This window comes from Cottoperca gobio, chromosome 14 (genome assembly GCF_900634415.1).
Source record: "Cottoperca gobio chromosome 14, fCotGob3.1, whole genome shotgun sequence".
NCBI classification, from domain to species: Eukaryota; Metazoa; Chordata; class Actinopteri; order Perciformes; family Bovichtidae; genus Cottoperca; species Cottoperca gobio.
Window position 1 is genome coordinate 18,544,932 of NC_041368.1, and position 144,179 is coordinate 18,689,110.

General features: G+C 40.0%; 5 protein-coding genes and 1 long non-coding RNA gene across 13 annotated transcripts in view; 3 read left to right on the plus strand and 3 right to left on the minus strand.

Moving 5' to 3' along the window:
- LOC115018847 (15-hydroxyprostaglandin dehydrogenase [NAD(+)]-like) overlaps positions 1-702 on the plus strand; it is a 9,223-nt gene extending 8,521 nt beyond the window's left edge. For both annotated transcript variants that reach the window (XM_029448077.1, XM_029448078.1), the window contains exon 8: positions 278-702. In XM_029448077.1, coding sequence (XP_029303937.1) covers positions 278-398 — 121 coding nt within the window. In that variant the 3' untranslated portion in view covers positions 399-702. The remainder of the gene's footprint in view (positions 1-277) is intronic.
- An 882-nt stretch (positions 703-1,584) lies between these two features.
- Positions 1,585-5,508, minus strand: LOC115019096 (15-hydroxyprostaglandin dehydrogenase [NAD(+)]-like). The gene is made up of 7 exons (XM_029448450.1): positions 5,376-5,508; positions 4,826-4,949; positions 3,807-3,913; positions 3,373-3,469; positions 2,509-2,585; positions 2,025-2,182; positions 1,585-1,805 (listed from the first exon to the last, which is right to left on the minus strand). The coding sequence occupies exons 1-7, from the start codon at positions 5,466-5,468 to the stop codon at positions 1,688-1,690; spliced, it is 774 nt and encodes a 257-aa protein (XP_029304310.1). The 5' UTR covers positions 5,469-5,508; the 3' UTR covers positions 1,585-1,687.
- Positions 5,509-15,726: 10,218 nt separating this feature from the next.
- On the plus strand, positions 15,727-55,067 carry larp1 (La ribonucleoprotein 1, translational regulator). The gene is given in 23 exon segments (XM_029447681.1): positions 15,727-16,384; positions 32,443-32,507; positions 34,398-34,463; positions 38,010-38,081; positions 39,781-39,943; positions 42,102-42,236; positions 42,652-42,801; positions 44,060-44,222; positions 45,235-45,379; positions 46,251-46,425; positions 46,624-46,805; positions 47,303-47,395; positions 47,550-47,876; positions 49,487-49,610; positions 49,859-50,064; positions 50,149-50,255; positions 50,351-50,508; positions 50,640-50,784; positions 51,044-51,153; positions 51,282-51,373; positions 51,375-51,410; positions 51,607-51,789; positions 51,791-55,067. Coding segments are annotated over 23 exon segments (3,324 nt in total). The 5' UTR covers positions 15,727-16,005; the 3' UTR covers positions 51,839-55,067.
- A 1,253-nt stretch (positions 55,068-56,320) lies between these two features.
- On the minus strand, positions 56,321-66,674 carry faxdc2 (fatty acid hydroxylase domain containing 2). Its single transcript, XM_029448258.1, has 9 exons — positions 66,574-66,674; positions 65,085-65,128; positions 63,442-63,539; positions 62,694-62,797; positions 61,671-61,792; positions 59,339-59,544; positions 58,755-58,860; positions 58,468-58,634; positions 56,321-56,949 (listed from the first exon to the last, which is right to left on the minus strand). The coding sequence occupies exons 1-9, from the start codon at positions 66,596-66,598 to the stop codon at positions 56,793-56,795; spliced, it is 1,029 nt and encodes a 342-aa protein (XP_029304118.1). The 5' UTR covers positions 66,599-66,674; the 3' UTR covers positions 56,321-56,792.
- Positions 66,675-69,826: 3,152 nt separating this feature from the next.
- Positions 69,827-85,983, plus strand: macroh2a1 (macroH2A.1 histone). Of its 7 annotated transcripts, none has more exons than XM_029447325.1 (9): positions 69,829-70,152; positions 71,582-71,782; positions 72,281-72,387; positions 72,558-72,749; positions 72,876-72,983; positions 75,690-75,789; positions 79,481-79,570; positions 83,400-83,574; positions 84,542-85,983. In XM_029447325.1, the coding sequence occupies exons 2-9, from the start codon at positions 71,611-71,613 to the stop codon at positions 84,705-84,707; spliced, it is 1,110 nt and encodes a 369-aa protein (XP_029303185.1). In that variant the 5' UTR covers positions 69,829-70,152; positions 71,582-71,610; the 3' UTR covers positions 84,708-85,983. The 7 variants fall into 7 exon arrangements, 6 of the variants coding, with proteins under 6 accessions (XP_029303188.1, XP_029303189.1, XP_029303190.1 ...); XM_029447327.1 differs by lacking the exon at positions 75,690-75,789 and adding an exon at positions 77,352-77,442 and having other exon boundaries at positions 69,831-70,152; XR_003833386.1 differs by lacking the exons at positions 83,400-83,574; positions 84,542-85,983 and adding an exon at positions 77,352-77,442 and having other exon boundaries at positions 69,827-70,152.
- On the minus strand, positions 71,582-72,641 carry LOC115018422 (uncharacterized). Its single transcript, XR_003833387.1, has 2 exons — positions 72,507-72,641; positions 71,582-72,395 (listed from the first exon to the last, which is right to left on the minus strand). It is a non-coding gene; the product is annotated as an uncharacterized LOC115018422 (long non-coding RNA).
- Positions 85,984-144,179: the final 58,196 nt, after the last annotated feature.

Genomic DNA, 144,179 nt, shown 5'->3' on the forward strand with positions numbered 1-144,179 from the left:
CATTCTAACTGTAAAACAACAGTCAGACTCCTAAAACCTGATCCCTAATTCTATTTTCTCTTTGACAGAGTGCTTATTTTAGGACATTTTAACATTCATGTTCCTCTTTCACTCATTTGCCATTCACAGTCACAAACACTCACTTGGAAACAGTATATAAAAAAATCAATTGTGTTACAAATGTTAAAGTACATAATCATAACAATGTATGCTATTGTTGATATGCTTTTTGTTCTTCTGTTGAACCACTTTTTTTGAACTACCTTTTTTGTTTCAGTGTGTCTGAGGTAGCCGATGGCCTCCTCGAGCTGGTGACAGATGAGACAAAGAATGGAGAAGCCTTAATACTGTATTCCAACAAAAAGAAATACATGACATTTTCTGTACTCACCCAGTGAATGCAAGCCACAACACCACAGCACCAAGCGCTCTGACTGAATCCTGTAATGTTTCACAATAAATCATCAAGTTATAATAGTTTTAATCGCAACATACTCCACACTTGTACCAGTCAGGGTGAGTCAGGTGACTGGAACCTGTAGAACGGATAAATTATTGATTATACTGTATGTGAAAAATAATCAGTTGAATCATCACTTATCTGATTATCTAAATTGTATAACATGTTTTATATAGTTTATGTTTAGAAAGCCCACATTAAAGAAAGCTATCTGACATGATTAATAAACAAATGAAAACCTCCCATCTCTCTGTTTTCAGTCATTTGCAGTTACTCAACTCCAACATGCAAAAATGTTCCCGCTCAGATTCTGTCAATTGTTTCAATTTTTATATTTTGCAGAAACATCTTTGGCTCCAAACTTCATAACATGATTTGAAAATAGATAATGCTTCACATTACTGCCAGTGGTGCTCTCTCCATCCATTCCTATTGCATCCTGTTTATGTGTGTTTGTTCTCTGTAGACAGATCCAGAAAATAAAAAACAAATCGTTTTCAAATCTAAAACCCATGAATAGAAGCACACGTCTCTTTAAAAACCGAACATTATATAACTCATAAACATGCTCTCTCTCTCTTTCTCTCTCTCTCTCTCTATATATCTATATCTATCTATATATAGATATATAGATAGATATATATTTATCTATATATCTATATAGATATATCTATATCTATAGGAGAGTAAGTACTTTTACTTAAGTACTATAAGTGCAGTTATGATGTACTTGTATTTTATGTAAGTGTTTCCATTTTATGCTACATTATACTTTTATTTCAGAGGTAGACGACGTATTAATACATCAAATACAAATGATCCAATAATATAACACTGTCAGGGGTCATTCTGCATAATCAGAACTTTAACTTTTGATACTTTAGGTACATTTTGTTGCCAATACTTTCATACCTTTTCATTAGTATGAAGTAAAGCGACACATGTGTGCACATGTATTGTTAGCAAAAGCAATTATTATAATTAAACACAAGAAAAACGAATGAAAGGAGAAGAAGATGCAATAGCCTACAGTTTAGACTTCCCATGCACATTGTGTCGACTATATTAGGATATTTTAGCTGAATTTCCTTGTCGAATAAAGTGTACACAAAGACACTTGAGGCATTTTGTTTTTATTATGCTCATTCAAGAACTGAGAAACATTGCAGTTTTGATCACAAACCCAGTACTGGAAGAGGAAGTTGTGCATTTAATTGCAGAGAGCTTCTAAATGATTGAAGGAAAAGTCATGTATTGTTTTCTTTTAGGCATCACCAGTAAGGCTTCTCCATTCTTCGTCTCGTCTGTCACCAGCTCCAGGACTGACTCTGCTACCTCAGACATACTGAAATAAAAAAGGTACAGGGACTTTAATGAATAGTTAATGAAAGGAGTCAGTATTTTTGTACTGAATGGAAATCTATGTTGCAGCACCAAAGGTTAACCAGCTGCAGGACAAACAGTTCAAAAATATTTGGAGTATTATGTAATGTATATAATGGAGCGTAGAACAAAATGTAGACTTGGTACCAACTTTAACAAAATGAGACAAGCAAAGACTCACTTTAACATCCCAAGCTTGTCTATGATGAGTTGGGTCATATCAGCCAGGTTGGAGAATTGCCCCAGATTGGATTTAGTAGTGGTGAAGAGGTCAGTTTGGACAAAACTTGGGCAAAGAGAGTTGAACCGTATACCGTAACCTGATGCGGTAGAGGCCGCCTAGTAAAAGACACACATACACACAATTAAGCCTCAACTGTTCAGAGGCACAATCACTCAAAGGAAAAAGCTGTCTCACTCCTAAATAGCAATTACATTTTACTCAGCCTGTACTAATTCAAAACAGTTTCATTTAGTGGATAATGACTCGGCTTCTCATAAAGAATAGCAAAAGGTGTCAGGGACTAAAAGCTATAAAAAGTGTAATTTGATTCCAAAGGCTACGTGTGTACAACACGTTGTCTGTACGAGCGCTTGAAAAACATTTGAATTGACTTCTTGTTCACAGATACTTCCTGGACTTTCGTCTGGAAAACAATCCTTACCGCCATGGCTCGAGTGAAGCCGACCACTCCGTGCTTAGTGGCTGTATAGACAGGACAGCTTGGTAGAGGACCGAGACCTGGAAGATGTGGGTTACATCCGTCAATATTAGGGTTCAATCCTGACTATTAGTGTATTCTACATTATTTTCATGCAACAGTTCGAGACCTGGGCCAAAATATATCAAAACATGAGTTTACAAGCTCACACACAACTCTTAGTCTCATTTATCCAGTCGTATGCTCACTGCTTCCCATACATGTGCATATTAGCTAAAACCTCGCTATTTAACACACGCTTGTGCAGGCAGAGCTACTTGTCGGTGCAGGTCCGGACGAGTCCTAAGTGTATTAAATAGTAAGCTTTTAGCTATATTGAATATGTATGGAAAGCAGTGCGCATATGACTGGATAAATGAGACTAAGAGTTGTGTGTGAGTATGTAAACTGCTTTCTTTAATATTTAAGGTAACAGGGGGGTGAGTAATTGATATAAAAATGGAAATGTTGTGGTTGAAATGATGAATGCTTTACGATCTTTGCAAACCAAATGTTTTGTTTGCACCACGTAAACACGTTATGTAAGTAAAGAAGTATATTTTAATAATAGACACAGACATGGCACAGTCTGGATACAAAGTGTTGTAAATGTCATCTGTCTGAAAGCACTCTGGCTTTATTGTTCTACAAACTAGGGAATAGTCTTTTAAAATCCTAACTAGAACTGCCTGTACACCCTTTCAGATAATGTCATCATGAATGCTTTTCCTATAGCAAAGCAACAATTTTTTTATCTTCAGGAATGCAAAGAATGTTGTTTTATTTTGTTGTGAAAAACAAACACGTGCAGTAAATCGTGGACCTTACCTGCCATGGATGCAGTGTTGATGATGACCCCTCCCTGACCTCCACTCAACTTGCTCATGTGCTCCAGAGCCAGGTAAGTCCCCCTGATAACACCCACCTACAACACAGAATACTTACTGTTGATTTTGGTGTTGACAGCAGAAATCTCCTTTTTTATGTCCATGAATACTTTGAGTTTCCTTTGTGTGCCAAATGTTGTGAAATAAAATAGAGGAAGCTGAATGTAAAAGCTGATGAATTTAAGATTTCAATTTAGGGTACCATGTCATTTTCTTACACTCGACCTTCTTAAGAGAAAGACAGTAAATGTTTCTGTTGGCGGTGGTGCAAACAATAATTCATGAAACTATAAACTAATTATTCGTGTTGTGGTGTCATTACGTATTGGGCATAATCGCAACCAGATGTAGTTTGTTACTCTCTCTACTACTTACGAGGTTTATGGAGATAGTTTTCTCCCATGTGCTCTCATTCAACATGCCAGCGTTGTTGCACAGGATGTCTATTTTGCCGAAGGTTTCTGCGGTTTTCTGAAAGGCAGCTTGAGAGCAAAAAGAAAATCAGTGAGTAGTTAACTTTTCATTTCATAACATGGTTGAGCTCTTCCCCTTTTCTTTTCTTTTTGCCTACTTGTACATTGTTTAGGGTGGCATCGTTCACTTTAGAGCTGCAGCAGTTAGTCAGCTACATGATGATCACCAGAAGATGTATCAACAAGTTTGATAATCTATGAATAGTTTGTCCTTTTTAAGACAAAAAACCCTCTTCTGATAATAAACTGAATTGTTGGACAGTTTGTTGGACCGAAAAAGCCATTTTATAGACCAAACAATTAATAGAGAAAAAGATCGGTAGGCTTATCGACAATGAAAAATAATCGTTAGTTGCATGCACAGAAAGACTCCGGAGGCCTGTCCTACGAAGCGAATTCAACATACCCAGGATACCTTTGTGTTATGTAGCTTAACTAACCCTGACGACCGAGGTTAGGTGTGCAGCATAAATTACCATGGCGATCTAACCCCTAACCTCAAATCATGCTTCGTAGTACAGACCTCTGAACCTGAGTGAACAAACACTGATCTTAACTTGATTATAACTCAGGGCGTTTTTTCTTTTCCCTATTGTTGACATCACCCCTTAAAGTATAAGGAAATTATTTTCTCATACTCTTATTAATTGTATAACTGGAGGCTATATATAACTGTATACCCTATGGGGAATGATTAGCGTCATGCGTTTCAAGACTTGTTTATACCAAGAAATTACATTCCAGAAATGGGGGAGGTTCCTCTCTTCAGTACCTCCCTCATTTCCATACTTTGTTTATTTGTGTGTGTGTGTGTGTGTGTGTGTGTGTGTGTGTGTGTGTGTGTGTGTGTGTGTGTGTGTGTGTGTGTGTGTGCGTGTGTGGGCGTGTGTGTGTGTGTGTGTGTGGGTGTTTGTATGCTACCTTTGATCTGCTCCTCTGATTCCACATTACAGCACAGGAACATAGTTTTCTCTTGTCCATATTGTTTGTCGAGGGCTTCTTTTAAACTATCTCCTGCAGTTTTATTCACATCCAGGAGAGCAACCTGTACAGGGAAAGGACCAACAGATATACACGTATACACAGATATACATTTTTGTTAAAATGGTTGTACTTTGATTCAACTTAATGATCATTTTGGGGGCTGTAGTTTGTGGTACTGTTATAATTTTAATTGCTCCCTGTATCTCAATAAAGAATAAGGCATGTTGCAGTGCTAGACTATGAAAAACCTTAATTTAGGGGAAAATATTTACATAGAAGACAATAAACATTTAAAGACTATAAACAAGTCATAGTATAATAAAATAGAAATACTCAAGAATGGTAACCTGCAACTAAGGTGAGTAAATGTACCTTTGTAGTTCTTTTTCATCACTGAACACAGATACAGATTGAACATCTCTGCCACTGATTCATAACTAACCTGTTATACATGTTATGCATCCATGCAACAACAATCAAACTGTACCTTGGCACCGTTTTGCATGAGTATCTCCGTTATTGCTTTTCCTATCCCCATCGCTGCTCCAGTCACAACTGCGATTTTACCATTTAGCGCCATTTCTGCTGCTCAGTTCGAAGACAGGAGGCTCTCAGCTGAAGGAAACATAAAAATGATAGATCGAGAGGCGAGTGTTTTTAAACTGGCACCGCCCATCATTTGGAGAACATACCCATCGTGTCGAAACATGATGAGTGTAGGCCTATGCCATAGCATAAGTGAGAACTGCATTCAGGTTTAACTTTAGAAGGAAAGTGAGTCGATGTTTGCTTTTTGGGGGAAATCTTATAACAACCGGTTGAACACATGCGTAATTTGCGTAAAGGATTAGCAAACAAGTACATTACTCCGTCAATAGTCGTCAAGTTATTGTTTAAACCTAAACGCTTCTGCTTTTTCGAGACACGCTCTTCGATTCGGCATATGTGCACGTTGTCAAGTGTTTTAAAAAAAAATCTTAATTTAACAAAACTTTCCGTGTGAGCGCTATGGAGCAGTGCCGACCTGCTACAAAAGCTTGAATATCTATTCGGTTAGAACATGCTAGTGTATTATATGAATGCCGAATTTAAGAGTGTCTAATGTAATATCTAAAAAACACCTTATTTATAGTTCTAATATTTTGTGTACCTGTTTATATATAAGACAGCATAAAATGGCCATATTTGTAAACAGAGCTTGGAATGACTGTGCCAAGACACACGTTTCCTTAGCCCGAACGCGTTCTATTCAGAGGAGGCCTACATACAGTAGAGTAGCCTATGCACATGTGGTTGTGGCCACTAGATGGAGGCACAGTGCTGTGTGACTTGATAGTTCATATTCATCGAGATATCTTGTAATCAGTATTAGGGTGATTCTTCAACTACGGCCCATTTTGGTCTGGAACTTTTTAGAAAAAATGAAATATATTTAGAGAAATGTTTCAATATGTTTATATTTCTACATCCTGTGTATTAAAACTTCCTGATATTGGCTATGCTGAATTTCTTTCAATATTATACAATTATACAACAGCTACCCCACTGACATTTAATTTGATATACATTATTTTCACTTATTATTTCTACATTTAAAGGATGTATGAGCTATTTGCAAATATTTACCTTGATTTGATCTTATATCAGTGCCATGGAGCTGTCTTTGTGCTGCAGCCATGTGCTCTCCTGCCATTTGACTATGGCTGTGATCACCAAATTCACATTTTGCATGATGTGGTGGAAATGACAGGGACCCCAAGGGACAGGTGTTCTTTTTATAAAAAAAAAAAAGACATGAAATATGAATATATCTTAAAACACCTGATACATTTCCTTAAAATGGCCATTTATGTGTCATTTGTATATAAAAATTAATATTAGGTCAATATTAAATTCAAAACTTCAAAAAAGTCAAGTGATATACAAGAACAACACATAAAATGTCACTTTTTATGTAATAAAAATAATGACTGGTCTATGATTTAATTTTTTGTGTTCATTTTGGTGTTAAGTGAGTGTCACAAAAATAGGAAATGTGTTTTTGTTTTTCTTATTTCTGCCAGGGACACAAAAATGCATGCAGTGTGTGCACTATGCATTTAATTGGTAAATACAAAACGTTTTATTTTTCTGGGGATTGAGTTTCACAAGGAAGCACTATCAGCTGGACTCAGGTTTCGCACACCCCATCCTGATAGCCAAGCCCACACCGAGCCCACTCTGACTGGTAGAAACTGACGGCTGCCGTTGTTTCACGCCGCTTTTACTCAGATAATGTTGGGAGTTTTAGTGACTTGAAATTAGATGAAAGAGCTGAATCAAATACTTAAGATGAGTTATATTAATTATTTCACAGATCATTTTAGTTGTGTCTTCTATTCTATTTTTACACAACTGAAAAATTGCACCATATGTAAAAATGTGTGTGTCAGATAAGATGCCACTGAGGCCTTTCGCTCCACAGACACCACACATTGTGAGTTTTACAGTTGTGTGTATGGACTGGGTAAGCAGCAAGTACATTGCCCTTCTTGGGATGAATAAAGTTGTATGAATATAAATCTGATATTTGACATGTAAAGTGTTATTTGACAGGGAGTAATTTTCATTTCACATGTGTTCCCTCAATCCTTCTTGCAGCACAGTCTGTCAATACATAGTAAAACATATATATTCAGAGTACAGTGTATGAGTTACTTATAAAAGGTTAACAGGTGCATTAGCTCCCCTCTCCAGGTACAGTAGCAGCCAATGTATGGGATTTTCCACTGTGTGTGTGTGTGTGTGTGTGTGTGTGTGTGTGTGTGTGTTGTGTGACGCCTGTTGCTCAAAGCGTTTTTGATAAGCATACTTGGCAAGACTGCATGCTGCTGCAACAGTAGATTTAACTTATGGAAATACTGTGTGAGAGTCTATCACAACCACAAGTAATGCGTCAAAAAAGGTTGCGACAGAATAGCAGGAACTATTTTAGTTCTTTAAATTAATATGGCTTTTGTTTGAACCACAACTGCCTTTGTTGCCGTTAACAGGAACGCCCAAAATAAATACATAAATACATTTTTGTGGAAAGTTATGGCTGTGATCTGGAACTTAAAAACACACAAACTTAATTATAGCTTTGAGGACCTTCACACGTCATAAATGTGAGATGATTTGTCTCACTAAAGGATCTTTAACTGGGACATCTTGCATGGGCAACCTGGTTGTTTTTCCCGACAATAAAAAACAACAATAATCATTTAAAATCATGCATTATCAATAAAACACAAAAAGATCAATCAAGCCATCAATAAAAATCAGAAAATAAATGAAATAACTGAAAAGATGGACAATAGAAGCTTTCAATGAAAATAGGAACAAAAATTGTCAAAATAAATAATGACAAAAACAATCAAAAAGGTTCCAGCAAAAACAATAATTAATTCCAAACAGTGTAGAGTCTTACTGTACGTAAAGCACTTTGTTGGTATTCTACTGATACATTCACCCAAAAATCCCTCTAGTTAAGAATAAATGAAGAATAAATGACTAGAACTTTAATTGTACTCTGCTGTGGAGATGTGTGCAGCGCTCTGTGTCCTAATGTGCCACTAGGTGGAGTGGAGAGTTGCCGCATGGTTACATACTGTGTTGCCTGTTCATTACATCATAGTTTCTCAGATACAGAAAGTTTGAACACGTGTATGCACAATAAGAGAGTTCCTTTTCGTATCCTGTACCGTTTTACTGTAACAGGAGTGTGTTTAATTTTGTACTTTAAAAACGTTCCTTTTGGGAAAGACATGCTTTGACATCTGGTTCATGTGTGTGATGCCGTTGCCTCCATGTTGTACCCAGCGATAATGTCATCACGCAGTTTTTGGGGCCCGCACGATTGGTTATCATAATTAATTTTTTAACTAAATCGTGTCTTGTTTTAAAAATATTGTATTTATTTATTATTTTACTGATTTTTCTTAAACTCTTTGGAAACACATAAGCATGTCAGATTAATTACTTTTATTATTATTATTATTATTATTATTATTATTATTATTATTATTATTATTATTGTTATTATTATCAGATAGATAGATGGATACATAGATATCCATTCATAAATCACAAAAACAGATGACAACAGTATGACGCATTTACTAAAACAAACTCAATAAAACATAAAATAGCAAAGCTGACTAAGAGCCCAATGACAGAAATGGTTTCTAGTCAGCAGCTTCCAACCAATGCCAGCATTAAACTAGGAAATCTGAGCTGTCCCTCAACAGTCAGCTCATGTCCAACCACTTTATTTGAAATATACTGTACATTAAAAACCACTTTATCTGAGATGTCAGATAAACCTTAAATGGGTATGGGTATGGGTATGGGGTCGGTTTGGTCAAGTGAGATCCTGCTCCTCCACTCTATTGATGAGACGTACTGCGTAAAAAGACGCCATTTAAAGTTCAGAGGCCTTGAATCTAACTGATATAAATGGTTATGAAAAAAGCCTCTCCTTCCATCTCTGTGCACTCACAAACCGAGTCCACAAAGGCCCCTCGAGCTCGTCTTGCTTACGGGGCAAATCCACCATTTAACGCCTTTCAACTGTGATTTGCTGACCAGCTGCTGACTTGTGTTTTCATCCCAGTGGCCCATTGCCATTTCACTGGTGATTACACTGCTAAAGGACTCCAGAGAGCTGGACAATGCCCGAGAGCTTTACATGTCACCAGTGTCATCGGTCGCAAAGAATAGGACGCTGCCATTGAACGAAATATCAGCCTGTTTACAGTGAGGGGCCTCGATGTGCGGGCGAGGGGGGGAGGATGAGTGTGTGCATGAGGGTGTGTGTGTGGGTGTCTACAGGTCAATACCTACAGGAGACTGTGGCTTTGAATGCAAAGGCTTTGGTGTGTGTGTGTGTTTAGAGATTATGTGGTCTGAGGGTGTGTGACGGCCGCTACAACCTAGACAGAGATGGGTGTTGGTTGCCGGTGAGGTATTCAGAAGTTTTGGTGTGTGTGTGTGTCCGAGAAAGAGATGGAGTTTCAGTCAGTTACTCCAAAAATAACTCTTGTATGAGACGCAAGTCAAGTAACAGATGCACAATAGAAAACATGAGGTCTGTCATCTATTGGAGTGCTCCAGCCACAGACGCACAAAAACACACTGCATTCATTTCAGATTAAATACAAATAGTAACAGAGGTCAAATGTGTTTACGACCGTCCATGTTTCGTTTCAGAAGATTAAGAAATCACAACTTTAATTCAATAAACAACCAAATTCAAATCATGCTTTTCACAACTTAATTAGCTGTCACATAGCTTATAAATGCAATGCTTGTTAGGCAGCCAACACTCAAACCTCAGATGTCGGAGCCTCCCACACGCTTTTAAAGCACCAACAAAAGAGAGCATTCAAAATGGCCGCTGCTTCCTACTGCATTTTTATTTCGCCCGGGGAGGTCATGTGTTTGGCCGTTTTTGTGCACATTTATGACTCATGGTTGCAGTTATTCACAATTTTTGAAAAACAGAATTCAAAACCATTATTGACTGCTGACTCCTCAGTCCTCTTAACCGGCCGGTAGGGGCCACAAGTGCAAAAGGCCTTTCTGGCAATGGGCTAGGCTAAAAACAAGCCTTATCTAATATGTTGCAGGACATATCCTTCTTCTTTGTCGTGGCTCAAAAACTGACATCCATAGAAAGCTTTGATAACATTTTTTAACTGAGCATCTTCAGATTAATTTCATACTTTATGATCCACTAAAGAAAGGCACGATACGAGATGAACAAATACCTGATGTTGTTATCTTCGCCGCTATTTGACCTTAGGGGATTCCGGGAGGGACAATTGAGTGAGATACAACTCTTTTTGTTTGGGAGGGGAGAGACCTGAGTGCACTTCTCTAGTTTGGGGAGTGACGAGTTCCACATATTGTTCCTCAAACAGAAAATGCCATCTGCCGCAAGTAATGTGTTTTCTAAAAGGGCACCTTACAGTTGTCTATACACAATAGTTTTAGGGGGAAACAGCTAACCTGGCTCCGTCCAAAGAGAAAACAAAAACAAACAGCACTTCTAGAGCTCATTAATTACCACATAGTTCATTTTTTTTTAATTCCGTAAAGGTAACACAGACATTTTCTCCACAGTGTGTATGTTTGTGTGCGTGTGTGTGTGTGTGTCCACGTCTCATAAGCCGAATGTTGTGTTGATGTTTTTATGAACAGAGACAAACAGTAGCCTCAGCAAGGCGGGGACAAAAGAGAGAGAAAAAGAGAGAGAAGGATGCAGAACAGAGGGGTTAGAAGGTATTGTCATGTGTCATGGCTTGTTTTTCATATGAGGACCACAAAACACCATATTCATGACAAAACACTATTTCATAATTTCACTGTTGATCCCAGGACTTCTAAGATTGGAAATAATAGAATCATAATAAAAAGAAAGAAATGAATTTTCAATTGGTCTAAGGTAGTAGAACTTACATACTTTACACTTATCACCATCCAACTTTAAGGCAGTCCCCTCTTCATTGTTTCCAGCATCCATTGTTTGTTTTCTTTAAAGGGTAATTTAACACCACCTGAAATACTTGTTTTTGCCGACCTCTAGCCGTCTAACTTCTCACCTTGCTGCAGTGACGTGGACGTGGACTCCAGGACGCCGTGACATCACTGTTTGGTCTAGGGCTGCTAATGATTATTTTCATTATCGAATCCTATGCCGATTATTTTTTTGTCAAATACTCATTTGGTCTATAAACTGTCAGATAATAATGGGACATGTCCATCCCAGTTTCCCAGTCCAAAGTGATATCTTTAAATGTCAAACCACAAATATATTAGTTTAATATGATATAAAATAGAGAAAAGCAGCAAATCTTCATATTTGAGATGGTTAAAGAACATGATTTTCTCCCACTTTTGCATGAATAAATTACTATTTTTGATATAATCTTCTTTTTTTTCTGATTGACTAATCAGTTTGACGACTGCAAACTGGCGTTGCAGCTCTAGTATGGTCAGAGGTGAAGCAGACAATACTAAAATCTTAACCGGAACATGTGGATATAAAAGATCTACTGTTGTAACCTGAGCTTTTGTACCAAATGCAGCTTTTGGTTAACCCGTTTTAACCAAATTTAAAACGGGTTTCATATATAATATAAATCTGAATATACTGCTGCTAAGATGCACTTGTTTTGTATTTCTTTATTAGTTCAAGAAGAATTAGAAAACTCAATGAACATTTTAAAGAAATCTAGCAGCTTTTATCTGGCACTGATCTGGCAGGAATCTGACGTTTGAATGTTTGCTTTTCTCACCTGGAGGACTGAATGCCTGCCGCTCATGTGATTACATGTGAGTAACAGGTGGAGGAGGGCGGCTGGTCCAGTCTTGTCATTCACCACACCCCGTTCAGTTGGGGGATTTTGGTTCTTATCTGTGGGATTTTGGGGGTGTTGGTCCTGCTGCGTTTTGCAGAATCTCAATTTCAAGTGGTTTTATATTGTGGTTCATTGAATTTTACATGATTTTTTATTTTTTTATTTCTAAGTCCATGGCCTTGACACAGGACAATGCTGCTAGATTGACTCAAAGTCACATCTACGCCTACTCTCAGGGAAGGGTTAGGGTTAGGGTTTTTGATAAACATACTCTGTTAGTCTACTGTGCTTTGTTATGCAGTCTGGCACCTTATTTACATTAAAAATACAAAAAACGATTCCAATTACGAATCAATTTATTTTCATTGTGAAATTGGAGAATGGTTGTAGGGTCACCAAATTTGGCCTGCGGGCCGCACGTTGAGTATCACTGTTCTACAGTTTCTCTTTTCTCCTGTACACCCATTACCACTGCCGTCATTCAAACACAGAGGAGTAGCAACCAATGCTACACTCTTCATCATAATGCAACTATTTACACTATGCAGTGAGAAGCTACACACATATTTTAGGCTTTAGTCATAAACATACAAGGAATCATGCAGGCCATGTGCAGCAACTGAAGTCTGAGCAGCTCCTGCACTATTTGTCAGCTTTAAGTAGGTGTGGAGGCCAGTGCTTATGCACTTTTGCTCAAGTAAGGATTTGAATGCAGGACTTTTACTTGTAACTGAGTAGTTTTACACTGTAATACTGCTACTTTTACCTAAGCAAAATATGTGAGTAGACTACTTCTTCCTTCTTAGATTCTTTAGTAAAAAGTACTAATACCAAACTATGAAAATACACTGTGCAAAGTAAAAGTACTCATTGTACAGTAAAATGTACCCTGTCAGTGTTTTACTATTATATATGATGTTTTTTTGGATTAATATTACGACTGCATTAATGTAGAACTATGTTGCATTTTATTGCTGTAGATGTTTATGGTTGTGCTAATAGTAACTCCTTCATATACTGTTGGCAATGCATTCTATAATATATGTTTGTAACACTGCTGTCTTGTGAGAGCTACATATCTCTAAAATAAGTCAACTTTTCATGCATTTTCCAGCTGATCCAACAGGGTTTTTAAATAGTTTATTATGCTTAAGTAGGAGTATTTTCTCAACACAAGTTTATCACAAACATTCCAATTCAAAATCACCACATCTGGATATACTTGGTTTTCACTGGACAGGCAGACAATGCACAATTGTCATATGAAAGGTAGCTGAAGCTTTCAGACAAATGTAGTGTAGTAAAAAATCTGAGATCTAGAAGTATACTATAAAGTTGCATAAAATAAATAGGACTATAAAGTAGGATACCTCGAATGAGTAATAGTGGGATACTTCAGTAGCCTAAATATATTTTTTTACATTCCACCACAGAGGCACTCTTATTATATAATCAACCACACAGACTAAAAGGCCCTTTAAAGTTGAGCCGCCACGTGTTGGATGTCACTGAACACAACACACACACACACAACCGTTCGTGGACTCAACTCAAACACACACACACTTAAACTCATAGTCTGTTATGATAAAATGAATAAAGCTTCAGAAAAATGCTAAAATACTCAGGAAGACTGGACTCAGAGCGTGAGCGCACACGTGCAACTCCGGTGTGGACACGTGTGTGCAGTGTAGGAACAGTGAAGAGGACTTTAGGTGCTTGTTTTTACCTTCTTTTACATATTTTAGAAAACCTAGTAACATGAAATACTTGAGTGAGGGACAGCCAAATGTCATATAGTCATCACAACGTTTTATAAACTGGTAGTTATAGTAAAAACCTTGTGTTTTGGTCGGATATTTAATGAGGTAACGGTGATTTGTGGATACTTTCAGAGGGCGAGACCGACGTCATCTGGTCTCCGCGCTGCATTCATGTCCGTCGAATTTTTTATATCGCAGAAATACATTATGTAAATAGTGTAAGTAAATGCAGTGAAGGGAAATAATGAAATCAACTGCCCGTGTTATTTTATTTACTATTATTTGATTAAGTGTTGTGTGTACATCGTTTTATTTGGTTTCTACCAACATTTACATACATTATCCTTCACAAATGCATAAATAGTATACACTTATCTAAATGTTTTTGTGTGACAACAAAAAGTACACAAACTCAAGTGCTTTACATATGTACAACTTTAAGGTGCTTGTACTTTACTTGTAGTATTTGTATTTCCACATTATGCTACTTAATATTTCAACTCCACTCATTTTATTTGACCATAATGTGTTTAATAATGATAGCCCAATTATAAAATGTATAGAACAATACACTTTTCTGAAAGAAACCATTCTGAGTAACTTGTGATACTTAAAGTATATTTAGCTGTAAACACTAAGATTTTGAATTGAGTATTTATTTATTTACATTGTGGTTTTACAACTTTTACTTAAGTAAAGGATCTGAATACTTCTTTAACCTCTGGGACTGGTGTAACATTACATGTAACACATATGTGTTAGAAAACTAGATTTTAAGGTTTGATAGCTATGACTGATTGTGAATAGTCTTCACGTCATGCATTACAGTGATAGGCTAACCTTTGTGTATCTGACTGGCTATAGAAATTAATCAGCTCCTCAATGACGAAGAAAGCTGTAATCTCATCAACTCACACATCACACAAGATGTGACGAAGGTGATATACAACTGATAAATGTTCTGGTTTTCTGCAACCAAAGTTGCTTTGATGTGGTATTAAGGTTCACAGGCAATTTAATTTAATTTGTTTTGGTCCATATGTTATTCACATATGTTTACAGGAATGATAAATGGTAGTTAACATTCTACATGTTAATTTAATCAATTACAATTAGTGAGGGCAGCTATAGTTTTTTTCATCAGATTTATTGCTGCAGAATATATGACAAAATGGTGCATTAGAAAAAGAGCATTTTCTCATTTACTTCTCAAAAACTGAGTTGGTTGATTTCTCTTTTAAACACTTTGACTTCTGAAGAAAAAAACCGCACACACACGAAGACCTTCAAACAGGAAAGTCTTGTTTTTTTAATTGAGAGCCCTAATCAAGCAGCATAAACAGTTATAATAACAAAAAAATAAATCCATGGGCGTTTCTGTACGTCATGCATTGAAGAGATTTTGTAAATATAATGCATTCTTTCATCCATTCGTTAAAATTGGGCTTAATAATAGTAAACTCAACAAATAAAGTGTTTGCTTAATGAAATGTAGTGGTTTATGAGAAATCCATGTTTTTGTCTTTCATAAATAGGCCTACTACAGCTTTAATCGACAACACATTTAGAGGGTGTCCAAAATTGGGAAGAAAGAGGTTCTACAACGAGGAAGCACTTGAAGGCAGCATCTCGACCTGACCCAAAAGCGCGCTCCCGGCTTTACGTGGCTACTCCCCCTGTACACCGTACGTGCGCGTACCATTCTATCGCGTGGTGGAGATCATCCATATTGCTGCTAGTGGTGGAGATAAGGTTGTAATCCTGCGAGGCCTTCGGACACGTTTCTTTATTTTTATACATGTTTTAATTCGGCGCTGACTACTTTGCGTCTAGACTGAAGCTCTTTGGTCTCGGAGCGACAGAGGAGCGGCAGACTCCGCCGAACAACTTCACATTTCCTTGAAATTGAAGGCGAATTCGGGCCGGGGGAGGACTGGTAATCCTGAGGGGGGAAGAAAGACGGCGGTGGGAAATGGCCACTCAGGTGGAGGCTCTCCTGCCCGGCAACCTGCTTGCAAAAGCGGAGGAGCACGGTAAAGTGATCCGCGGTGAGCCGGAGGAAGAGGAGGGCGGCCGGGGCGACGGGGCCAAGCGGCAGACGGGTGTCGCCGAGCAGGGGAGCAGCAGCGGCAGCAGCCCCGGGCAGGGAGGAACCCCCGATACGGAGGAGCAGACCTCCAAAGACGCGACAGAGGAGAGCAAAGGAGGTTGTGACAGCGAAGATAAGCAAAACGAGGAAGGCGTTAAAGGCAGAAAGGAGTTTACTGAAGCACCCCCGCCCAAGGTGAACCCGTGGACTAGGAAAATGAATGCGGTGACCGTGGTCAGCGTGAATGGACAAGCACACCACGGTTGGTACCCCCCTCCCTACATGTTGATTTTACTCGCTGTCAGTGTTGTGTCGGTGTCTGTCCGTCCAGGTGTGGTCACACACGATAACCGAGCAGCTGTCACTCGGGGGTCATGTAGAATTTTATTGAAACCAAAAGAGCTAAGTGAGTGCATAAACGAGCCCAGTCTGTGGTCTCTTGTTGCTCCCTGCAAGCTGGATATATTTGGAGTGAAAGCCCCCTCCCCTCCTCCTACTAGGGAAGGCTATTCCTGGAGTTGTGGAACCATGGGTGGCTGGTTGCACAAGGGATCACACCCTTAAACCAGTTAAAAATGTATATCTAAGATTATAACTTACTTTAATCACGTGCCAAGAAAAATGAGCTATACTATTGGTCCTTTTTAAAGATCATATTCTGTTGTCCCTGCTTCTCAATCAATATTTGAATAGTTAAAAGGTTTGATTAAGGGATTATGCTTCTTCTGCACCTACAAGGACACGTTGTGTTGTCGTGCAATGGCTGTAAAGTTGCTGTGCTAGTGCCATCACACCAGACAAACTGTGTTTTATTTTAGTACATCACATTTTATTGTGTTTTTTCTGGCATTGTTTGGAGGGAGACCATGTTCATTTCAGCAGGGTCATCGTGCATGCTCGCTGCAGCGACTTTACACTTTAAGACAGTAGTCTGAGTAGCTCAGACGTCCTCATGTGTTGCCTGCTTCATCACCATGTTCTCCCTCCCCTGTGTGTCTCATCTGCTGCCACCCACCCAATCAGCCAAACCTTGGCTAATACACTCCCAATGTTTGCCAAATATTTAAACCAGCGCTTACTATCGTTTGTGGTATTTTTTTTCGAGACAGCCACGCCACACATTAACTTTATATCCGCCCATGTCTCGCATTGCATCAATTAGAAGAAAAGCAACGAGCTTGTCCGGCTGTGTAGCTGCTTAGCCAGCTAACAATAGCACACCGACTCCACTTTGGCCTAGTGCGTCGTAAAGCCCTTTCCACTTAGATGTTAGCTTAGCTTCCAGGCTGCTACTGTGCATTTCCAGTCATCTTATGTAAAACATGACAGCCCTTTAAGCTTTATATAGATCGATTCTAGACACTGAAACACGGCCAAATATAAAACATCTATTCGTTTATTCTCTAAAAAAGAGCAGGCTTGTTGTGAGACATCACGTGTTTACTCCACGTGTTCCCCAAGAGAAAGGCATGGCACTAGCTAGCTAGCTAACTAGCTACTTAGTTGGCTAACTACGTCGGATTCGTGCAAAGACAAAGACCAGACCTCATTAGAGGTTGTTTTATGTGAGACAGTGTGCGTGTTTCGTGGTTAATAACACAGTTGTCATGTCGTGTATATGTTGTCAGCGTTAACCCGGCTCCTGTGTGCTTGTCCACCCAGCTAGCAACTGTTAGCATGGAAGCTAACAAGCAGGCTGGAGAGTCATCATGGCTTCTGCATGATCTCACTGGTCCGGTCTACAAAAATACAACTAATAATGTTTTGTCATATAAAAAAAACTCGTGTTTTTTATCAAATTAAAGGCTAATTGCCACAATCAAATCCATTCTAATAAATTGTGTAGTGATTATTAGTAATGCACATGGAGACAGCTGCTCGGTGACAAGGCAACGTGGTTTCTTGTCTCACAGCCATGTGTGTGATTTTTTTTCCTGGACAGTATCCGCTTTGTCAGGTCATCCTGATTCTGACTGTGGCCTGTCAGCAATTTGTGTTGTCTTTTTGTTTGTCAGTTGGTTTGTTTGCTCGGTGTAACTAATGTAGACTTTAGGGTACAGCCTGTACCCTGAATCTGAACCAGTCTGTGGGTTGGGTGGCTGTGCTCGAAAAGCTGTCACATCAGCAAGTAAAACTGGCTGGGAGCCAGATGTTGAGATAACCATGAAGTAGTGCCCCATTTTATGTTTCATTCAGAGACCAAAATTGGTTAGAGGCTAATTGTAAGCTGAATTCTTGATTGTGTGTGTTTTTTAGAGCTGTGCTTCGAAACCATTTTTTCTCCCCTTTGACCCCCGTAATACAAAACCCTGTGACAACAAGAGTTGTTGTCACATGTTGTGTGTTTATGACTTGTTAGCAGTTGAATCAAAGATCGAATATCCCTTCTTAGATTATTTAATTTGCAGAAACGTGATGTAAAACTCACAATGAAAAAAGTGAAGACATGTGGCTATCATGAGGAAATTGATATTTTAGTGTCAGTGTAGCTTGAAATAAAGCTTTACTGTTTTAAAGTTATTTTCTGAAGATGGTGTCAACCTCGGTAAAATTCTTGTCCTAAAATGTTTCATTTTGGCCAAAATTGTTACCAAAAAGTAAGACGTTTAAACGGGTAAACTGCTCTCTAGTCAGTCATGTGTACTCAGTCTGTCCTTGAAACAGACCCTGGACATATGTCCTGGATAAGAACACCAGCTGAAAGGTTGAAAACGTACAGTACCCATACAGTGGGCGTGATCCTAAATGGATTTGGATTCAGAATAAGCAGCACATTTTTACAATCGCCTCAGACATGCTACTACTACTGGCTGGGTTTACTGTTAACTGTTGGGGGAATATTCACGTTAGGCAAAAGGATACAGTAACACGCATGTCACCAGCTTGCTTTTCATTATCACTTCAGAGTTGGTTTTACATTCTGGAATTGGATAGCTGAACTTCCACCCTTTTTTTTACCATGTTTTTCTTCCCCCCCTTAGAGAAATGTATTGTGAAACCGGGACAAACATGCAGACTTGAACAAGAAACAACAAATAAAAGGCATAAAACATACAGTATTAATATATGTAAGATGTGGGCTAAAAACTACCACATGAATTCACATTCGAGTAAACAAAGTGACATCAAACCTGTAGTACATCCGTCACCATCCAACCCAGTCATCAATGGTTTAGACATCATCAACCACCCGCCACTTGTTAAATGGATATCTTTTTACAGGTCACTGATCACTTGTTGACAGTGAGTGATATAAATATATTTGTTGGTCTTTGATTGATACTCAAACTCTCCAAATGGAGGTCAGAGGACATTATTATAAGTAATTATTTGAGCCTTGGATGATTTTAAGTTAAAAAGCTATGATCCTGTAGGCCACTAAAGGTTGGTGATGAAACCTGATCTTGTTATCTATTAGTTGTTTTAGCTTTTGAGGGTAGACTCACTCACCAGTGTTTAGCTGTAAGCCTAATATTTGCAGTAGACATGACTGGGACTGTCTAGTCTCCAAGGTGTTTGGCTGCATGTTTCATACTGTCTCCAAAAACAACCATGGAGACTCTGGCCTTCCCCAGACTGGTATGAAAAAAGTAATGACCACAGACTTAAAAGGTGCCTTTTTTTAATGACGATACAATATTATGTCGATTTCATTGGACAACGATCTATTTGCTGATCTCACAAAGTCTGCTATGATACGATTTCAATTTAATAGAAATAATTTAAACAAAGGATGTTAAAGATGATGACGTGTAACAATGTTTTCTCTTTGAGTTTGGATTGTTGATAATTGAATCGATGCGTTGATCCACATCGATTGATCATTACACCCGCAAGAGTCACTACCCAAATGTTGTAACGTGTCTCTTTAAGGCCTGGTAGGATGGAATGCATTTCCCTCCTACATAAAACATTGCAATGCAGATTTTGTAAAACATTTTTTTTTTTACATTGGTGTACTGTTTACATCCATGTTTGCCTGGTAGCAGTCTTCTTCTTCACTGCCCATGTTGTGTTGAGCGTTACTACCACCAACCACAGAATAGAGTGATTTGGGCAGCAGGAATGTGTCCTTGTGCACACTACAAACACAACTACGTCCACTTGTCCACAGTGCTACTTCTGGTCAAACTCTACGGGGTAGCTTGACTTTGCGATCGTACCGGATTTCACTCCCCATTATTAGGGAGTGGAGTCTGATTGAGCTTTGACAACTGAAATTTCAAGGCTCACCAATGTCCAGTGAGTTTGAGAGAGTAAGCCTGGCCTTTCATTGTGGAAATATTGATTTTAGTTTTGATTGTTTATATAATGCATGGCAAGATAACCTCTTTCGTTACCGTCACTGGTGTCAGGTTCTGCCGTGGATCTTGCAATGCCGTTGAATTTGTTGCAGAGATGAAACCAAAGGTAATGTAGAGCAGTTGGACAAAAACGGAAACAATGGGGCAGTCGAGGAAACCTTTAAGACACTTCTCAGTATATTTTAAAGTGTATGGTTCAGAGTTTGAATTCATTTACCAGACAAGTCTGCTCAGTTCCTCTGAACAGTTGAATTCATCAGTGTATTTTGGCTCCAGAGGGAGTTACGGGTGAATTAGTGATAAACGCTAGCAGTGCTTTTGCCCACCTTGTTCTGATTGGTCAAGACAGAACAAGAGTACCAGTGTCTTCAAATTTTTTAATGTAGGCACTCTTAAACTTTATGTTTCATTCATTCAGTTGGTCGACATGGTGAAATTTCTGCAGAGAATAGCAAAGCAAACATTGGTTTGAAGCAAAACATAGTCGAATTGATCAGACGGGCCTAGTGGAAGTGGTGTTTAAAGGGGACATAACATGCTCATTTTCATGTTCTTACTTGTATTTTGGGTTTTAATAGAACATGTTTAAATGTCCAAAAATAGCACATTATTTTTCTCACTGTCTGTTCGAATATACCCGTCATCACTGTCTAGAAACGCTCCATTTAGCGCCCGTCTCTTTAAGCACCCCTCTTGAAAAGCCCAGTCTGCGCTAATTGATTTGCGATTGTCTTTTTTCACAGTTTGTCTGTTCGTAGTCACTCCAGATACCCAAGTATATGTGCACAAGCACTGAAATAGTTTTTATATAATATCTCCCCTTTTTAAATAGGGCTGCATAATAAATGGATTATAGATCTTAATATTATCAGCCACTATTGACTATACAAATTATGTAATTTTAATGAATGGCACATTTGCTACTAGTGGCCATTTTTATTCAATTTGGGAATGAACTGCATGGACTTAAAATTGAGCCAAACCCGGCCTTTAACCACGGTCGGAAGACCCAACCCATCCAAAGCTGAACTGTATTCCTGCTTTATTTCATTCATTAGTGAGCATTGACTGTCCCTCGTACCTCTGCTTACAACACATGACATGCATGTACTCAGACTATTGGCAAAGTCTGAGGGAGAAACCGAGACAAATATATTGATGAATTATAGTTTGAAAATAACCAAATTGGAAGCCATGTGAAAATGCTTTGCCAAAGTAAAAGTTGTCTACATTTGAGTTATACATTTTTGCTTTTGATGCCATCATCTGCTCCAAGCCCCAAGTGACAGTGTAATAGTTAACATCCACTGAGTGAAAATATAACGGGCTCATGCACCATACTGTAAGGTGTGTGTGCTGAATAAAATATTTATCTTGCAGATGTATCCTTCTTGCTATGTGGACATTGAAAGCACGGGGGCTTCCAGCTGGTTGACTTTACTGTAATGCTTGGTGAATGAGTGCATGAGGTATTTCCTTTATGTTGGACTCGAGGGGCTTTACAGCCACAGCAGTAGTTTAATGGAGCTCCTGTTAGCAGCGCAGAAGACAGCGGCACACACAAACACAGGTCTTCATTGTCTTGAGAACCGAACCATCTACAATAACTCAAAGGTCTGTGCATTTTGCTGAAAAGGGACCAGTTATGGATGTAGTGGGACCTTTTTTACAGTTGAAAAAGAAACTTCACTGCTGGACTGGCCCAACCTTTATATATGTTGACATTGACGTGGGCCTAGAAGATGCAGGTATTTTTGATTTTTGATATGGTTTTAAGCATTAGAACAATTGTTTTGTATTCTTTGCTGCTGTGTAGAATACAGTCCGACATAACACTGTCCGACATATAACACTGTCCGACGTGTAACACTGTCCGGCAGCTGAGGTGTGACCCCATTGTCAAGAAGTTAGGACTGACTGGCAGGTCTGACAAATGAATAAATGTAGGTTAGGCTCGATGAATTAGCATAATGTGGGAACCTTAATAAACAGTGGCAAATGCAGGTTGAAAGAGACTGTTGAATTAAACCTTCTTTCACATTTTGTATAGCATTGCTTTTTGCTAGTTTACACATTAAAACATCTTTCATGTAAACTAAAAAAAGGGCAACATCATGCAGGGAGTTTGTTGTGGCCATGAAGAGGCAGACCCCCACCTTCTGACATCAGACGCCATCAATGCCGTTTGTAACAGAGTTTTATGACCTGTCGGGACAAAGGTCATGAACCTGGAAGGACTGCTGACGGTTGACTGGGTAAAGTGGAACTACTGTTGCAGGACAGACTGCTGCTTCTGAATGTGCTCATTGATATGAGCTCAGATGATTGGTCAAGATTGTTTTGTCTTCATGTTTGCTGCTCAAGGTGGTTTACTCGCATCTGAAGAGTTTAAAATGACTTAATGCTCCACTGAGAGTGGATATACTAAGATCATTTAGCTGTTTTTCATCTTTGGTGCATCTGTTTGCTGCTGTAACTGTTAAAACTCAATCGTCAGAGTAATATTATTATCATGTACAGAGAGATTCCTGACTTGGACTTTACTAGAATTTAAGCAATAAGTTGATTCATTGATTAGCCTAGTTTATCGATTGAAATTTAACTTAATCGTTTAGGCCAAAAATGTCAAACATTGTCCTTTTACAGCTTTTTAAAGTTGATGTTTGCTGCTTTTCTTTGCTTGATGTCATTGTAAATGTTTTTGTAACTTATAGATTTAATCAAAATCAACACATTAATTCATCAGGAAAATAATTGTCAACTAAATCCAAATATTATATGATATGAATAAACACAAGATGTTGACTTCAGAACCTCGGAGCAGATTAACTCTGAGTCTAACCCTAATGTCTGTTGTACTCACTCTACTTTGCCACACACACGCACACACACACACATACACACACACACACACACACACACACACACACACACACACACACACACACACACACACTCTGTCAGCTGAGCCCTTGTCTTAATTTGTCCAACTCGAGCTGCTTTATCTGTCCCAGGGTTGTGTCTGCACTCTGTGATAGTGGCACATCCCTCTGTGCTCAGGGTGTGGACTGTTTGCATCAAGGATGTGCCCAGTTAGTGGTATAACTAAGCCCCAGTAGCCAAAGACCTTAAGTCATGACTCTAGTGGGATTTAGTTTTACAATGTTTATGAAAATGTGAATGAAGTAGTGGATGAGTCATTGTCAACCCAAAATAAAGTAGCTGTAGCTTGTTGACCGGGTAGAGAGAGCTGGCACTTGACTCTTTTCCTAAAGGAGGATATCTAAAACCAGTTGTTTGTATGATGTGTTTTCATCAGCAAAAAGCTGCTGTGTCATCTTTGACTGCAGTGGACAACTGCGTCAACCTGCACTGTTGTGGACCAGCCTGGTAGCTGAAGCCAACCTGTGACTGCCTCCTGCCCCAAATCAAACGTTGTCTTGTGCAAAGTTTGTCTGTACTCACTATTTGTGTACTCTAATATTGGATTTATTTTACTTTCTACCTGCAAACCAGCAGAAGGCTTTTATTGTAAAGAAGCTCCAATAACTAGTGTCATTTTCACAGTTTACAGAACTTTGTTAGAGGTGCTCTTCTTCAATAGCAATTGGTCTGAAAATCAAGATCTGGACATATTAAGCACTATTATGTGGATAACCATTCACACTGTGTTAGCACGGCTTGAAGAGCCACACTTATCAAAAAAACTGCAGCAGACGGTGGTCATAATGTTTTCGCTTCCAGCCGGAGGAAAAGTCAACACTGACAGCAATTCACCAGAGATTAAACAACCGATGGGAAAAGCACCCCAGAATAGATTTTAGGATTCATCCAGGAATTTGGATGCCGAGTTCAGCATCGTGGTCTGTTCGATGAGGTTTAATGAACAACCAGAGTTGTTACGCCCTAGTCTCTCTTGTTATGTGACCTGGGTTTAATGCATTTGTGGGTTGTTACTGCAACTCAGTGTACACAGGCAGACACCTCCCAGCTCCTTTCTTTGGCGTGTGTTTGTGTGTGTGTGTGTGGTGGGGGGGGGGGGGTGCACGAAGGCTGTCTACTGGCTCTGTTGTTTCCTCCATATTTGGTTCTTGCAGAGGCTTCCCTCCGCTCTCGTCACACCACTCTGCTGTAAGGCCGTCAGACTAAAAGTAGCTATTAGACAATGTTTAAGTTTCTCTCTGATTTAAACTTTAGATCTTGAGTGTGAGAAATGACTATTATAAGGTGATTATCACACATCCTCATCAGCCAAATAAGACTTCTTAGCTGTCTTCATTGCCTTTTTTGGAAACTGTTTGTCTCAAATTGAGCATTTCCAAGAAGTGGAAGTGTTTCTCATTTCTTTCATTCAGAGAGAAATTTAAATATGTGTGATTAAAGTTTTCTCTGTTGGATCCTGGCTTCTGTGATTTTTTTTTTTTTTTTAACTGTCAGAGTGCTGCTTTCCCCCCCTATAACTTACCACAGTTACGGGGAAATCCCAGAATACAACACTCGCCTCGAATAAGTAAATCTTTAAAATAAAATATGACTTCAGAATGACAATACAATGCATGCGAGTAGAAAGAGAACCTACTCGCCAACAAAAAGTCCCAGCATCTGGCTGAGGACCGATTCTGTTTCCCCAACACTACCACTGTGTTGATCTAAGACTGCAGAGCCGACGTGGCACGAGGTTTATTTATAGGCTTCACCAGCGATACCTTGTGGGCTCTGGAGCAGGTATTGTCACATTGTGTGCTGCAGCACACATGGGAATGTGTTTTAGGACTCCATCTGAGGTGTGTGTGTGTGTTTTCTGTACTTCGTTTTCTGAGAAAAAGAGAGGGGGGGGGGGGGCTGTGTCTATCAAAGGGTTGTGAAATTGGAGATGACGATAAATGGAAAGCAATTGTTATGCAAGTTGAAGTAATGTGCAGTTGGTTTTTAAATCTAAATGGAAAGGAAGGGGTACATTTTGATGTGCAAAATGATCTCGCATAGAGCCGACTAAATAAGTATTTGAGAGACGGGTGGAGAGGTAATGGTTAATGTGAACTGACCAGGGGTTGGTGGAGGCTAATGCTAATGCGAGCCTCAGGCAGTCAGGCGGGCACGCAACACAACAATCGGCTCCGAGCGCTGTGAAGAAAGACGTGGGAATAAACACAGAGGAGAGGGAAAGAAGAAGGGAGGAACTGGCAGGAGGAGAGACGGTGATAATGGAGTTGAGAGTAAGAGGAGTCACTACATCCTGTGTGTTGGGTAAGATGATGAGAAAAGCAGGTAAAGGATGAATGCATTGTTTTCCCTGACATACATTCACATCACTATATCAATGTAATGGCAATTTTGTATTTTGTTCTCATTTCTGAATAAGCTCCTAACTCCTATCTGATCTCATCGTTGCAGATTTGAAATGCAATCCATTACATATAAATAACATGTAAATATTGTGTAGATCAACATACATTTAATCAGTCAAAGTACAACAAACACATTTTCAGTGCTGCACTCTTGTAGCTGTGTTGGTGTGTTTTTTACTTTGCTGCCGTGTCGGTGTCGGGTCATATTTCAGGTGCATCTGATCCACCTCAATCCTGACATTTGTATGGTTAATTCAGACTTTAGTGATACAGTTACATGTCAAACAAGGTAGTCACATGTGTTGTTGCGGGAGTGGACAGTTACAGCTTTATGATTCTTGATAAAACAGGACTTTTCTATCGCAGGTTTTTGGGAAACGGTATATGATATAAAATATTTTCCCTCTGTCCTTGTCCTACTTTGAGTTTCTCATACATTGATGTACTCGTCAATGCTCCTGTCATGGCGGATCAACGGGGGTTTCCCTGGTACTTTTTGTTTAGTTTCTTCACCACAATGTACTGTGTTTGGATATTTCAGGAGGTTGTATACATTCATGCAGAGTTGCAAATATGGAGCAAATCTTTATATATATATATATATATATATATATATATATATATATATATATATATATATATATATATAATATATATATATATACTATATATATATATATATCTATATATATATATATATATATATATATATATATATATATATATACAAATATATTTCCCTTTTCCTCGATTCTGACTTATTCTGTTCTGCTGATGCCACTTGGGGATAAACTATGAGCTCTTGGTCTCCCTGCTAATGCAAATACAGCAAAAACCATCAGCACTCCTGTTCTCCTCCTCGCCATACACCTTCCAAGTTTTTTCCTTGTGTCGGTTTCCATGATATTTAGCCATATGTTTCAGTTACACGGACTTGACCCGTCCTTGAGTTCTAGTAAATATAACCCTTATCATCACAAAATGCTTAGATAACACCCAGCCTTCACAGTCAGGCTGTTCTCAAGGTGGTTTCAGGCATGCAGTGAGGCTTTGGGCAAACAATCCCTTGAAATTATAAATCATGCAAATTGAAGATCAGCAGCTAAATTTGGGGACTAAAGGTTTCTTTAAGAGCATTTATTGTGATGTATGATTGTGTCTGTGTGCTTGTGAGCTGGAAACACGAGGATCAGGCTGATAACTGATAGTTTGGTGAACCAATGGTCTCATTTAAAAAAACAAAACAATGTGGAATTTAGGAAGTCCTTTGACAAAGTACTGAATAACTAAAAAGGTCACGTGATAATGGCTACATCAAAAAGGCAAACTGCTTTACGTCATTTGTTGCATTGCTTGGGTGGAAAAACAATCTTGAAAGTGATTTTAAGCCCCAAAGAGAACGACTACAACAAGAGAAGGTCATGTCTGAATACACTTGTGACTGCCTGAGGTGCAGCAGCTTATAGTTGGCCCTGGGATCTTCTTTGACCTTAAACAATCATCTGATATCATCTGATGCCCTGAACACTGAGCAGAGTGATGCATACATGCCTTCAGTGGGGGGGGATAGTGGTGCACGACTCAGCTGATCAGCAGAATGTGGCCGAGCTTGACAAACCGGCTGTTAGTATTGAACAACCACCGTTTGTCCACTTGTTGCAGTAGTTGGCGGATTCCAGAATTCAGTAAGAGTCCTGAGTCACATTCGGTGCATTGCTCATGGTCGGTGGTGTTCTGTTTTAGTTTCCCAGAAGTGGTTTTAAAGCATCTGTAGCCAATATGACTTTAGCTCCCAATGACTTGAACTGCTTTACTGCGAATAACAAATGTATGGACTGTGAAATGTCAGAATGTCACCCCCGCTGGTGTTTGTTTCGATACATTTTCACACATTTTACCTAAAATTAAGTGGAACTGATTTCCACGTTTTGTCTTTAGGCACCTAAAAGAACCTGCTTACCTGCTTTTTAAAATATTAATACATAAAACTTGCATGGTGCAACTTCTACTGAATGTAATTTATTTTCAATGGTGTTAGTCTTTTTATTAAATAAACTGTCTTAATGAATATATTTTTGTGGTGCTGTTGGGCTGCTGCTTAACCCGCCCCGTTAATACAGCTGAGTGCTTCCCTTTGTGTGCGGAAAGCTTTTTTGACTACAGTGAAAATGTCTTTTTGAAAAGGTTAATGCCACGTTTTCAATAGCTATTGACCAGTGTGGATTACACAATTGGAACCACTGGAATCTAATATATATCAAGTATAATACTAACTAATAATATTAGTGTAGCCTAATCTTTATCCGTAAAGGTGCAGAAATATGTAGTTTAAACATATTATTAATAGGCGTGCCAAAACGGCTGTGCAGCATTTGATAGCGGTGTGATATTTGTGTTTCTTAATGTAAGTCACACATCTTTAAAGTCGTCTCACTTCCTGTGAAAGCCATTTAAAAAGGAAAAAAAAGGCTTTAGAAGTAATCGGTACAGGAAAGAGATGATGGTCACACTGTGTGTGTGTGTGTGTGTGTGTGTGTGTGTGAAAAACATGCTCTGTCATGCTCTGTAAGCAGCAGCAGTGTGACATTTTAAACTTTCAAGACTACTGTTGTTCACACTTTCTGTTCAACCTAAGCAGATAAGTATGGATAAATACTTGAGGAATTTGTGCTGATTCCTCGACTTAATTGAGCGACAGAGTTGTTGCACAGGCCACAGTTTCTGAATTAAGCTGTTGAGAGGAGACGAGACGTTTGTGTTCTATGAAATGTGTGTTTACTTGACCCGGGTATGGCTTTATATTTGACTGTAATGTTTGTTGACAGGCCAGTGGAAGTAATAGTTGAGAAGTAATCGCATATCTGCCAAAGAGGTTTGTTTGTTCAGACCCGGTCACACCAAGGCTTTGCAAATGAAGGCTGGGACACGGCCTCAATGTGTAGACATTTTAATCGGCATGACTCATTTAGCTAATGAATTTAATGTGCCTATTAACTGATGCATTTGTTGTAGTAGCTGTTATGTTAATCCAACTGGTGAAATAGTCACATGAACAGAAAAATGTCTACACCCCGGTGGTGGTCGAAGGTCAGTGTCAGCTAATGCAAGAGGGTTACTGCCCGTAAAACCACAGGGAGACATTAATGCTGGAGACTTGATCCATCATTAGATCAGATGGACAAAGTCTCAACATTTTGTTGAACTGGTCATTAGTGACTTTAGGCTGAATGGTAGTTTCACGTGACATCGTCAGCCACGATTAGGATAAGCAGCACACTGAAGTAACATTATTCCTGCGGAGCGTAAGATGTTGAATTACCCACTGGGAAGATATAACGCGCTAAAAGTAAAATGTTGGCAGGTTAAGAAGTTACGCTGCCAGCGTCACAAAGCAAATGTTTCAGTGTTGACATAATTCACACAGCCTCTTTCTTAGATATTTGATAGACCACATGTAAAAGGAGAAAGTGAGAAACTAAGACGACTGCTTCTGTAAAAGATAATATGACAAGATGTGTAAAACTGTTGACTGAATATATTTCATTAACAAGAAACTCTTCAAATCCAGTCATGAACTTACAGTAGTACATTTAAAAGCTGACTTGTGAAGCCTAAATCTGCATCCACTGCTCAGGAGAATATATGCAAATAGCTATCGTTAATGATCACGTATGTACTTATTTAAAGGCTTGTAAATATATAACTTATCTGTCTTTGAAATTTGGCTCGAGCAACTGTAACGTAACTCACTTTCCTTGAATTTGTAATTTGGCAAAATGCTTTTGCTTTCAAAGTTTCTGTCGATAATCCCTGCAGGACACCTCACCGTGACAGAGTTTAGCAAACAAAATGAAGCAAAGGTCAAAACTGTATTTTCAGGAAGCTTCGAGTTAAACCATTTCTCAGTTATATAAAAAGTATAAAGTTCATGTGTCACAATTTCTGACATGCCAAATGACAAAAAGAGATGCATGAGGCACAATATTGAGCTTTGCAGTACAAGGTCAAGAACTGTCTCTGAACTGGAACTATTCTAAATTTAAAGGGGGAACCACTGCTTATGTGTCTCCAAAGGGAGCTGTGAAATCGGATAAATTGCCTCACGTGATGTCTCTTGCGTCAGCATCGGTTGGAGCTGAAGAATACAAGTTTTAAAATCTGTCGGTGTGGAGTTAAGGAGCAGTCTAAAGAGGTCTGGTAAACTCCTGGTGATCTATGCTGCAGGCTAGCGGCTTGAGGCTACATTAGCTGCTACTAGCATAATCAATCTGACCTGATGAATCTCAGACCTGAACCGTCTGTGGTTGAGTTGCATTGTAATGTAGGTGCCGTGTTTTGACAAGGAAGCAGAATATTTGGAATAAAAAAAAGATACGTCTGCTTCTGCTGCATTGATTTTTGCTATATTAGAGTTCTTTTAAGATTCTGCTCACAGATTCCTGAAAGTGAAGTTTGGACCGGCTGTGCTTTTGTCTACATTGTTGGTTACTTATGTGCACAGTCTTTACAATATCGTAGATCAGAGGCAGCATGGAGAACTTTGGCTGAACTTTACAAGGTACAGCTTTTACAAACGTAATCCCATATTAAACACTTTCATGCAGGGAGGTGTTTTGTAAGAATGTAGTTTTCTTGTTGTACTCAGAATCGCCTTATGTCACTGTATTGAGCTCGAGTGGGGGGGGAAAAATACAATAGGCAGATGTAATGCAACCTAAACCCAGTTCTCTGTGAATGGTGATGTCTTTTGTTGCAGACCAGGACACAGTTTTGTGACATGTTAAGCTTTATTTCTTATGTATTGTTTACTCTGTGTGCATGGAGAACGTTCTGAGCCTTATGTTCCTGTGCTTCTGTACAGTTAAGTGTTTCTTTGGGCTTAACAGACCTCTCAGTGTGGCTGTACAGTCATGCTCTCTGCAAACGTGAGTTGGTCTCCCTCACTGGCCCCAGCGCTCTCCCACTGGACTTTTAACTATTTAACCACAGAACATTTCTGACTTCACTTCTCATGTGTTGAGTTTACATGATGCTGGTTTGGCTTCCTTCAGAGATTCAAAGTACTTGTCAGAGCCAGTCAAGACACTCGGGTGCTCCGTCAGTTTCTTTTGTCCCGGTCTTTTGCTATTTATGATCTTCTTCTCTCAGTGTCTAGGAATGGGAAGAATTGTTGTATCCAAACGCTGGCTGATGAAGAAACTGAACGCACTGCAGCCCGAGGTCTGCTCCAGATATAAAGAAAGTTCTGTGTGTTGTGCAAACACAACAATAGAGACACGGCACAATATGGACTTTGCATTACTCGTGCATAACATTTGATTAGATTAGTTTAAAGATCTAGAGGTAACGACGTAAGGTTTTTATTATGAAAATCTGCCATAGGTATCTCAATAACAATAAATACAATAGCTCACTTATGTGTTTACTGTTTGACCGGTTAAAGGTTCAGCATCACAAACTTCAATTCTCTTATCTCATTTTGTGCTAATAAATACACATATCTGTAATAAAACATCGGTACCTTGCAGCTCTTGGTGTTGTTAGTGATAGTTAGTAGTCCGCCAAAGGATTTTACCCCCCCCCTCTCTCGTCCTTAAGGAGCTTATTGAGATTTTCTCTCCGGTGTTGACGTCCCTGTGAGCTGCTTTCACTCCCTCGTAGTTGAAGTGTGGTGACACTGCAGCCAAAGATGGCAAGAGGCAAGATCTTTGCTTTCAGAACACACGACGGGTCAGCACGATGAAGTGAGCCTTGTGCTTTTTGGTATGTTTTTTTTAAATCAAGATTCGTGACCTGGTCTGTCATTTGGTTCTTTTGATGAGTCTTTTTCAACTTTTATGGATCCCACACCGGTTTAACTCAGGATAGCTCATTGTCGCTAACGCACATTCTTATGGGTGTACTTAAATATAGCTGTATTGTTATAATTGTTTGTCTTTGTGCGTTTGGGGCACATGGCCCTGATTTAGTGAATTCTACATGTGAATCTGTGTGGTGATTTGTTCTCATTAATTGATGTAGGTAATGGCTGTGTGCTATTGATTTGGATTATGTTGTTTTTATCAATCTTTGGGACCTGGCTTTCATTGTTGTATTAATGTTGTATTTGGCCTGAGAAGATCAGCAAAGGCTACGTCGCTCTCAGGGATCTAATTAAATAAACGGCAATAAGATAAAAATGCAAATAGGAAAAATAATTTTAGTGCCAAAAGATGTTTATTACATAACAAATCGTTAACAATCGTTAACACGTTAATAGCTGTTTCCAGCTTCTCACATTTCTCTGTCATATCATTGCAAATTGAATATATTTAGGCTTTGGATCGTCATTTGAAGATGTCCGGGAAACTGATGGGCTTTTAAAGTATTTTGTTTTAAAACCGTTTAGAGATTCAATAATGAATCAATAAATTGCTCTAAATAATTCTTTAATGGAATTCCATCATAGCTTCTGTTGTTGATCTACCTGGTAACAATAACGACCTCTGGTTGCTGCGGTTTTTATTTCAGACGCCACATTTCTTAACACGTAGTTCCTCATTTCAAGTGTGATTATGTGTTCCTGCTTGCCTCTTGATTCGTTGCTGTTGCCAGATGCTTTTAAGACCATCAGTGTTCATGTATACCGAGCTGGTTGTAATGCAGAATATCTTATTGTGTTTCCACAGAGTCTACCGGCCCCGCCAAGGTGGTGAGAGCAGGGAACCCACCCAAAGCTAGACGCGGAGGAAAGGTAATATTCTGTGTGTGTCTGTCTGTTTGCTTGTGTGAGAAAATACTGGTGGATATCAACAGTATTTACATTTTATTGTATACATCCAGTAATGCTGCATTGAAAGTTTTCATAAGAACTAGCCTAACGGTAGTTAACAAAGCAGACGTAAAGAAAGTAAGGTAACGAAAACCCCAAAATATTACATACTTGCCCTTTTTAATTGGCATAATTTACAAGAGATGATCAGTTTCATTGATTGGTGATTGTTTTGAGCATTAGGCATGAAGTCAAAGGTTCTGTAATGAGAAAAATAAACTGATTGCAATCTACGGTGCTGTCTTTACTATTTCAGGAAAATATTAATTGGAAAAATGTGCAGATTGATTGTTTCATAAAGATATTGCAGAGGAGGTTAGACAAAGTTGGCCCTGGTTGGTGCCTGCTGGGCTTCCTCTAAGACGGCGTAAAGACGCATTCACGTCAGATAAGATGGGTGTAAGAGGGGTAACTCCCAAGTTAATGACTATCATGAAGGCGGTTGGATGATTACAGAGTTGATCTTGTGAGGATTAAAACACTGTATTGACAATATTACACCATATCATATTTATGTAACACACACACACACACACGCGTACACGCACACACACACACACACACGCGTACACGCACACGCACACACACACACACACACACGCGTACACGCATACACGCACACGCACACACACACACACACACACACACACACAATTTGTTCTGGGGCAAAACAGAACATCTTCATTAGTTCAGAGCTTCATCACAGCTCGGTGACGGTATGTGCAGTCATAGTGCTGGTATTTATCTGCCATGCCTCAAGCTGTGCGTTAACCTCCCTTCACACTTCCTGGAATGCAAATGTGAGTTCCTGGTGAGCCAATGGCTCGGCACATGAAGCAAACGTTTGTTTGTTCCCCAAAGCGTTTCATTCACAACTTCCTACCTTGATTGCAGGAGCTCTGCTGTTGCACTCAGGGTTGTTAACCCCACCTTCACCACACACTTTTATGACCACCCCCCCCTTTGTTAAGTGAAGTGTTGCAAAAGTGAAATAGACAAATCACAAGCAACATATGGGGTAAAGATAATGAAAAAAGTAGGTTGTTGACAGAAGGTAAGTTGGAAAAACAATGAAGATAAGGAAGTGTCTGTTGGGTTGCACAAGGTTTTACGATAGATGAGACGATTGAGTTGTTTTCTCGCTGTGAAATGATAAAATATTACCTGTCGTTTAATAAAAGGTAATGTTTTTTCTTTTCACTCTATGCAGAAAAGTTCATTGCAATCATTTTTACTCAACATTTTAAGTTTGGCTGTTAAATATATGGTGTAAACCAGGGGTGTCAAACGCGGGATGACTTTGCAAAGTGTAAAAATGAGTTGTTTTCATCATAAAGTAAAATACTGTTCCAGATACCTGTGACAAATTGTTTGTGCCTTTGTAGATGCACTGTGCTCTGTAAGTTGTAATGCACATATGTAAATGATAATGATTTTCAGAATGTACTTTCTTGCACTAAAACGAAGGGAAACATTTGGAGTTGTCGTTATGTATAGGTTATTATGCTGTGAGTTAGCTGTATGTGGCCCCTGAACTAAAATGAGTTTGACACCTCTGGTGTAAACGGAGGAACAATGTGTAAAACCAGTCAACATGCAGCATGGCAACATACTTCCCTCAGAAGATAATCTTAGTTCGAACACTTTTTTACATCTCTTCCCTTCTTTCTGTAGCAGCAGTGTGCAGTAAATCTCTAATCCTACATTTGTACCCTTGTATATCCACACTGAAGGTGTGATCTTGGATAGAGTTGAGCACACACCTGTTACACTCCTGCTAACACAACTTTGTTTGTTTGTTTTGTTCATCAGGTTGGAGATTTTGGCGACGCCAACAGCTGGCCGACTCCAGGGGAGATCGCAACTAAAGACATGCAGGTGGGTGTTTTTTGTTTGTATGAGAGGTGTTGAGTCCCAGGTGACGTACAGCATAGAGAACACACTGACACGAGGGTGGTGTCTGTTAGGGACCTGGACCACTGAACGCTTTCCTATTTGCTGCTTCTTTGTACGATGGCGCGGAAGACGGCTGCCGTGTCTCAACCTCCTTTTGGATTCTCATTTGTACTAAGAATGTTATTGCCAATGACTATATGACAATAATGCATAACTTGAAACTTGCAGCCAGCCTGACAAGGACACAGGATTAGAACTTCATTGTCTTTTAAGTGACGGGACAATGGGAACCAAAATCAACCTCGTGTCTGCAGCACACTCCTGAGTTAGAGCCGGGTGATCATAACAACATCTTGATACCTCGGTGGTAATGATGTGACAGTGTTGTATGTACGACTTGCTGCTTTCATAAGCTTGAACAAGAGCTGTGGTATGATGTCAGGAAATAATCCTTAATAATAACGGCAAGCAGGTAAAAGGGAGAAAAGGAATTTGTCTCTGTTACCCGTTTATCAAGAGAAGCAGGTGAACAGAAGTAGTTAAAAGATTAATTCGACATGGGTGACAACACAGTGAGTTGTTTATAAAAAGAGAATTGTACTTGTAGTCCCAAATTATAATAATTTCCCAGCCAATCTGAAGGAGCCGCTCAGCTGGTCCTGCTACACTTCGCTGCAGTGGATGCGTGTCGTTTTCTACAATAGGTATTTTAGTGGCTGTAATTACACAGCAGCTCAGCAGCACGTCCAGACAGAGCAGTCTGCTTCTGCTGGCCCCACTTTGTGTCCTCGGGACTGCATGTTTATTGTTTTTATGGGATGGGGTCCAGGCTCACCACCGTGGCAGATTCTCTTGGACACTTTGGAGAGAAAACAAAGATGGCTGACCTCAAAGCAGGGATCTCTGAAATCGATCGTGTCTCTGAAATTGTAAGAAGACGATCAATAATTTGGAAGAAGAAAAATCTAAATGTGAGGGATTATAACTAAAATATACTTTCTGATAAATGGATATAATGGAAAAAATAACTTTAGCATGCTGTCTTGGTATTAAACATCAAATATGCCGACACATTCCTCGTCTAAGCTTCTTCTTTGTGAGGATTTGTATCTTCTCTTTCTCTCATGCGATAATTAATTGAACATCTTTTGAGGTTGTTTTGTTTGTTGTTGATTGAACGAAACGAGACATTTGAAAATGTCACCCAAGGCTTGTGATGTGGCATTTTTGTTGACCAAATGATTAGGCAATAAATAGATTAACCGATAATGAAAACGAATAAATACAGACTGTTTGCTCCTCATTGCACATGTCTGGCTGTCCAATATCTAGACTCTCAGTTGACATAAGGAAAAACGTGGAACAGAAAGTGTGGAGCCTTAGACACCTGTCGCGTACCAGCTCTACAGTGGAGTCCCACCGAGCACCCTTCACCACACATCCAACATCCTGACCCGCTTCCCTCTATACTTATTCACTCGTCCCCTACAGCTGTTGTTCCGACAGGGGATGCGTCTAATCTGTGTCGCCTTACAGTAGCAGCAGTAATAAATCACCCCTCAAGAGACATTTTCTATTTATGATCTCTGAGCGATAGTATGTCACCGGGAGATTGATCCCGGTGACCTCACCTATTTTAGGCAGCCGGTTCTGAGCGAACATGAGGGAGTGCTGCATGTACCCGAGCAGTAAAATGTGGGTCACTTAATCAGAGCCAGGAATAAACGGCGGCTTCGGTGGCAGAAATCGTAGGTGGGGAAGGGGGGCGGAGTTTGGTGACCAAGGCCTGGGAAGGGATGTCCTTTTTAGGGGTCCCCCTTCAATAAACCACCCCTGGATTAGTGTTGCTGCTATTCTTAGTGGGCTGCAGTTCACTGTCCACCACGTAACATTTAAAGCTGTAAATCAGTTGCTGAATTCCACTCATTATGCACACTGGGAAATGGACATTGAGCATTGATAAAGGAGGGGTTTCTGTTTGCAGGGTTTCGCTTTAGAGATTGAGTTTGCACTGCGGATCAAACAAAGCAAGCAGCCTTCATTTAACATCACATTGAAGCCTTTTCAGTATAAAAGGACCTTCTTGCATTAAGGGATTCAGAAACGATACTGGCGATGGTGGGGGTCTCACCACAGGGAACCTTTTCTAGTTACCAGTTCAGTTATGTGTTTTCAGAACGTGTGTATCGGCGTATACCGTCTGTATATTTGAATGGAGGTGTATCCGTCAGACTTAACCTGCAGACGTGCTGTAGAAGTGATGAGGACTTCATGTCTCTTCTCTGACTAAACATCAATGAAGAGAACTTTCACAACTCTGATCTCAGCCTTGAAGCAAGTAATTAATCAACAGAAATCTACTTTTGACAGCAATTTTGATAATTGGTTAATCTTTAATCAAGTCTGGCGCCGCTTTTAAAATGTGTTGATTTTTCTCTGTAAAACATTGTAAGTTGCATATGTTTAAGTTTGGACTGCGGATCGAACAATGCAAGCAATTCCCTCTCACATTAAGGGATTCAAATAGACTCCTCTATCACAGTTATCACCTTTTCTCTCTTTACAATGACGGTTTTGGCTTGCATGGTTGTGTTCAGTCCACAAGGTGTGGATTAAGCTTTTGTGTTTTTGTTGTCACCCCATTGTGTTGTCCGTTTGTGTCCAGAGTGAAAAGGTTGTCCGTTTGGTTTGTTGTGTCGGTGGTTTGCGCTGCAGATGTGTTCAGGAGTCCGTAACAGAAGCTTCATCAGTGGCTTCCTGCGGTGGAAGGAGAATGAATCGGCATTCCCCTGATCTCGCCATTACCGTCGCCATTCCCCTCTGCCGTTTCACCACATGTCTTTTATTGATTCATTAAGAAAACTCTCACACCTGAGCTTTAAACACAGTCTTCTAATCTGATGGCTCATTTCTGTCATTTCACACCTCTCTGTCCTCGCTTAAAATAAAGTTGCATTTTATTCCCATCTGTGCAAAATCCAAAGCAATAAACCAGAAAGAAATGTGTGCCTGTCTTGGTGTAATGACACATTAGCCATTTAGCCACTGAGATGATATGGGATGTACTTTGTAAAACCCAGAGGGAGCTTAGTGGACTGTAGACGCAGCAGATGCTTCTTATTATCCACAGCTTGTGCAGCATCCATTTGGCATCATCGCTGTGTTTGATGGCAACAGGACAAAGCGTATTGCCCTTTTGTTGTTGGAGCAGAGCAACACTGCACAGACAAGCTTTTAAAGAGGCAATAGTTACGTTTTATTCACTCCAGCCGTGGCACAAAAGGACTGGATTATAACAGCAGGGGCTTGGAAGGACTTGTAAAATCACTTTGGGGCCTGAAAAAGTCCCCAAACATTGAAGGTTTATGTTGCGTCCATTTAAAACTACTTAGCAGGAGATTTCTTTCTTAAAAGCAAGCTTCGTGTTAATACATTTTCTTCATACAGTATGAATGTGTGTGTGTGTGTGTGTACATCATGGTCCACCTCATTGTCCTCACTAAACTGCTCTTCCCTCCCTCTGTTCAGATCGAGGCAGTGACACAGACCGTGACCTGCCCGCCGACTGTCAGGCAGGTCAAAGACTCGTGGAGATCCACTGTAAGTTCCACCTGCAGCCTGTGAAACCTGCAGCCTGCCTACCTTCTTATACCAGTAATAGGTTAACAAATAAATAATAATAATTCAACAACACACAAAGAAAGAAACATAAAACAATGTAATGGTCAGTTAAAGCCTGCTTGATGGCTCCTTACACAAAGTGAGGAGAATTCAGATTAAGATTGTTCTCATCTCATAACTCTGTGAAAATGATTCATTCACCTCACTTTGTAGTCATTAGTCAGACATTATGAATAAGAAGCAAGATTTACTATCCAACAAATAGAAAAGGGCGTATCTAAGCATCCCACAAGTGTTGTGGCTCTTTGTGCATTTGTCCTATTATGCCTGAATAAAGCCATAACAAACCAACTGCCATCTATGATTAACTACAGAAATGCTTCTCTTTAACAGAGAGGACAGATGAAATCTGTAACGTGTCATTACACACACGATTAACCTGTGAAGCAACCAAACGTAAAGAGGATCAGAAGCACTGCAGCCTGCGACGAGTACAAATCCTTGAGTTAGAATTGAAATGTGATCCTTCGGCTTTTTCTAAAATCATTCCTCCACCAGTCAAATCATAATCATTTAAAAACCGGTGCATTTCATGAAGGTTATGATTTGCGCAGCAGAGTTGATCGTGCCTCCATTGCTGTTGGATGTTCGGTGAAGCAAAAATGTTAACACTGTTGCGATTTGATACTTTGAAAGCTGAGTGTCACTGTGTGTGTGCGCTATGTGTTGAACCTCACGTTACTTACTCGTCTCGAGTCTAATGCTTTGCATGACTCCTTTGCAAACCACTCAGGAGTGTCAAACTGATGATACGTCCGTCACTGATAGCTGAGCTGCCGCAGCACTGATGAGCAGCTGAACTTGTTTGAGAATTTAATCCCATTACGCTGTGTAGTCGTAGAATATGTACACGAGTAATGCTATGTTTTCTAGTGCTATATATGCTCAGATAAGGATATTGCTAAAGGAAGATCCCGTCATCTGAAACAGTTGACTGTTCGCTAAGCCCCACCCGGTCCCTTAATTATTGTTGCCATGCAGATTTACTGCTCAAAATCCCTGTTTTGTTTTATTTCGCAGAGTTAGACAAAGCTTCTCACTTCTAGCTAGCTAATATGACGACTGTCGTAAGCAGCTTCTATCAGCTAACATCCAGTTGACTGTGAAAGTAGTCATTTGTCAGGCTACTACAGACATGATATCATGCTGAGGCTAAAAATACAATATACGATTTATTATTAAAACGCAAAAAGTCGAACTGTATGGTTTTGGAAAAGTTCAAATTAAAGTTCAAGTATCTCATCGGAGCTCGATGCCCACCGCTTTGGCATGCTGAGAACTCCAGAGCTTCACATGAGTAGCATAGCTCCATCTTTTGGGGTTAAGCGACCAGTCTGCATGACTGTAATCTTCTTGTGTATGTTTAACCAACAACATATTTGATTTTAGGCTCAGATTCCACTTTGCGAAATCGGAAAATAACGTGATTGTGTGAGAATATAACTTTGTATCTGTGGCACTAATTACTGCTTTTCATGTCCTGTAAAAATGTTTTGTGCAAAGTCCCCGATAACTCTTGTTTGGCTTGAACAGGTTCTTCAGTCTCCTTTTTGATGGACTGAACTGGTTCTACAGCTCTTTTTTTTCTTCTAAATGTCCCAACATGTGTCCTCTCCAGGCTCCTAAGAAGACGACGACGGTCAAGAAGGAGTCGAAGGAGTCTAAGGAGAAGCGGGAGAGCAACGAGGAGAGCAAGGAGAACCTGAAGGCCAAGTCGGACGACTCCGGAGAGGAGAAGAACGGCGACGACGACTCCCAGAAGAACGGACCCAAGAAAAAAGGTGACTATGTTTAGCATGCTAAGAAAACAAATCGTCGCTAAATAGCATCAAGTGCCAATTCTTTTTTTTATGGTACTTGCTATAAAGAGGCTATTGGAATTAGTAATGTATTTATTTTAACCCGTCAACCTAACTGAGTCGCCTCAAACACTTTCACTCTTTGTAATACTTTGCGGAGTTTCCCTGGTATTGTTTCCCTCATCATTTTCCTCTGTGGGTTTTCCAAAAAAGTTACGTTTGTTAAATATTATGACGAAACCACTAAAGCTCAAGTGAGCCTTGATTGACGAGTCACAATTGAAGATGAAGATATCGTCATGTCAGTTAAACTAGACGGGAAACGGTTAAAGAATATAAGGGCAGCACAGTCTGTTAGTTTGCATTGACACATTGAAATAAAAACACACAACGTTACTATTTCCTAGCTCAATGTTGTTGTCTTAAAACTCAACTTTGCTGATTTTCAGAGCCTCAACAATGACGGTCAGTTTTAAATGTCGCTTCCTTTTTAAAAACTATAAACTATAAACTATATATATATATATATATATATATATATATATATATATATATATATATATATATATATATATATATATATATATATATATATATATATATATATATATATATATATATATATATATATATAAAAAATATATATATATATATAAAAAATATAAATGTGAGGTATAACTCACGACTAGAGGAGAAGTTTGTGATGGCTGGTTGCAGTTTTGGCAGCATTGAAAGGTTTGTTTTTTTGTGGGGACTTCCTGCTTCTCTCTCGTGGTCATCTGCCTTTTTTTATTCCCTGAAACAATACTGGCAGACGAAAGGCGATGGTGGGGATCTCACCACAGGGAACTTTTTCTAGTTCTAGTTTTCCGAACGTGCGTATCGGCGTATACCGTCTATATATATTTGAATGGAGGTGTATCCGTCAGACTTAACCTGCAGACGTGCTGTAGAAGTGATGAGGACTTCATGTCTCTTCTCTGACTAAACATCAATGAAGAGAACTTTCACAACTCTGATCTCAGCCTTGAAGCAAGTAAACAAACAAAACAAACATCACGTTCTCACTGAACCATAAATTGGTCGCCCCCGACTAATTTTAGAATCGGTTGTGCTGTGGTTTTCACTTTGAAAGGAGTCGAAGCTTGATTGATCGCAGAAACACAACAATGTGGCCGTTCATCTTGCTGTTCCCCAATCTGATTCCTCACATTACTGATACAGAATATCTGTGACTGTACAAAGTATATTTAGCTGGTTTTTATATTGTTCTTGCTGTATTTTACATGTTGTAGCTACTGTCGTCGTGACCCCTCGTCATCTGTGGGTCCACGTTCTTCTTCTCTTCCACTTTATTCTCTCCCTCCTATCCTACCTCCCTCTCCTTCCCTTACCTACCCAGTCAGCAGATAGACACAGGGCCACGTCACTTAAAACAGGCCGTCATTTCCTCTCTCGTTGCTTTAGTGTTATCTGTCCCACTCTCACTCGCACAAACACTCCTGAAGCCCGCTGCTGTTCAAACAGACCACTGATGCGCCCTGCTGGCCAGCAGAGGTACTACAGCAGACTTTGTGCTGCTTCAACACAAAGGCTCAGTTATGATCACAATTCGTGATAATGAAAGTTTGGTATTTGCTTAAAGAGTTCTCTTAATTAAATAAAAACACAGAAAACAAACATGAGGACTAATTAAGCACAGACGGATTCACAGTAAATGGAGGTGCTGTTGCTCCTTAAACGAGAAATAAAGAATGTTTTACTAAAAAATGACAAAACTTTGCTTGTTTCCAATCAGCCAATTTCCTCCAGTATTTCCTACCACCTGTCTTTATATAGTCCATCTCTTCTATGTGTAGATAGTCAACTGTGTCAATGGAAAGGTCGACAGTAGGGGTCCTCTGAAGCCAGCCTTTGGTAACTGCTCTTTACCTGTAGCCATAAATATTTTAGTTTGGTGGTTTTTGATCAAGATGATCAAATATAAAGTGTGTTTTAGGCAGAAAATAAACATTTTTTCCACCTGCTAATATATTTTCTGAAAAGATTTAGGTGATTCCTGCAGACACCTTTCAGAATTCAAAACTGAATTGGCGTTTAAATGAGGGAATGTTTTCTAAATGTCTATCTTCGCAAACAGGAAACAAGCAGAAGTGGGTTCCCCTGATGATCGAGGTAAAGTCCGAGGGTCCCAGGGAGCGCTCGGCCTCCAGGAACAACAGCAGACAGAACGAAAACCCCCGCCTGCCTCCCAACGCCAGGAACGACCTCAGAGGTCAGTCTGTTCAGGTTACTTACAGCTGCTGACGGGTAGAGAATTACAGCGGCAACAAAAAGTCTGAAAATGAATTTGAAGTAGCATGAAGAAATCTCACCCAGCTGGTTTAACATGAAGCTTTAAATGCCAGAAGTTATAAACATTAGTTATGTTGTTTGATGCGTCCGTATAACGGCATCTGTAGCTGCTGATCTAATCGCCGACATTACTGCATTTAGCTGGTTGAGACGGCGTGCATGACTCGGCAGCAGGATGTGGAGAGATCTATGTCGGCTCCTACTAATCTGCTACTTCTGCTTTGATAACTAGACTGACTAGAAACGGCAACAATTCTGCAAACTCAAGTTGATGGTCGTTTTGTTCCACTAGTCCAGATGTGGTGATGTGTTTGTTGCCGTTTGTTTCCCCACAGACTGGCACAGCCAAAAGTACGAGAGGGAGTGGCGTGACGACCACGACGAGGTGTCGAGCGTGAAGAGCGAGGGAGCGCCGTTCCGTGGAGGGTTCAGAGGTCGTGGACGTGGAAGAGGAAGAGGCCGGGGACGAGGCAGAGGCGGGAGAGGTATGTGTGGGGTTTTGTTCTTCGCCCGTAGGACACGAAACAAACGTTAAATACAACTTGGATATAAAACTAAAAAAAAACTTTTTCTGTTCTCAACATTTTCTTTTTTTAATTAGAACTTTCTTTTCTTGGCCTTCCTCATGTGGCCACCAGACCCCTTTTTTTGTTTCCTGAAACTTCACCACTTCAAAAATGTACCAGTAGAAGGACTGGTTCATTGTGACGTTCACACAGTGACTTAAACTATATACAAACTGACACGCAGGACAAACTCAATGAGATTAAGCCAATGAGATTAAGCCTATTTATTCAGACTGAACCTGCAGCCGTGCTGTAGAAGTGATGAGGACTTCATGTCTCTTCTCTGACTAAACATCAATGAAGAGAACTTTCACAACTCTGATCTCAGCATTGAAGCAAAGCAATAAAACAAAAGTCACTTTTACATTGTGTTAAGGCTCGGTGATATTAGAGCTGCAATCATAAGTCCAATGTTTGGACTGACTCTGCTCTCAGACTGGCTGGTTGGTTATCTTTAACTGGCCCCACAGAGGCTACAGTGAAAACAAAAAAGTGCAATAACAACGGGTGAGTGTTGGAATGAGGAGAGGCCTGTTGGATCCAGCAGCAGAAGCAGGTTTCCCTGAAGGCCTGTTGGTTTTGGCAGGTTTCTCATTCTCTTCCCTCCCTGGTTTGTTCACTCTCTCTTCATGCACATTGTCTTTTCCTCCTGCCCCCCCCCCCCCCCCCTCCTCTCTCTCTTCTCCAACTTACTCTCTCGGTTTAGCCGCCTCCTCCTCCCTGACTCTCCTCCCCCAGACTGAGGTTGAGGAAGCACTGCTACCGTTCAATGTTTTTTACAAGAGTGAAGCAAAACAAAGATTACAATCGACTCCCCGGAGGAAGAAATCGTCCATTAAGTCCAGTTTTACGTCCTTCCTTTCTCCTCGAGGACACGTTGGTGATTTTCAAGTAGATGCTGAGCAGATGAACTTTGTCTTTGTTTGTTTACTCGTATCTTGTGTGTGTGTGTGTTTCCACCTCCTCGAGTACACTCACACATTTGTCAGCGACTACATTTCCTCTCTAAGCTCTTTTAAGGTCATTCAGGAAAGGAACCACAGATCATACAGCGACATGTGATGGGCCTATTATACGTTCTCAAATACAATGTGAAAGTTAAATGTTTCATAAAACTAAATAATGTTTGAATTTGAGGAGCCAATCTAAATCTGTTGCCTGTTTCTGTCCCTTCAAGGCCACTATGACTACCACTACGGCTACAAGTCCTACGATATGAAAGAGGGATCTTCCAGCCAGAAGTTTGGCAACACCGTGACCTACTACTACGACAACATGAGCAGCAACGACCTCTTCTCCGTCGACCAGGACCATCTGAAGGACTACATCAAGAGGCAGATGTAAGTTGAGACGGAGGCGGTGCTAAAACACCCCACGTTTTGAATGCAACGTAGTTCTTCCAAGTCTTTCAGTGGTGCAGGTTTGCAGTCAGCGCTAACCTGCAGACGTGCTGTAGAAGTGATGAGGACTTCATGTCTCTTCTCTGACTAAACATCAATGAAGATTACTTTCACAACTCTGATCTCAGCATTGAAGCAAAGCAAAAGAAAGACAGAAAATAATGAATCCATAGCGAACAAACAACCTGTGAACAAACTGCTGGAGTCGCAGTACGTCTGGAACTTTATTCACTTATTTAAGTAACATTACGTTATGTATGATTAAATAATCTGCTTTTAGCATTGTCCTCCTGTTCATCTTCTCACTCGACTACAGTTCAGACTGCACGCTTGTCATGTGTTCAGGGAGCTGTTTCCATCAGGGCTTCTGTAGGTCTTGAAAGGTACGATAAATGCAGCTATACTCTTCTTCTTCTTGCTCCATGTTAGAGGCCAGAGTTTGGAGATCTCTGGCCTCTAACGTAACAGGATAAGTTGTGACAGTAATAGTATAAAAAACACTTCTGTACGTAAAATAACAATGCTGGAAACAAATGTGCATCTCCCCTGAATACTGCTTCTTACTCAACCACGACAGATTTGCCGTCAAGGTTTAGCAGACGTAGACTCGTCAGTGTGTGGAGACGAGCATAACGGTTTCCGTGTGTGCACTCGGGGGCCCCCTTCAGTTTAAATCTGTATCAAGTTACTCAGAGACTTTGAAATCCTGTCAAATATTCTGGTTTTGATTAGTGGTTCCTTGGGAGGTATTGAGTTCCATGTGGCACGCTTGGAAAAGCAATGCCTGTTTTTACTAAATGTTTTATTGCAGTCCTGTTCTCATTTCTTCTCCTCGTCATCTGACTGGGTGCTTCTCATTTGTCTCTTTTGCTTCCATGACGCAGGAAAAGTTGAAAGGAAAAGACAAACAAACAGCTGATTTGTTTCCTTGTTCCTTTGCCCCCTTCTTTAGTGAGTACTACTTCAGCCTGGACAACCTGGAGCGTGACTTCTTCCTGCGGAGGAAGATGGACCAGGAGGGCTTCCTGCCCATCGGACTCGTCGCCAGTTTCCACAGAGTGCAGGCCCTCACCACTGACGTCAACCTCATCATGGAAGTAAGCGCGTTTAAAAGAGATCAGTGAGGTTGTAGAAACATCATTTCAGCGGTGATGTGGTTAACGGAGTCCAAACTGATTCAGAGCAACTGTTTTCTTCCTAATGGATGATTGAATTCAAGGTTTGATGAGGCACAAATATCACAACGCACTATTAAAGTACATATGACCATTTGAACCAGGAGGTGAGCTACATCAGCTACTATTCCAGGTAAAGGCATATAAAGTCATTACAGGAGAACTAACTAACTGAATGCTGTCAAAAGAAAAAGCTCTCGTAGCCAAACACACCTCAGGAAACGGCTCTGAGAACTTAAATTCAAAGTAGAAGTTCATTTATTAGCCATGTGCCAGACTTATTTCCTGACTTGCAAATTGTCATTTAGGCTTTTGTACGCATTAAACAAGATATTACGTCTAAATTATTATGCTTTCCAAAGATTTGGTTGGCGTATTTGGAGTCAAGCTAGCTGTCGTTATGCTAAGCTAACTGGCTGCAGCTTCACAGTGACTGGACCGACATGAGTGCTATCAATCGTCTCATCCAAAGCTTCCCAAAATGTTCTGTTCCTTTTTAAATTATTTGTCATTTCCAATAATGCAAAAGTCAGACCTTGTTCCAGTTCTACGGAAGCTGCCGTGGTTTGTTTTGTGGTGTGAAAGCAAAGCAGACCAAGCACAGGACTGTCATTCTAAAATCAAGACTTTGTTCTTCACACTTCCGAGTTGATCTTTTAAGCTCTTCATCATAAGGAAAGAAGCTGAAGTCACATTTGACAGGATTACAACATAAACACGAGTTCCTTCATGCGGAGATGTTGCTGCATTTCTGTTGTTATCGCACAGACTAACCCGCCGTCTCTCCTGTCAGTCTTTGAAGGACAGTAAGGAAGTGGAAGTGATCGACATGAAGATCCGTCGGAAGGTGGACCCAGAGAAGTGGCCTCTCCCGGGACTGGCCATGCTTAACCAACCCCCCACCGATTTCTCCCAGCTCATCAACTGCCCCGAGTTTATCCCGAGGCAGATGAACGATGAGCCCGGAGGTGAACAGTCTGATCTACTTTAATAGAATCGTATATTAAACTGAAATATGGGTCAAACTATGAGGTTCTGCTGTAGCATCCGCCTTATGTTGTTTAGGATAACTGTTCGAATACTTGCACCGTGACGAGCTAAACAAATCTTCAAGTGCTTCAAGTAATCATATCAAATGTTCCCTTGGACTCGTGTGTCTGCTGCAGGCTCTCCCAGGTCCTCCACACCGGTGAGGAAACACAGCAAGACTGAACAAGACACCTCCAACCTCAAGACGATGCCCAAGGGCCTCTCCGCCAGCCTCCCCGACCTGGACTCCGAGTGCTGGATCGAGGTCAAGAAGAGGCCCAGACCCTCCCCGGCCAGACCCAAGGTCAGCGCAGAGAAGGTGAAGTTCAGTGTCACTCATCCCTGTGATCATTTAGACTTGAGTTTCCATCCCGGGGTTTTACGTTGACCATGATGCCACGTGAACACTTGCCGGCAGAAACGTGTCGCTGACAACTTGATAAAGAATTGTCCTGATGAAACACGTCGACACTGTCTTTGTGCCAGACGATTAGTGCTGAAACAATTAGTCTATTAATCGTTTAGTTGGGTTAGGGTTAGTTAAATTAAATTTAAAACATAATTCAAACCTACAAACGATGCACATTTATGCTGGCATGTAGTCATAAGGCATTGTTTTTTATTATTACATTATTAAACTTTCAGCACATCTTTTTTTTGTTTCATGCATTTCTTTGCTCAAGAAACCTACTGTTCATTTATTTCTCATCTTATACTTAACTTGTCATGTCGGTATCATTCCTCCACCCTTTCATTTCATCTCCTCCTCCTCCCTCTTCCTCGCCCTGTGTGGTCGGTGTTGATTGACTGATGTAGGCCCCCTCGTTGCAGAAGGAAAAGGATGACTTGACTCGCTCCCCAGTGCCTCAGCCTGGCTCCTCGCCCTCCCCTGCTACCACAGGAACTAAGGTGTGAACTATTTCAGAACAAAGCGGTCCTCTTAGAGCATTCTTTTGTCATCCCTTTTTATTATTTTGTCGACTCGTCATTTAGTATAGTAACTGTTATACTGTAACGGTTAGCGCCTCTAACAATTTCTTTTCTTTTTTGTATCTCTGATCAGGAGGGAGCGGAGCAGGAGGAACCGGAGGAGCTCGACTTCATGTTCGACGAGGAGATGGCGCAGATGGACGGACGGCGCAACACCTTCACCGACTGGTCGGACGAAGAGACGGACGGCGAGATCGACGACCACGACGTCAACAAGATCTTGATTGTTACGCAGACGCCGCCCTACCTGAGGAAGCACCCGGGAGGCGACCGCACGGGCCACCACACATCGCGCTCCAAGCTGACCAACGAGCTCGTCAAAGTGATCAACGACGGGCTCTTCTACTACGAGCAGGACCTGTGGGACGACACGTACGAGCCCGAGTACGCCACCATCAAGGTGAGGTCGTGCTTCATGGTTGACCGATGAACGAGCATTTGTAATTGATTTGATCGCCGAGTGTTCACACTCAAATGTACCCGAGCTTAATAATGTTCATAACGTATTTAGAAGAAGGGAAAACGGCTGTTTATATTGTAAGAGAGCCCCAGGGTGGTTTCTTCAACACAGTCTGAGGAGCAGCTGTGATGCACGAGGTTTGGTTATTAATATTAAATAAATGTTAAACATAGCAACAATAAGATGAAAAACATGCTATTGGACCACCAGTTGAGACAAGACGCCTATATTTGAATAACTTTTGAAATGACAATCTGTAAATTCAAAATCCGATCCTCAGGATGCAAACGGCCGCTTGCATTAAAGTTGGAAGAGTCACAACTAGGAGACAGAAATATGTATTTCATGTCACATGTCATGTCACACTGTTAAAATGATCCATCACACATGAGAATTGTTTTTTTCTTCTGGTTTTTAATGATAAAGAAAACAGAAAAATGGCATACTCTCTTGGCAAGAGAAAGGTGTATATACTGAGCCCGTGTACCAGTGAGACATTCTGGTTGAGTCTTCATGTGTCAATGGAGAGTGTTGGGAGCACATGATCCAGCTGGGAACGTATCAGAAGGCAACACAATCCAACAACACAACCTGTAGTGATGCATAAGTCAAGTCAGGCTCTTCTGACGGCTTCCACGTTGCGTTGTGTCAGATTGGAGGTGTTTCTGCCCAGAACCAGATGGTGAGTAGATTTAGAGCCTTTTCTGGATATGGAAACTCTCCACAGAACAGAAAGTTTGTTTTGTTGTCATTGCCGCCCATTGTAGCATTGTTGAACTCATTGTGAGGCCTTCACGTGCTCGCCAGCACACATCCAGCTGCGTGTGGAACAGGGGACGCTTGTTGATAAATAAACCCCACATAGAAGGCCTCGACCTGAGGGGTCGAGGCGACGGGCTGCAGGGGGAGACAAAGATGGACGCTCAAAGATCTGAGGACACTTGGTGGAACGAAGGGGCGAGTGTGAGTGCATCATGAAACATTCAAGGACTGGTAGAGTAGTTGTGTGTTTACAGTATGTTTTTAATATTGAGCTGCTGGTGTAGGAGGAGCAGTAACGGTTTTGTTGTCAGGTCTTCAGTCGTGGAAAATTCAGGGTTTTGTGTGTTGATGTAACTCAGCTGGTTGGGTCACTCGTGTCAGAAGCGTGAGAGACGTCGACATGAGGGTGAAAAGAGTGTTTTTGGCAGCCATGTTTTGCTGCTGCATCTCAATCTCCAGATTACTGCAGATCAGGTCTGTTAACGTAAACATTTTCCTCAAAGTTCAAGTTCATGTTTTATTGTTTTGGTTTACTCTTTATGTATGTTTGTTAAAAAGCTTGACTTTCAGTACAACTTACAGTGTTATTGAGAGATTTGTCAGAAGTTCTTATGTTATGTGTACTCTGCTTCCCTCATGTGTATTGGTATCTAAACACTTCTTATCCCTCCTTGCAAAAATGTTTTTTATTATCATTTAGCCAAAAATAAATTCACTCTCTACAGATCTTTGCCGATCAGAGTTGTAGGAAGAAGAAAAATTAAGGCCTGTTTTTCTCCGTTTTACAGCAAGAGGTGGAGAACTTCAAGAAAGTCCACCTGATCAGCCGCGACGAGTTTGACTGCCTGACCCCCGAACCCCCCGTCGACCCCAACCAGGAAGTCCCTCCAGGCCCCCCAAAACCCCAGCTGAGTAAGGACACGAAAACCAACATCATTTTCTTTCATGCCATACCATACTATGTTTTTTATGTAATTTTTTCGTTCCACTTGTGTGGCATATGGGATTATGAAATTGTTATGGCATACAATACTTTGACTTGTGACATTAGTTTGTCTGTTTTAATGACTTGCAAGAGTCTTGAGGCAGCTCATTACAGAAAATGTAAAGTGTGAACATCTCTGCTGCTTCAAATCAATCTTTTCTCTGCACGTCTTCAGTCCCCACAGACGCTTTGGCGAACAAACTATTCGGTGCCCCCGAGCCCTCCTCCATGGCTCGCTCGCTCCCGACTACCGTGCCTGACTCGCCCAACTACCGCAGTGCCCGGACGCCCCGCACGCCTCGCACACCTCACAGGAAGGACCAGACCATGACGCCGCGCTTCTACCCAGTGGTGAAGGAAAGTCGACCTGTAGATGCCAAGGTAAGATGGAAGGTCACCTTTTTCTGTGGTCCCAATACCTACTTTTGTGGACTTAACATGTTAATTATCTCTTTAACCTTTCAGACGCCCAGGAAGAGGAAGACCCGACACGGCTCCAACCCCCCCATGGAGTGTCACGTGGGCTGGGTGATGGACTCCAGAGAGCATCGCTCCCGTACTGCCTCCGTCAGGTGAGACTCAGGACTAACTTCACTGAGGTAGCTCTAATATTTGATGCGTGTTGTACTCACTCTCTCTTCTCCTCCTCCACCTTTCTCCCTCTCAGCTCTAACGCCAGCCCATCAGAGGGCACCCCCGCCCTGGGTAACATTGGCTGCACACCTCAGTCCCTCCCTAAGTTCCAGCACCCATCACATGAGCTGCTCAAGGAGAACGGCTTCACGCAACACGTTTACCACAAGTACCGCCGGCGCTGCCTAAATGGTATCCTCAAGATTTCTTCTTCTTCTTTATCATTTTAATCTGTTTTCAATATCAGTCAAATGTGTTTATTAACGGTGAAGTCATACAGGGATGTCTTGATTGTTTCTCTCCCCTCTCTCAACCAATCACAGAGCGAAAGCGGCTGGGAATCGGCCAATCACAGGAGATGAACACACTCTTCCGCTTCTGGTCATTTTTCCTGCGGGATCACTTCAACAGGAAGATGTACGAGGAGTTCAGACAGCTGGTGGTCGAGGACGGGAAAGAAGGATACAGGTAAGAGCCGTGAGCGATGGATGGACGCTCTTTTGTTTTACTTTTTAAAGGCAGGTGTATATGGATGTAGTATCTAGCGTTTTAGATTCAGGAAACGATGGGATGGTTGTCGAGGAGTTAACCAAACAAGATATGTCTATACCTTCCGTCTTAAAATCAGTATTGACAGTGAGCTTTAGATGGGGGGGGTAATTGAACCAGACTTTGTTAGCAGTAAAGGGAACATAAAACTAAAGTAAACTTGTTGTGTCTGTTGCAGGTACGGTTTGGAGTGCCTGTTCAGGTACTACAGCTACGGTCTAGAGAGGAAGTTCAGACCAGACATCTTTAAGGACTTCCAGGAGGAGACCACGAAAGACTACGAGGCTGGTAAGAAATCACACAAACACAAATACTAATGTGTTTCTGCTCATGTTTTCCTCTTTCATAGAAAAGGGTTCACTGTCAGACTCTGAGTCCACTAACCTTCCTTCTTCTTTTCTGTCTCCCGTCCTCAGGCCAACTTTACGGACTGGAGAAGTTCTGGGCCTTCCTTAAATACTCCAAAGCCAAGACCTTGGAGATCGACCCCAAGCTGCACGAGTACATGCTGCAAGTTTAAACGTCTGGAAGATTTCAGAATTGATGTGAGTAGAATATTCGTCAGGGTTTGTAAAGGCTGGTTGGCAGGAATCTGCGACCTTGAAAAGAACAAGACTTCACCTGAGCACTTTAGCGGTGGTAGTTAATTCACTTAATATAAATCTTTAAAAGTTGTTGTGCTATGTAAACGACCCCCCCATCTAACCCCATCTTTTGTTTCTTTTTCTTTCCTGGTTCCAGCCACCTATAGAGGAAGGAGGCCGCAGGAGACATTCGTCCAGCGGGGACACTCGCCGCCGGCACCCATCTCAGCCCACCAGCCGACCCCACAGCCAGGCCAGCTCCGGGCCCAGCCCCGCCCCCACCACCCAGGGCGCCGCCGCCAAGGATGATGCCAAAACCACCAGCCAGAAAGCCCCTGCCCCTGCCCCCACCTGCTGACCCTGCTCCAGATGCCAAGACACTGAAGTAACTCCACAAACACACCGGCCCACATGGATGAACTAAACCACGTCTGCTAGTCGCTGGTTCTCTCTGCACCACAGGAGGGGGAGGGGGTGTCCAGTTCTTCTTTCAAGCATGAGAATTTTATTTTATTTTTTTCCTACAATGACTTGATTGAGAAATAAGGAAGATAAATAATTAATATTGCTCGGTTCATTATTTAGTTCAAAGCTTTTGAGAAAAAGATACTTTTCTTTTTCTTTTTTGTCTTGATGAGGCAAAGAATGGATGGATATCTCTTATAAATCATTGCCGGTCCACTCGGTGGATGGTTCAGTGGTGATTTACTACCCTTGGAAATTTTTTATTTTTTTATTTTTTACATTTTCATGTTGACCCCCCCTCTCTGTCACTGGGACCCCTCCTTGATCACTGTCCTGCTGGCTGAAAGATATTTGATTCCTCCCCCAGATCTCAGATTTATGATTATTATTTCGGCATGTGGCGAGATTGAGGACTTGGAAATAGTTTGAACAAGACTGAGCTTCTGAAAGCCCTGACAGCGGCCGTGCTGGAGGCCGTGCTGCTCCTGACATCCAACCGGACCAAAGTGGTTTAAACTGAGCGACTGACATTTCCATCCGCAGAGCCCCCAGTGCTCTGAGTTGAGAGGCTTCAAATTTAAAATATTGGATTTAGTTTATGGCTGGACATTGAGGGGAAAATATTAAAGAACCAAATGATAAAAAGAGAGGAAAAATAAGACTTGTACTAATCCCTCAGTAGGGACACGATCATTGAAAGTTGCCTTATTTTAATGGTTTTACTGCTTCTAACTTGTGCCCACCACCTTATTGTCGATTGTACAGCATTGGAATCACCCATATATCCGGTCACCGTTCCCAGCAGAGGCCACTAGGTGGTGCTGTCTGCCAAACTGTTTCACCACCCGCCCCTCACTCCCTCCCGTCACCTTTTCTGAGTCTTCCAAGTGTCATTTGGTCTGTTACAAGTCCTGTAATTCTTCCCTGTGTTTGCAAGTTGTGGCTTTCTGTGCTGAAACAAACCTGGTGGAATAACCCCCCCCCCCCCCCCCACACACACACACACACACACACACACACACACACACACACACACACACACACACACACACACACACAAAAAACTTCAATAGGGGTGGAGAGTTGGGAGGGGACAATCGCAGATGATCTTCCTTTTGGTTGCTTCCCGACTTTCTCTCGCCCCCCCCCCCCCCCCTCCCCGTCAGACGAGCTGCATCCATCCGTTCATCCATCAGTTTGACATCCATCCATCAGTGACGATACTGGACTGGAATCATCAATCTGGATTACTTGAAGAAGCGATGGTTATGAGGAGAGCCGTCGTGCTCTGTCGCAGGTGCTCTGGGTGGAGACGCTTATGAGGCTCAGACATTTGGCCTCCGACTTTACTGTTAAACTGAAGCTCGTACGGCCTGGTTGGGCCTCCGCCGCTCGCCACCTCTTCCTGTTCCACACTCGGATACACGCATCAGTTACAGGCATGAACACTGACAGGTGTAGTCGCGAGCAGGTACAGATGTAGCAGTGTGAGCTAGTTATATACAAAACGCGCACACACACACACACACACGCAGCTTGATGTCTGACAAAAATTGAAGACTGGACTCTGTTCTGTCGTCACACTTCCTACAGTCAACCGTGTGGATGTTTAAATCTTAATCCAACTCGAGTACTGATGATATAAAATAGAAGTGATTCTTTCTTCTCCACTAATGTAAATGTGAATTTGACCGATGAAGAGAAATGATTACAGCTCCCTGCTACTTGTTTTATTGTTTATAGAACAGATTATATATTTGCCTTACATGTGTACGTACTCTTTAACTTTTTTTTTTTTTTTTTTTTTTTTTTTTTTTATGTTCACATGATTATCTTTTAATGCTTTTTAATTTCAATTTGCAGTGTTTCTAGCGTTGTTGTTGTTGTTATGATGGAGGTGGGGTTTGTGTCAGGCTGTTTCAAACATCTGTGGATTTCAGAAACGGAAACATAATTCACAACACAAAAGGGAAAGTTGACATCAGGGGGTCAAACAGGTGTTCAGTGCAAAAACTAAATCTGTAAGTTTATAGTGTTTCACGTTGAAATCAGTTAATTTTCTTATTTCTTTTCTTCTAGTAAAGATGTTTTTGCCAAGATGACAGAGCAGAATCTCCAACAACAAACTCATTTTTATTCAATCTTCAACCTTCTAGAAAAAGTCTGCAAAGTCTAAACACTTATAGAAAAGATTTGATTTTGGGGTCTAAATTGAAGAAGTTCACAAAATTCTGGAAATGTAATCTTGAGTCTTAACACACACACATGGATATCCAGGTGCTGAGTGAGAAAATGACCCACTTTCCATTGACGTATGTTTTTGCTCCCCAGTGATGAACTATTTACCGTCACACGAGGGAAGAAGTTCAAATTCATTTTTAGGAATTAAGAGTTTGGAAAAAGCCTGACAATTATTTAGATCAAACTGTATCAGACATGTTTCATTTTTTATTTTTTAAGTATTTGTCCTTTTGCGTAATAATGATTCAGCCTGTCGGTTGATGTTCCATCAGAGTGGAAAGTCTGTCAGTGTTTCAGTTTCATCTTCTAAATCCACACTTGTTGGAAACATGGAAATGCAAAGCTGTACTTGGTTTTCTTTTCTTCCTTTTTTAATGTTTTGTTGCTTTATCTTCAGGGAGATTTGGATCAGTTTCACAGTTGATGCATCAAAGTGTTCACTGGAGGTTTAAAGACAGGACATATAAGAGCTACAAAGCATTCGGGGGGGGGAAAAGAAGAAACCCGTTTCCCAAAAAAACCAGCGGATCCTTTGAATGGGAGTGAGCTGGAGTGTGGCTGCAGACATGGCAGTCTGCCGCTACGAGGGACCTTCTTCCAGGTGTTTTGGGAGTTTTCAGCCTTCTTCATCAGCATTTCACTGCTGCTTGCTGTCCAGACAAACTCTAGAAGGCGCCGCGCCCTCTGCTCGTCAGTCTAACACGGACTCGGCCAGCGGGCCGGACACTGATGACTGCTGGATGAGAGAAGGGGAAGGGAGGAGAAGGAGAGAAAGATCCCAACTGGGGTTTGTGACGTCGCTCAGAAGGATATGGCTGGTTATGATGTCTGGAGACTGAAAAAAAAAAAAAAGGACAAAATTCCATAAAGCCATATGAATAAGAAATGACTGTATATGAACCATTAAGACAGTTCATTACATTACTATATCCTAGGCTTGTCATGAGGAAAAAAAGATGAAAACGAGGAAAAAAGGAACAAAAAAATATATAAAATGGAAAAATGTAAAATACTTGAATGAGATCTTGTATTATAACATTTAATATTCATAATATCTGCTTTGTAGGCTGATGTGATTCGCTATTAGTGTTATTTGTAATTTGTAGTAATTATGCTTTTCCTTTAATAAAGAAAAAAAACACAAAACGGACAAAAAAACCTCAAACGCCGGCTCCTGCGTGATTATTTCTGCGTGTGAGTGAATTAACTTTGCAAAGATGTTTGAAACTACCGAAGCTACGTCGCTAATCGTATTAGCTTAACAAATGTCAAAGTATTGTATGTCATTAACATATCATTAAAACGTCAGAACCGTATGCTTGGAAAAAAGTTGTATATTTATTTCATTAGAAAATGTCAAATATTGGGAAATTCTATACTTTTAGATGAAATATATTATAGTAAACATGTCATATTTTATTTTAATTAGAATAAAATATACAGTACGTACAAAGTGGTTGATAAAAAATGAATGTTGCACATGGCAGTGATTGCACATCAATGATGGAATAGTTTTGTGGTGGTCCGTAATAAGTCAGTTTAGTATACCATAAAAATAACATTAGAAATTCATAGTATGTCATGAAAACATTATGTAAAAATGTATTTCAAAAATAGTATGACTCAAGAAAAGTGATATAAGCGTATAGTATTAATAAGTATAAGTAAGTAATAAGTATGTCAAACATTAAAATAAATAAAATCAGTGTTTCATAAAAACGGTTAGTCAAACGTCAGTATAGACGAATAAAACGAGCAATTCTTTCCATCATGTGAATGAATGAACTTTGCAAATGTCAATATGTGTATATGTATATATACATGTAGCAGATTCAATAGATTGTTTTTTAAGGGATTGATTTTCTTTGTGTGTAAAATGGCAAAATAAGGAAAAAAGAAAACACCTTAAAATCTTTTAATATTAAACAGTCCAGTTTAATATATATTATATATATTAACATTGTATAAATCACAGTAGGAGATCTCTTTATCAACATGTCTTATTATACAACCATTACTGAGGCCACATGTAAAACATAAAGACACATTTGACATTCAAGGATATGTTTTAATAGCTCGGAAAAAGAAATGTGCAAAATGTATCTTCTGTCTGAGCAGCAAGTGAACGCAGCAGACGAGTCTGGACTGCGGAGCTGGAAGTGCAGTTACTAAACATTACCTAAAATACTAAATGTGTTTCTAAGAATCAACACATGATTTAAGATTAATGTGCATGTGAATTATAGACTTTACTAACGTTAAAGATGAGATTCATGAAGAAAAGAACAAACGTCATTAGTGAAAATCTACCCGGGTCACGAGAAGATGGAATCATGATGGGGAACAGGTTAGAAATAAATCACAGAGGAAGGTGACTCCACAATCAACAGTGAACATGGAGGCCAAACAAAAACAAACCCCAGCGTTACATTTGCAATAAAGTACATTTTTAATTGGAAAAATTAAAAAATGAGGTCGGTGGCCGCAGAGTGTTGGCAGACTTTCACAGTTTGAAACTGACCAACAGGTTTTCTAGATTAAAATAATTCAAATCTAATTGTCAATTTAAGATTGGGAATCTCATCTCCCCATATCCCAAACGTGGCTAAACCCGAGGTTTAAAAAGGTCAGGGGTCATCAATGGCCCTTCTTGGGTGTGTCAGGGATGCTCTCGTTCAGCGGGGTGAGACCGGTGAGCAGGGTGTGGCGTTCATACTGCTTGGTCTGCCTGAATTTGGCGTCTGTGCCGTGGAGCCGATCCAGCACGCCGAAGACCCCGAAACACTGGTTGAACCTGGAATCAAGAAGGTCAAGTGAGGATACAATAACAATACAATTATTATAACATTTTAAAAACTTGTCCTTTTCCAACTTACAGTAATTAAGAATCATTTCTTACAGATTTCACAGACATAAAAAGTGAAATTATATTTGATATTTTTCTTGCTGTAAACAAATCTGGGTAATAATAATAATAATAATAATAATAATAATAACAATAATAATAAACTTTATTTGCATCTTTCATACAAGAATTGCAGCTTCACAGCAAAAACAAAGATTTGTACAACATTAGACAGAATAAGAGCTTTTACAGTACAATAATCACAGTGATGATGTAAGTGAGTGTGAAATAGCATTAAATAATAATAATAATAATCTAAAATATCACCATTAAAAGTAAAGAGATATGTTTTTAGTTTACTTTTGCAGATACTGAGAGCTTGTCTCCCTAATGTCTGCAGGTAAAGTGTTCCATAGCTTTGGTGCATAATTGCTAAAGGCTGCATGCCCGATGTTCTTTTGGATGTTTCTGGGAACATTTAATAAACCAGTAGTGGATGATCGTAATGTTCTTGGGGGCACATAGTTTATTAGAGAGTGGACAGTGTAACTTGGTGCGGTTCCGTTTAGGGCTTTGTATACAAGAAGGAGGACCTTAAAATCAATTCTAAAAGTTAGTGGAAGCCAGTGTAGAGCGGCTAACACTGGACTGATGTGGTCTCTCCTCTTGGTTCTAGTCAGCAGCCTCGCTGCAGCGTTTTGGATGAGCTGAAGTCTCTCTGTTGTTTTTTTTGGAAGGCCGGTAAAGAGTGCATTACAGTAATCGAGTCAGCTTGAGATAAAAGCATGGATTAGTTTTTCAGCATCCTTTTGATTTATAAATTGTCAGATTGTAGCTATATTTCTAAGGTGGAAGAATTATGTTTGTGTCACCTTGTTTATGTGGGATTTAAAGCTTAGAGCTGAGTCTATGATAACACCAAGACTTGTGACTTCAGTATTAATCAAAGGAGTAAGTTCCCCCATGTTATTCAGCATCATCTCTCTTTTTGTTACAGGACCTACTCGCAGGATTTCAGTTTTGTTCTCATTTAATTTTAAGAAATGATTGATCATCCATTTATTTATTGCTGACAGACAGGTGGCGATGGAGTTAACAGCTGTAGCATCATTTGGTTCAGCAGAGATGTACAGCTGTGTGTCATCTGCGTAGCTATGGAAGCACACACTGTGTTCTCTAATGATGTCCCCCAGCGGTAGCATGTACAGGGAGAACAGTAAAGGCCCGAGGCAGCTCCCTTGTGGAACTCCAAAATGCTTCTCTGACACATGATCTCCGAGCCTGACAAAATACTTTCTCCCTTTGATATATGTTCTGAACCAGTTTAACACACACACACACACACACACACACACACACACACACACACACACACACACACACACACACAGATGTTTTTCTAATCCTGTTTTTAATATTCAACATTCCTGGATTGAAGTACTTGTGGAAGTGGACAGGTAGACTCACTTGAGGTGGTGGAAGTCATGGAACTCGGGGGAGGGCAGGAAGGGCAGGTGGTATCCACAGTGGGAGATGGTGGTGCTGACCAGAGCCAGGCTGTACCACATGCAGGTGGTGGTCAGGTGGGAGCCCAGGATCACCGGCCCGATTGCCACCGGCAACATGTTGGAGATCTAACGGCAGAGAGGAGGAACAAAATGGCGACAGTGAAAGATCTACAACTTAAAGATGTTAAGAACGTGACTGAGACAGACATAGGAAATGAAATGAAAAGCAGGGAGGCAGTCATTCACCATATGCTCCAGAGGATGAGCGTAGATGCAGATGACTCCAATGGGAGCGGTCCACTCGTGGTGCTGTTTGTGGAAACGCTTGTAGAGGCTGGGGTGGTGGAAAAGTCTGAGAGGAAAATATGTACGGAAACATTTTTAAACAACAAAACTTCAAGTAACTACAGCAGGAAGAAGAACTCAGATCATTTAGTAGCAATAAAGTAAAAGTTATGCTTTCAAAAGTATTAGCAAAATATACTTACAGTACCAAAAGTACTCATTATGCAGAACGGCCCATTTCAGAATAACGTATGTTATATTATTAGATTATAATTATTGATTTATTAATGTGTTCACTTTCATGTTGCAGCTTTTTTCTGGCCCTGATAACGTTTTAGCAATATAAAGTAAAATACATCTTCTTCACTCTTACCACTAGGTGGCAGTAATGTGTAAAGCTAAGTCTTTCAATGACAACTGAATCTCACATGAGGAAGAATCGTTATCGCCCGCTGGGTAGAAAATACATTTCTTAATGTTTTTACTGTCATGTCACAGTAAAAAAACAAAGCACATGTGTAAATATTATAATTAATGATCCAAACCTGTGTGAATAGTAAAACATAATTTCCTCCAAGAGGGAGAAGAAAGCCAGCTCAGTCAGGGCCCAGTGGAAGGTGGGCAGCTCAGGGCCGCAGGGGTTCCCTCTCATGGTCATCAAGTAGTGAGCCACCACCACCATGGACCCCGAGATGAACACATAGTTGAAGATGACGGTCTTCATCACATGGAGAAGCTTAACAGGATCCACCTGGAGGACGAGGAAGGAGTCAGACAGGAAATCAATAGGGTATAATCTCTAAATACACATACTAAATGTCATTTAACATGTTGAGTTGTATTTCGAAGCATTAAAATAACCGATTTGGTCGTCTTCTTCTTCTTCTTTTGCAAATTTTAAAGCTCCAAACTTATTCTTCATGGGTTTTGGGAGGATTTCTTCTATTATCGCCCACATTTTAATTTAATTATTCCGTTTTCTCCAGCCATGTATTGTATTACATTCTACTTTGATACTACATACTTCTTCTTCTTGTTTGACACATTTATCCAAATTTAATTACCTTATCTAAAATGCAGACAATAGAGTTCCTAGTTTCAACATATGGACATATCATGATGGACGTTTGTGCGTGTTTGGGTGTGAGCACAGTTACAGTACCGTTTTGTAATTACATGTGTTTACCAAAGTACACAATAACCTATGAATAGGCCTTTTGTTTTTTTTACAGTAGTAGGAAAAACCCAGGTGTTACCAATATAATATTATTAACGATGGCTCTGTTGCATTCAAGCGTCTCAGTCAGCCATGACAGTGTGCCAACATGACCAATAAGCTAAATGGGTTTCAACTTACACCTGTGCTTTTCCTGCTGTGACAAAATCCCTGTTGTTTATTTTTAGGTTCTTAAAAACATGGCTTAACTAGTACATTGTGTGTTGTCAGTTGAAACTTTTCATATTTCAAACAATGCCCAGCTGAAGATAGACCCAAGGGCTCTGACATGCACAACTCATTGAATGTAAGATGCATACATAGATTGCGTGATACAAGTTGTATTGCTGTTACACAACAGCCCATCCTGGCTTTGTTGATGACGAATAGGCCTCAAGTTCAGACGGTTACTCTCGGTCGCAGAGCTTCAATATCTTGAGCCAACAGATCACACACAATGGAGCGTAAAGGTGGTAAACCCCACACACGTAATGTACATCCATATAAAGATAACACGCTTCATCTCTCGCAGGATTTTCCTCATGTATGGATTATGGATGTAACTCGACCTGAAGTCGACTAATAAATATTTGTATTCACATCAATGAACACAAACTTCCTGTGAACTGTGTTCCTTTTTATAACCTTTAAAAAAAGGAAAGCTGATTACACGTTGAGCGTGACCTTCCAGCCCTGGTTATCAGTAATGTCAGTCTTTATCTCCCCAGTGTCAGACAACATCTGTTAATCAAACACAGTGAGAGGACTTTGGTCAAACGGACAGGTGGACCCGTCACATCAGCAACACTGAGAGCCGTGCAGACAGACACGCAGACAGACAGACAGACAGACAGACACACACACACACACACACACAGTGTCCTTTTCATTATTGTGGCAGGTAAATAAAAGATTTCTCAAAACCAAAGATATAATTATTAAAAGACCAACGCTTATTTATAGATATTATTTATTGGGGGCCAAAAGTAATATACAAATAATATAAAATACAACAGTAGAAATAGATGGAGAAATGAATAAATAAACATAATGTAAAATAAATATAAGATATAAATAATTGTTAAAATAAATAAAGGAGATACCTGTATAAAGAATATATATTATATTATTGTATTTATTTAAAATATTACTTTTATATAGCCTATCGAGATAATTATTGTAATGCCATGTGACCCTAACCTTTTCTCTATCAAATGATCAAAAGAACAGAAGACATGTCTAACGACAGATTAAGCTAATATCAATGTTTCGTTGACATGGGAGACAAGTTTTATTCATTTTAAATATCCAATCATGCTCAGTTTAACCTGGCAAGTGAGGGGCAAATATGAGATTTGATGGATTTATTTTTCCTCAACACATAAAAACGCCATAAAATTGTTTCTATTTTGAAAAAACTATTTTGAGGTTAAAAGGGGTCAGAAAAGAAAACCACAGTTGAAGTAGTTCATGCAGTGACAATATTGGTAAAAGGAGTAGAGGTGGAGGTGAACTCGGCATCTCAGTGGTATCAACTATAAAACTCCAAGTGGTAATAACAATAGTAAAGCCCCAGAGGTCATGAGAGGTCATAGTGCTGATGGTGGTTGTTTATAGTGAAAGTGGGGGAGATACTGCAACAGGTTCAATACAGGACATACCGGGTTATTCCTGTCTGGCTGGATGCGGTAGCGAGTGATGAAGGACGGTTTACCAGTGGTGTCCACCAACAGCAACAGACAGTTCGTCCCCCAGAACACCAGAGTCGGCACCGCTGTTGCCCCTGTTGAGAAACTTCTGTCAGAGAGGGACAACATGGCAGCCCCCGTCCTGGCCCTGAATATTTCAGCAAATGCCAAAAAACTATTTTGCACAAAAAAAAAATGTTCACGATAAATTCTGCAAACATCTTGCTGACATTTTTAAGAAGAGGCTGGCCTTCAACTTTTTATCTCTGAGCTCACTAAAAGATGGATTTTGATTTTGAGCAATCCAAGGTACTTAAGATTATCACAGATATCCAGCAGGATTGAACTTTGAGGGAGGATTTTTATTGCATTGTATTACTTGCTCTGCACTTTATTGATTTACCTTAATGCATATTACATCATCCCTGTGGTGAAAACGCCTTACTCTGTTACACCTATCTTTTTTATGCAAAGTGTTTTGAACTGGCAGCACATACTGTCCTACAAAGATAATATATGTGCACATCAGCCATGACAACAACAACAACAACAACAACAACAGCAACATGATGACTGCATCATAAGAGTGAGTAAACAAATTGATATGCAGAACTGAACAACTGTTCTCAATGCCACAAAAACATGGTATTTCCTCTGTGGCTGGTGCTAAATAAGATACTCTTTTGTGCAGAAAACAAAGCCCTGTTTGTGTCTAAGAGGTGATGAAATCATTTGTGAAATCTAATTTTAAACTACATTAGTAAATATATCAAAGTTCTGCGAAAAACTCTCAAATACAAAGTAAGTAGTGATTCAAAGTCATTCAATCTGTTAGTGAGTGTGTGTGTGTGTGTGTGTGTGTGTGTGTGTGTGTGTGTGTGTGTGTGTGTGTGTGTGTGTGTGTGTGTGTGTGTGTGTGGCGTGATAAAGACCCCTCTGTTATGAACTGTCAAAAACAGAACACTAACACAGAACTAACCTCTTGTTGTTTCTTACCTAAGTAGAACAACGCACTCTCATGACCCTCAAACGTCCCACACAGCTTGGTCCACAAGTCCTGCCAGAAATCCCCTGAAGCTCCCCAGAACCTCTGAAGATGCCTGCGAGGAGGAACCGTTGTTAAATACGTTCACGAGATGGTTTTCTTACATCGTTAACACACACATTGTTATTCTTCTGTACACGTTGCTCTGGAGAACATGCAGAAGTCTGTCTCTCATTGTACTGAACATATGAAGCCCAGTTGTCCACTCTCTCACAGACTGTCAGGCTTTGACACCTGATTTCCAATATTCAAAACACCGAGCTAATAATGCTCTACTAACCGCCCAGAAACGCTAGTGTGAACATTGACATGTCCTAGCAATCACACCCGAGCAAACATCCAGCCACATCCTAACAAACCAAACACCCAGAACACAATAGACACCTGGCAACAACACAGCGTCATATCCTGTCATTCAAGTCATGTCATACCCTCTCCTGCGAAAGTCCTATTTTTAAATCCTGCACCAACAATAAAAACACTCTGTAGCCAATTGGGTGAGACAGCAAGCAAGCAAAAATATTATCTAAGAGCATACATCCGTTACATATGCTCAGATTTCTTAACATCTTTTCTCCTGTGGTGATTACCAGCCAACCATTTCAAGGTAAATTGTTCATTTCATCCTCAACTTAATGTCCGGACAAGCTAATGCTTTATTTTTGTAACACTGGAACTTGTAAGGAACTCCTACTGTACCATGTCAGTGAGTTGCCGAATGCAGCCAAGAATAAGATTCCGGATCCAATGACCACTGCAGCTTTCTTCACAGAGTCCCACAGTCCTCCAGGGCCCTCCTGGGTGGAGAAAAAGGCAACAATAGTGCATCTATGAACCTCTCTGATGATACAGTGCAGTCTCATGATGTCGGGCTACATCAGCGTTTCCCACACAAACGTCTCTGAAACAACAATGAGGATGGCTGCACTGTGGTCTACTTAGTTGTAGGTGAAACGCTGAGCTACACAAAGAGGACTTTAATGACTTGTGTTTCCATAAGGGTGAGGAACTGAGCACCATGGGACTGCGCAGAGATAAAACACCATGATAAAAAGAGTGCATCTGAAACCTTCATGTTTATCTTAAACAGACGATTGTTGGAGGACCACATTCTTTGACTATACATGTATGGAGCACGGTGTACAGAACATGTGGTTTAAATACAGCAGAGCCTTCATACATGAGCAAATACATGTATGGAGGAAGTGCAAAAACAGTTCAAAGAAATAAAGCTATTAAAGGCCACATTGTCAGTATTTTGATAGCATTGCTCCATTTGTGAAATTTGAATGTGGACAAGACAGTTAAAGAATCTCACATTAAGGTGTTTAATGTTCGCCTTTTATGTGTTTCAGCGTGATCTAAAGAGATTTTGTGTCTCTTTTGACAATAGTTGAATTTGAATTGAATCTTCTGCTGCAGATGATCCAGATACAAGTATTTCTTTGATCTTGAATATCAAATGTCAAATGTACAAATGTGTCCAACCAATGTGCATTTATTAAAAGCATATGTGAGCCAGCCACACTGAGAGAAAACTGGATCAGTCCACTCAACGGGAATTAAGTCTAGGGATTGATGTCACATTCACAGACTTTTGAAAATGCCAGCTTTTATGCCAGCTGCCCTTTGCCCCGCCATGAAAGCAGTGGGAACAATGTTAGACAAATGTCTACTGACACTGATGCATCCTTGTACGCATGTCCTTATTAGGACATTTTATTTACTACATTTATTTATTAATTTCAATCTATTCTTTAAGAATTAAGTCTGTATTTTCTCATTCTAAAGTAGGTGACTCTCAATAAACATTGGTCATGGTCATGTGCGTGATCCTTTATTCGTAATCCTCTCTTTGTTCCCCGCAGGGCTCTATAAATGAAAAAGGTGAGGGAAAAAAATGTAGCATGTCAGGTCGAGCCTGTCCCGAAGAACAACCAGGCCAACCGGACAAGTTCACAGAGTCACGGTAGAAAGAAAAGCAGGCAGGTGGAAACGTTATATAACAAGGTTTTTAAATGCAAAGCACGCGTGTTATAGGAAGGAGACACAGATGGATTCAGTGTTTCCTGAAAGAGTGTAAGAGCCTCTTATGCAGACATTTAAAAAGGAATCTACAGGCACTGTATAATTAAGGAAATGATCCTTTATGGTAAAATGACACAACATACACAACATACACAACTCAATACCTGTTTTTTTTAACGAGTTGCCAAAGAGATTAACGGACTGGAGCAAATATTGTTCAAATTTACAAGTAATAAAAACCCGTCACCCTCTCAAGGTGTTGTGCCTGTGGGTATTGTGACAGATGAGTGATTGTTTGCTAAAGGTGTTCTTACCTGTCTGCTGCTGCTGCTGCGTGTTGCGGCAGCTCCCTGCATGTCTGTAAGCACAACAATAAGTACATTAATAAGTACAATAATAAATTGTTTATTTTTATTTCATAGGTATGATTTGAACAGATTCATACCTAGAGCATATATTTAAGGAGGTAACCACTTCATCTATTGTGACTAATAAAACATGGACTTGAACTCCTAAAATTACAGATTAAAGATTAAATGTTCTGCTGTTTATTTTTTAAATGAAGGTGGCTTTATCCCAGCCAGTGTGCAGATTAGTGTGTCCTGTTGTGATGAAGATCAAGTTTTTATTTTTCCAAAGTTAAAAAAAACAACTTTAATTTCATGCTTTCTACAGTGTGACACAAAACTCTATTTGTTTGCTTCATATGCTGAACCTCCACTGATTTTTACGACACACATGTGAGTTAATTAAACAGTCCAAACATCTCAGAATGCTTTTTCATCTTCCCATGGTACAATAATCATCTGAGTGCTGTGTAGCCTGGTGCACAATTTACATATTGAGGATTATACATAATCCTAATATAATCTATCCTTTATACGGTGAGCACTTTTCCCAGTCAAATTCTTGGGGATAACCACCTGCCCTACATCCACTTTCTCCCTCCGTTTGTAGTTGAGCAAGAAATAGAAAGTTTAGGGAATGAAAAGAACAATAATCATTTAGAGATTTCAGAATCAGTAAAATACAAATAATATTAAATCCCCCTTCCACTTATTGTTATGTAACTTGGATGTTGAGCTTCACTGTGCATAATGAAGTATGTGCAGTATTTGATACTAGAAGAAGAAGAAGAAGAAGAAGAAGAAGAAGAAGAAGAAGAAGAAGAAGAAGAAGAAGAAGAATTGTGGTTCAATATGTAAAAAAACTGTGATGTGTAAACTTGGAGACCACTACACAGCACATACACCGTTTGAGCTAGGATAAATCTTGTGTCTGGTTGTTATATTTCCATATTCTTACGTTCCGGATTTCTAAGGATTTCTAATTTGTTCATTTAACTTTTAAATAAGTAAATAAATACACTAATTTTTTATTGTATTACTGGCTGCTGAATGAATGAATATATATCAATTATAAAAATAATATATAATAATAATAATAATAATAATAATAATAATAATAATAATATAATAATATAATAATAATATAATAAAGATATATATATAAAGATATATTAAAATAATAATAATAAAAGCATGTAGCCCAATTTAAGCCACACATAAAGCTTAGTTAAATCATAGAGAATTGCTACTTTATTGAAAGAAAACACAGCGTTGTGTACTTTACATGCAGATTACGAACTGTGCTGTCTTTCATTGAAATAACACTGCTTCATTTTTGGATAATTATTTAAATCATGCATTTCAGACAGCTGTAAAAAAAAAAAAGTTTTTAACGTGACATAAAGCGACTCCCCACACGTTCATGGTTATATGGTTATATAAATCACAGACTCACCGCTGACTCTTGTCTCCACCTTCATGTCTCCTCACGGTCTCTGTTGGCTCTTTCTTTACATGTTCTCAAAACAACCGTGTATTTACAACAGCGAATGACTTCTGATTGGCCGGTTCTTGGTCAGCTGACTCAAGCCGTCCCCGGAAGTAGCGTCAGGTGTCTTTTGATCATTATACATGAATGGATAAGATCCTGTTAATTCTCAGAAAAGAAACACAATCGTGAATGATTAAAATCCTAGTTGTCTACTATCTATCAATAAAATATCTTGAAACAATTTGTCTATTAATTAATTAGTTGATCACAGAAGCTTAATCTGCAACTATTTTGATGATTAAGTAATTTATTCAAGCAAAAGCAGTAGTCGGAAAAAAATAAGCAATTTATAAGGCATCACCTTGGAAGTGTGTCTTAAATTATGTACAAGACGTCAGGTTGCTCATAGTTTGTGTTGTTCATTGAAACACCAGTTTTACCAGTTGAATGTAAATGTAGTTTTGTCTTTTTTTTTACTCTTGGCAGAAATGTTGTGTTATCTTTCTAGTCACATATTATCTGTATATCACTGTCAACAGTGTACTCCTGCAGAGTTTGCTCTCAGTGAGTTTCCCCTGAATAAATAAAGGTTTCAATCAATCAATACTGTCAAGACAGTGTCGAAAAAAGCTGTTATTTTAAGGAACTTTAAAGGACAAGTTGTTTTTTGGGCTTTACATTTAAACATAACTCTAACATGCAGCTTTACACAATGAGAATATTGATGACTTCAGGCTGCACACACACACACACACACACACACACACACACACACACACACACACACACACACACACACACACACACACACACACACATCAATGGCATATATCGCTATAACCTCAAGGCTTGTCTACTGGAACATGCGGCTCCCTAACCCATAATTACCAAATAGGGAGTCAGTCCACCATAATCATTATGTAAAATCAGTGACTTTGAACATGTTTGTGTGGATCCGACCTGCAACCCTCCTTTGATAAATGTGGAGAGAGAAGTAAAGTATTTCTTTCTTCACACAGGACCTTTTCTTATCCTTTTTAGAGAATCTATATACTTTCTTTATTGTCTGAAATGCTAAATTGTTGCTATACTTAGTGACACATTTGATGACATATGATGCACAAAGGATATGCTCTGCTTGAGCAATTCATATCAAAGTACCTTTATGTTTTTAAGACTGGTTGTGTTATGTCATGCAAGCTAAACATCACATTAATATTGTACGTCTTTTCATCTGTTACTACTATAACATAGCATATACTGACATACTGTGTTATTTTGGCATAACTGTGTGATAGTGATACTTCATGCTATCAGGGTCAAATCTATTCTTAGATCATCCAGGAGGGGGCGCCAGAAATGTAAACTTTGGGAACTCACTCTGTGTTATTTTAAAGTTTACTTTACAGAACATTTTTGTAGTTTTATCCTTCTGTAATCATATTAGTCTTAATTATTCTGTTCATATATATAGAGATATATCTATATATATATATATATAATAAATATATATATATATACTGTATGTTGTATATGTCTCCACACAGATACAAGTGTGTGTAATCTGTATGACAGCTTGCAAGTTCATTCACTCTCACCCGGTTAGTCCTGTTTATAGTGATGTTTTAACTTTATGTAATTAGGTTTTAAAGCACAGCTCAGGTCTGACCTCTGGTGTAAAACTGTTGCCACTGCATACATCTATCACTTGCCCTTCACAGACACACTAAGGGCCGTAAAGTCTGGACTGTGTTTGGATTTATATATATATCATGACCCATTCTGTAATATGGATTCAGTAGTAGATTCAGGATTTGTGTTCAATTGTGTTTTTTTTTTAATAATTGTTTTCATTTACTACGAGAGATTCACCTTCAAAATAAAATGAGGGGGTGAATTATTTGACATTGATTGGAGGGGAACCTGACATTAGGTAATAAATCTAATTGTAATTAATTGGCTAAATGTGTGAGACATATGAGGTAAAAGTAATAGTTCAGCATAGTTTTATATTTGAATAATTATCAACAAATGATAACTGGCCTTTTTAACTGAAGACTTTCACAACTCACAGTAGTAAAAACCCAAGTGTGAATAATAAAACCAATGATGGCTGAATTCCATTTTCCCTTTAGCTGATTCAGTTTCACATCCTGGTTTTGTGCATGGTGTCTCACTGTCACGGCGTACGTTAACACTTGAATAGAGTAACACTTGTGCTTTTCTAAGCATCTTGTGATTCTTGGCAAACAGAGGAGTCAGTATAGAACTTCAAGGGCCAAAAATACTCAAAAAGAATCAACTTTTTTAATTTCCAAACTTATTCAACTCTGATTATCTTCACAATGACTAAACTATCCTGCAACGCTGTGTGTCATGGGTGTGTGTGTTAGTCCCCTGAGCAAGTGACGCAAGTGTGTGACATTTACTTAACAGGCAAGACCATGCAACAAATGCCTGTCAGCAAGTTTACCCTCTCAAAGCTGATCAGACTTGTTTTGGCTTCTTTTACAATTCCATTAACTAGAATAGTTACATGTTTTATGATAGGGGCTGCACATATTTTCTGTCTTATTTTATGTTTTGTAACATATTTTGTATTTGGCTCATGTATTGTATTATGCCTACAGCATGTGCTGGCCCCTTTAGTTTGTATTATAGACTACAGCTGTAGGCTATTGTGTGTTGTGGCCGGCAAGCATCCAAGAAAGGTTCTCTAGGGAAGCCTTTGACCTTTGAACTCAGGTGGACATGAGCTGTACCTCCTTTTCCTCCTGTTTATCAAATGTATTTGTTATAAGAAGACTAAAATTCACATTGCTTTTATGAATACATCAAACTGGAGTTGGAGTTCAGCGAAAACAACAAACCTGAACAAACCAGGTTAAATATTAACAAATCGCCTACTGCTTGTCTCTGTACATTTACAAAGTAGATTCATTAAAGTCCCGATGACCACAAATATGTTGCTCAAGTTTAATATTTTCAATGAGGACTAGTGGTTGCATGGTTAAATTCACTTTGGACTAATGTAGTGTTGTTAACCCCATATGGCACATATGTTTTGCCTTGATACTGTTTAGATCACAATCTTTTTTGATTAAAACATTATCAGTAAAACACATTATTGTAAAATGTAAGGCGGTTAAGGCGTTAACCAAACATGGGATTTGTTCAGGGTTGGGGAGGGGAGGGGGGGGGGGGACTATTTGTACAAGGTGCCCAGAATTAGCGACACCCCTGGTCAAAACAGTTTGGCGTAGCCCACAGTAAAACACGTTAAATAAATGCGTCTGTACCCTTAATGTGAGAGTGTGCATCATCTGCTCGGGAAATCGATCAGCATTTTTAATTCAAACCACGTGTTTTCCCGGACAAAGTAAAAGGTGCAAAGGGTTAAAGATCATCTCCAGTATTTGCATCGCGACGCGGGCAGCAGCGCTGGCTCGCTCCGATATTTCAACTCGCTGTGGATTGTGGGAGTCGACACTGCCCAGGCTTGTTCCCGGAGAACCGGAGACATTTTTTCCCCCGCTGTGTTTTGTAAGTATTGCACCGGGCTTGCCCACCGTCGTGTCGGTTTGAGTACGCTCACTTACAGTCGTCCGAGCCGGTCTCCGTTCTCCGTACTGAGCCGTTTACGTTGCCATTTCGGTGTTTTTACTGGCATGGAGGCCGAGAGCGGAGACTGCCGGAGCTGACAGGCGGGGAAGGAGGAGGAGGAGGAGGAGGAGGAGCGGGCAGCTGCTGCCACTCTGCTGTTATTTCCACTCGTGAAAGCTCGCTGACCTGAACAGGAAAATGTCCTCAGGTCGTCTGACAGCTCGATTGTATCGGTTAGTGTAGTCGCTCAGTCTTTGTATAAATGAAATGTACATGTGCGAGACATCCGGCGGGCTGTTGACATGCGGAAATCGTTGTCAGTGGCCAGCAGAAATAAATACCCAGTGTGGCGGTAAACGCACCTACACCTGTCCGGAGTGCAGAAATACCGCAGATGTTCTCTCTGCTGCACAATAACGCTATTGACGTTAATTGCCTCGGTTTGCGTTATGTCTGATAAGATATGTATCGTGTGAATTATCTTGCAGCAGGTTTAGAAAACGGCCTGGCCTTTGGTGGAGCTAATTAATTATCCGTATCAGATAGCTAATTGGTGCCCTGCATCTGGTACAATAAAAAAAAAAAGACTTCCATCACAATTATATTTCACATGCCATGAAACTACCCACGGGATTGACTTTAAATATTAGTAGAGTTAGAGTGTCACCCCCAACAATCGTGGCCAAATGCATGTTTACATTTAATAATTGGCCATTCCCAAGAGGTCAGGGTGCTAATGCATATGTTATTAATAAAATGTCCGTTCATCATCCAAGTCTTCATGCAGCTAGTGTGACATTTAAAGATGTGTTTTGGCCTGAGGGGGATCTAAACAAAACACACATGTCTTTATTTTATTTTTTTTAGATTTTGGGTAATTCATATAAACATATACAATGCTTCAGTGTGATCAAGTACATTTTAAGACTCTGAAACTGACATGCTTATGGATGCTTTCAGGGAGTTTGTAGTGAAGAGAATGAAAGCACAGAACTAACTGCTGGAGGACTTAAACTAGTAATAGACTCGTGATGAAGGACTTAGCTGAATGCATAATAACAGTAATATTCTTCTGTTTTTTCAATCATGGCATGCAGTTAAAAGGTATTAAAACTTTTCACCATGTTTTCAGAGTCAGATCGATCCAATTACTCATCAAGAACCCAGCCAGAGCCAGTCCCAGTAAAAAAAGATCACCGCTTCTTTAATTCACTCTTTATTTTAATTCATCACTTCCTGTCGGTGTCCTAATGTAACACTGGGATGTAAATCTGGGCAAATGGCTGCTGCTTTCCAGTTTGGGGAAATATTGAAGAAAATGAGTTGTATTCAGATTTGTGAATGGATCATGGTTGTTCTGTCCCTGCAGAGCCCGACGGTGGTACCGGTCTCAACACCATGTCCAGCCGAGGAGGAAAGAAGAAGATGACCAAGACGTCGCGGTCGACCAAGGCCGGGGTCATCTTCCCTGTAGGACGCATGCTGAGATACATCAAGAGGGGTCTGCCAAAATATCGCATTGGGGTGGGAGCGCCTGTCTACCTGGCGGCTGTCCTCGAGTATCTTACAGGTGAGATTATAAAATATGCATATTTCATTACAGACGACAATTTCTCTACTTATTACAGATGTTTGTTTAGGCCGTAAACTACAACAACAACTGATACGCAGTCTTGTATTGTTGGCCGCTGAGCAGCTTGTTCCTGTGGATGTTGATTGATTTAAAAGTGTGGGTTTCTTTATGGTATTTGTAGTAAAAAATAATATAGATTTCTACCATTTTAGGGCAATTTAAGCTTTTTTCAAGTTTAATTTGAACACAAATATAATATGTAGTTAGAACTCAGGCAGAAAGTAATGCAACCAAAACAGGCTCCTGCTATAAATGAGGAACTTTTCCCTCAACATTTCTAACATCAGCTTCAACCTGAAGACGGTTTGTGACGAAGAAGCTCTTTAAGTTGTGATCACCTACTCTTTTATCTATGCAATTCACGCATTAACTGATTTTCCAAAGCACTTGTCCTCTACAATATGTAATGATGATGCTTTTTTATCACCCATGTAGCTGAGATCTTGGAGTTGGCAGGTAATGCAGCCAGAGACAACAAGAAGGGTCGCGTCACACCACGACACATCCTGCTGGCCATCGCCAACGACGAGGAGTTGAACCAGGTCAGCTGCTGCACGAATAAAAAACTTTATGTTAACTTGATATTATGTCAAGTTAGTTTCAAGTTATCTATTTGACATTCTGTTGTCCATTTAGGAAACCCTTTAGATTGATCTCTTACCTTCCCATCGAATGTAAACTCCAGTTTTTAACCTTTGGTTTCCTGCCTCAGTTGCTGAAAGGTGTGACCATCGCAGCAGGTGGAGTCTTGCCCAACATCCACCCAGAGCTGCTGGCTAAGAAGAGAGGACCAAAGGGAAAACTGGAGATGCCTCTCTCACCCGCCCCCGAGAAGAAACCCAAGCCAGTCAAGAAAACAGCGAGCAAGAAAACCAGGGGGAAAAAGGGAAGAGCCAAGGCGAAGGTATTCCTTCACTGTTAGCACGTGGGGTTTGGCTGTTGTCCTCAACACTGAATGACATTGTGGTTGCACGCGGTAACTTTTTATAACGCTAACATTTTGTGTCAACATGTATTCTGTCCCCCACAGAAGCAGGGTGAGGTGAGCAAGGCAGCGTCAGCAGACAGCACCACAGAAGGATCTCCAGTTGACAGCTTCACCGTGCTCTCCACCAAGAGCCTCTTCCTGGGTCAAAAGGTCAGTTTTCTGTCCACACAAATAGACAGACAGGTTAAATACATAATAAACTACAGATGAGTCTCTATTGAATGATTTAAGTCTGGGATGAACAGATGCCTAACTCATGCCAGGCAATAAATTACTACTAGTACTATTAGTACTCCTGCAAGACTACAAACTGTTAGACCTGCATATCCAGTCTTTTTGAAGCTAAGGTAATCATAACTGAACCAGCCTCACGAGGTGAACTCAATCAATTATTGTAATTAGTTATCTGTTCTGTCTCATAGAAAGAAAGCGTTTTGTGATATTTTGTTCTATGAGTGTAAGTTTCCATCCTGCTGCTCTAATTCACCTTCATTTAAGGGCTTCTCGTGCCACCCAACAGCACTGTGCTTTAACTGTAACTGTAGCAACCATGAACGCTGTGTTGTCTCCTGGATCGGGCAGATCTGTAAGCTTCCCTCGCTTTGGTCCTGCTGAGCATCAAAACTTCTTTTATTTCAACTGCAACATGGAAGTAAATTTGCCTGTTAAATCAAGATCGTCAAGATCAGAAGCTTATGATAATACGTTTGAGTTTGAAAAACATAAAACATAAAAGGCAAAAGGGTGGGGGGGGGAGGGGAGGGGTGTAAGATAATAAATGACTAAAGAATGATGCAAGAAGTGTCACTGATTTCAAACAGTGATAATAAATGTTAGTCATTTATCATTTTGATTTTGGCTCTGGGTATTAGAAGTGCTGTGTTTTAGCAGTTTGGACAAATATCCCTTCAACAGTGTCCTCCATGAGTGTTTGCCTCTCCCTTCAGCTTGTGGGAAGTGTAGTACAACAGGATTAAACACAAACCCATTGGAGAGGATTGATTTATGGTGTCTACAGTCATAAACTCTCCGTTGTGCAACTCTAAAGCAAAAGCCCTCCGTAGGAGAATGAATGTGGGAAATTTACTTCCAGAGCTCAACGTTTAACTGCTGCTAATTGCACTGCATGCCTTGGTCTACCGTGCTTATGCTAATACTAATATATTATTTATTTCTGACTGATTATCCTCATCTGATGTAATGGCAGATTTAGTTGTTAAAGCAGAATGACACAGACGCCTTGCTTGTGGATTTGTCAGAAATATTTAGCAATTTTGCTTGATTTCTTGATTTCACTGTAAATTAATTTGATGTTTTTAGTTTTATTTGTGCCTTTTTTCCTAAAGACCATACTATTAGAGTTTAAACACACGCTGTCTTGGCTCATGGTTATTTTGAATACACATTTCTTTATGTACTGCATTCATTTAAAATCAAACTTAAAGTGTCTGCTGTCATACGTTCTTCATTAGTAAAATCACCGGATGCCGTTCATCTCCCAGTGACTCAGCTTTTTATATTTACAGCTTCATTATCTTAGTCTGTTTTACAGACGGGATTATTGTCACTGCTCTTTTCCTGCCCACGTCTCAGTCACACGCTCCAAATAACTGTTCTGTTGCTTTCACTCTCGCTGCTTCGGTTTGGGATGATTTGGGCCTTTTTCATTTCCAAGATTCAAGTTTAAATCCTCGGAGGTGAAATGTGGTGTTTGTCTAACAGATGACTAATGAATCTTATGAAATACTAACAGGATGTGGCATATGCATTGAAAACAACTCAACAAGGATACCTTGACATTTTGACTTGAGAATATTCCCTCAATCTTGGTCAAACAAGTACTATAATATAATATAATGGTGTAATGTAGTACAAATGAAACTACAGTAGGTAGTAATTGTATAAACTGACATTCTATAGGACTAAAAGGACAAAAGGGACATTAGCAACTAAGACGTATAAGATGACAAACACTCTGAAATAACAACAAACGTGTGTAAAATGAGATTATAGAGCTCTCTGACGTGTCACTGTAGGAAAAGCACAGGTGGAAATAATCAAACTGATGAAGGTTAAACTGCATTTAGCCGCTTCAGTTTCCGGGTCCTGGTGTCGTTCATTCTGTCTCACTGTCTCACGGGGACCCTTGAATAGAACAGAGATGTTTGTTAATGTTCTTTGTATCATCTGTGCTTTTCTTACCATGACAAGTCAAAGATGTCTGCCGTGGAAAAGACCTATTTAACAGTGTTTTTCAACCTTCTACATATCGTATCCATCATGTCCCCCGATGGGTTACTTCCAGCTTGTGGCCGATGTCCCTCTTGGGTGAGGCCATTCGTCTGTGTGGTCCTAATTACTTTCCATTGACATTTTAAATAATTTAGCATTTTTGAATCAATGCACCTGCAGGCCTGCTGTCCTATTTAAGTTGTTACAATTGGCTTTGAAAATGTACAAATGAAAGTGCTTATCGGGAGGTTTGATTTAATGCTGACTAATGCTGATGTAGCAGCAGCACTTAGCAGTATAACACACCGTGAGACGATCACATTATTACCTCTCTTTGGAGTGTACTGCTGTACAAAGCGTGCAGGCTGTCAGTCCACATGTAAACATTACATTGTAAATGTCACTGCACACAAATCCAGTTGGCGTCCGCTGTAGTGCAGACATGCTGAATGTCCAGTTCTCTAATAAATCATCCAAAAGTCAAGGTATACCTGTTTTTAAGGAGTGGTGCGAAACTGGTTTTTAATTGCTTTGCTTCCTCCCTTCTTCCTTCTTGCTCTCCCTCCTCCTCGGCATGCCTCCCCCCCCCCTCCCCTCGCCCACCTGCTTTCCCACCTTACGCAGCTCAACCTTATTCACAGCGAGGTCAGTAACTTGGCTGGCTTTGACGTGGAGGGGGTCATCAACCCCACCAATGCTGAACTTGAACTTAAAGATGATCTAGGTGAGCTCCCCTACCCCCCCCCCCCCCCCCACCCCCTTATCATCTCTGGGCCAAGTGGGGTTTTAGGTTGATTATCCTTGAATGTTCAACAGTTTGACAACTTCTCCCAAAATGAAATTGTCAGTGAAACTCTTGAGAACCTTCCTCCACCCGGTCCGTTCATTCACACTGTGGGCGACTCGCTGGATGTTACAGATGTTGGAAAGTGAAGGAGATCTTGATGACGTGCGTGAGGCTTAACTACAGCTCGTTATTTGAGTCTCTCATTTTTCACTTTGTATTTTGATTGAAAATGTGATAAAAATACCGATAATACAAAAAGCCGGGAGAGAACCGGTGCTTATTAAGAGCTTTATGTTTAATGCTGCTTCAAAACTTTGAATATGTAAATAAATGTTGCTTTAATATTAGCCTTCTTAAACAATCTGGCTTTCGGACTCTGATTCTGAAGCTAGTTAAAAAACACAGTAAACCTAAATGAAAGATGCAGCCATTTGAAATACATGGACACATCTCCGGTTGCAGAAGAGGGACTTGTGATGTATGATTTAGTCTTGGACGTCTGCAGACCTGGAAAACCTGAGCTTCAGCACATTTTCCTCAGCAGAAGTGCTTGTTGATGACTTTTGGACTCTCAGGAAATCTAAATAACTCATTGATGATGTTGCACGCAGTGTGAATACCAGGTGAGGATATTCACTTTGATCTCCTTTGACCTCCAGATAATGAAGGGAAAGATGATTTTTCTCTTGCAGATCAATAGAAAAATAATGCATAAAATCCAATTGTTGCAGTAGCAAGACTGTGGAGACATTCAAGGATTGTTTTTATCAAAGCCCCTCAGAGCAGTAATTCTGCTTGCTCTTCCCATCGTGTAAATGTGTTGAGGTTCATTCCAGGTTGTCCTCCTTTTTAGACGGCTGTCAGACCTTTCATGATGCTAAATAATCACTGTAATTTCAGGACAATTATCCTAATGAAATATAGCACCAATTTGTAGAAGAGAAACATGACATGAACCTCATTTAGTCGTGCTCTGCAGCCTGACGGTAAGGGCTGTGGCCTGTGAGATCATACAATTGTTTGAGCCAAGCAATCAGGACGACACAGTTGGTCAGAAAACAGACGTTTGCTTTCTTAATGTCCCCAATTAAAAAAAGACAAAAGTAAAAGTTGAATATTTAAAAATGCACTCTTGCATTCAATCGTGTGTGTGTGTGTGTGTGTGTGTGTGTGTGTGTGAGAATGTAAGCTACACACATTTAGGGCCACTTACTGTATTTCTATGTAAGTACATCTGGCTCACTGTGCAGTCCTGCTTCCTTGTTTACTGTGATGTCCTCAGCCAATACAGAGCGCGCTCACTTCCCTGTCTCTTTTCTTCCTCTTATTCTCTTTCATCTCTTTTTTTGTTTGATTATTTTTTTTTTTTGTCCCATCCTGTTGCTCCTAATCTCACACACACACACACACACGCACGCACACACACACACACACACACACGCACTGTGTTTTTACCACCATGTTGTTTGCCTGTTGTTTGTTGTCGTTGTCGTCTGTAGTTGCAAGTTGTCCAAGCCGACATTTCCATCGTGGATAGCGACGCTGTCGTTCACCCGACCAGCTCCTCCCTCTATACAGGTGGTGAAGTAGGTAAAGGAACCAACGGAGACTGCGAGTGCCTGTCTGCTCTCTCTCTGCATATTCCAGATAGTCTGCACTGCAGTCTGTGGACAAACATCACAGCAGCAGCACAGTTTAAATTCTGCATTTTAATTATTCTGTAAGAAAAGCTTATTAACCCACAAACTGTACTGCTCTTACTGTAAATGCTTCACTACAGCATTTGTGTCATTTGGTGACTGAAATAACTATTACTCCATCAGGAGTGAAAATTGAGTTGCTAAGGCAATGAAATGTGTAAGCAGGGACTATTTTATGTGTGCAAGGAAGTGCTCGTGGGGGAAACTCAAGGATTTGAATGTCCGCTGCCAAAAAGTGTCGCAGTCGCACGCTATGTTTTCAATAACCCTAACCCAGAAGACAAACTCAATGTGGACATTGTGAAGAAGGAAAATTAGAATTTGGCATGCATTTAAAAAATCAAATCAAAAAATAGCTGTTGGTTTGGCAGCTGACTGTTTTCTCAGATGTCAGAAATTCCAGCATTTCTATGCACCAAAATCTTTCAAAACAGTTCCTGCAACCAGGGTCTGTTTCTCAAAGCAGAACTAACGCTTTTGGCTGGACGACCTGGGACCGCCCAAATCAACATCGTGGCCTCAAGCTGAAAGAATGTTAGGATTTTTACAACAATGCATTGTTTTACCGTAAGGCTGTTGTCAGTCTGAATGCCCGATAACAAACCCCTGCATTAGATACTATCCAATCCTTATCTTCCCAAAAACATTAAACAACTACGGTAGAAATTCACTGTCTCAAGCAAAAATGAGTAAAAACAGGGATGTAGTATTTTCCTTGGGTGGCCCATGTGTCACTCCTGTGCTCTACCCACTGATGATTCACCTTCACACCAAACCCACTGAGGGAAACATGTACAGTACTTCAATATGTTACCCTCAATAGTCTTTGAATATCCAAGTGCAGTGTTATACAGAAGCTACAGACGGCAGAATGTAAAGCTTACTCAGCTGTATATATTTCTTGAAGCCACGCTGCTGCTGCTGCTGCTGCTGCTGCTGCTGCTGCTGCTGCTGCTGCTGCTTGTTGTTGTTGCTGCTTTGTTTCACGAGACTGAAATATGGGCGATCTGGAACTCGCTTCATTTCCTGTTCCCCTCGACTGTGCTGTCCGTTCAGCTGGTTAGAAAGAGAGTTTTAGAAAAAGACTGAAAATTCAAACTCCTGAGTGTTGCTCACTGCTCATTGGATTTGATAAGTAAATGTTTAAATAATAAACCATTATGGACACAAAAGAGGATGCAAAGATTGTTATTTGATCTTTTTGCTTAATTCTTTAAAGAGCTGAGATTAACCTTTAATTGTATTTGTCCTCTCCAGCCTGTTTTTTTAATGATTTTGCAGCCAGAAGACTAATTTCTCTGGCTCTGCTAGACTTTAATCACCACTCTCCTGTCTGCTTTCTCTCTTTAGCTCTGAGAGTGATTTACGGTTTAGCCATCAGGATGCAGAGGAAACAAGGATCTTCCTCTTCAGACTTAAACCTAGATTCCATTTTTTAAAATGTGAATGAAAACAAGTTAAAAGGAGCTTTTATATTTTCATTCATAGCATGTTGCTAGCCTTTCTTTTTTTAACAACTCTGCGCCCTCTAATTTAGGAGTGAAAGAAAATACTCTGTCCACTGCAAATAAGCCAGCATGTGAAGACAGAGGGAAGTAATTAGGGACCGTGGCTTTAATACATTACTTTAACTGACTCAGAGTGAGTCATTTGGATCTGCATCTTTGCATTTGATTCGTGAGACTTCTGTGAGAGAGTCTCACAAATGAAGCAACAGAGACGGTGTGTGTGTGCCGCACAAGCTCAGAGATTCAGAGAGAAACCAGGTGAAATGATTGACAGCATCGTTGTCTCCATGTCTGCCTGCTTGCCTGTCATGCCTGTCTGCATGACATCACTTCTCCTATTACCTGCTGTCTGTCTTTGTCTGTCTGGTCCTCAGCAGTATGTGAGGATGTAATCACTCCCATCCTCTTGTCCGTTTACAGGCTCTGCTCTGGAAAAGAAGGGAGGGAAGGAGTTCACTGAAGCGATATCGGAGCTGAAGAAGAAAAACGGCCCTCTGGAGGTGGCTGGTGGTAAGTGCACTGAGCAGATACCGTCAGGTGGTTCCTACCAGTTTGATATTTTACCTCTTACTACGAGGAACCTGGAAGTTCGGCCAAGTTCGGGTTCGGACTCTTTTATTAAATTGTAACATCTATGATTTTGAAATAGATGATCAAATATGCATGATGTCACTGTGACTTTCTAAGTGCTGTGTAAGTGGTGTGACTTTGATTCTGCAGAGAAGCAGCTCAAATATTTGGTGATAAGATTTCTTTTAAAGTCAGAAAGGACAAGATGATGTAGACTACTTAAAACTCTTCCACAGCTATAAATGAGTGAATAATTTATTAACTATACTTTATCTTGTCAGGTCATTTACATGACCGCTCCTTCACGGGATTATTCAGACACATACTCTTCCAGCATGTTCACCCACCATCATCTAAAGCTGCGGTCACATGATCAGATGTTCTGCTAGACCGAAGCGCTACCCATGGCGATGCGCACCGCTTGAAATTGCCACTGAGCGCTGTGCTTAGGTGTTTCGCAGGTGATCGCAGAGAGCATTTCCCATCATGTGAAGCACAATGCATAAATATCAACCAAACATAACCCTCCCACAACTAACTCTTCAGGAGATGGAAAAACAAAATATAGAAACTGAGCCCTCGAAGCACAATACATCCTAACAATCTACATCCATTAGCACTTGAACCAAATCATAAACCAATGCTGTAGCAATCAATATACAACATCATATCATACGTTCCTTTTCTATTTCTATTAATACTTTAATTCATTGTTTTCTAACGAGCTTCGAAGCTACTTTGACCAACGGGGTCTGTAGACCTTTTCTGGTCAGAGACACTTTTCTGCCGTTCTGAGTACAAGGAGAGAAGACAAACGTAATGTGAAGCCCAGTTTACACCACGAAGAGCAACGCTGCAAACATCTCGTCTGTTATCATTCGACACGAGACGCTTCGTGACTTTTTCTTCAAAGTGCAAGTGCGTATTGATCTACTCGAGCACCACCCAGCTCTTACGACAGTGATGTCAGTGTGTCACATAAATCTCTCTCACACACACCAAATTAAACTGGGCCGGGTCCTTCTGGCCTCCACTTTCAACAAATGATGTCAGGACACTGCAGGAAGGATTATCCCGTTGGCCATGAACACACACACACACTTCACACACTTTGACAAATTCATTTTTCTTTTAAAGGCGAAATTTTTTGCCAGAATTTCCATCATCATTGAACCTTTTAGTGAACTTTGTTGTTATGCCTCTGCAGCGGCGACTGGAGGGATTCTGTTTTTTGGGTTGTCCGTATGTTTGTACGTACGCACGGTCCTACGATTCTCGTGATCGCTCAGGGAACGCCTTGAGGGAATTCTTTCACATTTGGACTCAAAGATGATTTTTATCAAAGTTCGAGGTCGCTGTGACCTCACACAACACATTTGTGGCCATAACTCAAGAATTCATATGCTAATTATGACAATTTCACTCAAATGTCTAATAGAATAAATGATGCGGTGATGACATTTTGGACAGAGGACGTGTTGGCGGAGGCTGTGATTCTAGTTTTTGTCATGAAAATGATCAAAGACTTGTATTATTGGGACGTAATATCGACTTTAGTCTAAAACTACATGCAGCGGTCTTCAGAGAGCCATATTGTTTGAGCCGTCACTTTATTTTATCTTTCAGTCCATTTGTCTCCACTTTCTCAGTCTGTCTCTCTCATTATTCATCGCTTACAGACTCTTTAACTCACTCCCCACCTTCACTGCTCTCACATTCAGCCAAGTTAGCTCAGCATCACAATCCCGCTCTCTGTGTGCAGCTCATAAAGAGATTACCAGGTGACTGAGCGCCGAGCCAGCAGAGCCTGTCAGGGAGTCTGGTGATCTGGATCAGCCGACTGTCCTCCTCACCAGACCTGGTTTAGAACAGCCGTCAAACAACTTCTTCAGGATCTATAAAATAGTAAAAGTGATTTTGCTCCTTTTTGGATTTTGCAAGCAAATTTCCCAATTTAAAAACACAGCTGGTACCACCGAGTTATTCATAATAAGTAAGAGAGGAGGACTCGGTGTTGTTCTGCTGCGATTGTATCATGATTCAAGCATGGACATTTTATAAAGTGGACGACAACTTGTGTACTGTATTACTTTAAGTGCTTGGTTGGCCCAGAAAGTGCCACAACTAAATTAATTCCTTGTGAAGTTTTGGAGCTGCAACGATTAATCGAGTTGATCAACAGAAGAATAAACTATTTTAATAATTAATCATTAAAGCTGCAGTTGGTTTTTATATGGTTGGTGACTGTCAGACATTTTTCACATTTGTTTTGGCATTTCAATAAGAAGCATATAGAAGTGACACCTGGTGGGACTTTAGCAGAAACAATTCTCTTGCACACAGGAAGTAATACGACTCATATTTCTGGCTAAATTGACAAAAAAAAACAAAAACGGCACTCACCGAAGCTCAAACTACGTCAAGAGAAATGTTGCAGTACCGTCCGCATAGTTTGATTGACAGGTGATCTCCAGATGTGTAGTTCACAGACGCCACCACACACTGTTCCTCCCGCCCACACCATAAAACAAGTTGAACTTTGCTGGCCGTCATGAAAACCATAATCATCATCCACACACTTTACCTCACGACCAAATCACACATGCAGTGTGAAGTCTCTCCATCCTCCCTGAGTGCCATCTGGAAATGAGCTCGTCCTCCGCTTTGACTCCAGGCCAGTTGCACGTTCGCTGTGGGCTAATAAAATCTGACTGGAGGCTTTCTGTTGCCTGGAGTCGACAGCTGCTGGTTTGACTTCTTCTTCTTCTCTCTTGTCCTCTCTTCTTCTCTTCCCTGTTCTTCCTCTTCTCCCTTTCTTTGCTCCTCTTCAGCTGTCTGGAGAAGTGATTTCTCCGGGCCCACCTCGCTGTAATACTCTGGGTCAAACCATTTTAAGCTCTTGGAGATTTGCTGCACACATTTTCCACCAAGCAAAGTGTTCTTTTAGCATCTCAGGCCTCCAGAGTTTTGACTTCTGACAAAACGGGTTGTAATGAAGCTGATTGTGACTGTAGACCAGGGGTTCCCAAACGTTCTGTGGCCAAGGCACACCAAAGACCAAGCCAAAATCTCAAGGCACACCTGTGTTCATATCCGGGCAAAATCCCCTCTGTAACACATCGTGTCACTGTTCTCACTCTGTGGACATTTAGTTAGAGTCCTTTTAAGAAGCTGTTCTCCTTCACACTAGCAGAGAGCCTTTCGTGTGTCACACTCTAATATTTCCCACCATGCACAAATGGCTAAAACGGGTTCGCTTTGACAGATTTCTTTTTCTTTTTTAGAAAAAGAATGATTGTTTTATTTATATTTAGGCCAAAGCATATAAGATATATTGTGAAATAAGTGTGTAGGACAAAGTACCGATAAAGTACAGTGCTTCCCTGCGCTGCTTGTCGTCCTTGTAAAGTGTCTGTTGGACAAACGAAACATGCAATATGAAGATATCACGTTGGACTACAGGAACATGCAACATTTGTTTTTACAACTTTCTGACCTTTTTATAGACTAAATAATAAAAAACATTTAGAGAAATCACTTTGTAATTAAAACTTTTTATTTGCCACAGCCAAAGTGAGAGTCATCATAGATCCTTAAAGTATTCTGATTATTAAGGAATGTAGAAACAAAGCAACAGAGATGCTTTATTTCCACCAGGAATGCTAGTAATTATATCATCCTTACGTTTCCTTTGTGCTCGCTCTCCACCCTTTTATATATTCTCCTCTTCAGTTACTAACAATTCGTCCTTCTTCTCTTCATCCCTCAGCTGTGTTGACCTCCGGCTTCGGTCTGCCCGCTAAGTACGTCATCCACTGCAACAGTCCAGGCTGGGGCTCCGACAAGTGTGAGGAGATGCTGGACAAGACGGTGAAGAACTGCCTGGCTCTGGCGGATGAGAAGAAACTCAAGTCTGTGGCTTTCCCCTCCATCGGTAGCGGGAGGTGAGAAAACGCACAGAAAGAAACACCTGACGTACATCATGGGTTCCCTTCTTCGTTGTAGAAGCACGATGCTGTTAGAAAATGTAATGTTATCTTAAACTAACTGACAGTCTGAAGTGTTTCTTTCATTAACAACATCAACTTGAGGGCGTTTTCTCTCTGGCTTTAGTTTAAGTCAAAAAAACTGGAGGTGCTTTGCCAAAAAAAACAAAACGTGTAGTTGCGTAACACTTTTAACAAACCTGGTTCCAGACCAAGAAACTTAACCTGAGTTCACCCGAACAAGGTGGTCCACACTCCAGCTGTAAGGAAAGCCTTGCATGTCTCCATAACATCATAAGTGGCATACTCGCATCGTCAGCAGTATAATGTTCTCATGCGTCTCATGCTCGCACATTTCTCTCCCGTCAGTTGCTCCACCACTTTGGTCCAGACTGAAATATCTCAACAACTCTTGGAGGGATTGCCATGAAATGTTGTACAGACGCTCATGTTCCCATCAGCATGACTTGCAATAACTTTGGTGGTCCTGACTTCTAATAGCGCCATCATCTGGTCAAGAATGTGTCCAATACTTTTGACTAAAAACCTACAAAACTCAACACATTCCCATCAGCCTCAGCAAATGTTAGCATGCTAACACGCTCATCTTTAAAATTCTTCGTCTAGTTATCTTAATATCCATTTTGTTAATCATCCTGCGACCGCTCACAATTTATCTTGTGGACCCTTGTTGGTTTGGAACCACTGAATGATAGAGAGGGGGGGGTCAGTAGAAGTCAGGTTCACCCTCTTAACAATTGTGTCTGCTTAAAGTTTGAGCCTGGGCTGAAAGAGGTAAAGAAGAAGTTCGTCCTTTTTAATACTGAATGACCAAGAAACTTAAGATAAACACAAGATTTGAAAAGGTGCGTTTGCACGAGGACAGCTCTACATTTGACCACGCGTTTGTTCTTGTCTTTGTCAGGAATGGTTTCCCGAAGCAGACAGCGGCCCAGCTGATCCTTAAGGCCATCTCCACCTACTTTGTGGCCACCATGTCTTCCACCATCAAGACCGTCTACTTTGTGCTGTTTGACAGCGAGAGCATCGGGATCTATGTGCAGGAAATGGCCAAGCTGGAGACGAGCTAAAAGAGTTTGGAGTAGTCTCCTCCTTGTCCCCCCCCCCCCCCCCCCCCCCCCCCTGTTTTTTCCTTCTAGAAAATAGGAAGGTGTTTACCTGGTGATTTGTTTTATTATCTAGAGAAGAAGAAAAATAAGATTCTTTCTAAAAGGCCGGGAACTTGTTTTTGCGTTTAATTTTTGTAATTTCTTTCCGATATTGTTTTAAATTTCTTATTTACTTTAAATGTAGAAGTGCACTGTTCATTCTGCCGTCTTTTACAAATACAAACGGTGCCCGACAAAACAGATTCAAGTGAAAAGAGTCACTTTAAGATGGACTTTTCACGGTATATACGGTAAAAGATGTGATGAGAGATGGCTACAGTACACCTCAAATACCAGGCTTCCAGAGAAGTCTGATGAATACGGGTTAATGCATGTAATGGCAGTTAAGATAGTAAAAACAGCTATTCTCTTTTCCTTTTCATCCCAAAAACACAAAACAATTAATTGAAGTGTATTTTTATTTTTATTTTGGTTGATCATCTTCGTTGTTAACAGTACTGTATAATGAAAAGGTATCTTTGCTCTACTTTGGTCTTCAGGAGACGATTATAACAGAATGAGTTTTTGTGTTGTGTGTTGCAAATTCCTGTGTTTGCCTTTCTTTGCCTTTCTTTACACAGGCAAGAAATTAGTTTCCTTGTGTGCTGCAGAGACCTTGAATTTCCAAAAATACTACTAAGTTGAAAAAAAACAAAGCCCAGTTAATTGACGCCTGTATATTGTAATAATCATCATGGTACCAGCGTCACTCATTTCTACTGTAAACTGAATACCCGTTGGTCATTTACAGTAAAAAATAAATCATTTTATGACATAAAATGGTAGAATTGGAGGTTTTTGCAGGGCACGGATGGTTTGTATCGTGTGTTCCTATCAATGTTTATATATAGATGGAGTATTTGTGAAATGTTATAGTAAAATATTGGACTGTAACATAGATTTTTATTTTCTATTTTAATTGATTGTAAAAGGCACATGTGGTTTGGAAGAAGAAGAAGAAAAAACTAGTTAAATAGTTGCTTTTTGTGTGTTCTTGTCTTTGTTAAGCCATAAAACAAATGTACTCTGGAAACAGAAGCTCTCTGCTGTTGCTTTTGCTTTGCTCTTTCATTCAGCCGCCACTAGATGGCTCCCTGTAATCAAGAATTGGATTTTTCATCTCAGCCATTTTCTGTGCAGCAGCAGGCCTCTTCACACAGATGCTGTTTGATTTGAGTTTGATTTGAATTGGGATTGACGGACATATATATATAATATATATAATTTATATATTATATACATATGTATTATATATATATATATATATTATATATATATATTTATATTATATATATATATTTATTTATATTATATATATATTATATTATATAATTATATATATATATATATATATATATATATATATATATAATATTATATATAATTATAATATATTTATATATTATATATTATCTATATATATATATATATATATATATATATATATATATATAATATCTATATATATATATATATAAGATATATATGAGATATATATATATAGATAGATATATCTCTCTAATCTCTCTCTATATATCTCTCTATCTATATATCTCCTTTCTCTTATATCTATCTATCTATCTCTATATATAATTATATTATCTAATTATATCTAATTTCTATCTATTCTTCTATCCTTTATATCTCTCTATCTATCTATATATTATCTCCTTTCTCTCTTATCTCTTATATCTATAATCTAATTTTCTATATATCTGTTCTGTTTGTATCTATAATTTATCTCTCTCTCTTATATCTCTCCTTTATCTCTTATATTTCTATTATATTATATTATATTATATATGAGAAAAACCTGACTGCTCTGCTGCATTTGGACTTTTCAAAAGCCTAACTTTCTTATGAAAAAAAAGAAGTAAAATGCTTTCTAAAGAATTGCTACAATTGATGGTTCTACAAAAGGTCTGTACACACTCCGGTAATAAAATACCTTTAAAAACAAAATCGTGTTACTCTTGATATGAGATCATTTTCTGTTCTCAATGTCCTTGACGATTCTGCCATGAACTGTAGGAATTGTAGAAAAGTGTGAGAGTGTTAGGTTTAACTGTAAGGAAACAAGTGTGTGTGTGTGTGTGTCCTTGAATGCAATAATAAATCCATCTCCACTGTATTAAAGTGAGCATAATTTGAGTGTTGCAAAACAAATGGCAGAAGAATGATTTGAATGAGAGCCACATTCAAAGGCCTCAGGGTTCCCACCTCAACAAGCATGTGAGTGTTTCTGTACTTATGAGGACCAAATGGTCTCTGAGAGAAGAGGAAGATTATCTGTGAGGACATTTCTGATGAGCTATCACTTCACAACTTAAGGATTGATTGAGCAGTGTGTCAAAAGAGCTTAACATACGTTGTACACGGTTGTTTTGGAAGACTTTGCCATTGTTGCTTTAAAACTTCCCCATTGATGACCTTTCTGATACCAGCTGTTTTCTGGCCTTTTTCAGCTTTGCATACAACGTCCCCCACAACTGATTCCATTTACATCGGCAGTAAGATGGAAAACAAGATTGTAATATGCAACAATGAAACGGCAAAGATAGAAATGTCTACACCGCTCCAACGCTTTGTGAAAGTCAGCGTGAAACTGTTGAAACAAAAACAATCTGGCAACTTTACACACAATGACACTGTAGGAGTTAATGTTTGACACAGGAAGTCAGTCACTGTCAAGTGCACAACATGCGTGAAAACATTACTGTATACCTGGTTGTAGGATTTGTTTCCTGCGTGTTACAGCAAAGAGTGTTGTCTACTTACACACCCAGCAGACACGGAGCAACATAAGCTTCTTTTGGAGTCGTATTTTTCTGCTGACCTGGCACATTTAAGTCAAATATTCACTCAACTTTTAGCTCTGTTTATGGTCTACACCGACTCCTTGGGGAAATCACAAGTGCTAAATACTCCACTGTTCCCCAGCTAGCCGCTAACTTTGTCTGTTACCACTTATGGTGATAAGTGGTAATTGCAGGTGTGCTTTTGGATCTCACTTCCCAGACAACAAAAGCGCTTGCGATTTTTCACAAGAAACACCTGGAAATGTTGCCACAGAAACCAAGTTCTTAATACTGCAAATGCACGGGCTCTCATCAGTGGGCCACAGGACGCCATTGCGTTTCCTCAATTTTTGGTGATAGATAGTGACATAACAGACATTTATTTAAGCGAAAGTCTTTAAGATTATTACTTTAATGTATGTATAAATGGGACAGTTTCGGTCCGCATTTCAGCCGACCTGGTACGGAGCCCAGGCCTCGGTCCCGTCCTGAGGCTACATGCTGGCAGGGCATAAAGAAGCCCACAGAGTCAGATGGGGGTCAGTTTCCCAGCCATCCAGGGAGGCCGGGACCTGAGACCTCCTCTGAGGGCGCCCATCTAACGCCTAATCCCCAGGAAATACAGGCAGGTTTCACCCCCCCTTCAACCCCTCCCATCTCTCCCCCTCCACCCCACCATCCATCCCTCCATCCCTCCATCCCTCCCTGCTTCTCCTCGCAGGCAGAAAAGCCCTGTAAATTCAAAGCATCTGTACGGGCAAGGGCCAATCCGAGGGCCGCCTTTCCCAGAGCCCGCGCAGATGAAATTTTATTCTTTGCACGAAAAAATTACAGGGGGAGGGGGAGAAAAAACAGAAAATAAAGTAAAGCAAACAGTGGGGGAAGATCAAGGAAGAGAAGAGATGAGGGGTAAGGAGCTGGTCATCAGAGATCTGCCCTGCTTCCCAGTGTGTTCATAAGAAGAAAGTAATATTATGTTCTTTATGACTGGAGCCCGATAACAACAACAGTGTGCCTGCGACTGCTACTGACTTCGGACATTTACTCTTCCAGCGTTCGTGTTTCCACTTGTTGTTGAACACGAGACACGGAGTCATAGATTCACTATTAAGAGCGTTGACCTCATGGTAATACACAGCTGTGTGTATGCGTGTGTAACTGCTTCTTATGTGTTTTTGCAAAAGTGATGTGGCCAAAACAACACAATAAAGAAACCTTTTCTTCTTCTTCCTCATTCCTGACAATCTTAGTTCAAATGAAAGCGAATTCCATAAAGTGTGTATTAAAGAAAGAAAGTGTCACAAGAAGTCTACATATTTTACTGCTTTGTATTAACATGAAATGATGCGATACATACGCCGACACTTAGTTTGTGATTTTGGCAATTAAACCAGAGAAAATCAATCTTTTCTCCCAGATATTAATATTTTAGTTTTCCATCTTCCTGCTACTGTTTCACCACCATCCACCGTTTAATTATTTTAATGTTTACCAGCTGTGAGTAGCTCCTCGTTTGCCTTTGTGCATTGCATCGTGTGGGATGATAGTGTAAATCAACAGAAAGTTAAAAAGTCAAGCTTTATTTTCTGTGCATTCTGAGTTTTCAACACTTAATCTGAACCTGGTTAGAATCAGTGTGTTGTGTGGAATTGGGAGACAGCTTATGTCTCCTTTAACCTCCACGTTGACCCCTGAGCGTCCCTGGAACTCACTTTGGGAAATGAGTGCAGCAAACGACTCCGTATGTTAGAATAAGTTAATAAGAACGTCCTAAACCTCTCTGCGGTGAAACTGGTTTTTAAGTCAAGCAGGAAATAAAGCCTCTGTGAAGTATATTTGTGAGCGTGGTTGGCGTTTTGTGCTTCTCAGTGATGGTTAAACAGTAGCCTTTGGTTGTTTTCGGTCAGAGCCGGGTTTCATGTGGTCGAGGACAGAGTCGCAACGAGAAACTTGATAATTTCCAAGAACTCAAGAGATGGATTTACACATGAGCAACAAAATATTGGATGTGACCCAATGTGACCCAAATCAGTTATTTGGAGAAAATGTGGAATCTGTGCTCAAATTAGACTCAGCTCGAGTGAGTCATGTACAACACGGTTTAACCAAATGACGACAATTCAGATTTTGTCAATAGTTTGAACTGAGAAAAAAACTTTTAACCCTAATGGCTCTCTGTATTCCACTTCCCTCCTCTCCACAGCTGCCTGCCAACACGGCATCATGGGTAAAATCTCAATCACAACTAAAGCTGCAGCACATGTCCACGTCATTTAGATCTTTCTCTACTCTTTGAAAAAGTTTGAGCAATTTTAGTTAATTTACACATGAGCAATTTCTATATTTGTTTCCTGACTTTGCTCTTTTCATTGGTTTTAAGTGAGCAGGGCTCCATTTGAAATGTTCTCTAAATGAGTAAAAGCTTCTCTATAATACATTCGTAAGTTATCTTTTTAAAGCTGCTTTTATTGTTTCATTTTACGTTCAGCTAACGTTGTATAATTGTGCTCTATTTGGTTTCTCATCTAACTTTTTCATGTAAAGCTTCTATGAGTATCTAGAAGAATGCTGTGTAAATTAAATGTATGATTATCATTACTATTATTAAGTTTACTTTGATTATTGCTCAGTTATGCACATTAAATGTCACAGAGAAATATTACAAATTTGAAACCAAGTTGCTTTAAATCATTTATTTTCACAATATGTGCACAAGGCAACTGCAGCTCAGTTAGGGCTGAAAGAATATCGGCAAACAACGGCTAAGGTCAGGCAATTAAAACATATGGTTTAAGTTAGGTAGGGAAGCATTGCGTTTAAAAAAACAAATAAGTAAAACATAAATTGTCGATCCATGAGAGGACACAATATTTGGTTTCCGACATATAAATCAGACGCATTATATCAATTATATTGCCAGACAAGAACGTAAATACTGGAGGATTTTTACAAAACGCTGGCTCATGTTCATTGTGACATTTCTTCAACTGAAAATGACTTTCCACCTCGCTACTTCCTGAACGTAAATCGTGAGGTGCGTTATTGTTCAATATGGACGTCATTCCAAGGGACGCTAAAGAGCCTCCCTCTGCCATCCAAAACCCTGACCTCAATTACTGTTTTGCCACACTACGTAAAGAGTGCACTACTTCCTGCACTGGTACCGATTGTTGGCACTGGATGTGCTGCAGAATCATCATGTGAATATACTTTACTAGAGAGACTGGGCTGGCATTTCAACAGTGGCCAACCATGAGCCTGTGTCCCTTAATCCCATGATCCACAACCATTAAACACGGCTAAAGAAGGGATATCCAAATCTACGAAACACTGGGAGGGAGTGCCACCCTGTCCCCACTGTGTCCCCTTTAGTCCACAAGTCCTGACTGAACCTGAGAGTCTCTGTGCCTGCCTCAGAGTGTCAGGAGATAAATTTGTCCTGACAAGGAAGGCAACTGCCTCTGACGCTCGCTTGCCACCTCGAAAGGGTTAAGTTGGATCCCAGGCTGGCCACATCACACTGTTGGGCCATTTAGTGCAGGAAACCTGATAGTTTGGTTCCTTTTGATGGCCTGATTCCCAGGCTTAGGAGAATAAATTAAATGAAATCCCCGCCTAGGCCTCAGCTGCAGCGGCAGGGCATACTGATTTAGGATTTTCATCTAGGGAGCTTTTCCCTCCCTTCCTGCTCTCCTCTTCCACAACCCCCCCCCCCACCCCCCCCTTTTTATCCACCCCTGCCCCACTGAGGAAAATGGAGAATATGGTTTAAAATATGGCTTTTGTGTGGCCATAATGAAGCCAAAGTACAGCTGTCAGTCACTGCGAGGCGTCGGTGAAGAAGAAGAAGGGTATGACGGCTGCTCCTGTGGAAAGGGAAAACGAGAGGATGGGGATGAAGATGTGTCACCCAGTGGCTCAAGAGTCTGAGATCCAGAATATTCCGTCTTGATCCTCAATGCCCTGTCGCAGTGTGAGGGGCTTTAGTACAGCCACCAGTCTTATGGCCGAGGACCGATGACAAGCCTGTAATATGTGTTTAGACTACTGATCTGTGTGTCGACTGTGTCTCTGAGTGGCAGAGCTGTGTCGGGGTTTTAAGGGATGATGAAACAAGAATGCATCCCTGTTGTTAAGTACGTGTTATAAAGCTGCATGATGCTCCGCAAACAAGACTGGAACAGGCGGAGAAAGAATGTGAGTTCTGAGGCCTTTAGATTCAGTAATGGGTTTAGTTAATATCTTACTTTTCAGAAGATCCCGACACAATGCTAGGCTGTTGCTTTAATAAGCAGAGTGAATCTTTGGCTGGCTCTTCTTTGTGGTAAGAAGGGTGTATCAAAAAAAATAACTGTTGCATAATTTGTCTTTCAGGAGGGGAATCTCCAAGCCAGACACGTTTCATTATGAATTTTAAATGAGTCATCTCATGTCAATGTAATATCAGTCTGTGGATGGAAACGCAGAGCTGGATCTTTCTTTCTTTCTCTCATCTGTCACCAGCAGACAAACATGGCCTGTGTGCTGCTCCTGTGTGATGCATGAGCAGCGGTGGGTGGTCGCTGCAATGTCTTCATCCACAGTTTGGTGGAACAGAATTTCATTACAGTGGAATAAAGCAAAACCAGTTTTGTCTACTGAGGCCATTGAGCCTTTGGGTTTTTCGATAAAGTGCAAAGAATGCCGACCTTGTGTATCCAGTTTTAGTATCTTTCTGTTTTTCCTACAGAGTTCTTTATGGGAACATTTTTATAACCATATAAAATGCTTTTGAAAATATACTGAGTCATTTATAAGAAAATAAAGAGGGAATGATGTGAGTATATCTTTCATAAGGTTTGTTCAATATGTGGCTGGAAACAAACTGAATCTGTCCACAATCAGTCGATGCTTTCGCAAATAAACTTCCAGTCCCATTTGATAACAATCTGAAGTTCAGAAACTTTAACACCAGCTGAAATATTAATACACAGTTAGCGTTGTCTTGAGAGAAATGATCTTAACCTTTCAGTTTTATCACTTGTTGGAGCAGGTTACACTAATGTCTGTCTCATTCAGATGTAATCCAGAACTGTATCCACTGACTAAAAACCTGACATACTCAGGTCTTTTCATGTGGTAATGAACAAATGCTTTTTTCTTCACACCCAGCTGGTTTTGAAATTGTGGCAGGTTTTTAACACTCAAAGATTTTGCAACCAAAGACTTGAGTAACCGACTGTATTTTAACAAGACCAACAGTCTGACCAAAGTCCAATAACACCCTGAAATTCTAACATTATAGCTGGAACAACATACTGACGTTTATGCTATTTGTAGAGCCTTGTTAGTATTTAGACCGAAGATGTTAAGTTAATACTGAGGGTGGCGCTACAGGAACAATTGTGGGGTCATTAAAATGATAAAGGTTTACCTCTTTGGAAGCGTAGGGCGAATGTCGTAGATACCTGTCCGTCATATGATTAGATATCTTGTGTGCAAAGGCAGGGGGTCACTAAAAACACGAGGGTTCATTCTCTGGATACCATGAATATGAGCAGCACGTGTCATGGTCCGACTTAATGGAAGATCTTATTATCATATTGGGCCTCATACCACTCGTATGAATGGATTTGTTCATACATGGCACGTACAAGGGATTTAAGAGAACTTTTTAGACAACTTGAACTTGTTCTTTTTCTTAGGTACGAGCAAATCCAATTTGAATATGATACAGATATAAAATATATTAAAAAATATACCTAAAACATAAAGATCCTCTCCACTCAAAAGTGTTTTTCTTATGTTTATGTCCCCTAAAATGTCTGACCTTGACTATACTGACTTGTATCTGTACAAAATGTCTCAGTAGAGAGGTGTTCACATTCCTCTACTGAAGGGGGAGATGTCGCGGCACTTCCCTAAATGTACCCCAGGCAAGCTAGATAAGGAACACCATAAATTAGAAACAGCCTATCACTGTCTAATACACATACGCCGACGTGATTCGACAGAGAAACAGCAAATAAAGATGGACCCTCCAGCGCAACGTGAACTTCAGTAGCCTACAGAGAGTTTGAAAGTTTTGACAGCAAACATATAGAGTGTGCCGTTTTTTGGATATAAACGGCACACTAGCTTCCTTCCACTATCTACCAAAGAATCCATGCAGATATTATTGTGTGTTTCACAAACACTAATGCTGTGTCAGCCACTGCCAGTGATAAGCTAGCAAGCTAACAAGCTAGCAAGCTAACAAGCTAACAAGCTAACAAACACCAGAAACAACTAAAAGATAACTACACTTACCATTCTGGTACGTCTGCTGGTTGCCGACTTTGTTGCGTAACAGTTTCCGCATCTGAGTCAAACATGTAGCCTCTTTAATATTTCCTCTAATGGAGCAGATAGACCGTTCAGAAGCTCCGCCACCGTAGGCTACATACGTTTTATATAGGAAACCCAACAACAAAGAAATACAAATATTAATCTTTTTTGCATATCTTTGCTTACTTTACATGTCTGGAGACTTTAATTCAAAATAAATATTATTTCATAGCCATTATCAAATAAGGTTTTAGAGTTCATGATTTTTATTGGCATATTTCGGCAAATTAACTACTGTTACATTTAAGAGTTACTCTGTTAAGAGTTAAAACATGTTGCTGACCTCCAGTGGTTTAACTTCCCAGCCTTCTGCGGTGAAGTACAGGTGTACTCCAGGACACTGTGACATCACAGTCGGATGTGGTTACAGGTGCAACAAAGCACACTTTTCAGTCATAGGTGAAACTGGCTTGAAACTTTCAACCAGAGAGGGCAGCAAAACACTGCTTTCCCCCCCTGCTGTTAAATTGCTCTTCAAAAACAAAATGAGTTATACATTTATATATTTTACTGTGATTTTGAATATAGTTGCCATACCATGAAATATATTGCTATAGGAACAATTTCTTGTCGGTATAATGCTATTGATTTCAGTCATATAACCCGGGTAATTAACCAAAATAAGATGTGGAATTGTCATTTTGGGATTTGGGACAATTTTGGTTTACAGATTGGGTAAGAACTTCTCATGGGAACGGGACAACAGGTCAGGTAATGCATCACTGGACAGTTGTAAATGGCTTTTATTGGTCTTGCCAGGGTCTTAGGGTTAGACTGAGGTTATTCAAGGCTCCATCTCCAGACACACACATATTCACCCACGAGATATAAGCACACACAATATCTTTGTCGCTTCTCACACACACACACACACACACACACACACACACACACACACGCACACACGCACACACGCACACACACAGGCTCTATCTCATTGTCTGCAGGGTTAATCTGAGGGCCAGATCAAAGGGTCAGGTCCGGGAGATAAGCTCCGGCCCTGGAGGTTCCAGCCCTCCTCTCTCTGTATATCTGCAAATCATTAAGCTCAAGGTGATTCACGGCAGCTCACCGAGTAGCCTCAGAGGATTCTGGGTCAGATAGAGGAGGATTTGTCCGAACCGTTGCTGTCGACCCCGCTGCCACTCACGCTGACGTTACTCTGTCGCTGAGCTTTGAGCCTCTGCATGCTCTGAACCAGACATGAGAGCCACTCAAGACACCCCTAGAGATAAAAGACCCTTCACCCCTGACAGGATGGGATCTCACTGAAAACACACCACACAAATTATACTCTCTGCCTGCTTTGTATGAGGAATCTCTAAGAAGGAATCCTTTTGAAAAGGCCAAATATTCAGCCGGGTTGAATGTCTGTAGGCTTTATTAGGCAGAATATTTTCAATGGGAAAGCAAAAGGCCGTGCTTGTTCCTGCTTGATTTGGAATACAGTTCTAACAATGAAGACAGGGGCGGATGAATGGGTACATGTGTCATCGCTACTGACACGCTAAATGAAGGGTATCAAAGCCTGAAAGTTTAGCATGGAGGGAGGGAGTGAGCAAGAGAAGAGAAGAAAGAGGCTGAAGGTGAAGCGCAAGAGAGATAAGAGCAGAAAGGAAAGTAAAAGAGAAAGGCACCATCAGCCTTTCAACAAAAACATGTAAAGTTTCCATTATCATGTTTTAATGTTGATGCCATAATGTCTCTTCATCACTGTGACACCTGTGTGTGTGTGTGTGTGTGTGTGTGTGTGTGTGTGTGTGTGTGTGTGTGTTTGGGTTGGGGGGGGGTTGGCCTCCGGCTAACTGGGATCCCAACCTTCTTCAGAGGACTGAGAGGGTTTGGTGCTTTGACACCTTTAGAAGGAGACATGTGACGCCAAAGTGCCCCCCACCCAAGAAGAGTGGAACGGGGGGGAAAAGAAGAAGGGTGGAGGATGAGGGTGCACCTCAGGGCGGGCTTTGGTGCTGTGACTCAGGTTCATCTCTGCTTGTGTGAATGTTGCTTTACCTGTGTCTCAATATGTGTGTGTTTGTCTGTCTGTATTCATGCATATACATGTGGAAGCCTGCACACCTTGAACACAGGGAGGTGAGTGTGTGTCCGACTGTGTGGCTCATTCCAGGTATTTAGCAGGGTGTGTAACAGGGTGTGACCACCGCATTAAAACACTGACAACAATGACAAACTGTTTCAAAATGTCCTAAAGGTCAATTATATAACTCTTTCTTAATGTTGACACATCTATAAATAGTATACGCAAGTTCGGGACACACCCGAGTACCAGTTGAAACTTACATGGACTGGACAAAAAGATTGTTTCCATCAACTTGAACCGAAATTTTTGTCTTACATAGAAGGAGCATACATCTTACACATTAGTAAAGACACTAGACATCAAAACACACTGAACAACGGGTCAGTAATGACTGGAAATCTGACGTAACTAACCAGATATCTTGTGAGAACGCCTTCTGTGTTTTTGTACCAAAACAAACATGGATGGCAGCCAGCAGCTTGCACTGTTTATATTCAGGGACATTTGCTCTCAAAAGGCCAAAACACAGTCAGTGATTACTAAAGTAATTCTGTGTATCGCAGCATAGCTGAGTTTCAGTTTGCTCGACCGAAATTGCCGTTCACCCAGACCCTCCCTCTGTCACACACACATTTCTGTACGCATGCATGTACTGTACATATGCAAGCAATCAAAGATGCATCCCAACAAGCTAACGTCAGCGAATGTTAGCGGTAAAATACATAAGCTGCTAGCTAGCTAGCGTGACACACAAGTGATTTCATTAAAATCAAATATTCCTTAAAAGATTTTTATGAGAACGACTGGATCTGAAGATCTGAGTCTTTACATATCATATTATGTTATCTTCTGACAACACCGAACAGACTCTGTCCAACTCGGTCCGATCTTTCGTCACGCACAAATTAAACTCAAAATTGGCTCCGCAGATGTAATGTGTGTCCCCGCCTTTATTTTGTATAAACTGTATCAAATACAGCAAACACAGTAATTAACTCTCAAAAGCAAATACAAAAGGAACATAATACATCTTCAAAATACAATAGGATGTTTTCTTGTTTTCTTAAATATGCTGTTTTCATTTGAATACACTTGTAAAAATATAAGATATATTCACTATATTCCAAATATGTAAAGATAATCTGAATAAAGCTAAAAGATACTGTAATATAACAGAGTACCTTTCCCAGAATAGGGTTCTTATCCAAAATATATTTAGTAAATTATATATTAAGTCTTCAATATGTTGTTATTAATAAGGTAATTCGCAAGGGCCTTAAAGTATTACTTGTTCTGAATGTGTTCACATGACAACATGAATCAAACCTATTACATAAACTGTGTTTGTTTCGATATTAAATTTCGTTCTAATAAAAAAGGGATTTTATTTTTTTACTATTTATTTAGTCCTGTTCCCACGCCTTGAAATCATGTTTATGACAGAAGACAGGCAATATTAAAAGGTTTACCAGAATATTGTCAAAAAGGTTGGAGACCATTTTTTGCAGATTACATCTATCAGCATTTGGTTGGTATTAGGCCGGTGTTAGCTTCAAACGCTGGGTGTGACCCTAAATCCACTCAGGCCGGTTTTGAGCCACGCAGCCCCTCCGACGCCACCGTCCTCAGCCAGCTGATTTCCTAAAACATCAGAGGCCAGGAGTCGGATGGCAACAGATGGGGAGAGATGGAGATAAACAGTGCAGAAGCTTTGCAGTTACATTACCGGTCTCCCTGGCAACCATGTCAGCATCATAGAGATCCATTAGTGAAATGGCTGCGGTTATGATTATCTAGATAACATGCTAATGTCATCTATTTAACTCAAAATTAATCAAATGTATCCAAATCAGTTCAGATATTAGGAAATTATAGTTGTTGAATGACTTATAATTAGTGATGCATTAATGTGTAAGCGCTAATTTGTATACTTTATATACTGCCGGGTTGCGTAATCCATACTAATACATAAAATGTATGAATTTATTTATATTTTGTATTAATAAGAAAGCTTTAAAATAAATGTAGTGGAGTAAAAAGTGCAATATTGGCTTCCAAAATGTAGTGAAGTAGAAGTACAGCAATACAATGGACTTTAAAGTACTTTAAAATAACAGATACAGGACTTAAGTAAATGTACCTAGTTACATTCCGCCACTGTGCGCAATTAAAGGAGATACGAGAGTGTAACAGCTGACAGAAATCATGATCGTGATTCCTGGATTTAATTCATAGTTTCCATCTGAGGTACTGTTTGAGGACTCATGCAGATTATAATGTAGCTTTTTCATCTTGTTCTTACATGGGTAAGCCAAATATTAATCCTGTCTTGTAGTGTGGTTTAAAAACGAGCGGCAGTCTAGAATTTATTGGGGGATTAAATTGTGTTGTTGAGAGATAAAAACATTCATTGTTCCTCAGGGTAAATAGGAGTAAATGATGTGTCCTGTTTCTCTCAACATGTAACCAGTTATTTTGTGGTTTGGGTGGCGGTGAAAAATAATGAAATTAGCAGATGAGGTTTGGGATCCACTTAACAGCTGATACCATCAGAGTGGTTAATGCTGGAGGGTTAAAATCAGGGTGCGCACAAAGGTACAAATATTCCACCGCTGTTAAATATTTAAGTTTCCATCATAATATTGCGTCAGAGATCAACCATCTTTGTGGGTAAACAACAGCTGTTTTAAAAGCAAACAACAACTCCCGGTGATCAAATGTGAATGTGATCATCTCAGCCTGTGCTCACTGTTTACGGCCTTGCACCACGATGGAAAAAATACTATTGGCATGAAAGCAGTGCTGGATTTATTTCCACATGGACACATGAGAGTCAACCACAAATGTAATGGGCTTCATGTGGATCCAAAGCTGTTAAATCTGGCACTCACATATTAATATCCCAAGTAATATCCTTGGCAGTAAGAGACACCAGCACATGTGCTGATGAGAAATGCAATTATGTGTAGACATGCTAGCTAACGAGATCATCCATCAGTCCAGGCTGTTCTCATTCACTGTTCGGACTTTTATCTACAAAACGTAATGCTCTATAATTCATATACAACCCACATAATTATGAGCCAGGACGTGCATGTCTGCCTCTAAGGAAGTCAGGTGACGTAGTATAAAGTTCACATGACAAAGTTCACGTAGGGAGGATGTTGGGGGTTATGAATGGGCCAAAAAGCACAGAACTTGTTGCCTAAACTTTCTGCACTGCAGGGGTTTGCACAGGTGCACTGATCCCTTGTGTTGCTGGACAATCGAAGACATTCAAACGCACAAAAAAAAAGAAATCTGCAACCATGCAAACCAATTTAGGAGGTTGCATTCATCAGTTAGCCACCCGTAGTAACTCTTTGTTGTTTTTAGCCCAGTAAAAAGTACATGAAATACTATTTTTCAGTGATATTTGAATATCTTTTCACTTTATAGATGACGTGACAAGTTATTTTATTACAAGATGAACTAATCAAGAGCTTGATGCAAGTAACACGCATCATTGTACATCATTATACACTCAGTATTGTCGGCCTGTATCACACAAGAATGACAAACCGTACCCGAGACACCTATGAGGATTTTCTCCACAGATCACTTGACAACACCAATGTATCACACAAAGAAAAAAAAGCCTAATCTTTACCAAACTCTGCATCTTCCGGCGTGTAAAAAGATATCCAACTTTGTAGGGGAAAATAAGACGTTTACAATGCTAAACATCTCAGCCCGGCTTTGCCCTGATGCCAGATAAGTCATGACCTGTCAGCTCATTGAGCCTCAGACATCCTGAGACGTGTCAGGCCTCACACAAACTGCCACAACGACACACATCGGCAGGGAGGACGGTGGGACGGGGAGGAACAACCACCTCCTCAGGAAATATCATCCAATGGTGTGTTTGTGTCAATACATATGTTTGTATTCTACTGCAAAGAAATAACATTATTTATCCATTGTTATATAATCTGTCCCACTGCGCCATGTTTAGCAACAGAGCATGAGGTCACACAGTTACTTAAACCTGCATTCATTCACGTTTTGGCCACCTGGGGGCAGCAGGAAACAAACCTTTAACACAACACTGATATATTATCACCTTGCACATTTGCTAACTTTTTCTTTCTGTCTTTTAGTGCTTGGGTACAGTAGTGACAATGAAGCAAGACAGTTCATCACATTTCACAATCATTTGATTCATTTTTAATATAGAAAGTATAAAAGTATATCTACTGACTGCTTCTACTTTAACAGGTATACATATTTTTTATATATTATATTTTTGATCGCTGTCACAGATTCACCTCTTTCATACAATATGATGCATTACTGTTTATTAAACTACCCAATACTATATATAGTATACACTAAACATCTACAGCAGGAAATGCAATATACATATTATTACAGCAGTAATATTAATCCTAAAACATCACATATACGTAAAACACTGACAGGGACAATTTACTTTTCATACTTTAAGTAAGTTTTGCTGATAAAAACATACTTTACTTAAAAGTAAGGTTTTGAATGCAGCACTTTTACTTGTAGAGAACTTCTTCCACCAGCTCCAAAAACACTGAATCCTGCAATTCTCATGATGTAACTCGATAGTGCCTGTGGTTCTTCTATGGCTTGTAAATGCCTCCATCTTTCAAACTCCATTAAAATTAGTGTTGTGAAAACAGTCACTCATCAGCACCTCAAAAAATAATCACAACTACGCCTACAGCCCCCTTTCTTGACGCATGCATGTGTCACACAGCTATCTCAGCCCAGTCAGACAGACATGCAGCAGAGTGAGGGAAGAAAACGCCCCTGAAGATAGATTATGTCGGAGAAAATCCACCCAGGAAGATGGACAGGTGGAGCCAACCTGGTGGTCTTCAGCTGGGATGGAGACTGAATCAAAAACGGTCTGGGGGTGCGAATTGTGCTTCTGGATGCATATGTAAACATGTGCCTGAGTGTATATATGTGTGTGTGTGTGTGTATTTTTAACACAAGGTTGAGTCTGTATGTCTGTGTTGTGTCGTCTTTTCTTGTGCTTGCTCAGGCCACACATGCTCGTCTTTTTGTGTTTGGGGTGTCAGGGCTCTGACGCTTTAAGCCTTTTCCCTTTATATCTTCAGGAAGACAGAACCTGAGGGCTCTCCCCCACACACACACACACACACACATACACACACCATCCACAGAGTGTGTGCAGAGCTCAGACAGAAGGCCTGGGTGTCATCTATTCCTTCTGAGTTCAAAGTCCAGCAGAACAATGAGGCTCAATTAGGAGCTTACAGAGGGGATCTGGGCCTTTCGCTGCCGGGTTAACAGATACTGACGGAGGAGCTCACGCAAAATCTTTGTGTGTGTACTTCTGTCTTTCTACTAATGTCTTCTCTTTGAGTCTATCTTTCTGTCCCCTGTCTGTATTTATCTGTCTCTTTCTGCTCTTACAAAAGAAAGGTGTTTAAAAAAGGAAATAATGTCTATTAAAGAAGACTTCATCAGAGGTAATGGAAGTGTTGTAATTCGGCGGAGAGTCAGGGATCATGGGACCCCCTACACTAATTCCCATTAGAATGATTACTTGTAGGAATACTAGGTGGTCTAAGAGGAAATGGGTTAATTTGATGATTGAGAGTAGACATACAGTATATTTGCTGAAGGAGGGATATGGAAAACAGCAATGAGAAGCAGACTTGTACAGACCTATGAAAAACGTTTAGCTGTCACAAATATTACACGGGAGAGTTAGTAACTTTATTTAATCAGTTGTGTTAAATATCTTTTTCAAGACCCGGGGAGAAGACAACTCAGAACTAGCAAACAAGAGACTAAACAAATATAAAGTCCAACAAACAAGTGACAACAACAATTAACAAATACATACAAATTATTTATAAAGATTTTTTGTAAAAGCAACTTATTATTTCTTATTATTGATTGATTGAATTTTCAATGAATAAAATAAATACAATATCTTGGAAAAATAAAAAATGCTGCAAGTTTAAAAAAACCCAACACAAAATATATAAAAAAGAGAAAAACAGCAAATCCTCACATTTGAGAATCTGGAACTAGTATTTGTAAATATTATATTTGGTAAAATCCTCGATGATGAACTCACTGTCAATCAACTAATTGATTTCAGTAATAACTAGCTAAACACACAGAACCACAACCGTACACTCAAACACAATCAAAGACACGCACATCTCGTCCCCCTCCACCCATTAAGGATATTGTCCATGGTGTCCCCTCTCTCTGCGTCCCACTCATTGTGTGCGTCCAGTGTAACTGGAGACCAGTCTAGACTGGCTGGCTACTGGCTCTAATCCTCAGAAACATGCAGCTGAATCAATCTGAAACCAGAGAGCTGCCTGCCGTCGCCCCTGTTAGCAGCCCGACAACACAAACACTCATTCATTAGACATACAAATATACAAATAACATACATTTAGTAACAGCCAGCAGCTCATACCGCTGCTCTAATACTAGCCTGATGTATTATTGGTGTTAGTGCTTGTAGTTGTATTAATACAGCGGTGAAAATAGTGATTGTAGCAGAGGTGTAGTTGAGCTGCACATGCTCACAATGACAATGCTAACATGCTGCCTTTTAAAATGTTTACCAAGTGCACCATCTTAGTTCAGCGTGTTAGGATGCTAACAGTTGTTGAACAGCACTAAACACATAGTACAGTTTGGTCATGAACCAAAGTATTTGACACGTTGTTGGACCTGATGATGGCACTAGATGAAAAGCTTCAATTCACCTTGAAAGGGAACATGACAGTCGGCAAAACAATTAGCTTAAAACCACAAATGTGAAACTCAAGGTGGCGCTAACAGGAACAAGTCAGGGGATCCTCATCCTCTGGGGACCATGCTAAAAAACCAGTGGATGGCGTAATTGTGTACTTCTTGCAGCTATTTAAGCTTTTTCAACTCAGTATACATTATGTTTATATTACACATGTTCTATGTCTGATGGTTATACAGTGAAAGGTCACGCAATACTTTATACTATACCACAACCTTCCCTGGGTTGGAAATCAGTATTTCACAGCTGTTTTTTGATTTAGATGAAACCACGTGAAAAGGCCCGACACTGACCATGTTTTTCAAAGTTGTCCAGTGTCTACATGAAAAAGCATCTGAAACATAACCAGGGCAGAGGAATGTGTCATTGGGAAAAGTATGTTCTGATGGTGGAAGAATGAGCGGTGCCATGTCGAGCAGAGGGTACCATGTCAGCGACTTATTACAATTGATTCTGCCGCTTCAAAGCAGCGACCACTTTGCACGCATTCATGAAACGCAATCAGTCCAGAGGAATGCGTCGTCGAGAGAAGAAAAAATATCAATTTGATCGAAGACTAAAAATGTTGATGAGCAGAAACATATGGTGAGGAGGCCACAGGTGACTAGAGAGAATGTCAGCGAGGTCTAGACCTCAAGGAGCTTTTTTTCCTCACAAACCTCAGATCATCTTTACGTCCACGTTCTGGCTCATTCTACAACATGACACTGAGGGATGACGGGAGGAGAGGAGGGCCGGAATAGAGCGGATGGTATGACAGTCAGACATGGTGAAATGACTTTACATCTCAGCCATGTAACATGTATGTCATTTGTCTTGAGGTTTTCTCTCTCCGTCTCTCTCTCTCTCGGGCTGTGTCTCTGTGTGTGTCTAAAGATGAATCTGTTACTGATCATTAGTCTGTAACCAAAACCTCTGAGCCACAGACCTGCTGTCACATTGTAAGAGACGCTACTGTACGACAAGAACATTGATTCCTTCTCTACACAAAATACCAAAAAGAAAGCATATTTAGGTAAAGATGAGCAAATAATATGATAAAACATGGCATCAAACTTTGAGGTTATTTTGTCACAAAATAAAAGATGCCTTAGCAAGTTTTCACAGACTAATTAAAAATACCAGATGGAAGTTTGAACCCACAAAACACAACTCAGTTCTGGTGAAGGTCTCAAGGTTTACAAAAGCATTATGTCAAACAGAATTACAGGGAAATGTATTTAAACATAAAGTACACAAACACAGAATTTTGCATTTCATGCCAGTAGGACTACAATAAAAACAACATGTTGGATTTCAATATTTCACCCAATGTGATATACTTGACCTTAGTGAGGGCTTGAGCTAACATAAATAATACTGAACATACTGTTATCAAACTAAGCTGAAGGAAAACCTCTTCTTTACAGTCATTTTGAATGTATTTCAATGCACCTTGTGCAGCTTTTGACTAGTTGCACTATATGGAGCAATGTTTTTATGATCGGGTGCCTTTATTGTTTGCATGCACGCACACGAGGACACACATGCACTTGAGTACGCACACGGGCGATGCAACACACATTCCTGCTGCTGATTTCATGCTATTTTACTGATTAACTGTGGCCGGCAGTAAACATAGAATGGCAACAATGCAGGATTTAAATCTTTTTTTTCCCCAATAGACTGAGTGGATGAAGGCTGATACACCGAACATTTTTTAACTCTGAAGCATTTCCAAGTTGAAAACAATAAACAAACAAATTGTCATTTTTCAGTTTTTATTTACACATCTCGATGAATCGACGACCAGTGTTAAATGTTACTTTAAAACGGGTTAATTAGCTTTGAAAGTTCATGTTTGTTTCTGTATTTGTTTATTTTGGTCTTGTCAGTACCACTCTGAGTCTCTGTTATGCACGAACAAGTATGTCTTCAGCATGTTTCCTCATAGACTGTACAACATATCTCATTCTCGTTTCACAAACGCACTTGGTTTGCAACTTGTGGCTGCTTTTCCACTAACGTGATACTAAAGAGCTGCTGTTGTAGCGCTGCAGCACATCTCTGCAAACATGAGCTTATTTAAATCTATTTATGCAAATATTCTTCCAACTTGGACCATCTGTTGACCTTTGGGCTGCAGACAGACATGCGTCATGTCTGCGGGGACAGTAACAGGTTTGCGAGTTTAAAGACTTTTTACATTATTTCTTTTCATTTAAGTTTGACTTTAAACACACAACTGTGGAAAATAAATAATTACCGTATGATGACTGACGGATGTTGTTGTTTTATAGACTATGTCGTAACATGTTTCAGTAGAACAACAACAAATCCGATCCCCCTGGAAATGCAGGCACGAACGAAGGCAGAGAAGATGAACGGCAACATGGATGTAAACAATAACCTCAAGGATACACACGACGCGTTTTGGTGAGTAACACTGAATGTAAACAAACGTAACACGTTTCTCTTCCCTTTGAGTTATTCCAACACTCATTAATGAAAATCTAGCTGCTGCTAGTTTTAGTGCCGTTCTCTCTGTACAGTTCCCGAGCGTGTTGGCGAAAACACCAACACGCTACACCCAACTTGACCTCCCTCCTCACAAAGAACACATCATCGCCTCAGAGGATTCAGTTGTGTTTACACTATGACACCCTCTCATTCCCCCCTCTCGTCTCAGCCAGCCATCCCCGCCTGTTTTTAGCTGAGGACAGCTTGTTTTTCACAGAATGTCCTTCGCCAGCAGCGTGTCTTCATCTCTTTCTCTGAGCGCAGATGAAAGCTTCAGGTTAGACGTGTATATTTCACTGAGGGGGCGACCACTCAGAGCCGGTCAAGATAAAACAATACTGCCGCCCTCCCTTCTGTCCTTGCTGCAGCCCTGCATCTATTCATCCTCTTATCATTTCCCTCCTGTCCTCCCTCCCCTTCTCAAGTCAAGTCAGTTCAACTCAGTCAAATAAGGTTTATGGATGTACCCGAGCAATCATTTTAGAGCGTCTTAGTATAATAAAGAATGATAATAAGTCTAAATAAATCTAAAATAATGTTGAAAGCTCTTTCTGAAGTTCTCCTGCTCCAGAAGGAGATTTAATGAAAATGAAAACATTTGCAACTAGCTTAGCTAATTATTTTTACACAGCGCTCTCTCGAACTAAGCGCTAATTAAAAACATTTTTATCCAGCCACTGACTTTAAATAGTAGTGATGAATAAATACAAATTGCTACTATTTAATAAAATGTAAAGCCGCCTCAGGTAGAAGCGGAAGAGACTTGCAGTGACCAGTGAAGTGCCCGTGAGTCTTCCCCTGTGACAAGTCCACTCATAATGGTATCTGTATTGAGAGAGTGATATTATTATCTGATCAATGTGCTTAATGAGCTATTGCATTAGTTTGTAGCTTGTTTAATACATTCAAATGTACAGATTTGAGCATGTGCGTAGAGTATGTTGTGTGTGTGTGTGTGAGTAGCTGCTGTGTGCATGCCATGGGGGTTTTTTCTTTCTCAATTTATTTTTTGTTTGTTGATTTCACTCAAAATATAAATATTGGAGAAGTAAGAATCTGCTGCTGCTGCAGAGAGAAAGTGTGTGTGTGTGTGTGTGTGTGTGTGTGTGTGTGTGTGTGAGCTAAAGACAAGTTTTAAATGCTTCCAACAGGTGTCAGAAATCAGCTACTAATGGCTGAAGGTGTTCCAGATCATCTGCAGGTTCCACAGGAAGCAGCAGTGGACAGAACAGCAGCTGCTGCTGCTGCTGAGGGAAATCCTGACAGAGAGAGCGTCTCACAGCTGCTGCAGAAACACATCGTAGAGGATTCAGTGAAGACGGCACTACAGTCCATCTTATACCATAACTATGAGAGCTCATAAATCTCTCGACAAGACACACACACACATACACACACACACACACACACACACACACACACACACACACACACACACACACACAGCTTCCTCCGACCTACTACAGTTCAAACAGTTTGTCAAGTATCTCTGTATCTCACTACACACACATTTATATGTATACATGCAATCAGTAGGAAATGTTTACAGTATGCACACAGACACACACTATATACAAACACATGCAATACACACACAGTCCTCTGCTTAAGAAACACATATGGAAAATGACACACACACACACACACACACACACACACGCAAAATACAGCAGAGGTCTGGGTCAAGTGCTGTATTTGAAGCAAACACTTCAGCTGAGAAGAACAGGCTGATAAGAGCTGAGTGAAGCTCAGTCGACTATATCCGTCGTGTATGTGTGTGTGTGTGTGTGTGTGTGTGTGTGTGTGTGTGTGTGTGTGTGTGAGTGTGTGTGTGTGTGTGTGTGTAGTGCTCTGCAGGTTGGTGTATGTATTAATGAGCAGATACCTGATATCTCTGTGGCACAGCGCTGCTATAACACAACACAGACCACAGTTTGTTTCATGAATGTGGAATAGTGGATTCAATAAAAGACAGCCTTGATTATGACCCCTGCCCCCTTTTTATTTTTGAAACACTGTTTTTAATGCTACTATCCTGAGACGTTTGCATTAAATGTTCCAGGTCAAGTGTTACTGCGTGTTTGTTTGAAGGAAATGATCTCATTTAAAACATAAGAAATCCAAAATATATATATATATATATAATAACATTTGCAACATGATGCTGATCAGTGTAAACTGTAAAAAGTTATTTTGGGATCCGAAAGTCTGCAGGATTTATCATCTGGGGACCTCTCTATAGCCATGCAGCTAGCATAGCTAAACATAATATTACATAGTTGTATTTATAACAAACTAAACACTAATACAGTTCCAGATTTTCCTTTGGCAAATAAAGACTCAACATAATGAGACCTAAACCCACCCAAAGCAACCGGAGATCAGCAAAAGACCAACAGGAAGAAAGAGTGTGAGAGACCAAAGACAGAGAAAACTAGACTCAATGAATCCAAATCAGGGTCCCCCCTAATCACGCACCAGATCCATCTTGATGGGAAATTGCACGGTTTGTAATTAATGCTCAATTAAACTTGACATGGTCGCCCCAAATCCCCTGTAAGGTAACAGATTAGTCTGCACAGCTGGTCCACATTGGCTGTGCTGAGGCGGCCTCTAGAGTTACCTTGTTAAGGTACATTCCCTTCCTCAATGATAGTATTTATGAGATTTGTTTCATCCCTGTCAGCCGCTGACGGACCCACAGAGAGAGAGAGAGGGAGAGAGAGAGAGAGAGAGAGAGAGAGAGAGAGAGAGAGAGAGAGAGAGAGAGAGAGAGAGAGAGAGAGAGAGAGAGAGGAGTGGGAAGCTTTTAAGACATACTGTGGTAACTTCACCATTTGATTACACTGGGGTAATCACTGACACTTTGAAAGCACACACACACGCACACGCACACGCACATGCACATGCACACACAAAGAATCTGAGGAATCTATCTGCAGATGTATTCGTCTGAGTGTGTATTAACTTCTTATTAACAACACATGTTTGAGGAGAGAAACTGATGTCTAATTTTCTGCCACAACGATGCAGTGATGGAATCGGTGCTGTGATGCTATGTGTGTGTGTGTGTGCGTGTGTGTGTGTGTATGTACAGTATGTGTGTGCGTTATTTGGTTAACAGGGCTGAATGTGCTGTGGGGATCTGTTGAAGCCTTTGTCCTCACTGTCATGCTGTTTGCTGTGGCATTAGGTGGGCAAACAGGTGACACTTGTCTGTGTGCTCATTTGACCCTCAAGTTGATAAATATTGTCCATCCCCTTTATATAGTCAACAATAATCTAAACCACTGTATAACAAGGCATACCTTATGAGTTATAACCGACAGCTTCATTGGTGTTGGGTGATATGAAGTATTATCTCTGTGTGTATTAGGACATTCAAATCAGTTAGCACGACTGCTTTGTGGTCATTTTGGAGGATTAGATGTTTTAAATTGATAATAATTGGTAATGCAGAACCTTTATTTCTCAGGTATTCTTTCACTGATTAGAACAAAATCCTTGCTTTTTGCATTTTCGGAAAATGATATTAATATCTTGATTTTACCCATATCGCCCACCCTAGACTTTTTATAATAGTTATTAAAACATCAATGCATTTATAAAATCTTTTGCCGGCCTCTTGTTCCATTTTAAACAAAAAATGTAAAAGATATTTTGATGGGACAAAGTTCACCAGATAATTACGAGTTTTTGTTGATTTGCTGCAAAAAGCAAACACAAAATCAAAAACTTAAATCAGTGATAATCAATAATGCATTCATGAGAACAACCTTTGGGTTGCCAGGTTGTTAAAAATTGCTCTGGTTGGTGTTTCTTTCCTCGAGCATGCCACTTGCTTTCCCCCTCTTTATCCATCTATTTAAAGAGCAACTCAACAACAGATTTGTAAAATCTCCCCTTCCTTTAGTGATGTAGATGTGTACTCCTGTGTGTGTCGGTTCTCCATGACGTGGGTGTGGTTACAGGTGAAACAGGGTCAGAGATGCAAAACAGAAATGTTCAACCACAGGGGGCAGTGAAACACTGATATCAAGCTTTGAGTTGAATTACTCTTTAATTTAATAATTCATCACCAAAAATCATTTACTAACAACTTAACAATTAGTAATATTTACAACTTCACAATTGATGGCTTATTATATAGAGAAATGTATGATCCTTCATTAATAATGATTTCCTTTCTTAGCTTCATTTCTTGTTCAAAACAAAACAAAAACCACATCTCTTCCACTTCACTACATCACTCAAATGCTTATTGCTGCAGAACATTCAAAATATGTTTGTTTAACCACTGATGAAGCAATTAATTACAAGGTATAAACCTTTTTTAAATATGCGATTAGCAATAACCTAAAAGGGAGTTTCGAAAGGGTTCTGCCAACAAGCACGACAAGGTTAGGATTTCTAATTCCCTCCTCTCGTGTAGTTTTATACACATACCTGTGTGTGTCGTGTTTGTAAAGGGGTCTTGTTGACTCTTGGTGAATGGTTACCTCCTGCCGTTGTGTTGCGTCAGGAACTGCATGAAGCCGTGTGCTTATCAGAGAGAAGGCCATCGCGACAAACACCTCGGCTGTCGATTCAGAGGGGGATCTGTGGCGATCATTACTGACTGGCTGCTAACCCTTTGTGACAGCGGAGAGCTTATATGTGCTGGTTATTGATCAATTTAATGACCTACATGTCAAGGAAGGAGGACTTAAATCATTAATAACGTTTCTATTGGGAGATATGTGTTATTATCTGGTGCAGTGAGAGTGTGTGTTTGTGTGTGTTTGTGTGTGTCTCCTTGTTGGCAGATGATGATGTTTTCTATCGTCACAGTGGAGCGTGGGACCTGCTCTCTTGTTTGGACAGTGATGAAGTTCACTGTGTTTTCTTGTCATGAAAGATTCAACAAACCCTGCATTTTCTAAAGCAACAATCCAGCACTGTTCCTGCAGAGACGACAGAGGCTAAACTAGACTCAACCGCTCTCTGCTACCTGCTAGAAATGGCTGACAAATCACTTAAAATTGTTGATTAATTGTCTTTTAATTAAGCAATTAAATGACTAACACAATACAATGCAACATGTTGTTACATAATCAGCCAATAAAAGTTTGAAAACAGTTATATTAGTGAGAGTAATGTGTGTTTGACCCTCAATGAAAAGGTTTATTGGCTGACGTTGTTGTGATCACTGCCAACAGCTACTGTACAGACATGTTAACAAGGCAATGTTCACATTGTCTCAATATTTACAGCCTTTACAGGAAGGTTAGCGGTGAAAGTCGGGTCAAAGGAGGCTGTCTGTCAGCTGGACTGTTGCATTTCCGCCCATATCCTCCCCAAGGTATTAAAACAGAGCTGACATGGGTGACATGTTAGTATGACATGTGTGGCGTCAGGGGGAGACACCGCTCCGGGGCGTCCGGCTGCTGCACCGTCTGAAAACTTAAAGAGCTGGAGTTATGTGTCATCGTTCTGACGAGACAGGCGGGATGTTGTAATGTGTGTGTGCGTGTGAGAGAGAGTGTGTGTGTCAATACTCTGCAAAATGTGAAAAAATGTTAGCATGTTTTAAAATAAGTATTTCCAGCCCTGAGGCAACTGTGTAAGACCTGAAGATCTGATCTGTGATCTGTGTGATATTTAATCCTTTCACTGCCTGAGAGATAACTGTGAGTTATGTGTTCTCATGTCATTTCAAGCTAGTGGCTCAAAATTGCTGATTTTAGACGACAGTTACCCACAAATTCCACAGTTGTATGTTGAAATCTCAGATTAATTAATCTTTAAACTGTCCACAAGAGGAACTGCAAAGAAGTTACAACTAAGAGTCTGAAGTCATGTGAGGCTGCACAATGATGCTTCGGGCTACATGCTAACTAGAAAGCTAACATCATCATGATGACAACGCTAACATGTTGATGTTTAGCATCATATCATTTGCTATAGAATAAAGTTTGTCATGTTCACCATCTTAGTTTAGCCTCTAAGCATGCTAACATTTTATAATTAGCACAAAATGCAAAGTACAACTGAGGCTGATGGTAAATTCATTAGCTTTGCAGCCAGCTAATTTTGACCTGATGGTGACACTACATGGAAAGTAAAGGGATCAAAAAAGGTAAAACACTTCATCCCGAGGAGGGCATGAATGCCACATTTCAGGGCAATCCATCTTACAGCTGTCAAGATATTTATTCAACGAAGCTTTGAACATTATAGAAGTTGAGCCTGAGCAAATTGTTCTTCTGATCTACTAAATTATTATTATTATGATACTCCATATAATTAAAATGATGTTGTAAGACATCAATCATCACAGATTATGCAAAATATTGAGCCCTGATTTGTAAAGAGACATCTGAACTAATAAAAGCTGCAGGAGGTAACTTTACACACAGTCTGCAGCGTGAGACAGGCCTCAAACCAGTACCCAAAGACCCTTTAATGTGACGTCAGAGAACTGCACACACTAAGCTCATGATTACCAGCCAGCCACTCTGTGATGATGAAGTGGAACAGAGAGGAACACGGTCACTCACATTTCAGGAGTCAATCGGATTTCAATCTGGATTCAATTCCTAAGGTCACTTAAAATCAGGGTCGCCAAGGTCACAAAGGTCAATTTGTTAGAAATACAAAAACAAAACCAGTGTTTAATTTAGACAAATATAGAAATGTATAGAGTGTCAGTTAAGAGGAATTCTGCAATTACAAGCAGAAATTAGAATCATCTTTGCTTACATAAGCATTTAAGGCGGCCATGTTAAAATGACGAGTAGAAGACGAGCCGGCGGTAGACGTTGTGTATCCCACTGCTGTCACTGTCTGAGAGGATGGATTTGTGAGTTACTGTTTTCCAGAGTCTTAGTGAGGGCGGGAATGTTGTCCTTATCTGATCTGCATGTTAACAAGGAGGAAACAATCCACTGTCAGCGGCCGCTTTGTGTAAACCAGGCGTGGAGCGCAGGACGAGAGGAAGTGTCAACTTGTGTGCAGAGACGGCTTAAAAGTATTTGGTATTCACGCTAAAAGGTTTTTAGTAAAGATCAACTACAGTTCTTAATTTGTCACTGAGGGGGTGACTTACAATATACAATATATCTGTCATTTTCAGTGTTGAAAATACCTGTTTAAAACGTAGTGTTTAAAACGCTGATAAAACCTACTGACTGACTTTAATCGCCTGATAACATTTGGTGGAATTTGATAGTTTGATGGAAAAAGATGCAGAATCAGAACCGATTGAGGGTAAGACAAAATCAACCATATAGATATGAACCTAATTCAAATATAGAAGAAGAGCTGTAACTAGTCGATTCTCAAATGTTCCTTTGTTAAAGCTCAGGAACTTGTTTGTTTGTTATTATAAAATTACACCAACCATAACGATTTCATTTTGTTCAAATGTTCTAATAATAAGTAGCAGTTGTACATTAATACATTAAAAAAAAAGGTGACACTCGAGCCGACCCAACGTCTGTAATAAGGGTAATAGTAATTTGTCACGTCCGGATTTGCCGCCACAACACAAGAGAGGCCGTGTCTTCGGGAGGAGGAGGGTGTGAAGGTTGGCCTCCTCCCTCCTCATCCCTCGTTAGTTAGGAATTTGTTTACTCTCCGTCTAGAGCCGTGACCTGTAATGGACCACGAAGCCCTCTGGTCAACACAGGATTACCCAAGAGCCTTACCTCAGGGCGAGGACCCTCACACACACACACACACACACACACACACACACACACACATACACAAACTTCACACCAGGGCGATAGGCCGCCTAAGCTGCACTGATAACAACTATCACTAATGGCAATTAGCCCATTAGATCCTTGTTAATGCCCAATGACTTGGCGATAGTTTAGGTGAATGAATCTGGGAGGCTTTAGTTGACGTGGCCTATCTCTCTCTACCTCTTTGTCCCCTGTGTCTCTCTGGAGGAGATATGAATCCCTGCTCAAACAATAGCAAATGACCATTTCCTCATAGTTTGTCAGCAGTGATGTGGTTTTAGAAAGTTGGTTAATGAGTGCTTTGGAATTTATGACATGCGAAAAATTTAGAAATGAAGAGGCCACAAGCAGAAAGAGGTGCCGACTCTGAAACTAAAATTGAGCAGCAGTTCCTTAAACAGTTTAAAAACCAGGCGCAGAAGTGGATAAAATCAGTATTAAACTGGGATTAGGGCTAATTAGAAATTAGCAGAAACACACTCCTGATTTATGCAACCACAGACTCTGGAAGACACTTAATTGAATAATTAGAGAGAATTAAATTAACCCAGCAGCACTATAGTAAGCTCTGACAGCCACTTGCCAACTCTTAATGCCAATTTCCAGTTTTAACAATCACCATTTAGCCATCAGCATACACAAACACTGACCGCGCTGCTGCTGAACACCAGGAGCCAGACTAGCTGAGTATCTAACCTAAGTACCTAAAGCTCAAGTGGTGATCTTTAAATTTTGTTGCCGAGTGCAGGGTCTCTGCACCTCGGGCTCCATTAGAGGACTTTGTGTTAATCCTGCAGGGATTCTGCCGTCCCCTCGCTGCCCCGGGCCTCTCTGTGGGAGATAGGACGGCTCAGAGATGGTATGAAGGCTTGGAGAGAAGCCCAAACACTGCTAAAATAACTCACCGGCCCTTTTTCTCTGCATCCCTTCTGTGAGCAAAGACAACACACACATACCTGTTTGATGAATGGGAGTTTCTGCACGGTTTACTCTGTAGCGAAAACGCCTTGGAGTGACTCATTCTGCATACAAAAAAAAAGAAAAACCAAGAAACAGCATGTAAATGTGGAACAGTGTGTGTTCCTTGCCAGAAATACATCAAAAATGTTCGCAGTTGATTTAATGCATGCAGCTCTCTAAACAATAAGCTGCCAATATTTTCTTTTTTTGTGCTGTAAACATGTCTCTATAGACCTATTTTTTGCACAAACCAGCATTGTCAGCAGAGAAATATCTTTATGGTGTATTCATCCTTCAGGTGATGTGTTTATGGCCTGTGTGTGAGGCTTTTGTGTTGTTGTTTCCACTGTCAGCCAGCGTCTCTGCTCCTCCTTGGTCATGACTTTGACAGCTAACAGTACACCTCTGGATAAGCGCTGTTTCTTTAATTGCAGCCTACAGTAACGATACAGTTTGGTCCCAAATTGAGAGCTATAAACATTTAATTAATGTAACACTTCATGTTAAACCGAACCAAATCACCAAAGACTACTTTCTTGCTGCTAAAGCTTACTGGGCTTTTAAAGGTTTATGTGATCGACTAACACATTACCTTTCTCTTAAAGGGGCATTGCACATTCCACTGCAACAACAAAGCAGCGTTAAAGGGAAACTGCCTGGGTGTCATGTAAAATAATACGCTTAATGAGGCTCATTTAACTTTCTGCTTTTTAACATGGCACTACGTTTCAGAAACAAGTCCCTTTCCCCTCAATCACCTTCCGTGGTGGAAGAGGTACGCATACATTTTACTTGAGTGAAAGTAACAAAATTACTAAAAATATGAGTAAAAATCTTACATTTTTTACTTGAGTAAAATAAAAAATGAATTCTCAGGAAATTGTATCATCATAAGTAAAAGTACTTGTTATGTTTCTTTATCTAAACAGGTTTTAAAATATGAGAGATGTAATGTATTAGGTGTTAGCAAATTGCAAAAGAGTTCAAAGTTATTGTTATTTTTGTTCTTATTATTATTGATGCATGTAAGCAGCATTTTGACTTTATATACTGTTGTACAATTTAATCTATGCCTAGGTTGATCATATGTTTTGTAAATAAAATCCTAATACAGTTGTCAAATAAATATAGTGAATGAAACCCCACCCGTGATAACATTATATATTATTTTTAATGAGACATCTTAGACCACGGGCTTCACCTGAGCTCTGTCTGCATCGTTGCGTGTGAACATCAACTTTGTGACTTGAGAAAGAGCAACTGTGTGTATAGCGAGGTGGAGGGGGTGGGGGTTCGAACCCATCGGAGGACAACAGCTCTGAGACGGTAGAGAAATGACGGGTGACACGGTTGCACAAAGTCAACTTCTTAAAGGGAGTTTCCCCTTTTACAATGCAGTTCATGGAAAAACAAGCTGGGTCTAAAACAAAGAGTAAACAAATGCAGATGAATAGGTGGTCTACATTTCTGTTTGGGAGGGAAAGAGGAGTGGCGAGTGAAACGTGAGAGAAAAAATGTTGTCTGACGTTTTTCTACTGTGGACAAAGTTTGCTGTCGTTTAATGCCAAGTGGCGGTGATGTATTGCCTAAAAGTAGTCACGCTTTTGTCCAAAAAAAAACATTCAGATCGCTCCAGTATTTAGCCGTTACAGTGATGATTGAAGTGAGCCGTTTTCAAACAGAAAGGGCTTAAAGAGAAAAAGTGGAGATAAAAGGTTAAGTGGCAGGAATACTCAGACGTTTAGGTGGGTTAAAGGTAGACTTCGGGCAGCGCACGTGACACCACAATCCTCTTGCAGCAACAGATTTTTAGAGGAAATGCAGGTACATAAAACATAATCAACTCTTACCATTCAGACATTTACAACACTTAAAGTCATGATCAACTTTCTTGTGTACACTCTACTGAAACGTAACGCTGAGGAGGGAAAAAATGGTTTTCGAACAAAGCCTACAGTGTCAGTGAGCTGCCATGGGTGGCGCTCTGTTTATCGAAGGACTCGGCTGTTGTCAAAAAGACAGATAGTTGCTCTTTGTCAACATGATTCTGCGTAATGACTCTCATTATTTATTTGGTTGCTGCCATGGCTACAGTTAAAGAGGCATGATGTATGGGGTTTTTCAGCGCTCTGGCAACGCCATTCTCTCTAATGACACTTCCAGTTTTTCACCAGGACTCTGCGCTGCATGAGAATCCTGGCATGAAACACACTAAGGCAACAATGGCTAAGCAGGGCTATGCGTGACTCTTTGAAGCGCTTTTCATCAGGAGATTATCGACAGGAGAAGGAAAAAATATGAAATGAACGAGAAGACAAAGAGTTACTGTTTTCTGTGTCTTGAAGAGGTTTAGTATGACTATAACAGTCAGAAGTGTGCTTATACACAAACTGGTCAACAACATGTGAGTTTATTTAAGGCTGAGATCAGATAGATTTTATAGCTTTAGATGGTTTAGTTTAATTATTGGTAACACTAAGAAAATGTTATGTATAGTGTGGATTCTTTCTGAACTGCTGCCAAATCGTGATTGGGGAGCCAAAAACTGACAAATCACATTCTTCTTTACGTTTTGGGGATAATTAAAGAATTAAAAAAATCAGCAACTGTTAAAACAAAGATTTATAACACTGTGTGAAACTTTTTCTTACATTAAAGCAAAGATGGAAATCATCAAACCTCCTCAGAAAAGCAATCAAATGCTAGTTTCTAAGTCAGAGTGCATCCTGAATAAACACAAAAGTAGAACGTCCCTGAGTCATTGATATTACATGCAGCTGGTAGTGAGGGTTCAAAGGTCAAAGCCTCAGTGCCCTGGTCAGTCCATGTTGTAATATCTCTATGCAGGTATTCGGGTGTCGGGTCAGACGTGACGCGCCGTGTCGCGGTGCTTCATCACTGCGCTGTGACGCAGAGACGTTCGTTTGACCAGAAAACTCTGGTCTGAAGCGCAGAGTGCGCTTTGATGTGGGCCTAATATGGCTTGTAAAAAGGGGGATCCTGCACTTTAAAGTGTTGCCTGATGCTGTCCAGACACACACGTGTGTGTGTGTGTGTGTGTGTGTGTGTGTGTGTGTGTGTGTGTGTGTGTGTGTGTGTGTGTGTGCATTACTCGGGCTGTAGTAGGTCTGTGTCTGTCATCCTAGAGTTATAAAAAGTGATGTAAACATTGAGAGAGGCCTGGAGAGAGAGAGAGAGAGAGAGAGAGAGAGAGAGAGAGAGAGAGAGAGAGAGAGAGAGAGAGAGAGAGAGAGAGAGAGAGAGAGAGAAATATCTTGAATCTGTGAATTAATGTACGTTTCCGTCCACCATTGCTGTGTGACTATAAGGAGGGCACATCAAGATAAACAGCTGCTGCCCTTAAACTGAAGAAGAGGGTGCAACAACATGACATAATTAAAAGACCGCCAGTTAAAACAGATATATAATTCATCATTATATAATCATATGTGTACAGTGCTACTCATCATAGGTGCAATTATCCAGTGTAATAAGTGAAAGGTGTATAAATGAATATAGCTGTTATGTATCTTTGACTCTTGGGCTGCTGCAGTGAGAGATCAATAAAGTTCTTATCTTATCTTAAAAAACATGATGGTTTTTGCGATCTTTACACACTTTTGGGGGAATTCCCTGACATTTTCACATTTCCTTTGTGTGCAAATTGAAAGAGGTGGATGGAAACAAAAGAATTCTCAGTATCTTCTGCACAGCACAGTATCTTGTCAACTGTGTAAAAGATAATGTTTTAAAGGATATTTATGTCACTTGGATCAAATCTTTGGTTTTCATTCCTATCAGCAATTATAGAATTACACTCTTCAAGTTAATTGCTGAGATCTGAAATTGTGGCAACATCACTAAAAAGAATTGAGATGCAGCAAGAAGCAGGAGTAGACATCTGGAAGCTAAAACAAAGATGAACAGTTTACAAAGTGACTTCCTAGTCCAACTTTGACTTATACTGTATCTACTTATACATAAAGAGACAGTGTTTCTGTGCACTGAGGGATTATTAACTATTCTGCCGTCGATATTGACGTGTTTAAACCTTCACTTCGAAGGAAATGTGGCCAGTTTGTTTACAATAACAGCAATAAGGCAGTGTGAAGGACCCTGGATAACAGAATCCTACAAATGGCCATTGACATATTCTACACATGTAAACATTACATTCTAAGAGGTCAACGACTGTCTTGATATATGATGGTCTAAAAGGACTTCTTAATGACAAAATCAAGTACTATTTTTGTTATTTTACAGCTCAAACATGAGTTAAATACACCAGGGGGATGCTTTCCCTGTGTAATCAGCTCAAACAAAGATAAAGAGCAGTTACGACAGACATAAAAACCCAAAAGACTTTTAGATAACACATTAAAATGGGAGTAACTCGGTCTCCGCTCCAAGCCGGTACGTATAAGAGCGATAAGACTTGAGTATATCATGGCATAAGGTGACAATTATTTAGAACAATTTCGAAATTAAACAGAAGATCAAATTATTTCAGCTCGCAAAAGTGTTAAAAACTCAACGTGAAGAAAAAAGGGGAGAATAAAAACACATGCTTTCAGGCAGGAACATGGGAGTTGGTGTTTTTGGCAGGGTGTGGTGAATAGGAGCTGGGGCCTGCAGTGTATAGATCATGGTGTTAGTGAGGAGGAGGTCAGGGCCAGTGCATCTAACTCTTCTACTGATTGTTATGAAGGGCCATGTGTCAGCATCCATCGGACCACTTTATAACTCTTGGCCGTTCCCTGCGCCTCTCCTGCAAAAGAAGGCCCTAATGCATTCTCTTTGACCCTGCCGGTGTAAATCAAATATCTGGCCTCAGATCTTGTTGAGCTGCACGGTGCAGAGTGTGTGTGTGTGTGTGTGTGTGTGTGTGTGAGAGAGAGAGACAGAGAGTGAGAAGAGAACATGGTGGAAGCTATATGGGCCTCAGAGACTAAAACACATAACATTAAAACACATATTTCGTATTTCTGTCCACCTGATGAATGTAAGTCCAATATTCACTCTCTTTTAGCTCTGTTTTTGGTCTCCACCATCTCCTAATGGAAATATCTGGTTCTTTAGCTGCTAAATGCTCCACTTGTTCACCAGCTAGTCGCTGACTTTGTCTGTCTGCTGTTCGGTGCTAAGCAGATCGTTTTTTTCCCAGATCTTGGGGTGAAAAATAACGCCATGAGGGCGGTTCGGGTGAACCAAAACAGACCAGAAAACCGAAACAATGAGCTGAAAGACACTCAGGACGGAAACCGTTTCTAAGGAAAGGTTTCTCACGTTGAGCGATCCCTTTCACATTTCACATTACATTTAGCACTTTCAGCCATTGTTAATAATATTGATTAAAGCCACTTTAAAGCTTTACCGCAGACATTTATTTCCCACCTCGTGTGTCAGATGTAAAGAGTTCATGTTAGGCGCACGTCCCCCCCCCCCCACCTTTAATTTGGGGCCTCTGACTATAATTGAACCCAGGATTGGCATGAGCAGTGAAGCCACAACATTCAAGAGCAGCACTTTCACAAAGTCAAACCAACCAGTGATATTAAAAGACATATGATGTCATTGTCTGGCAAGTGCAGGAACATGCTAAGATAACGCTATGAGCTAAAATGAATGCTGGTCGTAGGAGTTTGTTTAAGTAGGAGTTTGTTATATTGAAATGCTACAAAACAGAGCACAGGTTCCTGGTCAATATGAGGTAACAGTTCATATTAGAAAGCAGCGTCTCCAACACAGTTCGTCTCTTCTTGTCTATTAAAACGTTACCAACATGTCCAGTTTCTGTCCAAATCTGACATCTGTGTCAGTCAAATTCCACCAATATTCACAAATGCATCGTACAGTCATATCAGCATATACAGTTTAGAGGATTTGGCCATAAGTTCCTGATAGTTAGTCGAAAATAAAAATAAAACTGCTACCTGAAATGTAACTAAACAGTGGAAGCAGATGGTTTTATCCCAAAAGAGACAATGTAAGGACTCTGTTCCTACTTTGGCATTAATCATGACGTATAATAAACCAGCATGTTTGGATGTAGAGACTCGGATATCTTGTTGTACTACTGCTCTGTAAGTTTGGGTGTGTCTTTCAATAACTCACAGTAGATTTATACACTCCTGGACAAACATGTCGTGCACACAAAGCCCTCCTACTGAAACATACATCATACAGGATTTACTTACTAAAACAGGAAAGTAGCAGTGAAGCCATCACAACAACAACACTGATATAAAAGTGGATAAACATATTAATAATAATAATAATAATAATTAAAAACAACCTCCTGTGTGGATGGTTTCCATATCATTATGTCTGTGATTGCCGGAGACTCTGCTCCCAGCATTCCCAACATTCCCATGTAGCTCTTGACCCCTGACAGCCTTAAATTATTAACATTCCCATATGGGCTTAAACCCCCTGATCACTGCTCGCAGCTACATTTTTCATGTGTTTTTCATATTACCAAAAGATTTGACACAGGAGATAAGTATCTTATTTATAATTCACGGCCTGTGTGTGTGTGTGTCTGTGTGTGTGTGTGTGTTTCCTGTTTATCTGTCCAGAAAGTATCACCATCATGTACTAAATTTTTACTTTTTCTAAGCCTGCAGCCAGAATACATCCTCCCATGCAGTGCTGCTTTCTGAGTGAGAGCCGCGGCCCAACAGGGGGCAGTAGTTTGCCTCTTTCTGCCGTGAATTCACTGACTGGACTCTGCAGTTGCTTTTGTATCCAGCACCACTGACAGCACGCAGGGCAAACCGCACAATGGGTTATGAATGAGCTCCCATTAATCACAATTAATCAGTGGGCCAAACCCATTAACTGTCAGGCGAGAGACGAGTTTGTCTTCGGAAAGAATGACGGACTGCTCGACTGATCAAAAGACGGCTTCAGGTAGTCGAGGAAAGGTGTTCACTTCACTGCAGAGTGTTTGTAGTTTCTTCACGTGATGGTTTAGACAAAATGTTGCTTTGTGATTCAGTTGAATTTGGAATCCCACGTCATATCTGAGCCCTGAGAGAGAAAGTACATTTACTCATGCACTGTACTTCCAGTCACGAGGTACTTTTTACTACATATGTGACAGCCATAGATACTAATACTACAGTTTTAAGTTGTCATCTTACAATATTGTTATAGTACAGTATATAAAATAGTTAAAATGAGCATAATCTCCAGCTAAAACATAAAAATGCTGCTTACAACTTAATGCATCAATAATAATAATAATATTAATAATGTAATATTTCAATAACATAATCCTCTGAAAGGGGTCATCCTGCAGAATTAGTTTTTTTTTACATTGTAGTAGATTCAGCTGGTAATGAAGTATCATTTTAAATGCCTGGTTTTTCTTAGTAAAGGGGTATTTGGACATCGTGGTACATATTTAAGACTTGAGCAAATATCCTGAATACTTCTTCCACTGTTGACTAATTCCATTTTATTTATACTCAAGTATGTCCTACGTGTTGTAAAGACATTTCTATACTGCTACCTGCACACTTCTGATTGCTCTTTAACACCGATATTGTTGGAATATGTGATGCAGTATAACATGATCTCAGTCAACAGGCCGCTGATAACAGTTTAAAAGGGGAAGTCGAATGTAAACATCTCAGTCAAGTTTAAAAGGGCGCCTGTAACATGTCTGAGTGACCAAAACCCTCAAAGTCTTCCTCAAACAGAAGTAAACCTTTCTTTTTTCTTTTCTTTTCTCCTCACGTTTTCTCCCCCCTCCATAACAAACACCACATAATGATTTTGGGTATCTGGTAGATCAAGCGAGGTTTTGCCGGCAGCTGTGTGGTGGTTGCGGGACTGCCAAACCAAACAGAGGGGGGCTCCTGGAGTCACCTCTGCCCAAACATACACCTAATCCTCCCAGCACTGGCCAGATCGCAACTCTTGAACGCACAAGACAGTTTAAAAATAAAGGGGGGGGGGGGGACAAAGGTCAAATCTACAGAGGGATTTAAGGCCTTATCATTATCACGGAACAGCAGAGCTGAGCTGCAGCCCTGAGAAAGTGCCTCTGTGTCTACCAGAGGACAGGAGGCCTCTGCATGACTAACAGCAGGCAGATAGAGACAGAGTCGACATCCAATTCTTCACTGATTCAAGTGTTTTCAGAGCTGCAGGGGGATATCCCTCAATAGAGAAAATCACCCTTAAGGCCCAATCTGTCATTTTCTATCCATATAAATCACAGCTATATTTGCGTACACTCTGCATATCTTAAAGAGTGACATTTCAACAAAGGAAAAGTCGTCATAATTCACAAAACAGAGGCGTACGGTAATCACAAACATGACTGCTGTAAAAAAAAAAACGTTAACTGCGTTCAAAACACTAATAACGTAGATTTACTTAGATATTAAAAGTTAATTTTTTATTGTTAAAACATTTTTCAGATGCAAACTGTCTGAAAACAACAATATGTGACTTTCCAAATTAAAAAAAAATAGTTGTTTTCCTGTGTGATTTCTTACAATCTACATGTGTGTGTTTCATGCAAATTTATAGTAATAGAAATATGATATTGTATAAAACTGTGCCTGAACATGAATGTTGTTCAACAACATGTCAAAGGTTTCTGTGCACTTTTGGTTTATATATAAAATACATAAAGAAAGTTGTGATGCAAGATTCCTGAAAATAATTTTTACTTTTATATTATTTGTAGTTGTTTACAATGTGTGTTTGGAGGTCAATATGATATTCAGATACTAGTAGTAATGCCTTTTAGTCCTGCACAAAAACATTGCACAATTGACATAAATCTCAATTGTGTTGTTCTTTATTCAAACATATCTTTTTACCAATAAGTGCAGCGTGACATGTGTCCCATACATCCAGTACACAACATATTTACTTATCTCTCACAACAGCTGCTTTTAAACTGTGAGCGAAAACTCCATATGGGTGGATGAAAGGTAAAAATTGTCATAGAAGTGTGACGCAAATAATAAATTCTAAAATATTGTCAAATCATTTTAACATTTTAAAGTCAAAAGTGACTAAATTAAAAATAAATTGTGTTTCCTTGTCGGGATAGAAACGCTTCAGAAACAGCATGTCATTAAAAAAAACTGAATTATTATATCAAATCTAACAGCCGGTTTTACACACTGATCCTCTGAACATGAGCCGTCACTGGGACAAGTGGATATCTGATATTTAGTCAAAACAAATATGTCAAACCCTGAAGGAGACAACACATTCACACGCTCGTGTTATCAAATGATACTCATGCATGAAGAGCACTTGAGTCCGGATGAAAAGCACTTGCACAGGCCATTGAGGACTGGATGAGAGGGATCCCTGCAGCCGTATCAGGTATAATCAGTCAGGGTGGCTCAAACGCTGGCTCTGGGTCCAGAGGACGGACACCAAGCTGCTGAAGGGTGAGCGTGTGGAAGGAATAAGGTACATTTTCTCTTTAAGTTTTTGTTTTTAAGAGAGCAAGTTTTATCCACGAGGTCTGTTTTTGGCTCTGATAGAGTTAGACATTTCTAGTCATAACTGCTGCTTAGTTTTAGTGCTTATTATTGAAGGTTTTTCTGTGTTGGACTCCAGAATAACTCGTCTATTTTTAAGGCAGACTGACTCACCAGGACTTGCACAGGCTATTGAGGGCTTGATGAGCTGCACTCAGGCAGCGGGGGTTCAAACTCTGGCTCTGAACCCAAAGAAGAGACATTCAGCTCTGATACGTTGAAGAAATATGACTCAGGAGAAATGTGTAGTTGGTTTTGTTAATGACTGAAACTTTGTTTACAAGACCATCTCTGTCTCAGCGTACTTACATTCAAGCATTATTGGTCTAAATGGTTGATAACTACTCTTTAGTGTTGTTACATTACAAGGCAGTGAGTACTTTATATTGACATTTAAAGAGATTAAAAACTCAAGCAGTTCAATCGCAGACTGGAAAACAAAACGTGTGTTGCTGTAAATTGAGACTAAATTTAAAAGGAATAAATTCTCCGGCATCAATCAGATCTTGTTTTCCTTCTTGATGACAGTGAAAGCCCACACTGCTCCATTACAGGGAAGCTGCTGTGAAACCTTTACTCCAACAAGTCAAGGAATTTGATTAAAATTGTCTGGTTTTGTGATGGAGTCGGCTAAACTGACCACAGCGATGTTAAATCAAAACCTATTGACATGCTATCAATTTTCTTTTTTTTTTTTTATGAAATGTATGGCAGGGCCAGTGCTAATTCTGCTGGGCTTTAGCCTCACCAAGAGCAGTTAGCAGCCGGTTTATTATCACCTTGTTGTAGCTTAGTGTGTATACATACACTGTATACAAAGTTATTACAGACATGAAAGCACTTAAGCCCTCTGAAGGAAAAAGGGTGTTCAGAGGCTTGATAAAAAATCTCCGTTATTTCAAGGGGAGTTTAGGGCTTTATTGTTAGCTTTTGGCCACAAAGCTGGAGTCAGAGATGCTTTAAAAGAAAAACTCCAAAGCTGACCTTTAGGCCTCAATCAAAAACAGACCGTTTGGTAAAAAAAAAAAATGCATTTCGCCTCTTTTAGGAGAAAGACTTGTCTCTGTTTGTGGAAAGGGAAGAATATCACGAGGTGTGTTCAGTGCAACGTTCATTTGCATTGAACATATTTATTTTCAATTGTGTTTTTAAATATTTTTATTGCAAATTCCTTTACTTGGCAATAAATAAATCTGAAATCTGCTGCAGAAAACAAAGTCAGGTGCGCTGCTGGAGATTATTTCCAATTGCAACTTCTCTTTAAATGTGATGTGTATTTAAACTCATATTTCGAGTATCATACAATAATCGTTTTCGTGCCAGCAGCCGCGCAGTTTAATTAAACCCCTTAACCCTTTTTCTAATTAAAAAACCAAAGAGATGTTTAATTCGGAATCAGACTAATAAATATTGGTTAGTGTGTGTGTTTCCCTACATGCAGCCTACCCTCAGAGCCTGTTAACTTTTCCATGGCAGCGCACTTATTTAGCGTCTAATTGAAATCCACTACAGAAAAGCTGAAAACGATTTGTGTCAGAAGCTTCGTCTTTATTCATTTTAATATCGTAACAGTTGAACAAAAAAAAAAAAGCCGCAAACGACGTTGTCAAGAATTTAACCTTAAGAGCTCATTTGTTCTAAATAAAACAATCGGGTTTAAAACACGCAGACGAGAGAAATTTAATTTAAATTCGGCTTGTTAATATTGTTAATTCCGAGAGGCTTAAAACGATCTTTAACTCTCAGAGGAGACTCTTTATATTTAAGCAGAGAACATCTCAGTGTTAAGACTACATTTAGGGTAATGTTGTAAACAAAGTCAGAGGATGAAAGAGGAATTTAAAAGTTGTATAAACGGACAAAAAAGGAAAAGCGGATAAAAATCGAGAAATTCCGGCTTCGTTGGGCTAAATTAAGAATAAAAAAACTGAATACTGACGTTTAATTTAAACCGTTTGCAAATCTAGAAATCAACATGATTTAATATTAAATCACGAAACAGCTGAACTGTAAACATTCATATAAGCCTATTGCATATATATATATATTGTGCATCTATATAATACATATAATGATAAAAACAAAACAGTTAAAGCTATTTTATAGAAAGAAAATTATCCAAAATATATTTTTATATATATATAAAAACTGTAAAAGACGGTGGAGAATATCTGAAAATGTATTTTGAAAACGAAAATTAAATATTCTCCATGAAAGAAAAATAAATAAATAAAATGAAAGAGAAAAAAAAGAGGTGTGTGTGACTTTTTTTATAGGGGGGCTCAAGCTCTTTTTATTTTTGCCCCCTGAGGAAGAGGACTTACCCTCCTTATTGTTCCACACTTGAGCCTCTTAGAGACGAAGATTCTTGATGCTGCTCAGCCTCCAGATATAACAAACTAAAACAAACATACGGCAACAATAGAAGAAAACCTATTAAATCCTTTATTTTCTAAATATATATATATTTATAATATATGTATAGAAAAGAAAGGTTTTAAAATGCAATACAAATAAAGTACAAATGGCACACATATGCCCAGAATGTAATATCTGAAGACGAGATGAAACCTTTCAGTGTTTGGTTCTCACAGAAAGAGGAGGAGAGAGATTACGGTGGGACAACATGAGGCCACAAAAAGGAGGAAGATAAAAAGAGCGACAAATATCAGAAGTGATCGTCTAACAGGAGCCACGAGAGGCAAAACATGTCACCTGATCTGATGGACACAGATCGATTTCCAGCCTTTAGACAGCTGTCTCCAGCTGATGGACACCTAATAGACATGAATCATCTTCTGTGTGTGTGTGTGTGTGTGTGTGTGTGTGTGTGTGTGTGTGTGTGTGTGTGTGTGTCTGTGTGTGTGTGTGTGTCTCTGTGTGTGTGTGTCTGATTTAATATTTGGCTCCTCATACGAATGACGACTTCTGAATTTAAGCATCTAAAAACGACTTTGGAAGAATTATTTTAAATATTAAAAACATCAGTTTTTAATATTCGTCTGTTGTTGCTCTAAATTCTGGATGTGCGTTGCAATGATTAGATATATTAAAGTCTGCTTTTTTCTGAGGTGTAATGAAGTCCACGATTAGGCCAATAACATCGTTTTTTCCCCTTATTATTTACATTTGGCATATGAATTAAATAAAAATAGGTAGTGAATCATGTGAAAACATTTAATTTAGATGTGGGATAATTAATTTATCCAGATTTCTATTAGCATTATGAATTAATTCAATATTAATAATCAGTATTATCATTTGTACTGTTTAACATTCTCTCTTTTTAAAAATAATAATATTTAATTTCATATTTTGTCTAGCATTTATTTTGATCTATCCATCTATTCACTTTTTTTGTCCATTGTTCATATCTGACTTTAAGATATTTTAAATATTCAACCTTTTATGGTGTAAGCTTTTATAAATATGTAGACAACAGGTGGTAGCGCTGTGAGTAACTTAGCAAAGAATGTTACTAGAAAACATGGTTTTATGGGAGATAATATGTTGTTAAAACATTTCTCTGTACCCAAGGGTTTCACAAAACACTGTGCAAGAGCAATCACGAGAAAGAAAAAAAACAAGACACAAATGACAAAGAAGAATTTAAATGATGTAATATGATGTTTAAATTGATGCTGAAACCTCCTGCAGTGAGAACACACAGAGTTACCTCCAAACAGGCACGAGGAGCGCTTTATAAAAGTCCTTACTGTCTTATAAAGCCTGGAAGGCTGTTCTCCAGGCCAGCACAGCCATAAGCTCCTCTCTCACAGACACACACACACACACACACACACACACACACACACACACACACACGCACACACACACACACACACACACACACACACACACACACACGCACACACACACACACACACACACACACACATGCACACACACACACACACATACACGCACACACACATGCACCAAAGCTCTGCCTGGCCCCGATAGGTAGGCTTGTACAGCAGATGTGAGGTCAGCCCTGCAGGGCCTTAGATAAGGCCTTGGCTGAGCCGAGCTGAAACTTTTACTGCATTAAAGCCACACTCTGGATCCTTTTATATTGTTTAATGAGCTATCAATTAAAGCAACAACTATAAATCAATCCAATTCGGCCAGATAGTCTTAATGAGATGTCAGAAGAATGTCAGAGATTAGCAGATGTGTTTGTCCCTGTGAGAAAAGGCCGACACACAATATGTGTGAAGAGTCGAACATGAAGATGGAGAACATGTTCTTGGAAGTTTGTTTGTGCGTTTGAAATTGCTCACCTTTTTATGTGAGGGTATAAAAATCAAAACCCTTTTAGAGCTTCAAAACACCGGCACTTAAACCACCAGCCCAGCCTCTTTGGGGCCGTACGCAAGACTTATTACAGTGTGCACAAATCCTGTTGAGTTCTCATGAGCTTTGAGAACATATTTGGGATTTAGGGGCACAATTGAGCACTATACGGGCGTCACGCCTGAAAAAAAGCAACCACAGTGGTGTAAATGCAAGAAAGTGTTGGATTGTATTGTTCATATGATTTTCTCTAGTTTCCAAAACATGTTTCCATTTCTACCTGCTGACTGTCGGTGGCGGGGAAAAGCCCTCAGTGTGTCTGACGAGGCCTTTAAGATCCCAGCTGCTGCAGATCCAGAGGGAAGGCAGGCAGCTAATGCAGCCAATTACAGTCTAATCCAGTGATGAAGCATTGTCTCAGGTAGATAACAGAGCTGCTGTGTGACACTGCTAATGACAAGGGAGGGGAGGAAGAGGTCTGGAGAACGCTGCTGGGTACTGCTAACAGGAAGTGTGAAATATGAGGGGAAATACAAGAAGTATATTCTGATGGCCATCATATCCTTGAGGGTCTACTTTCTCTTAATAATACTACAATTTCCTGGGTTTTTTTGCAGTACAAATTAAGGTAGCATACATATATTGCCCAAACATGGGGATTCATTTTTGTTTGATTAAGTATTACATTCCCATGAGATTAGGTTTGCAGCGTAACATTTGGATGCACACAAGCGTGGTGTTTTTCAGAGGGTCTTTTTTGTACATTCAAATTTAAACTATACAGTAGCTGTACAGTATCCAAATCCTAATTCACTGTAATCCAGAAGCCTAAATATTAAATAAAACCTTCACAAATGACTTACCTGTTAAGTGGCAGATGTTGTTTGAATAATTCCTGAAGATATCACTCACAATGTTGGGTTGCAAAGATATTCTTTCTCTATTGTTGGTGTCTGAAAGCTCTTACTGCCTGTCATTATCCACTGTTCACATGCGTCTTAGCAAATACTTACACACACTCACATTCCCACTGCCACAGCTTGTGTCCTAGATTTATTTAACTTATTAGTCAGAATACTAAATATTAAGTGAATAATTAGTTAGGATATTATCCAACAGTGGCCCCATTGTTTAGACGCAGCGCTGTGTTGCTGCCTGCCTGGAAGCAGGAAGGTGTAGAAATGTTTCAGCTAATCTTCTTGATGCATCTGAAGAACATTATGTTGTGATCCGCATGACAATGGTCCTCTAAGCCTCATAAAGCCAGTTTGAATTAGCAACTTAGTACGTTTGTCTAAATTGTTAGTGTTATGTTCTGGATGAGGTGTGTGTGGACACTGTAGATACACTTTTATATTCTGTGCAGAGCACTTTTTTTTGCACAATGCAGGTCGCCTGCATGTGTCTATGAGCTGTTTCTTTTTGTGAACTCACAGTGTGTCGTAGTGAAATAATGTTTTTTCATTTGAACCTAATTGAAACGCATCTCTCTCCTATCCTCTCTCTCCCCTCTCCCCTCCCTCTCTCTCTACACATCCAGATCATTTAACATTATCTTGATCCTTTGCTTGTCTCCTGTGTATGTTGACAAAGATTACAAATGAAGAAGTTTGTGTATTATTTGCTTTGCTTTTCCTGCGTATAACCAGATGTGGTTCACATCACTAGGGCCAACTGTGTGTTTTAAAGTCCTTGCTGCGGTAATGCAGTCAGTCAACTAACCAAAGACTCAAAAACAACAACCAGCCAACAACTCTGGCAAATAGGTAACCAGACAACGAGCAACATGGGAGTTTGGGTTTTTGTTCATGGTCATCATTTCAGTACTTAAACTTTTTCTAAATCACCCATCAGTTGAAGCCATAACAGCTATTAAGATTATATATTGTGTATTTGTAAAGACAACATCGGGGTTTCCCCATTCAGTACAGGCTTTCATCCACTGCAGGAGGATCATCATTAAATAAAACTCTGTTTTCTTTTCTTTCTTTACAATCGCTTTTTTATAGTTTGTCCATTATTATTATTATTATTATTATTATTATTATTATTGGTTGGGATCACAATTAGCCCAACAGGATAATAAATACAATAACTAAACCAAAACTTCGATCAGCGTACATGCAAACCCCAAACACTGATAGTCAACCAAACAATTATCACATCAGGCGTCCAACAAACCGTCCACCAGCTACACAGACAACTAACCATCAACTAACCAAACCGTCAATCAGGACATCAAATTGTCGACTGCACCCACACACACACTTGGGGTTTGTCAGCGTGTTGATATTACAGTGTCACAGTGTACAATCAAATGACAAAGATGAATGACAAAGATGACCTGGGAGAAATCATGCCTCCTTTCAGGTGTACACATTTATTTTGCCCATCCCTGTTTTGTCTCGGGTGTTAAATCTCATGGGTTGCTTTATTTGTTTGTTTTTGGATATTTGCAAATATCTAAAACCATATGTGACCTTGGAATTAACAGGATCGCTATCAAATATGACCAAAATTGATGTATTGTAAAAAAAGTGAGGTCTGAGCTTTGCAGTGATGCAAAGTTTAAAGAAGGGGATTATTTGCACTGACACACCTGCATAAAACAAACTGCCAAAAACGGTACAATAAAAGCACAGACAATCACATCAAAAACCTGCAGCATAATCCTTTCAGATCATGACTCGCTTGTCTTTCAGTCATTTCTGTAGATTCAAGCTCCATCAGATCATAATCAATTTATCATAGCTGTCTAATGAGAGCGCGTTCTGGAGTTTTAGTAAAGCCAGGCGTGACTGCCAAGCTCAGCGAGAGAGAATAAAATAAACACCTCCTGTGTGATCTCCCATGCCTGGTTGACATCAATGACAACATGTCGTGTTTCACACAATCACTATATCGTTTTTCATCTCACAGCAGATGTGGAATCCAGCGGAGCATGAGATACTGATTCTGATGACAGTGCTGATGATGCGTCAGCGGGTCAGGTGAGGTTTTGCGAGCTCGGTTGCTGTTTTGATGAACGGTTAATTGCGTCTCGTGTCTCTTTGGTTATGTTTGCTGTCATGTTTTAGGGGAGCAGAGAGCTGCGTGAGGTCTGATCATTAAAATAAAGGGAGAATAAATATACCTCTGTGAAGGTCTGTGACTCCAAACACATAACATACCTACATCATCACGGCAATGCAGATACACAGTCATGGATTCATCATATTTTCAAACTGCAAGGGAAATATTGAAGAGCCATGTACATCATTGCATTACAAAAACATTCAATGACAAATTGTTTTAACATTATATTTGCGCATGTCATGGGAAAGATCGTTGTTACAGTTAATAAAACAGTCGAAACGTCAGTCCCTGGCCCATCATGTCGTCCTCAACGCCCTCACTCCCCAATTGACACACCACTTCCTGAATTGGCACCGAATGTTGTCACTGGATATAAATTGTGAGCCGAGTTGACTATAAATGTATATTCTCAGGATGCTGGGCTGCACCTCGTCTTGTATCAGTGGAAAAGTAAAACTAACGCTTCTACAAATAATGATACTATTAATTCAACTTGTAGTATTTCCACGCCTGCAGCATTCATCGGTGTAATCACTGCAGGTTTCATGGGACAAACTGCATGAAACACAACATTACAGTTCAAACTAAGCATTACTATAGAGTTACACGTCTCAACACCATATATGGTGCATTTGTCCGTTACATCCTTGATGAACAGTTTCAGTTTGTGACCTTTGTTCTCCTTGATGTGATCATTTATTCAGCTGTTTTTTGACCAGCGCACCTGTGTGGCTGCAGATATCTCATGTTGCTTTGCAACAAACCACCCATCAAACTGCTGATTGGCTGTTTTATAACTGCTAAATTGAAGTTTGCAACAGTCAGAAATAATATCCTTTGTGTTGGTGTCATGTTGACTAACCCCCTGTATTAGTACTGTTATTACTACTACTAGTAGAATCAAGGCTGTATACATTAGCCCTGTTTGCCTCAATGAGTAGAAATGTCATGCTGAGAGTCATTGTGGGTACAAGTGCTCATCAAATGTTAATTCTAACATTATTAAACACAACATCCGTAATACTAACCTCTCCCCTGGATCCTCCTGGAGGCCCTGCCCTGTTTGATGTTCTGGATGAGAGCTAGTGTTTGTTAATGCTGCCACTGCAGGCAGAGACCCACCAAGTCAGCGCTGCCGCAGGTTGGGTCATGTCTGCCTGACTGTGGGTGGGAAGCATCGCTGAGGAAATACCTGCAGAGAGACGGAGGATGGGAGAGGACAGACAGATAAGCTCTGCTTAGTGTTGTGCTCTTTTCTTGGGGTCTGAATTTGTGTTGGTACCAATTAAGCAGGATACCAATGAATGGGGCTAATATTTCTACTAATGCTGACATCACTTCGTCTACTATTACTGCAAATTATACTGTTTATACTGCTTTTGTGTCACATTCCTATTCCACTCATTGCAATTGACTTAGAGGACACTTTGACCTGTGGACGAGGGAGTCAGGGCTCTAACGACAAACTATAATCCACCTGAGCCACCTCAGCTCTTACGTCTCATACTGCTAATTTCGGTCATTTTGGTGCTACGCTATGATGTTGATACAAAAAATCAATAATAAAAATAATACCAGAATGTACTCGTATTTTAATCAGTTCAGAAGAATGACATCTATTTTTAGACTCCAACTGTAACTCATTCATGACATGATTGATTTGAATGATTTCCTTTCTCGTTGATTGAGGAAATATCCTGCAGTTATTATTACTAAATTATCAAATTGAAGGCATTTTTGACTATTCACTTTAAAATGTTCAGCTCACATCGTCCAGCCATATTTCCCGTAACTATTTCTGTTCTACGATTCTACTGCAGTTTGTAGAATAATCTTTACGAACACACACACACTTAAAGCATGACAAATAACTTCACCTGCGTGGCCTTATTTGCCCCTTTGCCCCTTACAATGCAGCTAATCCGCAGATACACCAGAGATCCCTCTATGCATTCTCCATGAGTGGAGGTCCGCAGTTCTGAGCGCAAGCAGCCTAACTGCCCCCCCTGAGACAGGCCTAAACAAGGGAGCCTGAGTCTGTCAATTTCCCCCAGGAGTCGTTACACCAAAGCATAGCCAATGCCGCTAACATACACATGCACACACTTGCATGTCGGCGAAGGAGCAGTGGCATCATGGATATGTATGACACATGCGTACGCACAATCACACATCCAGACAGCTGTGATTTCCCCAGGTAGCTGCTCTAAGCCTGCAGAGAGAGGATTTGTCGGAGGCCTTGTTTAACACAGATGTCAAAATAAGAGCGCGGCGGCACAGTGGGACGCTGGGAGGGGGATGAAGTTGAGATGTTCTTCTCATGCTGCTTTGATTGACAAAGAGACAAGCCCTCAGTTTAACCCTCCATGTCTGACAGAATGTCTCCTGAATGATCAAGTGGTAACACAACTCAATTTAAGCAGTTGTTCATGTTCAAGAGGTTTGATGGGGTCAAAGGGGGGTTTTTGCATTTGATTTAGCCCCAATATTAGGTGTCCCTCTGGCTTGGCAGACTGGGGTGCATGTTGGGAATGTTTAACCATGAAAGCAGCTCTAAAGATTGGCAACATCGGTCGGTTGGTTGGACTGAAATAGCTTAACAACTATTGGATGCATTGCCTTAAAAATGTGTAGATATTTGTTACCTATTTTTCATCTAACAATTTCAATTCGTCCAATACTTTGGTTTATGACCAAATACCTTAAAAACTAACGACTTTCCTATCTTACTGTGTGGTTAGTGTTAATTACCAAATATTAGCATGCTAACATGCTAAACTAACATGGTAAACCTGGCAAACATTACCTTCTACACATCAGCATTTAGCATTGTCATATTGAGCATGTTAGCATTCTGATGTTAGCATTTAGCTTAAAGCATCCAGGAATCGTAACCCCCACTACGAGACAATATTTAGTAGAGCTCGAACACAGCAACACGCTGAACACCAACACTTAGCCCCGGCCTGAATGGTTTGTTGATTTTTTGTCTTAGAGGGTTGATTTCTTTTACTTGAATGTGATTAGCAGCCAAACTAGAAGCTCCAGTAAGATGTGTTTTAAAATGAGTGAGATGATGTGTTTTTTCACAGTGTGACACAAGTGTTATTTGTTTGGCTCCTGCCCCGATGATTCAAGTCAAGACAGAAAAAAAAAACAGCTGGGGAGACAAGGTTTGATTTGGTGCAAAGTGAATTCCTGGAAAAAAGTGGACATGGAGCACATAGCTTTACGTATAAGGCTTTTCAAATAGATTGTATATTCCTGAAAGTTTCTTTCTACACCAAAAAATGTGTAGCGATTATTATTTAATTTTTTTAAAACATAGTAAACCAAACCCAAAGTTCGCACATAAAGAAAAAGAAATATGACTTTGCTTCCTTTAGTCAAATAAGCCCAAAACCCTTTAAAAGATTTGCCATTGTGACTTTGCTAATCAGCTAGACATTGCATTGTGGAAAATCTTTACTGTCTGCAGAAATGTCAAAAAGGAAGTAAAACGTAGAGATGTAATCTCCTCTCCTGAACCTGTCTGCAGCTTTTTGGTTACATTCGCAAACAAACGGTATGTAGAAAGAAGAAAAAAAAAACCTCAAGCCCCCGGGAGGGGAAGACAACCCAGACAATGATTGGCAGCAGCTTAACAAAGCACCTGTCTGCAAAAGACAGATAGACAACTCACACAAACATGCAAACAAACACAAGAACCTGTCCTGTTTTATTCCTCCACAAATGAGGCAGAAAGAGAAAAAAATCTTTAACTCACTGCTGCCCATCCAAATTGGTGTGAAAGGAGAAAAAGCGAGAAAGCAGCATAACTAGCGTAACAAAATAAGTGTGGGAAATTATGCAAAGGCAAACAGTGAGCGTTGCTGGAAGAGGAGAAGATGTGGTGACATCATGCTTAAAGCCCAGAGATGGGGCTTGTTAGGAGGAAGCTCTATTAAGTTTGCCTCCTGCCCTCTTCTCCGTCCTCCTTTGTCCTCCTCACCTCTCCCGCCAGGCCTAAATTGGCGTCCAGAACTCCACCTGACTCCCCTCCCAGCCTGCAGCGCTCATGTATATGCATCTCAAATCCCCTCTGGACACGGGCAGATAGGCAGGCCAGGCGGAGCGCTGGGTTCACCTAACAAAAGCAATTTGGTACGATACACCGTTTGGGTCAAGTACCCTGCGTGTTCCCCCTCAATTGTTTTAATCAGGCCAAGGTAGCAGGAAAGAGAGGGCTTGGAGGCACCTAAAGGCACCTTTCCTCCTGGCCATTATCCTCCGGTGGGTGAATTGTCGATGTGGTTGTTAAGAGAGACAGACGTGACAGCCCATCTTGTAGACGAGTTAATTAAAGGAGACTGGAACTTTTTTAAGGGTGAAAGATGCATATAGACATATATGTTTTAAGGGAAATTAAAGGACAAGTTTGACACCAGAGACGTGGAAGTGAATGTCAAGAGGGAAAAACACTTGTTAAATGGAGACCTTGACATTTGTTATTGGAGTTGTTTGAGTTCTCTGGGCCAGACAAATGATTATACTGTGGAGTAAAGTTTTCACGTCTGTCTTTTGGTTCCTTTAAAAGGACAATTACAAATGTTCACTATTGACACCAGTTTGGCTTTTGGTAGATTGGTACAACGATGAATTTATCCATTCACTAATGTGAACAACAATGCAGAGGTCCTTGTAGATCAAGCTTCAAGCTTTAGCTGCATTCAGTCTCCATTTTCCATTAAGTCACTTCCTATAGTAACAGGGAAAGCTAGGCTGGATATAGTCCCCATGAACTGCAACCACGGCAATTTATTCCTGTTAAATTGCCGCCTATTTGGACTGAAAACGCCCTCTCTGGACAATTACATCATATCCTAAATCTCTTACTTTTTTTTAAGTGAGGATTGCTTGTATGAATAGCACCTGTTCATAAGATTCGATAATTAGCGTACTCAATGCCCCTAAAATGGGCGTAAAAAAAAAGGCTACCTTTTCCACTCTAGTTATGGGAAAGTTTCATCCTCATTACTAAAGAGTAGAAAGAAGACTTTCACACTGCGAGGTGGTCACGTGACAGTCATGGAGATGTCCTATGTAGGTGATGTTATACTGCTACAGAGGAGTGAACTACTGTTACTGTGCAGAAATGTGCTATAAATCTCTCAGTAAATCAGAATGCCATGATAATTATGACAAAATATTAATAAATGAAGTCTGTTTTAGTTATATATTTGTATATTTGTATCCCAAATGATTTGGATTAAGGCTGGATTAAGGATTAAGATTGGTGAATACATGCCATTTAAGCACAATTTGGTTCGTTCGAGGCCCAATGAGCATTAGATCCCAATTTATTAACCAATAATCATTTACTGAAGAAAAAAATCTAAATACAAGCAGTGACTCAGTCTAAAATCTGCCCTTTAGAATAATATAATAGATAAGAAGGTGACTAACTTTTAGCAAGATGACAGACAGGCGAACAATGTAAAGCATGCTTCACTCCATTTAAAGTGACTGATGACATGTCTGCTTTGTCCTTTTGAAAAGAAGAGAGCAAGACAGAACAATTCTTACAAATAAGAAACATTACCACCACTACGAGATAATATTGATAGAGCTCAACACTTAAAAGTACATTTAGGAAGCGTCAACCTGAAGGCTTTGTTTATTTTTTGTATTCCAGGTTTGATGTTTTGACTTGAATGTGATTAGCAGCCAAACTGGAAGCTCAAGTAAGATGTGTTTCAAAATGTCAGAGAGTGAGGTGATGTGTCTTTTGATACAGCGTGATACGCGTGTCATTTGCTTTGCTTCCGCCCGGATGATTCAAGTCAAGACAGAATAAACAACAGCTGGCCTGACAAAAGAGGAAATAAATGCAGATAGAGTCCACTGATCAAAACAAACTTTCATGTCCTGAGGCTGCCGAACCAAAGATTCACTTTAAACTGTAAATGTTTTGATATCTGAAAATCCACAGGTGTCTATCTATTCTACTTGGAGTAAGCCGTCCAAGGTGTTTAATGCGTTTAATACCTCTTTGGCCTCAGGCTGATATAATTGAAAAAGCCTACTAATGACTGACAACCTCCGTGTGTAGATTACAGAACCGTATTTTGACAAGAGGAGTTTGACAACGTGGCATTAACCCGACCTCGTTTGTGAGACAATAACGTTTTCTGTAAGGTTTTACTACAACTGAAATACAAATGCTCTCAGAATTACACCATACTCGCAAATACAGCAATAAAAAAGTAACAAACACATCAGGAAAGTATCTCTTGTTGGTGTAAAGGAGGTCACATTGATCAGTAGTGATTTAGGATGTCACTCAACATTCACACAAGGCTGTTGCAGCGGAAATATAATGTTAGTTGTTCAGTTCGGGGTAGCATGAAGAGAGGAGGAGAAGGATCTTCACGTTAGTATCTCCTGCAGTTGTTAGCAGTTTGATCGTACTGGCTTATTTTTGCATGTCCATGCATTGACTTTTACAACATACTTGGCACTAGTTGTTAACACGCTACGCTTGTGTAGCTCTGACAGTTTGTACTCACAGACGTATGAGTCATAAAGAAGTTTAGAGCGGCAGACGTGGATCATGCATGTTCAGTAGAGCTGAACATCACTCACAGAACTGGCGTGAACTATTTGATATAACGACGTGGGAGGGATTGTCTGACAGCTAATGAACTGTACCAACGCTGCACCCATGTTTTAGTGCACTGCATTAGATTACAATGGCTCGCCCGATCCATCATTATCTGTCAGCCGTTTAGGACATCAAGTTAATCCTACACATTTGGATGGCACTGGTCTTTGATGAACACCTGACTTTTCATCTAGTGCCACCATGATACCTACACCTTTTCTGTTATAGTGACAGGAATCATATATCTACCCAATGGGCAAGGCTTAAAAAGAAGTTGTGCAAGAGCAGTATGGTGTTGTGTAAAAAAGGAGGATGATATTTGAGAGGGGTGATTACAAGAATCTGTCTGTCAGATGAAGTGCAGATGTTGTCTCTGAATAGCTGACAGGCTACTGTCCACCTCACAGGCTGAAAACAGAAGCAGCGTGAAGAGAAGCTGCAGGGCAGACTCTACGTGGAGTGTGTGTGCGTGTATTGATTAAAAGTCACAGAGATGATTTGAAAAGCTTGAGCTCTCAACGTATCAGAGGAAAGGAGAAAAGCTTTTCTGAAATGATACATGCACATTTTGGGATTTAAGTTCATATCAGAATCAATAATGATCAATAATTAATTTTAGCTTTTAAAGTTACACCATCGTCAATTTGTATTTATGTGTTACGTCTGAAATGTTTGGAAACTATTCCATCATGGTGCCTTCAAAAGAAAAAAGTAAAAAAAACAACTTCAACACAAAAACATAAGCATGTGCATCATGAAAAGATAATGTGAGTAAATTAAAATAAGCTGATAAGTATTTAAATTCCCAGATACTGGAGCCGGAGCAAAAATATGAAAACATCTACCGGGTGAACTCCATGTGTTGATGAACATAATTGTGTGATATGATCATAAGCAGAAGAGAAGATACTGAACTGAGCTTCACTGCTGTCCATTATGGTGCACTCAAAAAACACTCCAACATCCCAGATATGATAGCCGACAGTGGAAAACATTACATCTGGACAGTTATGTTTTCAGGCAATCAACACTTGACATTCAAAAAGATTTATTTTCCTAAATGTTCCTCAACTCTGAGACTATTGTGGCTCAAATGAGCGTTACTGTTCAGAGTTAGGAAATATATCAAAAAATGATCTACAGTAAATGTAACGTTTTGTTTAGATGTTAATTAATCCTGCATCGAAGTGTACTAAATACATTGTTTTTTTTTATTCCCATGAAATAGAAATGATAAATTCTTAATTCTTCAAGGTGATCTCATGCTGCAGCTTGAGCAGTTCCTCCCAACAAATTAAAGTGCCTTTCTCTGTCCAACTGATATCTTATTGGTGTGTTATGTCTTGCCCCAACATTACGCCACTCTACTCCACTATTAATCCAACCATGCTGCTCATTTTGTCTCATTTACATAGTACACAGGTGGAGCATGGCAGACCTTCAGAGACTGTAGAACATCAGTTTAGCCTTACAGGCTTTCCACTCCTTCTAAGAAAAATGTATTTCCCAAATGTATTTGAAATCTCCTCTGGGCAGAAGATCATTTACAGTTTTCCTTAATGATCATGTCATGATGAGTCATTCGGGTGTGTTGATATTTCCGTTGCTTCGCAAAAAACATAAAGTTCAAAGAACTGCGCATTGTGTGTGCACAGGCATGATCTTGCACATTTCCATTAATTTCCATTAATCCTCTTATGTTAAATATCTGCATGCGTCACTTGAACATTTCTATTCAGTTGCACACATTAGTACATAATGCCTCTCTTCCATGTGTGTGGCTGTGTGCGTGTTGCTGGGGCAACAGTGATTGACAGGTCGCCCTGCAGGGCTTTCTGTCATGTTGAGAAAGGAAGCACAGACAGTGTGAGAGAGAGACAGCGAAGAGGACTGGAGGGAAAACCTTTGTGGTGATAATTACGCTGTCCTTCACCTCCTCCACTTAACCTCAACAAGATGTAGATCGAAATCATTCCCGTCGCTCTGCAGGAAGTATTTTCTCAGAGGTAACGATGGTTAAAACTAAATTGTCACAGGAGTGTCAAAAGTGTCACTTTTATCATTATCTTATGTAGGGAAATAAACAGTTTACTAATTTAAAAGTGAACTTAAGACCTTAACTTATTGAATAATTCAATGGAGGTCTGTCGTTTCCAATGTCAAGTACGAGATTTGAACCTAAGTTTTAAGCTAACATGGATGAGAAGTCCTTAAAGTGCCCCAGAAACTGGGAAATCAAACATCTACGACTTCATAACAACTGGACAGACTCCCCCTGCTAATAAAGATCCTGCAGTAAAGCTTCAGAACTGCTAATAAAGGAACCTTGTGGTGAGATTATTTTCTCAACTGCTGTTTCCGAGGTCTAGCGTGTACTTTGACTCTTAAATAACTCAAGTTTAGTTCATTTAACTCACATTTTTAAGGTGGCAAGGAAACTACAACTGCAATAAAAAGAAAGAACATTTTGTACAGCATGAATTAAAAGTCCACTTAACTCAGTACATGAGCTACATACAACATGACAGCAGCAAACCGTTTAAAACCACTGGCATAGCAGTTTTGATTTTGGAGGCCTTTAAGCATTCATTTAATTCGTCTGTGTTTTACACGAGCACGCCTATCGTAAGGAGCCAAATCTTTGCAACATGCTTTCCCAACCCAGCCAGTCCTCATTACCCTTTTCTGACTTGTCCAGGCTATCATCATCCCTCATTACATCCTTGCAGCGTGTAGTTTACCACGTGCAGCTCACCAAAGGGATTTAGATTCATAAAACATTCACCAGCGTGCTACATTTACAGCCAGTCCTACTGTAAACACGATGGTGTAAAATATCCCTATGAATCTTTCAGACTGGAAATTATGCCAGCTGCCCGTGGGGCAAATTTCTTCACATGGTTGTTTTTTTTTATTTTTTAAATGAGGTGGATCTAGTTGACTCATCGAGGGCGAGACAACAAAATGGCTGATTAAGGAAAACCACAAGCAAGAGTTGCTACAACGATTACAGCTCCTAAATCTTCGCTCTTTAGCAAGAGAAGGGATTTAACCTCAGGCTATCTGCTTTGACTACATAATAGAAGAAAATGAAACCGATAAACTTGTTCTGAGAGTCTATGTTTGCCTCCTTGCAGCCAGAAATAGTAAAGGGTTATTGAAGATAATTTATAGATGATACTTTATCCAGCGTTCTGTACACTTGAGGAGAATCTAAAAAGATTTGGCGACATCATACAGCCAATATTTTGTTACATCAATATCCCATGATTGATTCAGAAAGCCCATTTAAATATCCCCATGACTCACCTCTGGGCCTCAGCCCAGAGTTTGAACAATGCTGCTCTGCTCTACACTGAATTTACAAACTATCAAGACCATCTTTCCAATATTGAGTTGCAGCCTCTTCACAGGCCCTATCCAAATCTTCACAGAGCTAGAAAATCCTTTTGTAAACTGTACTCTTTGCCTCCTTCCCTTCATGCTGGAAGTGGATTTAACAGGTGAAATCAATAGGAAATCGAGGCTTTCACCTGGATTCAGGGGTCTTTTGATTTCATGAGAACAGCATGTTGTTTCTGTGCTCTCAGTGTGGATACAACAAATAAGCATTGTGTTTAGAGGAGGAGAACTTTTTGTCCAGTGCAGAGTGTGTGAACAGTGCACTTTGTTTTGACTAGCGCCGTGAGAGAATTGTAGCTCTGCCAGTGAGGCAGTTCATGTGTGTTGATGGATGCAGGTGAAGAGTGTCAGTGTTGCGTCTCGCTGATGCCCTGCCTTAACTGTTATTACTGCAGCTTTTCAAATGTTCTTCTGACACTTTGACACTCCAATTGTGCCGGGACGAGAGAGAGACAGAGAGAGAGAGAGAGAGAGAGAGAGAGAGAGAGAGAGAGAGAGAGAGAGAGAGAGAGTGTAAGCATGTGCATCTGTGTGTGTATTCTGGGTCCATTGCTTTGTATGCACATACCTATGTATTTGCATGTTTGGGGGGGTATAGTGTGCGTGTGTGTGTGTGTGTGTGTGTGTGTGTGTGTGTGTGTGTGTGTGTGTGTGTGTGTGTGTGTGTGTGTGTGTGTGTGTGTGTGTGTGTGTGACCTCTCCTTGTCAGTGTGACTTTGTGACAAACAGGCGAATCATTTGACCCGAAGCTGTGATGTCACCGAGCAAAGCCTCCATTGTTTTCGTGTACCTTGGATTTACCAGCCATTGGAAGGCACTGAACTCGTACTAAATAGTTCGGGAAGTTGTTACTGACGTTGTTGTTGGAGTCCAGATGAGCTCTGCTGATACAAACAGGATTTGTTTGATGTTTCTGTTACTCTAATGAAATGTGGTTTATTTTGTGTGAGCCTTGTCAGTTAATGTTAGTAAAGCAAAGTCACCTTGTGACCAGCTTGTCAAGCCCAGCTGGGAGAATCCCAATGAGTAACACCACATCAATGTTGATCTTTGACAAATCCACTCTTTAGTGGACTTACTTTCTATAAGACTGAAAGTGTGTAACCACACCGGCGGCCTCATGAGGCTGTAATACTCATTATACACCAGAGTGGAGAAAACATTATGGTTTGTTGGAGGAAAAGTGACAACTTTGTTATTCTTAGATTATTACCACTAGTGGAAAAAAGTTAAACATTGTTGTTACCTAATACCAATTTTTTTTTGAATATCTCTTTCTATATATATATATCTATATAATAAAGAAAAAATAATAAAAAATGCTCAGCGAGAGATTTAGATCGACTTACTGAAGCCAGTGGAACAGCAGCTAGTTTACATCGGGACTGCAGCTCCCTATAGAAAGGTGACGTACCCTGACGAGTTGATGACGTCCAGTGTGTGTGGGCTCACATGGAAAACAATGGGTGTGGGTGTTTGGATACACATCTTCCACTGCTAGTGTGTATTGCCTTAGGGTATTCTCAGACTAAATCAACCATGTTTCCAAAAGCTCCTTGTTGACATTTTGTCTGCGTCACACTTCAGGGATGTAGTTCAACCAGCGATGTGGTCACTTTAGCTAATTAACCACTTGTCCTGGCTTTAACTTCCATAGTGCAAACTCATCATTTCATAACTAGTATGAAACCAGTTGGATGTTATAAGATATGGCTTGTGGGGGGAAATGAGGAAGGACTGTATGTATCAGTGATAATCATCCTGTCGCAACCTATATTTTGGAAAACCCTGGGACATGGTGAGCCGGTATTACAGATTAATACTGGCATCGTCACTGTACTTTTTAAGTATGCAGATTTAGCAGAACGCCATCATTGCGAGATAAAAATGAATCAGAACTATTTTGGCTAAACACTCATTATTCTTTAAAGCTGCTCAAATCTAGACAAAGAACCTTAATGATGACGTTGTTTCATCTCGCGACTGATCTAAAAATCCATCATCTAATTACAAACTAAAAAGCAGCTCAGTGTTGGTACAGTTGCACTTAGGGAAACACTGTTAATATATCATCTTGGGCACTTCTAAGGGTGGGCCATATTTACCATATTGCCATAATACCCTATCATCAATTCCCTTTGTACTGTGCGGATTGCGGAGGCTCACAGGATTACAACAGGCAGTTTCAGTGAGGCACATTTACAGGTGTAAGCTCAGGCTTTGGTCTGCACTTTGTGTGTGTAGCCTTGTGTGAAGGCTGCTAAGATAGTGAAGCTGTGTGTTTGCTGCTTCTGCTTTAAAACACACAGCCAGGACCTCAAGCTGAGCAGTAACCAGAATCTCCCCAGAGGGAGTTAGAAGGATTCAACAGGGACACACATGTAAACTCTGTCTTCCGCAAAACACTGCATCTCCGTCCTGTAGCAAATTGGCGGCACTGTCCCTTGAAACAAATTCAAAGATGCAGCGTCTCCAGTTTTGGAAAACAAATCTCTGCAAATAGGTGCGTAAACAGAGGTCGAATCTCAAGCATGCAGGGACACCGGATTACGTCTGCGCTGCACCAAATCCAGCCAATTCCCCTTTTAACCCCCACACCCCCTCCTCTCCTGTATCTGCTTCCACCTCACTCACACGTGCTGACCAGCGTGGCTCCTAACGGACTAATGAGGGCCACTTACGTGTCAGCATTAGGCTTATATAGCAGAGTGGCAGGGTGAGGACTTACAGTAAGTCCACTGTAAGTCCTTGCTCTCTCTCTCTGTCTCCCTCTCTCTCTGCTTTTTCTTCATCTTTCCAATTGTTCTTCACCATCTCCGTCTCTTTCCGTCTTTATTTTCTTCACATATTCTTCCTTGAATTCTTCCTTTTTTCCTCTCTCCAGTCGGGTCTTACAAAAGGCTCATATAGGATCTTTGTGCAATGACTTCAGGGGCCACATCTGAATAATTCAGGTGGGACTTAAAATACTGTCAAAACAATGGTGTTGCAGTCACACGTGTATCCCTCTGGATTTACTGCACAATCATTCTGTTGCAACAATACTGAATTTGTTAATAAATTAGATGCAGAAGAAGAAAAAAGTTTTTCTTGTAGACACATTATTTTATTTACTATAAACACATCAACGTAAATAAACAGGAAACATATATATATATATATATATATATATATATATATATATATATATATATATATATATATCGTTTTAATCTAGTGATTTTCTTTTAATTCATCTATTTTTTA

What these genes read in the sequence shown, in the direction of transcription:
- LOC115019096 (XM_029448450.1), bottom strand. Translation starts at nt 5,468, where the DNA reads ATGGCGCTAAATGGTAAAATCGCAGTTGTGACTGGAGCAGCGATGGGG. An exon ending in TCATGCAAAACGGTGCCAAG is followed by an intron (nt 4,950 to 5,375) that starts GTACAGTTTGAT and finishes TTCCCTGTACAG; the next exon opens with GTTGCTCTCCTGGATGTGAA. An exon ending in ATCAGAGGAGCAGATCAAAG is followed by an intron (nt 3,914 to 4,825) that starts GTAGCATACAAA and finishes TTTGCTCTCAAG; the next exon opens with CTGCCTTTCAGAAAACCGCA.
- faxdc2 (XM_029448258.1), bottom strand. Translation starts at nt 66,598, where the DNA reads ATGAAGGTGGAGACAAGAGTCAGCG. An exon ending in CTCATCCTCTGGAGCATATG is followed by an intron (nt 58,635 to 58,754) that starts GTGAATGACTGC and finishes CTCTGCCGTTAG; the next exon opens with ATCTCCAACATGTTGCCGGT. An exon ending in CATGACTTCCACCACCTCAA is followed by an intron (nt 56,950 to 58,467) that starts GTGAGTCTACCT and finishes TCTTGATTCCAG; the next exon opens with GTTCAACCAGTGTTTCGGGG.
- macroh2a1 (XM_029447325.1), top strand. Translation starts at nt 71,611, where the DNA reads ATGTCCAGCCGAGGAGGAAAGAAGAAGATGACCAAGACGTCGCGGTCG. An exon ending in ACGACGAGGAGTTGAACCAG is followed by an intron (nt 72,388 to 72,557) that starts GTCAGCTGCTGC and finishes TTCCTGCCTCAG; the next exon opens with TTGCTGAAAGGTGTGACCAT. An exon ending in GCCTCTTCCTGGGTCAAAAG is followed by an intron (nt 72,984 to 75,689) that starts GTCAGTTTTCTG and finishes CACCTTACGCAG; the next exon opens with CTCAACCTTATTCACAGCGA.